At 36.6% G+C, this 144,179-nt stretch overlaps 1 protein-coding gene across 2 annotated transcripts; it reads right to left on the bottom strand.

Moving 5' to 3' along the window:
- Positions 1–51,322: 51,322 nt before the first annotated feature.
- Positions 51,323–110,310, bottom strand: LOC149580051 (Small nuclear ribonucleoprotein family protein). 2 transcript variants are annotated; one of them, XM_089788676.1, is made up of 2 exons: positions 109,793–110,306; positions 51,323–51,795 (listed from the first exon to the last, which is right to left on the bottom strand). In XM_089788676.1, exon 1 carries the CDS (start codon positions 110,199–110,201, stop codon positions 109,845–109,847), a length of 357 nt encoding a protein of 118 aa, XP_089644802.1. In that variant the 5' UTR covers positions 110,202–110,306; the 3' UTR covers positions 51,323–51,795; positions 109,793–109,844. The 2 variants fall into 2 exon arrangements, with proteins under 2 accessions (XP_089644802.1, XP_089644797.1); XM_089788671.1 differs by lacking the exon at positions 51,323–51,795 and adding an exon at positions 52,452–52,778 and having other exon boundaries at positions 109,793–110,310.
- Between the last annotated feature and the right edge of the window lie 33,869 nt (positions 110,311–144,179).

Here is a 144,179-nt window from a genome sequence, read left to right as displayed (position 1 = left end):
CCTAGGTCCATTTTTCAAGTTCTTAGAGTTTTGGGATATCGAGCTTCAGAAAATTTCATTTTTCTACTTTTGGGTCAGTTGTTTCGAGTTTCAAAATGGTACACTATAAAATTGAATTTAATCTAGGTCCATTTCTAGGGGTTAAAGTTAATTGGGATTTAATTATCCAATGTTGTCCTCTAGAAGTTTGTGCCCTAGATCTCTATATAAGGAAGCCTTCTTCCCTCATTTTGACATCCACCTACTAAGAAGTTTACGCACATAAGAGAGATATAGGATGAATGGTTATTCTATGAAGTGACGATCTATTATCTATCAAGCATTTCAAGAATGTAAGATCCAATTCAAGGAGGTCCATTGTTGGTCATTGAAGGATTCAGTCTCTATGGAGCCCTCTTGATGAAGATTTCTCCATTCACATTCATCCAAGCCTTTTTCTATGAAAAGATCCATTCAAGATTGGTGTTGAAGATCGAATGCCATTGATTTGAGACATCCTACATACATTTGGAGCATCCATACTTGTGGATTCAAGGATTCAAATCCTCTACAAGGATTTCAACATAAGCAAGGCGAATAGTTCCATTTACTTTTTTTATACATATTTATATTTCAATTACATTTTAAGGTTGATTACAAATTGGGGTTTGACCAAGGAAAACCCCCCATCCAAAAAACAAAACCCTTTTTCTTGCAAGTACAGGTACAAGACAAAAAAAAAAGCGCAAATTTAGATACCCTTTTCACCGAACTTTTGAGAACTGCGAACAAAAATTTTGCCAGAGAAGTGTAGGTCAAGGTCAATTTTTGGGGTAAAATTATGACCTAGGGTAAGATTGTGCCCTGCTATTTGGGTCAAGGTCAACCTACCTTCAAAAAGACAAAAAGAATTATGGGTTTTCTCTGTTTCAACATTTCTTGTCCAGAGCAAGTTGCAGAATTTCCTGAAACTATACACAGACATCAAAAATGAGCATTTTCCATATTCGTCCTACTTTGACATTAGTATCTATCTTTTATTCATTCAATGTTTCAAGTACTTACTTTCTATAGTAGATTATAGGATTTCCTCCTTTCTTTATATTCTTCATCATTGATTCATTTGTGCATTGATCACTTCTTTGTGATTGATCAATTTAGATCATTCCTTTTGGGAATTTGGGTTAAGGATAGATCCTATATTCCCCCTTCACACACATTTCTTTCTATCATCCATATTTTCCTCTATTCATTTAGGTGAACACATTATTATCCTATTCACTAACCACTATTGACCTTGGACCCCTATTGTAATTCACCCCCATAAAATGCACCTAGACAACTTCCCCTAAGCTAACAAACAAAATGGTGTCCCATACCACAAAAGTAATAACAATCAAATTTGGTTACATGATAAGAAACCAAAAATGATATTGGTTCTCAAAAGTCATGTCATCATAAATTCTCATCAAAGATAAATCTCATAAGCATGACTTCAATTTGAGCCATGAGTACATCATCACATCCAGTGAGATAATTCATCATTAAAGTAGTCTCACAAACCTCTAATGCCCATCCTAATTTTCCCACTACACAACTCAAAAAAAACCATCACAAAATAAATATCACAAGACTTAAATAAGTATTAAAGAAAGCATAGGGTTCTAGTCATATGGTTTAATTCATTTGTTTTCAAAAGTTTGATTCAACCATAAGGATGTATTTAACCATAATAACAATATATACATATTTTTAATCAATAAATAATGTCCTAATTAAATATATCAAGGTAAAATAATATAATAGTCTCTTTCTAGCTAAATTAATTAATAAATATTTAAAAAATTATCATAATTATATCTCATTAATCTTTTATTTGTTAGTAGTTTTTGGTAGAGAGAGCTTTCAGGATTCCTTGTCTAGGATAACTTTTATCTTTTCTTTATTAGTATTTTGTGGTACCCTTGTGGTAGACAGAGCTTTCAGGATTCCTTGCCTAGGATTTGATTTTTTTTATTCACTATTCATGTGTGGATCATGCATTATATTCCCTACACAATTGAAGTGGGCCCAACTAGGTTACCATAGGGTAGAGAGGTGGTGACTTCTTACCATTGGGGTCCCCCACGTATTGATACAGATGTTGGATATTCCTTTGGTGTAGTTGTAACATTCATATTCTTATCTTGGAGACCTTTTATTCAATTGGTGTATCTATGTATTCATGTATCTTGCATCATCTATCTTTAGATCATGCATGATGTTGTATTGTGTTTTATTGTACTTGTATTATTATTGCATGCCCTAAAATAATTCATCATACATCCATCTCATAAATTTGCATGTAAACTAAAATAACTAACCATACATCACATCCATAGCATAGAATAAATTAGCACATAAGATTTTGGTTATCTAGAAACCCTCCAATGAGAAGGTAAAACTAGAGTGGGGATGACACCCATAAATCTTCATTACTGCAGTTGTAAAGTCTGGCCTATTATGGCTACAAAGTTTTGATCATAAACTATGATCTATCCTATGAGGGATATACCCTATTAAAGGGTTACAAGACTATTAGGTCTCACCTTGACTAAAGGATTTCAAACTCACAATTAAGTAAGCACTTGGTTAAGAGATTCATAATAGTTTGTTAGGACTACTCTATTAAGAGATTTACTCTATATCACCTGTTAGAATGATTTAGCACTTGATCCTTCGATTAGGACCTTTCTGCTTAATGTTAGATCTCCTCTTTACTGTTTAAACCTTGATCCTCCTGATCAGATATCTCTCCTCTATCCTTTCAATGCTTCACTCTCTTCTCCTTAAACTAATTCTGCAATGTATAACTTTTTCATAGCCACCATGAATTCTCTCTATACTCTTAGCGTTTGTCTCCTCACATACCCATGACTCTTTAGGGTTTTACCTCCTTAAATAGGCATTGGTGGAGATAGGCTAGGTTATGATCAACGACTGTGTTTGATCTGTATTGCCACCTAATACTTTCCTTAATCTGATTAGTTGCATGCAATGCATAGGGGTGTGCAATATGATTAGATCATTATCCCTTAACATCAAAATTTCATATTCATTTCAGCCAAAAATGGTTGACATAGAAGTTTTTGTAATAAAAATTATCTATGTCAAAAATTGTTCACTCGGCATCAATAGGCTCTAATGCTAAACCTTCACTATGTTCTAAATGTTCTAACTTGTCTTCTATATAACTCTGCACTTACTATTACTCAGCACCTAAATCACTCAGCATGTATAGATTGCTCGACACTGGAGTGAATCACCACATACTATCTGCTTGACACATACTAGTGCTTGCCACTAATTGATCATATTACTCGGCATGTACTATCTAGAGGCTTATGCTCGGCATATGCTATGCACTCAGTTCACACAATTTTCTGCTAGATAATGACTAAACAATTTGGCACTGCCTTATTAAAACCAAAATGAGATTAACAATCTCCCCCTTTGACATGAGTGGAGAAAATAGTTTGTCATGATATACACATACTTATCTTGTGCATAAGTCAGACAATATATATTCATCTTTGCTCGGCTCCAATCAAAACTTCAAAATCTTCAAAATTTTCGAAAATGCAATCATCACCTTAACATGTTACTCCTTGTGAGTAGGTATTTTCCTTGACAAAAATTCTTCAAAATTTACAAAAACTTCAATATCCCCCTTTTTGACACTTATGTCATTTGGGTGGTACACTTAGAGTGTGTTTATCCAAAAATGTTTTCTGCACTTGCATGATAATGGCCAAAGTGGAATCCCAATTTGGACTTATTTCATCCAATGTTTGAATCTAGATTTCTAACCTTTGCAGCTATATCAACTAATCCTTCATGCGTTGACAGATGTGAATCTTTCTTGATCAATGCTTCAGCTTGTACTAGTTCTCTCTATAGAACTTCTATGATCTTATATTGGCATCTTTTGCTTGCAGCTCAGCAAGCCTACTTTGAGACAACATCAATCTATGAAAATGTAATTGGCTCATTGTAGGTGTAATGCCCCGCCCGGAGACCCTTGGAAACAAGGATGAAACATAAGCAAGATAAAAAAAAAATTTAAGTGCAAGTGCACATGACAACAACATACACAGATCACAAAGATCACAATAGAAGACTAACAGACATCCAAACACCAACAGATCTCCAAATGCCACAACAACCAAAACACCAATAAGAAAACATAAGACATCAACCAAGCTGAAATACAAATGCTGACTCCTAAAAATTGGCTAAGTCTGAATTTTTGAAGCCCTGAAATTTCCTAGAATCTTTATCTTAGCTTGTAGAGGTCTGTAACCTATCTCAAATGAATCATCACATATATTAAAATATATCTCAACTTATACTTAAATGATATATTTTAAACCCCTTAGGAAATCTGTTTTGAACTAGGAAGGTGTAAAACCAAAAAGGGTATCCAAAACCAATTTCCAAACTTTTCTACAACAAGCCTACATAGCCCCTATTTTTTACACGAAGCCCAAGAATACCAGATTCTTGCATAAAGAAGTTCCTTCTCATGCGAAGACTTGCGACCAATACACCTAGACTGGTGTAGGGTTTCACGCAAGGAAGTGCCCAACCATGCGAAGAAACCCACCACATCACACAAAGACTTACATCCTCGCGTAAGAAAGTGCAATCTCACGTGAGACTTAAATCAACACGCACACACAGAAAGCAATAAAAATCTAAGGAAACTATGAAACAAATTTCCTCCACACTGGGGAGTACTAGATCCACATTTCGAGGAAAGAACACTCGAATCATAACTGAAAGATGGAAAACTGGAAGCAAAGTCTAACCATCTAATCAACACCAAAGGTAAGAACACAAAGGAAACATCACAGTGAATTGAAAGCAACATCGCAGTTTTAAAAAAATAAGATCGCAATGAGCAAAATAACCAAACTAAGTATGCGGTTCCTCCCAACCATCAATGGCATCATAAGACCATCGTGGGCCCTAGCCATCCCCTGCGCGTAACATCCTAAGCCGTCAATTAGATCATTGGTACTATTGTGATAGGGATATCACTACTAAACATGCTACAATATAAGCATAAGGAAGTCTAAACTGCTAGTAGTAAGCATAAGATAATCCTACAAAGTAGATAACCTCACCTATCACATGCTAATCATCATAATAAGGAAATGTGACAGTAACTATCATCATTTAAACATGATATACAAGCATACCAATGAAAGCATAAATCAAAAGAAAGCCTACTCTGTAAACCATAGTACCAAGTCATAACATCTAGCAATGGTCCCATTAGGATACAAGACCATTTGTGTACATCGGTCCCTAGTAGTGGTGAAGGTAGCAACGCCTCCCAACCACGTGGCACCCATAGGTCCACACCCGTTGTGCTGATGGAGATAATGATCCAACCACAGACACATGCAAAACAACAACCATGGCTAACACACACGCTAGGCAATATGATGACTGAATCCAAGACAAGACAATGCATAAACTATAGGTCCTAGTCAAACATATCACTAGGCTACTAAGTAGGGTCTGACATCATGGAGAGTTGCTTGGCATCGAAAAGCCCAAGCTCAGACTTGTGCAGATTCAACATCCCTCAACGGAAAGGCTCTAGCACCCCACATCTTTTATTATCTTAAGTTTGTTACCACCCAGTATTTTATTTAATTATCACTTAATTAAATCTTCCTTCACCAACTCTCTAGGCACAATGATCACTAGGCTACAAGGTAGAGGCCCCCTCCATATGCTACCCTACCCTACCCATGCTCATCCAACGATGAGTGCTTGTAGGCATGCAAATTCTCAACCCATCCCAAATGATCACAACTTTTGAAAGTACCATGGAAGATTGGACCACCATTACGAAGATCATAACAAAAGGACTGGATGAGAAAACAAAGCAGAAAGTCACTCAACCGATAAACAACATCAAGAGGATGGATGCAACATGCACCCCAATGCAACATAAAGTACAAAAGTGGTCTAATGGATATCCCAATGGATCATCCAGGTCCACAACCCACATTGTGCCAAGAAAACTTGAGAAAATAAGGTAACATGCAAAATGAGGTAAGAACCCCAATTTTGGAAAAATTCTAAAATTAAAATCCATTTGGTCTTTGAGTGAAAAAAACCCAAAAATCCAAAAATAAATAAAATCAAACATTGTATGCAAAAATAGCCAGCATAACGGCTCAAAACCCCAAACCCCCATTTCAAAAATAGGAAAAACATTCATACCCAACCAACCAGGTAGAACCAACAAACAAAAATAGAGGGAAACACTAGTTCTCAACCTCCTAATATACCGCTACCAGAAACGTAAGTTGTAATGGAGCAAAAGTAATAAAACGGAAAGGCCCTACTTGATTGCAAAAGGGGCAAAAATCGTAAACAGCCTGATAAAATAAATAACCCACTAAAACTGTCGCAAGTGGCAGCAAAGCAAGGTGTCCCCGAGCCAGATCCAATGAGATTGATCTCACAAAAATCCCATGCTCACAGCTCCCAGAATGAACAGAATAAGAATCCTTCAGAAGAGGATTCTCTCAAATTCCTATTTCTAAAAAGTGAGAAGTCAATAATGAATTCATTTTTCCAATACTTATTCACTTTTCGAGTGAATAGTCGATTATGGAAAATAGCCAGCTGGAGTAGCTAAACTCTGAATCAACCCAAACAAAAATAAGTTATTATCTATAATGAAAATTCACCTAAGGCAAAGCTGCCAGAAATTAAATCTGAAAAGATTTAAAACCCAAAAACCCAAAATCACAAAAAATCACTTAACACTTTCGTGATAGAGTGAACCTCTAAATGCACAAACATGCTCACTGGTCTAATCACATAATGCAAATGAGTTTGGATTTACTAATCATCAAAAGGTTTAGATTTAAAGAACTTAAAATAAGGATATGTTAACCATATAGGGATGATATTGGTAAAATATGAATAGTTGAATCACTAACTCCATAGGCCACTGCCAAGGATATAAGTCCTACACACTATAACACACGATCAAGTGCAATTGCATATAATATAATAGCCGAAGCAATTAATGCATTTAAACAACTAGTTAATTCATTTACATCACTCACATTCACAAAAAGCGTAAAGAACAAGAATGAAGTAAATAACCATAGCATATAATCAATCTCATAAAATAATCAACAAATATGTCCAATAAACCATATAACCAGATATCAACATAGATCTACTGTCATCTCAAAATAGAAACAACATACAAAATGATAAACTGAACAGCATAGCTATATAGCATCTATGGTACTGAATCAAAGTATAACATTTGACCCTTAGGTCATCTCAAAGTACATAAAAACAATAAGAGTATTAAGTATCTCTTGAATCAAAATAGATTGCAAACACGAGAGGCACTACATCCTCCCCCACTAGCATAGGCTTACTCCTGGAAGCCAGTAGAAAGGTAGGGGTACAATCCCCTCAGTTGTGTAGCATCTTCCCAAGTCACAGAGGACTCATCGCTTGGGTCCCATTGGACCCTTATCTACTCAATGTCCCGACCTCGTAAGGTCAGCCTCCACTGTTCTAGGATACAAATGGACTCCAAAGTAAGTTTCTTGTCTGCTACCTGCAAAACATCTCAATCAAGAACATGGGTCACATCTGGAATATACTGTTGCAAAATAGAAACATGAAAAACATCATGGATGTGTGATAGGCTAGGTGGCAACACTAGTCGATAAGTAATAGGACCAATCCTCTTGAGGATCTCAAAAGGTCTGACAAAATGTGGTGCCAACTTAGAGCCTTTCCTATAATGGATGGGGCTCTTCCTTGGCCGCACTCTCAAAAACACCCTGTCACCAACAGAAAAGTGATGATCCAACCTATGGGCATTTGCATACTTCTTTTGTTTGTCCTAAGCAGTAACCAAATGCTCTCTAATGTGAACAACTTGTTGCTCCATATCCTAAAGCATCTCTAGACCCAAAAGAACTCAGTCCTCTAAATGATCCCAACTCAAAGGAGTATGGCATGGTCTACCATACAAGGCCTGAAAAGGTGACATGCCAAGAGAACTATGATACCCATTGTTGTATGCAAACTCAACAAGGTACAAATAGTCCTCCCACTTCACCTACCTGTCCATCACATACATACGAAGCATATCCTCCAGGACCTGATTCACTCTCCTGAAAAGGTGACATGCCAAGAGAACTATGATACCCGATGTTGTATGCAAACTCAACAAGGTACAAATAGTCCTCCCACTTCACCTACCTATCCATCACATACATACGAGGCATATCCTCCATGACCTGATTCACTCTCTTAGTCTGACCATCGATCTCTAGGTGATAGGTTGAACTAAAATTGATTTGTGCACCCAAAGCATGCTGGAGAGATGTCCACAGTGCAGAAGTAAACACTGGGTCTTTATCTAAAATGATCTGATGAGGAATCCCATGCAAACGAACAATATCTGCCAAGAAAACATGTGCTACAGAAGAAGTTGTGTAGGACACTCTCCTGGGTGAAAAATGTGCTACCTTGGACAACTTGTCCACGGTCACCATGATACAATCATGTCTTCATGATGACATAGGTAACCCTGTGATAAAATCAATAGATATCATATCCCATTTCCACTTTGGAATGGTATGTGGTTGCAAAAGACCTATCGAATGCTAATGTTTTGCCTTCACTCTCTAGCACTCAAGACATTTAGCAGTAAAGTCAACAATATCGCGTCTCATCCCTACCTAGAAGTACAATTGTTTGAGATCAGCATGCATCTTCTTAACACTGGGATGTGTAGAATATGGTGCACGATGCGCTTCCAACAAAACCAAGGTATGAAGATCACCTAACACAGGTACATAGATACGCCTCATGTGTTGCAATAGTCCATTAGACTCAAGCATATAACCTAACAACCTCCTCTCAAGGGTACGTCTAGACTCGATCTCCGCCCTCACCTCTTGATACCAAGTGTCACTAGGCAAAGCCTCCAAGATACGGCTTCGCAAGTCCACTCCCAATGACATCACTAATACCTCATGTTGCCTCCTGCTCAAAGCATCCATGACGACATTCTCCTTCCCTTTAATGTAATGAACATCAAAGTCATACTCAAACAAGAACTCCATCCAACGACATTGTCGTGCATTCAGGTTTGGCTAGGTAAAGATATACTGCAAGCTCCTATGATCGCTATGGAACTCAAACCTATGCCCTAAAAGAAAATGCCTCCAATGGACAAGGGTATGTACTATGGCCACGAATTCTAAATCATGAGTGGGGTAGTTGAGCTCATGGTCCTTGAGTTTCCTAGACTCATATGCAATCACTTGACCATCTTGCATCAACACCGCACCCACGCCTTCTAACGAAGCATCTATACAAAACCATGAAATCACCTACAAGATTAGGCACTGCAAGGATTGGTGCATTGGTCAAACACTCCTTAAGAGAATTAAATTTTGCCTCACACTGGTCTGACCAAACATACTTCTTCCCTTTCCTCTAAAGAGAAGTGATGGGATGAGCTACTCATGAAACGATGGTAGTAACCCACCAATCCCATGAAACTACGAACTTCTAACACATTAGTGGGTACTAGCCAATCCATGAGAGCACGAATCTTCTCTGGATCCATTAAAATTCCATCACCAGTGATGATATGTTCCAAATACTTCACCTCGAACTGGAAGAACCCATATTTACTCAGGTTTCCATATAACTAATAGTCTCTTAAGCACTGCAATACCTAATGTAAATGAACTTCATGCTCCTCCACGGTCTTTGAATAGATCAATATGTCATCCAAGAATACAATGACACACTGATCAAGGTAAGTGCAAAATACACCATTCATCGAACTCATAAACACTGGTGGCGCATTGGTTAACCCAAAGGGTACAACCATGAACTCATAATGCCCATACCGTGTAAGAAAAGTTGTTTGATGAATATCACCCTCTTGGATACAAAGCTGATGGTATCCCAACTTTAGATCAATCTTTGAGAACACTCGTGCTCCCTTCATCTGATCAAATAATTCATCTATCCTCGGCAAAGGATAACAATTCTTCACCATCACCCTATTCAACTGCCAGTAATCAATGCACAAACGCAATGAACCATCCTTCTTCTTCACAAAGATGACTGGTGCACCCCACAAGGATACACTAGGACTAATATGGCCCTTGGCCAAAAATTCCTCCAACTACAATTTGAGCTCACTCAACTCCTAAGTAGTCACGCGATAAGGAGCTTGAGAAATCGGCTTCGATCTTGGTACAAGATCAATCTGAAAATCAATGTCACGTTGCGGTGGCATACCTAAAATCTCTTCAAGAAACACATCAGTATACTCACTAAGGAGTGGGTGATCATCAAGTGTCACCATATGGCTCTCGGCTTCCTTGAGATCACTGACAGAAAAAAGAAATAACTAACAACCCTTTCGCACACTCCACTTCATTTGATTAGTTGAGATCATACAAAGTGAGACTAGTGTCTGAACTCCCAAAAGTTCTACCTACCCACCTATGTCATCCACACATTGTACCACCTTACGATGGAAATCCATACTCGCCTGATGAGTGGCTAACCAATCCATGCCCAACACAATGTCATATGATCCTAGAGGTAGAATGTGTAAATCCACTATGGTGGTGAAGGTTCCCAAATTCAAAACACAACTCCCAACCAATGAGTCAATAGCCACCTTAGAACCCATAGCTAACTCAACCTGCCACCTATCAACCTAATGCATTGCCACTAGCCCACACCACTAAACAAGAGATGGTGAAATGAAAGAATCTGAAGCACCAAAGTCAAACAAAAGTGAAGTTGAAATACCATGCAATGTACCTATAGCCTCAACTACCGTACCTTGATGCTCAACTTTATGGTTGTCAACCGTCGCAAAGACTCTATGATTCTGACCCGCATCTCCTATACTAGGCTCAGATCTCGGTGCACCCTTACTAGGTCCTATAGATGGTTTAATCAAACAATCATAAGATTTATGGCCAGGTTGGCCACAAGAGTAGTAGTTTCCCCCAAAAGCTAGCACCTGTCCCCCAGCCACCCTAAGTAGCATTGGAATATGGTGCACTACCCCTGTTGGAATTCTGCTGAACATTTTGAGTAGGATGATCCTGCTGAGATTTCTTTCCTCAGTTCTGATTATCCCCTTTCTTTCCCGAGGTACTAGAATCTTGTCCACCCTTGCCCCAAAACTTCTTCTTATTCTTATGGTAAGGACCACCCTGAGAGGTTTCGGATTGGGCTTGGCCCTTTCCAGAATACTAAGTGAATTGTGCATCCTATCCTGAATTCCTAGCACCTTGGTTCTGAGAACCAAATTTGCTACTAAAACCTCTAGCCAGATTTTCCTCTACAATACATGCCTTCTCTACAATGAGAACAAGAGTCCTTGTTTGGTGCATACAGACTTCTCCAATGAGGGAGTCCTTAAGGCCTCAGATGAAATGATGAGCTAAGAGTAAATCATCATTGTTGTAGCATGAATAGTGCCTAAGTTCAAAGAATCGGATTTTGTACTGATACACAATCATGTTTCCTTTTTGGATCACATGGAACTCATCAACATGGGCCTCTTTGAACTAAGGAGATAAGAATCTCTCTCGAAACCTCTCCTCAAAGATCTCCTAGGTGAGATCTGCAACACTAACTTGAATCTTCTAACTCTCAATATTCCACCAAATGGACGCATGGTCCCTCAACTGCATAATTGCACAATGAGCCCTCATGTTGGTTGAATATGGATACATGGTGAAGTAGCACTCCATGTCCCCAAAAACCAAGTCTCATCCTTGAGGCCACTTCCCTTGCCATCATACAATGGTGATTTGGATTGCTGAAGGGACTTCATGATATCCAACTTGATGGAATCCTCACTGTCGCGGTCCCTACCACCCTGATGGTGCCTTATGCCTCGCGTGGGGTAAGAGAATACTCACATTCACGTTCCTCCTCTCTATGCTCAGAGTGATGGGAATCCCCATGATGAGACCCCTCTTCCTGATTTTGATCATGTTGGTGCTCCTCAACATGAGGGCCCAATCGAGCAAGTATCTGCTAGAGCACTAGCATCAATGCCCCCACGCCATTCTAATTATCATTATTACCATGGTCTCCCTCTCCTTCATGACGTCCCTCATCTTGGTGTTCATCTCCACGATTACCACTATGGGTACCACCACAACCACCAAGTCTACGTGCAGGAGGCATCACTATGGAAGCAATCAAGATAATATCAGAACAAACGGATCACAAGCATAAGAGTCAAAACCATTAACTAACAGATATCAAATAATCAACATAATATAACAATACACAAGAGAAACAAAACCATAGTGGAAGCATAACACAGAGATCCCAATGTTGCAACATGGGCTCTAATACTAGATGTAATGCCCCGCCTGGAGATCCTTGGAAACAAGGATGAAACATAAGCAAAATTAAAAAAAATTAAAGTGCAAGTGCACATGAAAACAACATACACGGATCACAAAGATTGCAACGAAAGACTGACAAACGTCCAAACACCAATGGATCTCCAAATGCCACAACAACCAAAACACCAATAAGAAACATAATAGATCAACCAAGCTAAAAGACAAATGTTGACTCCTAAAAATTGGCTAAGTCTGAATTTTTGAAGCCCTAAAATTTCCTAGAATCTTTATCTTAGCTCGTAGAGGTCTGGAACCTATCTCAGATGAATCATCGCATATATTAAAATATATCTTAATTATAAGGAATTAAATATACATCAACTTATACTTGAACAATATATTTAAAACCCCTTAGGAAATCTATTTTGAACTAGGAAGGTGTAAAACTAAAAAGGGTATCCAAAACCAATTTCCAAACTTTTCTTTGACAAGCCTAGATAGCCCTTTTTTTTTGCGCAAAGCCCAAGAATACTAGATTCTCGTGCCAAGAAGTGCATAGTGTCGCGTGAAGAAGTGCCTTCTCGCACAAAAACTTAACACCAAAACACCTAGACTGGTGTAGGGTTTCACGCGAGGAAGTGTCCAACCACGCGAAGAAACCCACCACACCACGCGAAGACTTGCATCCTCGTGCGAGAAAATACAATCTTGTGTGAAAACTTAAATCAGCACACACACACAGAAAGCAATATAAAGCTAAGGAAACTACGAAACAAAGTTCCTCCACACCGAGGAGTACCGAACCCACATTTCAAGGAAAGAACACTCGAATCATAACTGAAAGACGAAAAATTGGAAGCAAAGTCTAACCATCTAATCAATAGCAAAGGGAAGAACAAAAAGGAAACATTGCAGTGAATTGAAAGCAACATCGCAATTAAACAAAAATAACATCGCAATGAGCAAAATAGCCAAACTAAGTACGTGGTTCCTCCCAACCATCAATGGTGTCATAAGACCATTATGGGCCTTAGCCATCCCCCACACGTACCTTGCGCATAACATCCCAAGCCACCGATCAAATCATCGGTACTATCATGATAGGGACGTCACTACTAAACATGCTACAATATAAGCATAAGGAAATCTAACATGCTAGTAGTAAGCATAAGATAATCCTAAAAAGTAGATAACCTCACCTATCACATGCTAATCATCATAATAAAGAAATGCAACAGTAACTATCATCATCTAAACATGATATAGAAGCATACCAATGAAAGCATAAGTCACAAGAAAGCCTACTCCGTAAATTGAAGTACCAAGTGATAACATCTAGCAACGGTCGCACTAGGATACAAGACCATCTCTGCACACTGGTCCCTAGTAGTGGTGAAGGTAGCTACACCTCCCAACCACGTAGCACCCGTAGGTCCACACCTGTAGTGCTAATGGAGATAATGATCCAACCATAGACACATGCAAAACAACAACCATGGCTAACACACATGCCAAGGAGTATGATGACTGAATCCAAGACAAGACAATGCATAAACTACAAGTCCTAGTCAGACATCTCAATGGGCTACTAAGTAGGGGCTGACATCATGGAGATTCTCTTGGCATCAAAAAGCCCAAGCTCGAACTTGTGCAGATTCAACATCCCTCAACAGAAAGGCTCTAGCACTCCACATCTTTTATTATCTTAAGTTTATTACCACCCAGTATTTTATTTAATTATCACTTAATTAAAGCTTCCTTCGCCAACCCTCTAGGTACAATGATCACCAAGCTGCGAGGTAGAAGCCCCCTCCATATGCTACCCTACCCTACCCATGCTCATCCAACGATGAGTTCGCGTAGGCATGCAAATTCCCAACCCATCCCAAATGATCACAACTTTCAAAAGTACCACAGAAGATTAGGCCTCGCAAGTCACCTGACAGATGTACTCGTGTGTGGTGTACCACCATCACGAAGATCATAACAAAAGGACTGGATGAGAAAACAAAGCAAAAAGTCACTCAACCGATAAACAACATCGAGAGGACTTGATGCAACATGCATCCCAATGCAACATAAAGTACAAAAGTGGTCTGACGAATATCCCAATAGATCATCCAGGTCCACGACCTGCATTGTGCCAAGAAAACCTAAGAAAATAGGGTGGTACACAAAACGAGGTAAGAACCCCAATTTTAGAAAAATTCTAAAATTAAAACCCATTTGGCCTTTGGGTGCAAAAACCCACAAAAATCTAAAAATAAATGAAATCAGACACTGTATGCAAAAAAGGCCAGCATAACGGCTCAAAACCCCAAACCCCCATTTCAAAAATAGGGAAAACATTCATACTTGACCAACCGGGCAGAACAAGCAAATATAAATGGAGGGGATCACTAGTTCTCGACCTCCTAACATAATGCTACCAAAAATAGAAGCTAAAACGAAGCAAAAGCAATAAAACAGAAAGGCCCTACCTGATAGCAAAAGGGGCAGAATCCATAAATAGCTTGATAAAATAAATAACCTGCTGAAACTGTCGAAAGTGGCGGCAAAGCAAGGTCTCCCCAAGCCAAATCCAACGAGACTGATCTCACAAAAATCCTATGCTCACAACTCCCAAAATGAATAGAACAAGAATCCTTCAGAAGAGGATTTCCCAAATGGCTCTCAAATTCGTATTTTTGAAAAGTGAGAAGTCAATAACGAATTCACTTTTTGAGTGAATAGTCGATTATGGAAAATAGCCAACTGGAGTAGCTAAACTCTAAATTGACCCAAACAAAAATAGGTTATTATCCATAACGAAAATTCACCTAAGGCAAAGCTGCCAGAAATTAAATCTGAAAAGATTTAAAACCCGAAAACCCAAAATCACAGAAAATCACTTAACCCTTCCGTGACAAAGCGAACCTCTAAATGCATAGACACGCTCACTAGTCTAATCACATAATGAAAATGAGTTCAGATTTACTAATCACCGAAAGGTTTAGATTTAAACAACTTAAAATAAGGATACGTCGACCATACAGGGACGACATTGGTAAAATATGAATAGTTGAATCACTAACTCCATAGGCCAGTGCTAGGGATATAAGTCTTGCACACTAAAACACATGATCAAGTGCAATTGCATATAATATAATAGCCAAAGCAATTAATGCATTTAAATAACTAGTTAATCCATTTACATCACTCATGTTCACAGAAAGCATAAAGAACAAGAATGAAGTAAATAACCATAGCATAGAATCCATCTCATAACATAATCAACAAATATGTCCAATAAACCATATAACCAGATATCATCATAGATCTACTGTCATCTCAAAATAGCAACAACATGCAAAATGATAAACTGGACAACATAGCAGTATAGCATCTATGGTACTGAATCAAAGTATAACATTCGACCCTCAAGTCATCTCAAATTACATAAAAATAATAAGAGTATCACGTATCTCTCGAATCAAAATAGATGAGGTACAGACTGCAAACACAAGAGGCACTATAGTAGGAGACACCTGTAGTGAATTTCCAATTGATTTCAACTCTCCCTACAACTTGTCAATTAGTTGTTGAGTCTCTTGAGTAAAGATATCAACATCACATAATATCATGTTTTTGCACACCCTCTACCTTAGTTGCTAACTCAACTTGACTAAGTGCAATGGCACTAGATATCTTTTCCATAACTTTGGTGTGAAACTTTCTCTTAGACCATTCTAGCGGTTTTACATTAGTCTCTAAATCCTCATCGTTTATTTTATCAACAATATTCACAAGTGGCTTAGTCACCCGTTTATTACCAAAAGAATCTGTAAGGTCAAATGCATCAACAAAAATATCTTTAATTTCATAAAGCACCTATTTCTTCTTGTGCTCCCTCCTCAAAATTTCTTACCTAGATTTCCTTTGAATGGCCTCTTGAAGAACTAATATTTCTTCTAGTGTGAGTGTTGTTAGATCAAATTGCGGTAAAACAATCACCTCATCTAGACTAACATCACCAAAATATGCAGTCTCAATACTTGGCGAGCTATTGGTACTCAACCTTCCTATCTACAATGGTGTATCATGTGAACTTGGTCGTTGAAGAGTCTAGCTACTAGAGATAGGTGTAGAGACTGGTAAGGTAATGAATGTCTATATTGTTTCTTGTTCTTCTATTCCAACAATCAAGTTTTCCTCTTTCTCATGTTCATTCCCCTAATTTTCTTCATTTTGTTGGAATGGGGTTGTTGCTGGGGTTTCTTCCATGTAATTTCTCTTCTCATTTCCTTCAAAATCAACTTCCATAGTAGCAGGTAGTCTTGGACTTTGTAGACTTGGCAATAATGTAGTTGATGTGTCTGCCTCTTTGTCCTTCCTCTGAATGACTATGGTAGGCATATCAGATGGTTCTTTTGTTGGCCCTTCTTTCTATTCAAGAGTAACACCTTGATCTTTGATCTTGTCTTGTGACTCAACTATTATTTCCATTGCAATGCTTGATGGCACTGAAGATGTGTCTTTTTGCTTCTCAATCTTAGTAGATGCAACCTCAACCTTTTGAGATTCACCAATACTTGATTTATGCATAAATTTGTAGTATTGGAAGATTCCTGTTGCAATTTCCTTATATCCTCCTTACTCAATGAATTTACATTCTGAGTGGAGATATCTGGTATGTCTTCAATAGTGACTATGTCCTGTTGACTTTCATTTGTTATATGTGGAGGACTAGTGCTCGGCACTTGAGCATCCCATTGCTCTTCTTTAGCTATATCAACCTTATTTTTCCCTTTGTTAGTTTCCTCCACTGTACCTTCTTTTGTTTGATCTTCAATAGTTTCTACCACATCTTGCTCTCCTTTTTCTTTGATAGCTTCTGTGGATAACCCATAAATTGATTTCCAAAGCAATGTGCACCATACATCCATCTCATAACTTTGCATGTAAACTAAAATAACTAACCATACATCACATCCATAGCATAAAATAAATCAACACATAAAACATAATTTTGATTATCTAGACACCCTCCAAGGAGAAGGTAAAACTGGGGTAGGGATGACACCCACAAATCTTCACTACTGCAGTTGTAAAGTGTGGCCTATTATGGTTGCAAAGTTTTGATCGTAAACTATGATCTACCCTATGAGGGGTCTGCCCTATTAAAGGCTTACAAGACTGTTAGGTCTCACCTTGACTAAAGGATTTTAAACTCACAATTAAGTAAGCACTTTTTTAAGAGATTTACAATAGCCTTTTAGGAATACTATGTTAAGAGATTTACTCTATATCACCTGTTAGAATGATTCAACACCTGATCCTTCGGTTAGCACCTTGCTTCTTAATGTTAGATCTCCTCTTTACTATTTAAACCTTGATCCTCCTGATTGGATATCTCTCTTCTATCCTTTCAATACTTCACTTGGTTCTCCTTAAACTAATTCTACAATGTATAACTCTGTAATAGCCACCATAGCCACCATGAGTTCTCTCTATACTCTTAGCATTTGTCTCCTCGCATACCCATAAACTCTTTAGGGTTTCACCTTCTTATATAAGCATTGGTGGAGATGGGCTAGGTTATAATCAATGACTGTGGTTGATGCTTATTGTTGCCTAATGCTTCCCTTGATCTAATTGGTTGCATGTATTGCATAGGGATGTGTAACATGATTGGATCCTTATCCCTTAATATCAAAATTTCATGTTCATGTCGGCCAAAAATGGTTTACATAAAATTTTGTGCCATAGCAAATATCTATGCCAAAAATTGTTCACTTGGCATCAATAGGCTGTGATGCTCAGCCTTCACTGTGCTCTGAATGTTACAACTCGTCTTCTATATAACTCGGCACTTACTGTTACTTGGCACCTAAATCACTCGACATGTATAGATTGTTCGGCACATTCTATCTGCTCGACACATACTAGTGCTCGGCACTGACTAATCATATTACTTGGCATGTACTGTCTGGAGGCTTATGCTCGACATATGCTATGCACTTGGCTCACACTATTTTTTGTTAGATAATGATTAAGTGTTTTATCACTGCCTTGTCAAAACCAAAATGAGATTAACAATCTCCCCCTTTGACATGAGTGGCAAAAACACTTTGTCATGATATACACATACTTGTCTTGTTTATAAGTCATACAATATGTATTCATCTTTGCTCGGCTCCAATACAAAACTTCAAAATCTTCAAAATTTGTAAAAATGAAATCATTACCTTAACATGTTGCTCCCCGTGAGTAGGTATTTTACAAAAACTTCAATATCCCCCTTTTTTGGCACTTATGTCATTTGGGTGGTACACTTAGAGTGTGTTTATCCAAAAATGTTCTGTGCACTTACATAATAATGGAAAAAGCGGAATCCCAATTTGTACCTGCTTCATCCAATGTTTGAATCTAGATTTCTAACCTTATAGCCATATCAATTAAGCCTTCATGCACTGACAGATGTGAATCTTTCTTGATCAGTGCTTCGACTTGTGGTAGTTCTCTCTGTAGAACTTCTATGTGTGGGGTCAACATGGAGTGTATGCTGATCGAAGTGGATCTTATATTGGCATCTTTTACTTGCATCTCAGCAAGCCTACTCTTAGTCAGCATCAATCTCTGAAAGTGTAATTGGCTCATTGTAGGAGACACCTATTGTAAATTTCTAGTTGATTTCAACTCTCTCTGCAACTTGTTAATTAGTTGTTGAGTCTCTTGAGTAAAGATATCAACATCACATAATGTCGTGTATACAGAATAGATGTTCCCCAAAAAAATTTGTACACCCTCTACCTTAGTTGCTAACTCAACTTGACTAAGTGCAATGGCACTAGATATCTTGTCCATAACTTTGGAGTGAGACTTTCTCTCAGAACATTCTAGCAATTTTACATTAGTCTATAAATCCTCATCTTTTATTTTATCAACAATATTCACAAGTCAGTCAATAACTAGTTTATTAATAAAAGAATCTGTAAGGTCAAATGCATCAATAGAAATATCTTTAATGTCATAAAGCACTTGTTTCTTCTTGTGTACCCTCCTCAAGATTTCTTGCCTAGATTTCCTTTGAATGGCCTCTTGAATAACTGAAATTTCTTCAAGTTTGATTGTTGTTAGATCAAATTGTGGTAAAATGATCGCCTCGTCTAGACTAACATCACCAAAATATGTAGTCTCAGTACTCGATAAGGTACTGGTACTCGGCCTTGCTATCTACAATGGTGTATCATGTGAACTCGATCATTGAAGAGTTTGGCTACTAGATATAGGTGTAGAGACTGGTAAGGTAACCAGTTTTTGTATTGCTAATTGTTCTTCTATTCCAACAATCATCTTTTCCTCTTTCTCTTGTTCATTCCCTTATTTTTCTTCATTATGTTGAAATGGGGCTTTTGCTGGGGTTTCTTCCTTGTCATTTCTCTTCTTATTTCCTTCATCATCAACTTCCATAGTAGCAAGTATTAATGGACTTTGTAGACTCAATAGTAATGTAGCTTATATGTCTGCCTCTTTGTCCTTCATCTAAATGACTATGGTAGGCATAACAGATGGTGCTTGTGTTGGCTCTTCTTTTTGTTCAAGAGTAACACCTTGATCTCTTGTGACTCAACTATTGTTTCTATTGCAATGCTCGATGGCATTGAAGATGTATCTTTTTACTTCTCAATCTCAGTAGATGCAACCTCAACCTTTTGAGATTCACCAATCTTCACCAATACAAGATTTATGCATAAATTTGCAGTATTGGAATATTCTTGTTGCAATTTCCTTATATCCTCCTCACTCAATGGATTGATATTCTGAGTGGAGTTATCGGGTATGTCTTCAATAGTGACTAACTTTCATTTTCTATATGTGGAGGACTAGTGCTTGGTACTTGAGCATTATGTTGCTCTTCTTCAACTGTATCAACCTTATTTGTTCCTTTGTTAGTTTACTCCACTGTACCTTCTTTTGTTTGATCTTTAGTAGTTTCTGCCACATCTTGCTCTTCTTTTTCTTTAATAGCTTATGTGGATAACCTATAAATTGATTTCCAAAGTAGTGTGCTCTTAGTTACCACATCTTCTACTTGTGTCTTCAAGATATGAAATGCTCTATATTTAGGAGAAAACTTCCCTTTTTGTTTCTTCATTACCTCTGCAATCATTTGCTTATCCAAAGCAAGCATAACTCGGGCTAGTGTAGCCTCTCTAATTTGTCTTTTAGTGGTTAAATTGAATTGCCACTTTTGTTCAACTCTATCATATAAGCTCTTTGGTATGGAGTTGGAAATCTCAAGAGGATTGGTCTTGTATTTACCATCATATCATTTATGGCCTCTTCTACATTATTATTATCCACACTCCCTAGCTTATCAAAATCTATATGTGAAAATCCAAATAGGTCTGCATTGGTTTTAACATTTTCACATAGATTGTCAATATCAGAGGAAGGGTTGTGGCTTACCACTTTGAATTGAGTGTTGTTATCTAATTCAGTCCTTTCCTCATCTAATTCCTCGTGTGGCTTGTATTTCTTCCTCAATATCTTGGCAGGTTTGTTTGGCTCTACTGTGGAACATTTTCTCTTATCTTTTTCTTTTGATTCTTCTTTCGCCTATGTAGTGGTTGCCCTTGTGCTTGACCTTGTTAAAGGTATTGTTGGCTTCTATTGTGACTTCTTCATAGTCTTCTTTGACTTGTCCACTAACTTATGCTAAGCTTTCCTCTTCTTCTTTGTAACCTTGGGTGCTTCCTCGACTTCTTCTTCCTTGACACCTTCTTCCTCAGCATCTTTGTCTTCACCCAAACCTTGAGTTAATTCAAGAAGTCCTTGACCCTTTTTTTCTTCTTCTTCTTCTTCATCTCCTTCTTCACCTTTACCAAATTTCTCAATTAATATCTTTACCATCTTATTCTTTTTCCTAGTGATTAAGGCAGTCTACAAATCGATTGTAATTATGGATTTTTCCTCATCATAGTTGCCAAAGGATGTAGCATCCTTGTTAATTTCTTTTACCAATAGTGCAATGATGGCTGCTGAAACTTCATCGATATTTTTGCATATGGCAAGGATCTCAACCATCTTACCTTGGGAATTGTTGCTTGCACAAATGTGTAGTCAGAATCCACTAGAAAATAATATCATTGTAGTGTTGTTCTACTAGGGATACATGTATTCTTAACCTTTGCTTCATGGATTTCTTAAAATCCTCAAAATAGCTAGTCATAACTGACTCAAATTTCTCACCAAGTTGTTCAATAAACTTTGTTATCTAGTTTGTAACTGGTCTATTTTTCTTCCAAGCAACTTTGCCAAAAGTGGGAAAAGTATTTTGCACATAAAAGAATATGCAAATAATCAATGACCCAAACTTACATAATGCACTTTTGGCTTTCCTGATGGCTTCCAAATTCTTTGAGAATTGTTGAAGTTTCAACTTGGTTAGGTCATAAGAGTGGTCTCTCTTTACAATTTTATAGCCTAGGTCAACTACCATGTAGGATACACTATTCAGTCGGCTTGACTGAAAGAATTTGCATGCTATAACTCTAACTACAAAGGCTACCATGTATATATGAGCAATGTTAGTATGCTAATAGAAACCAAATTTAAATAAAGCTTCTACAAACTAAACAAAATTCATAAACTTCAAGATAGACTAAGATGAGCTCTCAATTGAGAATATGAGCCATTAATGGACTCTCTCAATAAGAAGCTCTCTTGTTGAGTGGCTTTGTCTAAATAGATAGGATGTATGCTCAAGATTATGCTTCAAAAATGGCTTCAAATGGAGTTGGAATTTGGGTGTGAGTGTATGGTTTTGATGTAAAATGGCTTCTTAAAATGGCATTATGACTTTACTTCATGGATTGTGTTATTTTGGAAAGGGGAAGGATCCAATTTATAGGCAAGAGGCTTGAGGGATTGAGGGCTAAGATGCAAGGATGGGAAAAAGCTCATGGAGGGCTCAGATTGCATGAGAGGAGAGCACATGGATTGTGCTTCCTTACAGCCAATCAAGGAGTGACACATGTCACATGGTGAGAGGATGGAGGAAAGGGGAAGGATGAGTCAACAAAGGAGGCTCAAGGGATAAAATCTTCATAAAGACCCTCATAATGGCTTGTAAGAGCAATAAAAGGGCTTGGAAGAGTCATTTATGGCCTAGTGGGCTTCATAGAGTTTTATGGTTGGGATATTTTGAGGGAGATGAGAGGAATTTCGACTTGGGCTTGATTAGGAAGGTTTTACGCTTGCTTAGGCTTGTGCAAATGATTAAAGGATGGATTAGGATGGTTTAGGATTAGCTTAGGGATAGTGTCATGCCCAAAAAGTAAGGGCAAAACACACACAACTTTTCTTTTTTAAAACTTACTAGGTTCACTAGGGTTAAGAGTTGATTTGCAAAAATTAGATTTACTACACTCATCCTGAATATACTCATGTGAAGAAATGCATCGATAAAGTAAATTGTCGTTATTAAATTTGTAACAATATTTAGTTCATTATCACATTAAGATCTCAATGATAAATTTAGATCATTTGAAGAACAATATAAATTAGTCTTAAATTTAACTATGTAGAACGAATCACATTATCTTGGTAGTCTAACGTAACTTGTTATGTTTACAAACATAATGACCAACTTTCTTAACATCTAAACTACCTTATTACTAATCAAATCAAAACCAATTAATATTTACAAACTAAAACTAAACTACGTGACTAATCTCTACAATCAACTTTAATACAACTGAGATTCAACTTAGTAATTACTAGTTACTAGCACAATAATACTAAATTACTTCTCTTAACAAAAAGAATCAAACAACATTACTTAAACGACATATTATACTAATAATGGAAACTAACTTTCTAATTACTATCCAATATTTAATCAATTGAACACTATAAGATTAGTTAAATTTAACTATTCAACGCATGCTAACTACGTATGAAAACTTCAATCCAAAATCTAATTCACCATGGATATACACATAGAATTTGAGGTAAGCATTATCATCCCTTATACTTCATATTATAATCATTATAACACTCATGTTAGATAAGGTTTGTGATCATAATTCAAGTATAGGTCCTCTACATTGCATCAAAGATTATAAACTTGAGGTGTAATAAATCCTTAAATAGACTCTCGCTATAAGATTGGTATTAGTATCTGCTTCATCACTCCATTAGTCTAACATAACCTTGTTTTATACAAAACATACTTATGGGTTAAAACTTTACTTGATTTGAAACTAAATTAATCAATCCGTAAACAACTACTCGATTAGCACCAGTTTTATAAGATAAGATGTAACTACACAATGTACTTGAAACCCTTTGGATATACTGGTTAAATTTGTCACTTAATAAGACTAATTTCTAGATAAAGTTAACGTCTCTAATTCAACCACACTATCCCTTGAACTAAGCTCGCTCAGTTTATTAAATTTTGTCATTTACGTGGAGCACTTGATTACACTAGTCATGAAATATTTAAAATTAAGCTAACTAAACAACATGCATACCAACTATACTATCTAAATATATAAGGAAAAATACTCGACTATCTTCTAACTATAATTGTGATAATTTTGAAAACTTACTAACAAGTAATATTAACAACTTTAACTTATACTACACTATCTTACCTGACTGACTATTATCTGCCAACATGTTAAATTAATCTACTTAACATATATCCAAAATTAAAACTTGAACTAGAATAATAAACAATTTGCAATTAACAAAATCACCAAATGATACTAATCACTAATATTTAAAACATTACAAATATGATCATAAAACTAATTAACTTTAAGACTTTAACAATATGGAACAACTAAAATCTAAGTAATCAATAAAATTTGTAAACATTAGAATATTAAATAACCGATATTCAAACAACATAACTATACGTTACTAACACATAACTTAACTACATTTAACATAGACTAGCTATCACGTAAACTAAAAACTAATCCAACATTACCACTAACATAGAATGCTAACTACTCTTTAAATCTCTTTACTAACTTCTATACTACCAAACAATTATTATATTACCTCTAAATATTATCAAGGACTCCAAATCAAATTATAGGCTAATGTCATTTTTAATATAAACAATCAAAAACCTGGCTAACATCCTTACCTAGCTAGATTGCATACTAAAATACTACACTTATCCATCATATAATACTAGGCTAAATTTAAAGAGGGCTTTATTAGAATCTTCTTACTAATCTAATTAATAATTTAAAACCACTCTTGTTTAAGATTAATCACAAACCTAAACTCTATCTAACTTTTAATAAACTATTCTAAAAATTTCATACTAACACATACTAACTATACTACACAAAATAAACAATTATAATATCATTAAATATTACCACTTCCACACCCTAATCAAACACCTGGCACCCGCCTGCCGTATCGCAGGTTTGTCCAATCGTCCTGCACATTCGAAAAAGTCCTCCATGTTTAAGCTTGGATGGTTTTCACGTCATTGCTCAATAAGGATGGAATAATGCCTCTGCTCCCATTTTCTTTTTGCTAACGCAACTTCCTATGAAAGCCATTGGCTTCTTATGGGCAATAGAAGCTCCTGCTGTGATTCTCGCTTACAGTCGATTTCGAGCTAACCCACAAGTTTGTTTAGTATGGTGGGCTATTGGCCGAAGTCTTTTAAGCATACCCACAGGTGCTTTAGTGAATGCATTTGGAGCAGTTTTTTTTGGTGCACCTCAAGGACTTGCGTATGCTGGAAGGACTCCGCAGGGGTCGTTGTTAATGTCTTTGTTTGCTATTGTGCCAACAGCTACTATTTTTGGTAAATCATGGTGAGATTGGCAGCGCATTTTGTATTCAAGATGGTTACGTTGAAAGACTAAATAACTGTACCATTTTATGTATCTTTCATCTTTCATAGTAAACAAGTTTGTGATGAAACAAATCCCCATCCTCCTTTGTGCAATACGTGGCTCTCTGCGGCTGCGAAATTCATCATAAAACCTGCCAATCACCATCTTTGATGAAGTCGATCTGCACTGTACCTTTTGTTTGATGAAGTCGATCTGCCACACGCAACACAGCTGTAATAGGCCTGACACCGGTCAATTCTAGCACATGGCATGATAACAACAGACCTCCTACGTATCTCAAAAGCAATAAGCCTATGTAAATCTACCTTGACACTCCCATTACAAATTTATGTTTGATAGGATGGTGCCTAGGGAAGGAAATCGACTAGGCAGAATTATGAGAAAAGTTTATGCACTTCTAGTCTCATTTATTGTGCAACTATCCCACCCAAATTGGGTCACATCATGGAGGAAACTTAGGACAATTTGTAATATAAATTAGATGAGTTTTAGGAATGATCAGTTTTCTACTTGCCATCAAAGTAATAATATTCTATATAGGCTATTATTTTATATGTCTGTAATAGACAAAGTTTCTTTTGTTTGTCAACCCATACATTTTCCAGAATGCTAAATCTACTTCTTCAGGTCTCTCATAGATATACTTTTTGGATAAAACTTACATTACTGTCTCATTCTTTCTTTGAAACCAACATAAAGGATACCCTTTCAAGTTGTTTACTGGTTATTCCTTCTTTCTTCCCACAATTTATATTTTTTTTACAATCTTCAAACAACAAAGTGTATGCTCCCTTCTTTTTTTAAAAAAAATTCAAGTGATGCAAAGTTTCTTAATCAAATTGGATTTACATTTTCAAGAACTTATGGGAAATAGGATATAATACAGAGAATTTAAAAAAAAGGTGGTGAGTAATACTAATTCAATTTGCTCATATCCATCTATGAGATTTATCAAGAAATCAGATAGATTTTTTTGAGTTCAATGTAGGGTTTAGTTTAAATTTCATCACCATATTAATACATCGATTTGAAACTTTATCATATCAAATTTATCTCTCCATTATCAGAATTGAACTTGAAAATCCCTAATTCAATGACATTCTTTACCTATTATTTTCTCACAACCATAAGCCAAAATTTGAGATCACAAAGAGACATTGCAGGGATATTTCATAATCTCTTTTCTTTTCTTTTCTATTATGCATCCTGGTTCAAGACTCCATCGGGAAAGAACCAGTAAGAAAACCCGATTTCGTTGCCAATCATTCACAATGTAAATATACATATAATTACATCGAATTCACAATACAATGATAATTTCTTCAAGCTTCTTCACAATGCTTCATCCCTTCACTTCAATTCTTCATGGAACCACAAGGGGAAACAAGGCTGACCCAAGGCAATTCAACACAATCACAAAGACACAATTCAACATACACCCATCCGGTTTAACACACTAGATCCATCCATAGGACCTTATTAGGGGGCAGGTGGATTTTTCGAATGGGAGATGTCAATCACCATACCTTAACATAACCCTTTCGGGGTTAAAACTCAGGAACTTTCTTTGTTCCTCAAATGCCCTTTCGGGGCCAATTCAACAAGGATTTTCCTTCCTTTCCATACTCAAGATTGCACAATATCAACAAGGTATGTGATGACCGATAGGGGCCCATACACCCTACCCTTTTTTCCCTCCTCTCACCATGAAAGGAGACTCTGCACCATTGAGGTCCAACTAAAGCCCTACCCCCACATGGCCACTTCTTCCCTATCCAAGGGTGAGTAATGCCAAAAACAACCCCATGAAAACCCCTCAATACAATACATCAAGATGAACAAGAACACATCAAGAACAACACAAAATAAACCCTCCAACTCAACCCAACATCCAAGCAAACAACAATTAACAACACAACACAATGTGCAAGAACAAGCATGATCAAAACATGGAGAAAACAAACACAAAGCCAAGAATCCTACCTTCACCAAGGAGTGATGGTAACAATGGAGGTTTGAGAAGAGCTCCCTTTTTCTCCTTCCATCTCCAACTATCTTCCAAGCTTTCTCTAAAAATAGAGATTGGGTGACCAAAAAAAAGCCCCCCAAAACTTCTCCAAAAATCCACTAAATGGGGATCCCTTCACTCAACTAGACTTCATGAAACCTTATGATGGAGTTTGAGTTCCACTCAAGTGGATGACAATCCATTTTCGCAATCAACCATAAATGGTATTTTTGAGTGACCCTAAAAGTCAACTACTGTGGCAAAAGTGGGTGGAAAGTACCCTCAACACATACCCTTACCCATGGGTGCTTAAATTTAACATTTTTAAGCCTTGGAGGCTTGGTAGGAACACATAAAAGTTAGGGGAAAATAAAATCAAATAACAACCTTTAAAGATGGACAATACAAAGATGACAAAATTTAAAACACGGGGTTCAGCTTGTCTCTCCATTGGATTTCCCGACTAGATTACCTGCACACTCATTGCACCCGTCAGTAGTTCAAGAAACATATGTTCATAAAATACGCATCAAGATTTTCACGTTAATAAAAGTATTCATTTCCAAAATTCAATTATCCATCTTATTCTATTCATTAAACTTGGAAAAATTCAAAGTGCTAGTTCGCATTCATTCGCTTCATCATACATGTTTATAAGCATTAATTTAGATCGAATTACTAGAATAATCATTGTTAGGTATGCATATCATAAACATCATTAATAAGATAAAATGAACTATCTGAAAGCATACCAATTAATCATTGTGGTACCAAAATTGGCAAACCTCATTATCAGGTGAAAGCACCCAGCATCATTGTTAGTAACAATTGATGTTTTAAATAGTTGAGGTGATGAAATAGTTCTTGAATCACTAAGCATAAACATGGTTGAGCCAACTGCTCTCAGTTTCATTAGGGCATTCACAAAATAAAACATAACTTCGTATCCATCCAATTCTCATACAACAGGTTTTTATAGAGGAATTCATAGTTAATAAGTACATGCGAAGAGGAACCTTACAGATAGGCAAGTGGATGGCATTTAATGAGGGTGGGTGAAGGAGGAGATATTTGTTAACTTTGGCTTGGGTTAGTAAGTCTTAACCCATTTTTAGGGAATGTGACAAGGTTAGGAGGGGATTAGGATTAGGTTTAAAGACATCTTCTAGAAGAGTCTAGACTTTGGATGAGGATAAAGACTTTCTAGAATAGTTTAGAATTTCCTAGGATGAGGATGAAGACTTTCTAGAAGAGTCTAGAAATTCTTAGGATGAGGATAAATTAAATTTTTAGGAAATAAATAAAGTTTTATTTATTTCAAGGGTTTGGGTTGAAGAGATATTTATTAAAACTTTTTTAATAAACATGAGGATTAATATTTAATCTTAATTAAATATTTTGAGTTGGGATTAGGGGTAGGAAATGATGGGATTAGCCTTTAATCAAAATTAAAGAAGGATTAGAAGATTTTGGAAGAGGTTAGTGGTCTTAAGGAAATTGGCCAAGTTTTGGGCAAAAAATAAAATTTTTATTTATTTTGAGTTTTTTGGTCAATTTATTAATTAAATAATTAATAAATAAGGAAATAATGTTTAAATAAGATTTAAACATTTTTGGGAGGGATTCCTTAATTAAATATTTTTAATTAAGATAAAGGGATTTAATGGCATAAAAATTAATTAATTAATTAATTAATAAATGATGATGTCATCAAGAATTTTTCAGAAAATAAAAATACTTTATTTTCTAAAGGTTTTTAGGTGTCTACACCATGGGATCTAAAATTGCATCAATTTACATTCCTCTTTTATTCCACATAGCTCTAGTATTATTTTCAATAACTTCCTTTGCATCGCTTCTCATACTCTTTGGTCGGTCAAGGGTAGGCTACTTTGTTACTGTGTGTATGATTCTCTTTGAAATTTTGATTGGTCCATTCTCTAACCATAGATGGTTATCATGTATTCTTCTCAAAATGATCTTAATCCATTCAGTTTTAAAAACCTAAGGAAAACCTAGGGCGTCAACCCTTTTCGCTCCAAAATCTTATCTTCCTCCTTTAGCACTTCATTCTCACATATATTATCTCACATATCTTGTTGTAGATGTCCCTAATCTCCATGTCTCCTACTTCTCCTACCTTACTAGTGTAGTAGCATCATACATCCTAAATCATTAACAATTTTGGTGGTATCATAGATAACGCACCAGATGGATCTCCCTTATATGCAATCTCAGGAATTGCATGAAATGGGGGTTGCCTAACATCATTTCTAATTAACTACACATTAAAAACTTCCTTCCCCTCTTTCCTAGGTGCTACTAAAGAGTTGGTTGCCATTTTTGACTCACTAGGGTTTGCAAAAATGAAACAACGTAACTCGGCACAAGCTAAATACATTTTGAACCCACAGAATGGTGTCGAGTAGTAGTTGAATTTGGTTTGCAAACACTTGAATCTCCTTTCTCTAATCGCCTTCATGCTCTTCAAACTCTATCAAGTGAAAAATGAGTCAAAATTTGACTATATAACCCTTCAAATTCAACATTAATTGCTCAATGCTTATACAGTTGTAAACTCGGCTATCGTAGGACTTTCAACATACTTGGCCATCATAAGATGTTCAGTATGCTCGGCTAACATAGCAAGCTCGGCAACAACTATAATTCCTTTCATGCTCGGCTGCAACTGTAATTATTTTCATGCTCCACAACAACATAGAAAATAATCATATCTATAGAATAACTCTTGCTTCTAACTTCTTCATTGCATCTTAATCCATGCATATATCATCTTTTTAGATCTTAGATATTTGGAACTGATGCATAATGTTATATTTCAAATATCAGTTCCACACATACCTTTGATTGCCTAGTTGGGGTGATCGGGGTGATCTAATCACCTGATCCATTAGATGAAGTGACCTCATCTGAACTAGATGTGTTGCAATCTTCCATCTTTCTCAATGTCTTGTTCATCTGCATCTTTACCTATTTAGCATCAACCTTTCCTTTACCTTTTCTAAATTCATTTCTCGATGCAAGTGACCGAGCTGAAAAATTTCTGCTAACATGACCAGTTTTAAGACAGCTAAAGCATACAATCGCATTCAACCATCTATTGTAGTTACCTCTAAGGTGTGTCCTAATGTAATTTTTAGGGATATGACCATATTCTTGGAAATAGTTACAACTATACCTTGTGTTATAATCTCAATCATAAGAATTTCCATTATGGTGTACCTTTGTCTATTTGTTTGATGTCCACTTGGATTTGGATTTGCATTAATATGCCTTGTGTCCATATTTCTGACAGTTATAATAATAACCTTCAAATATTTGATTGTTGGTGATCTTTGTCCTGCATTCATGTGCCTAATGTCCTTACTTCTTGCAATTATGACAATGTCCCTTGAATTTTTGCTTAGGGTTTTGATTTCCAATATTGCTCCTGCAGACATTTTTTGTGACCCAATTTTCCACAATGATGACAAGTCGGCTTTTTGTTCTTTCCCTTATTGTTCCTTTGTTCACCACTCCTAGATGATTCTCCTTGCTCAGTAGTAGAATATCCTAAACCAACAATGTCATTGTTTGATCTTGGTGCTTCATAAGTTTTTCAAAGTACTTGATGGCTTCACTAGGCTTGTTAAGCTTTTCTTTCTCAGTCTTCAATTCATTTTGTAGTAGGGTATTCTATGTTTCCAAAGTTGTAATCTCAATGTATTTCCTATTTAGTTCTTGATTTGCGATCATCAGTTGATTCATTGTATCCAATTGCATGTTTACAAGCTTTTGTACATCTGATGTCTTCTCCTCAAGTCTATTAGATAGTAGTATTTTGTTTTCTTCAGCTTTCTTTTTTAGTTCAGTTGTCTCACACAATAGTCTTGATTGTGCTTCTTGTTCTATTTTTAGATTCTCAACTGTTTCACTTAGGGCATTGTTTTTTTCCATTAGATCTGCAATTGTTGCATTAAATTCTTCTAAGTTTCCATCCTCAAATAATCTTGTAGTGTCTACTTCTTGATATTGAGTGTCATCTTGTTGAATAGTTATCTCTTTTCATATCTTCAATGAATGTTGAAGTTCATCTCTTGCCTCCTTGAGTTGGTGTAGGGCAAGTTGCATTTCAATTTTTTGGTTCTCAGTAGTCTTTCCCAACTTGTACACGTCCATCTTCAAGTTCTTACCTCCAAAGCTATCAACCTTTCCTTTCTAGATAACAAAGCTTTGATACCAAACTTTGCATGTAAACTGAAATAACTAACCATACATCACATCCATGGCATAAAATAAATCAACATTAAACACAGAGAATTTTGGTTACCCAGAAACCCTCCAAGGAGAGTAAAATTGGGGTGGGGATGACATCCACAAATCTTCACTATTGCAGTTGTAAAGTGTGGCCTATTATGGCTACAAAGTTTTGATCATAAACTATGATCTACCCTATGAAGGGTTTGCGCTATTAAAGGATTACAAGACTGTTAGGTCTTACCTTGACTAAAGGATTTCAAACTCACAATTAAGTAAGCACTCTGTTAAGAGATTTACAACAGCCTGATAGGACTACTTTGTTAAGAGTGTTACTTTGTATAACCTGTTAGAATGATTCAGCACCTAATCCTTCAATTAGCACCTTGTTGCTTAATGTCAGATCTCTTCTTTACTATTTAAACCTTGATCCTCATGATCAGATATCTCTCCTCTATCCTTTCACTACTTCATTATGTTCTCCTTAAACTGATTTTGCAATGTATAACTCTGCCATAGCCACCATTGTCACCTTGAATGTTCTCTATACTCTTAGCATTTGTCTCCTCGCATACCCATAAACTCTTTAGGGTATTTTCTCCTTAAATAGGCATTGGTGGAGATGGGCTAGGTTATAATCAACGACTGTGGTTGATCCTTATTTTTGCCTAATGCTTCCCTTAATCTGATTGGCATGCATTGCATAGGGATGTGTAATATGATTGGATCATTATCCCTTAATATCAAGATTTCATGTTCATGTCGGCCAAACATGGTTTACATAGAAGTTTGTGCCATAACAAACATCTATACCAAAAACTGTTCACTCGGCATCAATAGGCTCTGATGCTCAGCCTTCATGCTTTGAGTGTTGTAACTCAACACTTACTGTTACTCGGCACCTAAATCACTCAGCATGTATAGACTGCTCGGCACTAGAGTGACTCAGCACATACTATATGCTCGACGCATACTAGTGCTTGGCACTGACTAATCATATTACTCAGCATGTACTATTTGGAGGCTTATGCTCGACATATGTTATGCACTTGGCTCACATTGTTTTCTACTAGATAATGACTAAGTGTTTTGTCACTGCCTTGTTAAAACCAAAAAGACATTAATAGATATACTTTCTTAAAGAGCTCTGATGAAATTAAGGGCAAATGTACACAATTTCTTACATAATTATTAAAGCGTATGTAAAAGAAGGTATGCCTTCCTAAAGACCTCAGACAAAAAAGAGGCAAGTGTAGTAATTTGTAGACAGGATGTGATGTCCCAAACTAGACCAAGGGTTTTCTTCCCCATTCTTTTTTCTCTAGTGTCTGCACATTGAATGGGGCAAAAACTATTTGTATTGCTTCAAAATAATTAATAAAATTAGCAATAGTCGTTTACCAATCCAAAAAAATTATTAAATAAAAATTAAATGGTGTAGTATGTTTTTATTGATTGCAAATGATGAGGATGATGATATGAATGGCTGGAGGTTTTTAATAATGTGTATCATGCAAACAACCTAATGAGACTCATAGATAGCCAATAGTGAAATTTAAATCTTTCGTATGCAAATTTGGTAAAATAGACACTTAAGTCCATGGGTTAGCCAACAACATAATTTAAATCTTCCACATGCAAATTTGATACAAAACACAATTGTCAATATAAAAGTTTAAGAAAAATAATCAATTAATTTTTCTTACTACTTAAACTTCTAATAAGTACCAACAAATTATGATGGACAATTTAAATTTTCCATATTCATATTTGGTTGAATACACACTTGTCAATCTAAAACTTTTAAGCAAAGAATCAGTTCATTATTCTTACTAGTTAAACTTTGAATGGTTGCCAACAAAGGGCACAATATTATTGAACTTCTAACAACCCCATGAAGTTAAATGAACCAAACTTCCCATACCAAGTCCACCAAGGTACCTGGCAAAAGCGGGGTTATTTTAAGGTTAGCATAAAGTTAGGGTTTAGATATGGTTACAGATAATATTACCATTCTATTCATTTAAGATAAAGAATATATGGAGTAAGATTGTAGTTATATTTTAATTAGAGATCACTCAATGTATCTTACATAGATATTTGAAAAAAAAAAAAGGCATGGATAAGTACGAGTTTTCAACAAGTCAACTTGTGATAATACTGTCAAAATTCAATTCTGTGGTTTTTAAGCGAAACTCGTTGACATGTGTTTCATGAGTAGGAGTTGACAAGAACTCATCTCTCGTGAGGATAAATGGAATACTTAGCACTCATTGCATCTAAGTGATACTCATAAAGATGAACCAGCGAGCCTTCTTGAGGGTCACCCAACCCAAAATTCATGTTTAACCAAAAACATCCTCCAAAATATAACAAATTGTTATTTTCCCTCCAAAACATGCTAAACATTTTTTGTGCTTGAACTTCTAATGACCCCCAACAAATTCTTTGAGATTATTGAACCTCTCTAGCATCTCTCTCCATCGTGTGATCCGAAACATTTAATAAAAATTCTTATGCAATCAAACCAAAAAAAACAAGATTATTACCCTAACAAAACAAAAACCTAAAAAACACACAACTTCCCCATACAAAATCACAAACTTACCTCCACAACTTTAAACAACCTCAAACCCCAACCATCAACCCTAACCCAACTCGAACCTCATACAAACCCTGCGAGCCATTAAAAAGAGAAAAACAGACAATAATTCTCTTTTACTCCCCCAAGGAAAATTTTGCTTTCAAAAACCCCCTAGAAAAGAGTGAGCGAATGAGACACAAATCTCAAGGCATAAAGACAAAGTTTTTTATTATTATTTGCGTGGGGAATTTCTCCCTTCCATTCATAATTATATGTGCCCATCCCATTCACACTAAACACTATTCAATGACCTCACTGTACGGACCGGATTGCACGCGGTGGCGGGGTCTTTCAGGAGGGCGAACGTGGACCGTCCGATGCGCAGGAGCGGCGCCTACGTTGGCGGCTGTGATTTGACCGACCGTTGGAGGAGGTGGGCCCCGTACGAGCCTTACGAGAGATCTTTTCTGCCACGTAGACAGAGGACACGTGCTCTGGCAACCCGACACGTCCCCGCAGCCGGCGGGTGTGGCGCTCGTGCTGTCTAATCGTGGCGTCAGTGAGAGGGAAATTTCACTCTTTGCCGGAGATTTCGCACGGTGGGTTTTCCGCGCCGGCGGCCGGGAAGGATCCCCGGGGGACTAAGCTCCCGTGCAACTTGTTGCTTCCCTTCCACATTCCAATAAGCCCTTAAACTATCAAAGCACATTTGCATGAGTTTTGGGTATAAAAGTGGGTGATGGCTGAACCCTAACCTAAAACCCAATTGTTACCAATGGGACATTTAGTTTTTTTTTTTTTTTTTTAAAATAAAAAACTCATGTCCTCCTTTGATAGCATTTACGTCTTAGTTTAGTATTTAACGGCTATCCAATACAATAATAGTGGATTAGTAATCATTATTATTATAATTAATTTTACATTAGATTTTGACAAATTTTCGTTGTCTTCATTAAAGTGTATCATTTGCATTTCCTATTTCAATTACTCTCTACTAAACTTTGTGAATTAAAAGTCTATTAGAAGACTATCTATGAGCTAATAGTCATACATTTTTGAAGAAAAAATAGTAGTTAGGGGAAATGACCCAGTAGTCGTTTAGGCTAACTTCGTGCACCTACAATTTCTAATTCGTACGTAGAAATTTGCCAATTTTTTCGGTGAACCTTCGTAGGTGAGTGAAGAGCTTAAAGCTAACCTTTCGACTTTCCCACATTTACAGAGATCTTTGTAGAACTCGTAGAGTGTGACATGGTTTAAAAGTGTCATTTTAAAATGTTCGCCCAATACCCACCACTAAGACCCCCAATAGTCGTTATAGTACTTTTTGGAGAAATGGACCAATCAATAATCAAGAAAACTAAAAAATGAAAAACAGTGAACAACTATTGGTGTTCATGGTGATTTGTTTTGGCATGTTTGTGTATAGGTACTGAGGTTTTTTTGGGTGGTAATTTGTGGGGGTGTGGGGGAGGGGGGGGAGAAGATAACGGTTAATGTGACGACATTGTGTACATGGGCGGTAACTGACTCATTTCCCTAAATCAATTGTACAAGTTTATCAATTTCAATTGGGCAAGTTTAAGGCCCTATCACCTATCAAAGCACATTTACATAAGTTTTGGGTACAAAAGTGTGTTAGTAATCATTATAGTTAATTTTATGTATGTGTATCGTAAATGGTATGTAGGATTTTGATTACTATTAGGATTCAGTTGTGTGGTTTTTGAGTCAAACTCATTAACCTTGCTTTGTGAGTTTGACTCAAAACTACATAGTTGAATCATGATAGTAATATCACAATTTGACTTGAAGAAAATATCTCTTATTTATCGATTCTCTATATTCAACTTAATTGTTTATAGGGGAAGAGTACCATTTACCTCTTGCATTCCTATTACCCTACACTAGATTTTTCAAATTAAAAGCCCACTAGAAGATTATCTATGAGTTGATAGTCATCCATTTTTGGAAAAGAAAAATAGTAATTAGATCAATTATGCAAGTTTATCAGTACCAATAGTGTACAATTATTGAGATATTTGTTAGAAAGTCTTGGATTATATGTGGACATTTTTTTGGATGTCAAAGCAAATGTGTAAGGATGCAATAAGAAGTTTATTGCTAACGACACTTTGAAATTACCACTTTTTTAACCTTGCACACATAATAGATCTCAGTGTTCATCTTTACTTGCAAGAAGCCAAAACAATAGCTATAAGGGTTTAAGCCACATATGAAGAAAATCAAACATTCATCAAGATTTGATGTACTATTGAAGAGTTATGGGTGCGTAAAGTTTGCTATAACGACTACTGGTATGCTTCAAATAGCTATTGTTCTAGATTTTGGGTAGGAACAAAGCACACTATGGGATCTATTATATGTGCAAGAGTCAAAAGCGAGTCAAAGATGCTCTAGTAATTGTGCACTATAACCACCTAAAAATTTGTCAATACTTATGTACAAGCATCCTTGAAAATTTGCCAACACTTATGCACAAATGTCGTGGAGTCATTTTGTAGTGCCCCTTTCGTTTGCTTTCTACACTATGTTCTTTTGGGTGTGGATATTTGTATATCTAACGTAGTTTTGGATGTTTGATTGTTGTTTTATGTGACTCTATGTGCTTATTGTATGTTGGATGCATATATGATTTTTGACCAAGTAGATCATGCTGAATTGGTTCCTTCCTAGTGATCTACATTATGTTATTCCAGTAGCATGTTGTTTTCTTTGATCTAAGATAGACTCAATTTATGGTTACTTTATGACTTTTTACATATCATCCTCTTGTATTGGTTTTTTCTTTGATCTCATGTGTACTATGATGTGGTATTAATGATTCAATGTATGTTGATATCATGGACTTAATGTGTTGTGTTATGTTACTTAAATGTTGCAAGTAATTCATTTTGGGGATTTGTTATATAGTCATTAGTAATGATAAGATGATATTTTTAGTTAATGATATTTATGAGATTTTATGTTAACTTGAGACGATTGAATAATGTTAATAATAGTTAATGATTCTAATGATATATTGTACTATTTGATGGTGTTTGATAAGGTTAACAATATAGCTTTGGAGAGATTTTGTTGTGATGTTTAAAGGATGATTAATGAGGATTAATAATAAGTAATGTCATTTGACAATAGTAAATAATGATTAAATTACATAGATGTTGATTAATTGTTAGAATGGGTGTGATACACGCACATGTGTGTGAGCGTGCGCACACACATGTTTAGGGAGGGAATGAAAGCACTTAATAGGATGTGTATATTTGTTTTGGTGGGGGGGATGGGAGCACTCAATAAGATGTGTATCAAATGATATCTTCACCCTAACACTCAATGTAAAAGGAAAGAGGGGTTTCCAAGCATCACTCTCAATATAACTCAAGTTTGATTAGCAAAACCTAAGTAGGATGAAGGGATGCCAATACAAAATCCAAAATATACTAAAGAGTATGGAAGCAAGTTTCTTTCATGCAATGGTAATTAACCTTAGATTTGTTATGTGTAGGTAAATTGATTAAGTTGAATTGAATGCTAGATTGATTAACTTGTTCAAGGTTAATTGATTTAATTGTAAAGAACATAAGTACAACCCTAATTATGCAAGAAATCATATTAGAAACAAAAATGGATAATAAATAATGCAACTTAACTTGAGAATGTAAAGAAGAATACACTTTGAAGGTGTAAAAATAATATTCAAGAAATAGTAGTGACACAATGGAAACCATATTTGGATCTAGGAATCAGAGAGGAACAAAACTTGGAAAGTGATATGTGTTGGGAAGACGTCACTTTGATTCGACGTATATGTCACAAGTGTAGATGTCATTTTTGAAGTTTCACTTTTGGTCGATGTATACTTGTGACTAAAACTTCTATGTATCCCAAAAAAATTGCAAAAAGGGTACTTAGATTTGTATTGGAAACTTCGATAATGAACCTACATACAAGGGGGAAATGGTTTTATTTGTTGGGGGATGGCTTACCTTGGTCAAGCCCTAGATTGAGGAATCAACCTTGAAATTGAAATGTAAGTGTATGTAAACAAGATAAATGGAAATATTCACCTTGCTTGTCGAGGATGTTTGAATGTTGAATTGTTTGAATTTGGGATATCTCCAAATATGTAACGAATCTACAAAGTTGTCTCATAGGTCCATGGATGAAACATTCTCAATAGAAGAAGGATGAATGCTCAAATGAATATGCAATGATGATGAGTGCAAATCTCTTCTCTTGATGGCCAACTCCATTATCAATAATGAAAGAAGCTAGATCTTGAAGAGGAAATGCAATATGAAAGGACCTCCAATTAACCCTTTCTTGAACTCCTTGAATGCTAAAATCTCAAAAATCTTGCTTGAGAGCCAAAGTGAATGCTTGCATAATATGTAGGTTGCTAGCACACGTTAGATCTTAGCATGACTTGAAGATGTGAAGATGAAATGAGAAAGCTTCCCTTTATGGAGATCTCAAAATGGTCAATGTCTTGAACTTTAAAATGAGGTGGTACCTATCTTAAAGTAGTGAAGTAAAATATTGGTCATAACAAGGTTTCTTGAGAAAATAAATTAAAATATTAATTAAATATCAATAAAATATTAATTTAAATTAATAAAGGTCTGCATCAATTTAGAAAATAAGAGGAGACACATAATATTAAATCAATAAAGATTTAGGGGGAGAGATAAATACTAATTTAGAAAATAAATTAGGATGATACCCAATTAAACAAGCATATGATAAAAAAAGTAATATGCACGGTCATGATGGTGGAACTGTGTGGTTTAGGGTTTACGTAGAGGAAGGACTAGTGTTGGCAAGATCAAAACATGCAAGTTCCATGGGTTGATGAAAGAAGCAACTTCAAGAATCACAAAGGTTTTCAATATGGTAACCCAGAAAAATGCAGTGGTCCTATACCAGTCGAGAAAGAAAGTGGCAAAAATCATTTTGTTTGGGCTCAAACTAATGAGATGGAGAGCCTTGTGGATACACTAGGAGGGCATGGGAGTTATCGAAAAGAACAAAGCAAAGATCATCTAATGTTGGGATTTACCTCGACAGGGTTAGGTGGGAAGATTGACTTCAAAACAATTGTGCAAACATTTTGGAGACCTAAGATCACAGTTAAACAAGAGAAGGCTTTGGTTGATGAACCATTCCAAATAATATGTTCTATAGTTGGAGTGGTGATGACAGGGTAGGGATGGTCGAACTCGGTAAGCTTTCTGAAATGTCATGCCTTTTTCTCTCAAATGGGGGGGGAGGAGAGTGGTTGACAATTAATAAGATAAAGAGTCGGTGTGATAGGCAATGGGGACAAGTTAGAAGTTTTAAAACCCTAGAAAATGGGTTTTATTTGGTAATCGTGGATAGCTCTCATGATAGGGATATTATTTTAAATAGTGGCCCCTATATGTTGGAGGCATAAGGCTTTTATTTGAAACAGTGGGAACCAAATTTTGACCCAACAAAGGAGAAGGTTCAAACATATCCCTCTTGGGTAGGTCTATGAAACCTCCCACAAGAATATTGGAATGAAGAGTCTTATATGCTTATAGGGAACAAGTTGTGTTGATATGTCGAAATCGTTGAAATGGCAAATAAATTTACCTTTCAAATGTTCCCATGCATTTGCATAGAATGGAATATTTGTCATATGATGCCAAAGCTTCTAGAACTACATTCATTGAAAGGTGTTTGGCGACAAGCCCTCTCAATAGGAGGATTTGATGGTGTGTGAGGACTACCTTAGTGAAGATCATGAGTTAGATGGTTGTGGTGTTTTAGGAAAGGGAAAAGCTCGGGAAGAAAAATTATTGAGGTCAATGCTACTCTCTTATTCCCATTCAGATATGGTAGAGACATCTTCCCAGGAGTGTCTTAAAATTGTTGTTGAATGGGAGTGCACTATCATTTGTGACAATCAATCGATAGGGTTACAGTATGAAGAAGTTAATGGAATACAAAGGGTTGGTGTAGAGAGGGGATGGATATGAGGATAATTTTCCCTGAAAAGCATATTGAAAGGAATGGGGGTCAAGACGACCCACTTATAAAAAATGACAAAAGCAATGAGAAGATGGATGAACAATTGTTGCAAGATAGGTTAAACCAAAGTCAAAATGTTGCAGACCAAGACGAAAATGAAAAGGAACAGAAGATCATTGTATTAGTCAAAGCCCCCAAGGAAATTTTTCTCCTATGGAAGAAGGACAGAGGACCATAGCTCAATGATCCAACAGATTAGAGAAACTAGATAAGGAAGATGCGAGAGGTGGATCTAGACAGGAAGAATTTGGGGTTGGTTGGTTATTGGATGATGACTCAATTGGAGGTGTCGAAGTATGGGATATTAAAATCTCACCTATGCAGAATTTAGAAAGTTATTTTGATTCAGTTAAGGATTCCAGTGGTCATGTTGTTGAGTTTGATTTGGAGGAAGAGTTGGAAGAGGAGGGGAAGAAAGACTTCCTAGATCTGGAGGATGACTATGTTCTCTGTGATAAAAGAGTTGTCTCAAACAAATGCAAAGGATTCAAAAGTGAAAGTATGAGAGCAAAAGAAGAGAGGAGGAAAATCTAACAAGACTCTATTGCAGCAGGCGGGCAGTGTAGCTGGGTAGAAAAAATTGAGATCGAGAAGAGATTATGCCTCTTCCCGATAGAAATGGTGTTCCTTTCATGGAATTTCAAGGGCTACAATGCCCTTGACAAGATTCGCTTGATTAAGCGTGGTCTTGATCAAGTGAGGTCAGATGTGGTGTTGTTGCAAGAGACAGATTTTTTTTTAAAGGACTTTGTTTTTATTGATAGGTGTTTTAATAGATGGAAATGTTCTTGGGTGGAAGTTATAGGCATGTCACATGGTCTTGGTGTGTTATTGTTGGGTGATGCAATGCGCTCCCCTGCCCACAGGTGGTTAATTATGTTAGGATAAACCATGGACAGAAATAAAAAAAACTACATGCAAATATAACCAATAACAGAAAAAATAATAGAACACACAGAAATGAACACAAGGCACTAAGATTTAACGTGGTTCACCCAATCCCTAGGCTACGTCCACCAAACAGCAAGTCTGATCTTATTACAATCCAGTGATTACAACCTGATTACAATCTGTAATCTCTTACAGCTCAATATCGCCGCAAGAACCAATTTCGCACCACAACATTATGAAAAATACCCAACCCTAAGCCCTTTTATACAAGTATTAAACCGCTTTAGGGTTATAACATGTCGGCCATATGTCGGCTATAATATGTCGGCTACCATGTCGGCCACTGCCCAAAAAAAAAAAATCGGGGTGATGCCCCGAACCCCACTATTTATGAAATATGTACAATACTTTCCTGATCAGTCAACACAATCTAACAATCTCCCACTTGGGGACTGATCAGGCTCCACACTAAACAACAATCTCCCACTTGGAGACTGATCTTGTAGCAATACAACTACCACATGGGGCTCCCACTGGATCAAACTACCCTGGACTCTGTTGTTCTTTTATTCACGTTTAGTCTAAAAGACCAACTGAAGCTGAAGAGGAGTTCAGCTTCTCCCTTGTTACAACCTTTGTCAACATATCTGCTGGATTGTCATTGGTATGTATCTTCTCCAGCTTTAACTGTCCATCCTCCAAAACTGACTAAATGAAATGGTACCGCAACTGTATGTGTTTGGTCTTAGAATGCAGAGCTGAATTCTTAGCAAGATGAATGGCACTTTGACTATCTGTAAACAAATAATTATCCTTCTGAGGATGTCCCAATTCTTCCAAGAAGAACTGAAGCCATATCATCTCCTTGGCTGCCTCTATAGCAGCAACATACTCTGCCTCTGTAGTGGATAAAGCATTAATCTTCTGTAACCTAGAAACCCAGCTCACGGCTGCCCCACCAACAGTAAAGACATAACCTGTAGTACTCCGCCTGGTATCAATATCCCCTACCAAATCTGAGTCAACATAGCCCTGTAAATCAGTAGTAGAGCCCCCAAAGTGTAAACACTTATTGGATGTCCCTCTCAAATATCTGAGAATCCACTTGACAGCATTCCAATGCTCAAATCCGGGATGACTCATATACCTGCTAACGACTCCCACTGCATGTGCAATATCTGGCCTAGTGCATACCATTACATCAAACTTCATATAGTTAAAGCATAGGGTACCTTGGACATCTTATCCTCCTCTTCCTATGTCTTGGGACACATCTCCTTAATCAATTTCAAATGACCGGGTAAAGGTGTGCTGACAGATTTAGCATTCTCCATAGAGAAACGTTGCAACACCTTCTCAACATAATCAGCTTGAGATAGCGTCAATGTTTTGTTCTTCCTATCTCTGAAAATCTTCATACCAAGGATTTGTTTTGCTGCCCCCAAATCCTTCATAGCAAATGCATGTGTTAATTGGTGTTTTAGCCCCTTAATATGATCCATGTTAGACCCAGCTACAAGCATATCATCAACATATAAACATAAAATAATGTAGCTATCATCATCCAACCTCTTAAAATAAACACAGTAATCTGAATGACACCTATTATATCCATGCTCATGCATAAAACTAGCAAATTTCAGATACCATTGTCGAGGTGCTTGCTTCAAGCCATATAAACTTTTCTTCAATTTGCACACTAAGTTCTCCTTACCTTTGACCTCAAAACCCTGTGGCTGAGCCATATATATTTCTTCATCCAAATCACCATGAAGAAATGTTGTTTTAACATCCATCTGCTCTAAATGCAAATCTTCAGTAGCCACAAGACTTAAAACAGTACGAATAGAAGTCATTTTAACAACAGGAGAAAATATCTTATCAAAATCAATTCCCTTTTTCTGTGCAAATCCTTTTACAACTAACCTGGCCTTGAATCTTTTCTTACCTCCTTCCTCTTCTTTCAACCTGTAAACCCATTTATTCTGTAAAGCCTTTTTACCTGCAGGCAACTTGCACAAATCCCATGTCTTATTTTTCAGCAAAGAGTCCATTTCATCTTTCATTGCAGACTCCCACTGAATCTTAGTATCCACCTGCACAGCTTCATCATAACTTTCAGGTTCACCAGCATCAGTAAGTAAAATAGAATACAAACAGGTAAAAACCTTTGTGGAGGTCTAATTTTCCTTGTTGACCGTCTAACATTCACTGGTGTGTGTGGTATTTGTTGTTGCGGTTGTTGCACATCATGAGGAATGGCTGGAACATTAGCTTTTGGAGTATCATCCAGCACTACATAATCATCTTCTTTCTTCTCATGTTGCTGAAATTGATCTTTGTACAACACTTTTTCATTGAATATGACATCCTGGCTTCTTATAATTTTATGATTTTCAAAATCCCAAAGCCTATAACCAAATTCATTAATGCCATATCCAACAAAAACACATTTCTTTGATTTAGCTTCGAGCTTGGTTCTATTTTCAGAGTCTATATGAGCAAAAGCTTCACAACCAAAGGTCTTGAGAAAAGAATAACTCACCTTCTTCCCAGTCCATGCTTCCTCTGGAATACCACAGCCCAAAGGAGTAGAGGGACCTCTATTAATCAAATATACTGCAGTATTGACAGCCTCCGCCCACATGTGTAAGGGCAACCCAGCATGCAACCTCATGCTCCTTGCGCGCTCCATTATAGTCCTATTCATGCATTCAGCCACTCCATTTTCTTGTGGAGTCCTTGGAACAGTTTTCTGTTTACGAATACCATTAATGGAGCAATAATCTTCAAATTCATGACTGCAATACTCACCACCATTAAGAGACATTTTAATTTCTTACCAGTCTCATTTTCAACCAAGCATTTCCATTTCTTAAAAGTTTGAAATACATCAGATTTCTGTCTAAGGAAATAAACTCATACTTTTCTAGTTGCATCATCAATAAATGTAACATAATAATGAGAGCCACCAAGGGAAGATACCTGAGCCGGTCCCCATACATCTGTATGCACAAGCTCTAATTTCTCCTTTTTGTTTTCCTTCCCTGTCTTTACAAAACTCACTCTCTTTTGTTTTCCATACACACAAATTTCACAGAAATCCATATTCACATATTTTAGACCTGGTAAAACTTTTCTTGAATGAAGTACTTTCGTACCTTTCTCACTCATGTGCCCAAGTCTATTGTGCCACAACGTTGTATCAGAATCTACAGTAGCTATTTGTTCTCCCTGCTCAACTGCAGTAATTGTTCCTGAATATTCATTTTTCTCTGAAACAATCAAAGTAGAAGGAACAATATGACCTGTACAAAGATATAAGGTGCCTACTTTCACACCTTTTGCTACTACAAGGGAACCTTTTGAAACCTTCCAATTTTTATCATTAAAAGTAACTACACAACCCTCATCACCGAGTTGCCCTGCTGAAATTAAATTTTTACTTAGTTTTGGAACGTGTCTTACCTCATGTAGTAGCCAATGATTCCCATTCTACAACTTAATCTTAATTTTTTCCTTTCCAACAATCTAATAGGGTTCATTATCCCCCAAATAAACAAGCCCAAAATCCCCTTGGACATAATCAATGAAATAACCTCTATGAGGTGTAGCATGAAATGAAGCACCAGAATCTAAAACCCATGAATCATCAACACTCTCTAAAGACAGAAGCAAAGCATCCTCTTCGAATTTGTTACTTACCACATTTGCCTCCTTGTCTCCATCTGATTTATCTCCTTCATTTTTCTTTCGATTCCAGCAATCTTTCTTTTTGTGTCCTGGTTTCCCATAGTACCAGCAATCATTTGGCCCTCTCGATTGAGACCTCCTCCCCTTTGACTTTCCTCTTGATTTCCCACAATTTCCAGAGTTACTTCCTCTTTCAGTCGTTTTGCCCCTGCTTTGTGCATTTAAAGCACTTCCTGATGTAGATCCACTTGAGGATTTTCTACGAGTTTCCTCACTTAAAATAACATCAATCACATCATCATATTTTAGGGTACTAGATCCAGGAACAGAATTACTCACCGCCATTACCAAGCCATTCCAGCTTTCAAGCAAAGAACACAAAATCAAGAGAGCCCTAATTTCTTCATCAAAATTGATACCCACAGAAGATAATTGACTAGTAATAGTATTAAACTCATTTAAATGATCTGCAATAGATACACTTTTGGCCATTTTCATATTAAATAAACGCTTCATGAGAAATACCTTGTTTGAAGCGAAGGGCTTTTCATACAGTGTCACTAGGGTTTTCATCAAATCTTCTGTCGTCTTTGCTTTTGTAATATTAAATGCCACCGATGGTGCCAAGCATAACCGAATGCTTCCGAGTGCCTTTCTATCCAAAAGATCCCATTCAGCCTCTGACATAGTTCCCTGATTCTTGACTTTTCCTTCCAACGGCTTCCATAAATCGTTCTGATATAGATAGTCTTCCATTTGCATCTTCCATAACTGGAAGTTCTGCCCATTAAACCTATCAACCCTCAACTTACCCTCATCTGTCATCGCTCCCACTCAACCGTGAGACTTTCTTGCAGAGGATAACTGAAAGACAACCTCGCTCTGATACCACTTGTTAGGATAAACCACGGACAGAAATAAAAAAAACTACATGCAAATACAACCAATAACAGAAAAAATAATAGAACACACAGAAATGAACAAAAGGCACCAAGATTTAACGTGGTTCACCCAATCCCTAGGCTTCGTCCACCAAACAGCAAGTCTGATCTTATTACAATCCAGTGATTACAACCTGATTACAATTCGTAATCCCTTACAGCTCAATACCGCCGCAAGAACCAATTTCGCACCACAACATTATGAAAAATACCCAACCCTAAGCCCTTTTATACAAGTATCAAACCGCTTTAGGGTTATAACATGTCGGCCATATGTCGGTCATAATATGTCAGCTACCATGTCGGCCACTGCCCAAAAGAAAAAATTCGGGGTGATGCCCCGAACCCCACTATTTATGAAGTATGTACAGTACTTTCCTGATCAGTCACCACAATCTAACAGTTATGGAAGGCTAAAGTGGTTATAGTTGAGTTGATGCAACAGTAAAAACATTGGCAAAGGTTTAAAGTGGTTTCTAAGCAATTGAGAGTTGGGTTTCATATGAATGATCATATTTCATGTTGCAGTTATAACTAACAAATGTAGTTTAATGTATATATGATATTTATTACACATATACACTAATGTAGGTGTTTGGGCCTACATAAGGAAATTTGTTTTTAAAATAGTTTTAAGCATTTAAGTGTTTTTTAGATGTGTTGGGAAATAAGAGACAACTAGTTGTCCTATGGCTAGTTATGGGACATCATAGATAAGATAATTTTATCAATGTCCAACAGAAGACTGTGGGACAGGAAGCTTATACCAAGAAGAAAGCAAACAAACGGAGCACTAAATGATGTCATAATACATCCCCAACACTCCCAAGAATGGTAGGATGTCCCCTCTAAGAATCATTGTTGTCCACGTGTTTTAGGGACATTCCTTGTTGCTTCTAGATTTTGGAGACATCTAGGAGACATCCCTACACATTCCCCATCCTAGGAATATCCCAAAAATGAGGACACATCAAAAAGGGCTAGGGATACATAACATGTTTCCTTGACAATAAATGAAGGAAAGACCCATGATTGTACAAGTTGCATTACATGCTTAAGATGAGAAAGACCAACAATATGTTCACAATGGTTGCCCAACCTAAACAACTGGCAACAAAAGCAAATTTCTCTGAGGAAAGTAAATGAAGGAATGGTTCAATGCTACGATAAACATAAAACATACAAGTATACTTAGTCTAGATAATGGGAAAACTAAAACTAAGGATGTCTTATATGTTAAGATTCAAATATAATATTCTAAGTGTGAGTCAATTATGTGACCAATGTCACACTTCCATGTTTCATTCTAAAAGATGTAAAATGGTGAAAAAATATAAATGATACTTATAGAACAAGTGGCAATCTATACATTCGCAATCAAGGCAAAAGTAAGAAATGCTAAATGGGTAAGAAGATGAGAGTTGGTCATGACATAGAATGATGGGACACTTGAACTTCGATAACATTGTGAAGATCAACAAAATACAATTCATAAGGGACACATTGAAGATAAAAAGGCTTCAAATATTATTGCAAGCAATATCAATACAATAGACAAACAAGGGAAAACTTCTAAAGAGTATTCTAAGACAAAGCCTTTGAAACTTGTTTACATTGACATGTATGGTCCAACAACGATGAAAAACTTGTAAGTTGTTTTATGATTTTGATTGATGATTATTTCACTGAGACTTGGGTAGCTTTTTTTAAGAAAATTTTGAAATAATTGACAAGTATAAGACTCTCAAAGCCTTGGTAGAGAATGAAACAAGACCAAAGATACAAATGCCTTAGATCTAAAAGGGAAGTTTTCTTAAAATGAATTTGAAAACATATTGTGAGACATGGGGTAGGAGACAATATTCAACTATAAGAACTCCACAACAAATGGAGTAGAGAGATAATAAAACAATTCAATGAGTGATGAGCTATGCTAAATGAATCTATAATAGTTGATACTTTTTGTAAATAAGCAATTTATACAATTGTTTGTCTTTCGAATCAAGCACAAATTAGGGTATATAATAGAGGAAAACTTAATATAACTTTGAGAAGACTTGCATGAATAAAGTATTTCAAGGTTTCGGAAGAAAAAATTATATGAGAATTTGATTCTAGAACCAATGAAGGTATCTTCCTTGGATATTTTACAAGGAGCAAAGCTTACAAATGCTACACGAAAGAGATTTAAAATTGAGGTGCACATGTGAGAGTGGATGAAGAAAGGCATCAAAAGGAGATAATACAAGAAATCGATTATTTGAAGAAAAAACAATTAACCCTACAAAAGTTAAGCAAAGTAATCCAAAGGCACCACCAAATACACTAGAGATTTGTTTATTGAAGACATAAAAAAATCTAGATGAGTCAACTTTCCAATACAACAAAGCATGCAAATCTATGTTTTCTTTCCAAAGTTCAGCCAAAGAAATTTCCACAAGCAAGTGAAGCCAATGACTAGATCAAAGCTATGGAAGAGTGATTCGACGGAATCAAGAAAAATGAGAATTGGAAACTTGTCCCAAGACCTTGGGACAAAAATGTGATTGGATTAAGTAGGTTTTCATAAACAAACTAAATAAGTATGGCTAAGTTGTAAAAAATAAATCAAGATTGGTATACAAAGGATGCACTCGAGTTAAAATAGTAAATTTCAAAAAGACATTTGGTATTCTTGTAGATGCGGAAACCATAAGGATGTTCTTAGCCCTTACTAGTTTTAAGAACTTCAAAGCCTACTAGATGGATGTGAGATATTAACCTTCCTAATTGGAAATCTGATAGAGAAAGTATACACTAAACAACCTATGTTAGTTTCATCCATTTACTTTTTACAAGAAACGTATGTTTAAAGGGAGCTATTCATTGTCTTATCCATTTATGTTCTCGATACCATTTGCTATAATTATAGTTAGACTAAACCAATCTACCATAATAATAAAATTGAATAACCAACAATTATTTCTGAGGATGATAAATCCAACAAGAGGAAATCTTTTTTCATGTTGATTCCATTGTAAACCAAGCAATTCAAGTTTATAAATTGTTTTTCATAACATGAGCACCATAAACTATACTCGTGGTAAGACAAACATAAGTTGAAAATTTTGCAAAACCTAAATAAGTAATTCCTCCAAGCCAATGACTATGCTACTAATTCAAAGAAAGAGATTGTAGTCTCCATAGAAATTGTTAATTAAAAGCAATCATTTATGTACATAATAGCATTAACCAAATTCTAATAGATAAGATAAGATAAGATAAAATAAGATAAGATAATTTTATTAATGTCCAACAAACGACCACATATTAAAAATTACAAAACCCAAAATAACCTTCGTGTTTGATGAATCAACTTCTCTAACACCCAAGACAGTGCACCCTCTACAAATCAATTTTAAACATTTAATGTGCTTGCATGCACATATTCTAAATCCAAAGAATTATAAATAGAAGCATAACTATAATGTATTACATAAACTTGTCAATAGTGGCATGCTCTGGTAATTAAGTTATGGCAGCCTTGTTTTGCCATCAAGGTTCAAAACTCAATGTCATTGCTGAATATATAAATAGAGATGAGGTTATTTGTGACCTCATCAATTCATAGCTCTAGGATCAAAAGCATTTACCATTTCTTCAGAGTAACAAAAATAGACTGCAAAAACACTCCATGAAATTGAGTTGTAATGGTAACAAGGAACTCCTCAGAGTGCAGCCCGATCAACATAATGTAAAAAATGTTCTGATATTTTGGGTTGATGACTAGGGTATATTTGAGTGTAACCAAGATTTACAAATATAAGGTTGTGGTACAAGTAATGATTATTGTATACCATTTGAGCCAAAGATTTAGTAATCTTACAAACATATATGGACTAGCTTGTAAGTGATTATAATAAGGTATAATTATCAAGGGTGTGTGTCATCTACTCATCTTAAGAACTATGGTTTTTTTCAAGGACAAATTTTTAATCTATTTGGGAAAATTTCTTATCACTTTTGAGGCCATCCAAATGGGACTTTATGCCTTGTGCATTTCGTATTAAAGTAGTGTAACATTGTCACTTGGGTACGTCACGACACCACCTCAATTTCAGTATGGCAAGAGGAGAACAGGAGGGTCGTATGCTAGACATATATAACTTGAAATGCTAGTTATAAAATGGTGTTTCAGTATAACATACTAAATTGAAATACTTGAACATAGCAAAATTGCAACACCAAAACCATTGAATTCAACACGGTAACATAGTACAAACTCAACAGTAACATTCAAAAATCAAAATTCATAAATAAGAAATTCAAGTACCCGTCCTGAAGACTGGTTGCACAATGGCAGAGGTGGCGGTACTCAAAGTACCCAGAGGACGGGTACTTCAAGGTTTGGGGGTGGGGCAAGTCCCCAGGTTTCACTGTTTTAAAATAAATTTACTTTTGTTTTATTTTGGAGGGAAAAACTTTAAGGGCCCAAAAGTGTAATTGCCTATAAAGGGAAAGCTAGTGCCCCTTTTGAATGATTCATTTGTCATTTGCAAGATTTGAATTTTAACTGCAAACAAGGACAAAAACCCTTGGCTACAATTTTCAGATTATGAAAACCCTCACAGCATCTGCAAGGAATTGAGGGTGAAACTCATCTCTATTTGGAACAATTCCACTTCAAGGATTGCATTTTTATTCAACAAGTCAGCTGGAGATATTAATTTTTTGTGGGCAGATCTGAGTTTGCCAAAAATAGAAATTTTTATGTGGTTTTTCCATAGCACCATGTTTGAGGGTTAGTGTATTTTGTTAGTTATGATTTTATCAATTATTGTGGGGCTGTCACTAAATTTGCAGAGTCTAATCTACCTTTTGAGGTGCTGCCAAAGGCCTACTATAGTTGCTGGCAACAAGGGCTGTCAACGAGATCTATCATTTTCTGTTGCAAGGTCTTTTGTCAAGTTGAAGGGGGATATTTGCTCACTGTCCTTACCACAGACCTGTTTCTATTTAACAGAGGGTATCCACAGCCCTTTTCCCAGCAGATATTAATAATAATAGTAGTTGCCATATCAGCAATAAATCTTTCATTTGGATGCCCTAGGCAGATTGACCACTTTGGAGGCCATTTAAGGGGTCACTTATCTGATTTCAGATCTGACTGGACTGCATAAACTCCCAGACTAGGTGATTTCAGACTCCACTCCTCACAGTCACCTCTATGCAACCGTATTGAACACTTGTTTAGATCTGACTACATTTATTCAATCTTTACTCTCATTACTGGCTGATTAGATTGAATCTAACTGTGAATTTTTTGAAAGGATTTAGTGTTTATCTCTTTACCAAAGTTTTACTAATATAGGATCTTGCACTGCTTTCTTAGGTTTCGATGTTTACTTTCAATTTCCGTAATTTCTGATACTAATAATCAAACCAGCAATTGCACCGAACAAGGTGCAAAGGGTATGCCGATAGGAACGTATAAGAAGTGTTTCTAAAAACAAGACAAAACCTACAGCACAGCTACTGCTTAAATCTATTCATAGTTGCTTGAATGACAGTGAGGATAAAAAAAAATTGTGCAGCCACTAAGAATTAATTTTGTTGCAGGTGGTAGAGATAAATGTTCTTCCACTGGCAATGAATATGTCAGCAAACCCAAATTGACAACTGAAAATCCCACGTGACAAAATTCAACATGAAAAAAACTGGTAAAGCCATACAAGTTTCCAAAAGCTAGTGAGATATATATATATATATATATATCATGTATTGTTTTTACCTTTGATTAAGTTACAGACATCTACTGATACTAAGGCCCTTCATAAGCATGTTTTACAAGTTTAAGAAAAGAAAAAATATTCTAAATCCAAAGAAATACAATTAAACACACCTGAATATGGCAAGTCTTAAGGAGCATAAATATACCAGCAGGATTCTTGAAATTGCTTTAAAATGTGCTGTGTAGAGATTTTTGACATCAATATTTTGGAACACACTCCACGATGTCTTTAAAAGACGACTCCTGATGTAAAAGTCTCTACACTATCATGTTCAGAAGCAATTTCAGGCACTATTATAGAATCTGGAAATATCAAGTCAATTAACGTAAGGATGATTTACCAATTCTCTCTGTCAACAGGAGTATTATATATTCAGAAAATTGTGATAGTAGCCAGAAAAATAAGTAGCGCAGCCTATATATTCAGATAATTGTGATAGTAGCCAGAAAAATAAGTAGCACAGCCTACTTTCTGCAGACTTCATTGATAAATTGTCAAGCTCTAAATAGCAGAGGCTCTCAACAAATGACAACCAAAACAAATATTAATTAAAATTTAGAAAGTTCCTACATCAAAATTAACAAATTAATAAATATTTTCATTTAAAAAGCACATTCCTAGATAGACATGGTCTTGGCAATGCCCTCAACGTTCAAAAACATTCCTATTCTCCCACAACAGAATAATGTTTGCACCACACAAATCAATATTAGTAAACCAGTGATCTGATTTGATGCAATGAATAATTGCTTGGATGGAATCATTGTCAACCCTCATAAACCAAGTAAAACATAACAGACTAGACAGTTGCAATAAGCAGAACCAATTTTAGATGGGTTTCTTATGTGGATATCAGGGAATCTATTTTTTATTTCCCCTCTTTGAGCCATTTAAATCCAAACTACAAAGAATATCCTCTAAAATTTACTATGAAACATATAATTATAAAATTTATATACCCATCCAAAAAGTATATCATAATATAACAGTTACCAGCACACCATGACAATTTACAATCAATAAAACACATTCGAAACAGACATATACAACAAATTTGAAAGAATTAATGAGACACATCCTATGCCCTTTGTTCTCTTGTATTTGAAATACCAACTATAAAATATGTCACACTCAAAGAAGCTTTGCAAAATCTTGATCAACAATTTTTTCTCTTGTATTTAGAAGCAGTGCAAACCCATTCACACTGCCTGTGCATTCATTCTTCTTGGCTCATCCATTACTGCAGTGAACAAAAAAAAAAGATCAACTTTGCACATCCTTCCTTTGCCAAAATTTCTCAGAAACTCTGCTAGCATTTCTAGGTTTTTTAGGGTTTCTACTTTTCTCTGTAATGAATTTAAAAATTCATAGGGATCACAACTATACTGTCCTGGTCCACCTTAACTGCAAGGCAAGTCCAGATTCTTTTCTAACAAAAAATGATGAAGCTGCTGATCTCAACAATGAGATGCCACAATTTCAACACCCAAATGTTATCACCACAAATTTAAATGCACTTGTGAAGAAAGTCAAGATTCTTTTCTAACAAAAAATGATGAAGCCACTGAACATAACAATGATGTACCACAATTTCCATACCCAAATGTTATTGCTGCAAATTTAAATACACTTGTGAAGAAAACACTGGTTTTTATAGATTCAAGAAGAAACTATCTACGCAGACGTAGGCAATGTAGAGTTCCCATTGCCTCCTTTGTGGCGTACATAACCCCACTCCCAACGCCCTTCCATTAGCCAACAACCGAACATTAAAGGGAAAGTAGGACAGAAACTGGCAATAGCATCCATTGAGGTAGAAACAAGTAATTATGAGCGCCATCCTTAGGGGTGTGCAAACAAAACCATTACCTCTACAAGTGCAGATAACCAAACACATGACAAAATTACTAAAATCTGTAGTAATAAGCAGTGCACAAGTCTAGCAACCAGTGCTAATAGAAGAGATGCTCCCCACTCCTTCAATTTCTGCCTCGACTTTCAAACAGAGCCACTGACTCTCCTACATTCTACTACAGAACCCTAGCCACCCAACTCAAGCACCAGCAATGTAAACAAAATTTACAAAAAAATAGCAACAAAAATATTCCACTTAGAGAGAGGACACGGAAGAAAGAGTTTTCTTGCAATGGTAGCATCTGGCTCCCTTGACGAGGCTGCTTGAGTGTTTAATCTTCAGTAAAGTGCCCACCTTACACCGCTCTGCAGTATAATGTATAACCCTATCCACCATCCAAAAAGGAATCGTCTACAAAGATGAGAGGGTACAAAGAGGAGACGGCCTAATAAAGGCAGAAAAGATTAGGTTTCAGCTAAATGCTCCCCACTCCTTCAATTTCTGCCTTGACTTTCAAACAGAGCCACTGACTCTCCTACATTCTACTACAGAAACCTAGCCACCCCACTCAAGCACCCAACAATGCAAACAATTTAAAAAAAAAAAAACCAACAAAAATATTCCAATTAGAGAGAGGACACAGCAGGAAGAGTTTTCTTGCAATGGCAGCATCTGCCTCCCTTGACAAGGCTGCCTGAGAGTTTAATCTTCAGTAGAGTGCCCACCTATCACTGCTTTGCAATATAACCCTAAACACCTGATAGTGAAATTGTATTTAGAGTTTGAATTTCGATTGCTAGGAAAAGGATTTATTTTTGTTAAAAATTGAAATTGTATTGCAAAATTGAAATTGGATTAAATTGAAAAATCTCATTAATTTGGTTGAAATTTTGTATAGGAGATTTTAGGAAATTGGTAATTTGGAATTGAAAATTGATTTTGGCTTGCTAGATTCGATTTTAATGATATTTTAATTGTCAAAATGTTGTTAAATAAAGATTTCGACATCTCCTAGGCTTACCTTGTTTCTATTTTGCAATTATGGGTTAAACTAGCAATTAAAAGGACCAATTTCACTATGGGGCGTGGTTATTTTCATGTTTCATTTAAATCTGGGCCACCTTTGGAAGTCTAATTTAATTTTTTGTTTCCCTCCAAGCAGATCGGCCCACTATGGAGATCAACTAGAGGATATAAAAAGGGGTTCCCCCCCTCTTATTTCCTCATTCATTGTTTCCACCTCCTCTTGCAAGATTGAGCGATTTTCTTCTAAAGAGGCGAATCTCCAGCAAAGGCGACTTTTAGAGATCTGATTTTGCGTTTTGGCAGCGATTTCTTCTTCCTTGGATGAGCGATTTCTGCCCTAGGGCGAATTTGAAGGAGCAGATCTGATTTTTGCAAGTTAGGGGATTTCTGCCCTAGGTCAAATTTGTGGAGGCAAGGCGATTTAAAGCCTGATTTTTGCGAGATTGGCGGCAATTTTGGGGTCTGATTTTTCCTCCTAAGGTTGTGATTTTCTTCTTCAGCTATGGAGATTTTTATATGGGCTGAGGCAAGGCAACTTAAAGTCTGATTTTTTGCATTTGCGGGCGAGTTTGAGAAGTCGAAATTCTGATTTAGGGCAGATTTTACAAGCAATTCATTTGCTAGAGCATCATATTTTGGAGGACTGAAATTTCTGAGATCTGATCTGAATTTGAAGGGGCCCGATTATTGGTATAAGGCAAATTTAAGGTAAGATTCTTATTCATTTTTAGAGGTGAAGATTGGTTTTTACGGCAGATTTTATTCCTTGTTCTTGCTTGGTTTGTTCCCCTTATACTCTTCTTGCACTATTCATCCCCCACTTCATCATTTCCATTGATAGGCTGAAATTGGAAGATATAAGTGTAGATTTCATGATAGGACACTTGGAGAGGTAGAAATAAGCTAGACCACCTTAGGATTGAAGCTGGGGTATATAAGTGTAGTTCATCCTAAGGTAACAAAGAGGCAGAAATAAGTGGTAGTCCCACACTTAGGGTTGAAGTTTGGAGATTGATAAGTGTAGACATAGGATTTGAAGAGGTAGAAATAAGCTAGATTCTATCGATAGAAAGAAATTTGGAGATTGATAAGTGTAGTCCATATCATTTAGAACAAAGGGGCAGAAATAAGTGTTTAGGATGTTAGATGTTAATACAAACAAAAACACAAAGAGAACGAATACCAAAAAAGACAAGGAAGACATGATGCCTAAGACCACCTTCTTCTCAAAAGTGAGGCAAATAAGTGATACCAATATCGGCACAGTGAACATGGTACAATTGAAGGATAGATTGAAGGAAGGATGATCCCCCATGGCAAAGAAGATATACAAGAGCGAAACTATACATGCGACGGCTTTCCCTCCTACCTTGCCTTGTCCAGAACGGGTAATGGAGTATGCATCCCAGTTTGATATTGTTACCAAGTTCATCATTTTTTATGAAGGGAAGAGAGTGTTGGCTAACATCAACTGTCAAGTGGTCGAGGAAGTATTTAATATTCCCCAGTATAAAGGCATGACAGTGGTAATGATGGATCAGGCGGCCAAGTTCTTTCAGGGTAATCAAGAGGCCTACTTCATTCACCTAAGCATAATTGGTTACACGAAGGCAAGGGAGTTACCGAGTCATCAAAGCTCACCCAATCAAATTTCAAATCAGAGTATGGTGACCTTAGTGTGCTTCTCAGTCGGATCATGGGCATGGCTCAAGGTATGCAATTTGAGAACTAGATGTACTATTTATTGATGAAATTGAAAATGGAAAGAGAAAATTTGATTGGGCTAGGATTATAAGTGAAAATTTAGAGTTGCAACTTAGGACAATGCAAAACCAAAAGCAATTATACATGGGATCCTATCTTTTCTATCTGATTGCAAGACTATATGAAAATCCTGGACTTAGGCCTTAGGAGTGATTGGCAATGTGTCGGGGCAATGTTTGGTGCATGAGTGCTATCCACAGCTTCATTTGTAGAAGACCAAAAATTATAAAATGTTTTATGATGCCTTTTCCGTGAAGACGGTAAGGATATTACAAGTGACACCTGCTAGGAGGCTCTCATCGAAAGCGGAAGCAAAAGTTAAGTATGGGAATTAGTTCATCCAATTTTCGTAATTCACATATATTAGAGTAGCAAGAAGTATAGTTTGTCTTAGGAGACTTCCAAGGTACCCACACGACAAGATAATTTTGATGGAGTTGGCTAAGCAACTTGAGCATTATGGCAAGATGATGAAACTTAAAGGTGAGACAGGGATTACCTTCTCATTTGGAATAGGCAATGATACTTGCCCCAATGCTGTCGCCTTTGCAACTGCGGAGGAGTTAGAGGGGTATCATCTTCTAGGATGGTATGGAGCAAGACAAGGATTTGATCCTAATGGTCTTACCAAGGCATCTCACGAAAACACATTGAAACATATTCCTATTATAGAAGATTTTTGGGTCAATGCGCAGGATGACTTTCATGTGAGGAAGCTAGCTTTCTCAAGATTGTCAATGGGCATGAGGGCAATCAGATGAAAAGGCCTTGATATTCCTAATCAACTAGAAGATGATGAAAATGTGCTAAGGGAAGATTATGATACAGTGGATGGAACAGAGTTGGGTCCAGTGGATTGGGATGATCATCAGGATCCTTCTTGAGATGCAGTTACGAGGACCGTTGATCTACACACTCAGTCATCGTACAATGAGAAGTTAAGACAATTACAAAGTCGAAAGGTACGCCTTACTTATGACAAGATGAAACTAAAGGAAGAAGGTCCAGCGGAGTCAGTCAGCCAGAAAGGTGGGGGCAGTAGCTGGCAACAAAGAGCAATTAAAAGCAAGAAGAGAAATTTGGAGGTTGACAAAAGTAAAGAACATTAGGAGCCTCCAGCAAAGAGACAAAATGCAGCACCGTCAAGGGAGAGCATAATTGAGGCTAGGAGCTGAGGTTAATACAAGTGGACAAAGGGTCGCAGTAGAGGTGAGTTTTGATTCAGAATCAAGTGGTTACAGTGATAGTACTGAATACTCTCCTCTCTCGAAGAACCAACATAGAGATGACATGATAGTCACTAGTGAAGAAGAGGATAGGCCAATTGATATTGATGGAGTAAACCAAGCGCCTGAGGCAGTCGGTGATGCTTTGCTAATCGAACTGAATCCAAATTTGGGGAGATGCATTGCACCACTATGGTTAAGGCAAATGCTTATGCCAAGAGGCGAGGTGGTGACTGTCCAAACAATTGAAGATATTCAAGGACTAGTAGAAAAGGAAGATAGTGAGAAACATAAACAAATTACAAAAACAATGGCAAAGGTAATCAGAAGCGATGATGAGGGTCACTGAAAAGTTCAAATTGTTATACCAAAGGTTAGCAAGGCAATGGATGAGATTGTAGCCCAGAAGTATGAGATAGTAGAGCATAACTTGGGAAGAATCACGGATGACATGGAGTGTGAGGAGATCCAGGAAGGCATGGTTTCAATTAGAGAAAAATTGAGGAAGGCAAATGAAAGGATTATGAAGTTGGAAGCCAAAAACAAATATTGGAGAGATTGCCAGCCTATCCAACAGTTGCATTAGGCAGTCCTTCCACAGGACAACGAGAGCAACATAGAAGAGATATCGGCTCAGCTACACGAAATCAAAGATTGGATCAGTGATATAATTCAAGATGGGCGAAATTTCTTGCCTTCCTTTATCTCAACATTCAAGTCATTGGTGGCTATTAAAGACAAATTTAGAACATTTGAAGGGGAGTGGAAGGATTTCCTTCTAGTCAAGTGCTTAGCCATTCCCAGGCTACGGGCATTTATTGGGCTACCAAAGAGATATTTGGAAAGAACCAAGTTGGTGGATGAAGGAGGAATGAGTACGATTGTAAAAAGCCCAACCTGGCTCAATCTGATAACTCGCTGGGTGTAAAGAATTTCATCTACATTTTTTAAATTTTTATAGTTTTGCTTCTTGGTTTCTTGAAACATACAAATTCCTTTGATTTCTTATAACAATTAAATGCACATAGCCAACCAGAATTTGTCTAATCAAAGTAAAAGAACACTTCTCTTATTGCCTTGTATTCTGCCAGCTATACAATTGTTGACAAATTTATTTAATTATTAAAAAGTATGCAGCAATTTATTAATTGGCTCATACAACCAAAATAAATAACAATGAAACTGGCTTGAAAAATAGATGGCAATGATCAATACAAAAGTTACATCCAAGGTCCAAATGCTCAATCAAATTACTTTAGAAAGGCCACAAGCAATCAGCAACACCACTTGACGTGCTCAAAACACTCTAGTACCAACTACAACTAGTTGGGAATGCAAAACCAACTCAACAAATGCCAAAGCACTCTTCCAAACACCTGCCGACACCAATATGCAGACCCAGTATTCTCCCACGGCTGTGATTAGAACATCCACGCAGCCATTAACATTTCGTAGGCCCAGTTTAATGTCGTTCAACTCCCACACAAAGGCTACGGGATTGGACTTATTCCAAAACTTAGAACGCTGCCCCCAAATGATACTTGGCACTAAAAATTAGAATTCAATTTCCAACAGCAGCCACCAATTGAAGAGTAATTCGGATCTATTCCAAGTGTCAGTCTATCATCATCAACCAAACTCTAGATACAATATAGACAGTAGGAGTTTTGACAATTGCTATACCTCAACAACAATTGCTTCAATTCACAAACTCAGAATTCTCAGAATTATAATTCCAATCTCCCAGACACAAATAATGACAATTAGGAGATTTGACTAGTGAAGCCACTATACCTCATCAGAGACTCCAAACATCAAAAACCCAGCGACCCTTATACTTCAGCAAAGGCTCACAATTCAAACTTCAGGAAAAAGCCACAAAGGCAACAAAAGCAATTAAACTTTCAATCGTGCTTTTCCCAATGCAACGAGCTCTCATTTATAATCTTCATTGGCCAAAGTTTCCTAAATAACTCCACCTCATAAATTGTGGGAATTTCCCAAAAAAACTCAACACTAGAAACTTTTCAACATGCTTTTTAAAAATAACTCTTAATGTCATTATTTAATGATTAATAAATAAATAAGAGCTCATGTAATTATTAACCTTGTTTACTACAGGTGACAACCAACTGCTGAAACCACCTACTACACTGTCAAAAATAGACCTACTAAAAATAGTAAGTCCACAGCTGGGACCCCCCAAAACACCCTGTCAGCTAACGAGGGTCGCTATGATGAGCTAACTCCATCAACTGTGCAGACCTGCCAAAAACGAGGACATTACAGTTACTATTGTAGTAACCCTGTTTGGTTATGCTTCTAGCAATACCACTTATTCAAACATTTGACATTTCAACAAACATTTGGCAGACAACCCAATTATCACTAAGTATATGGTATTTAAAATTCTAAAACACAGTATCGAAAAATGCAACAATTGTTCACAAATTCATTTGGCCTTAGCCTTATACATTGCTCAAATAAATATCAAACACTATTATGTAAATCTGTTATGTGAATTTGCACATTTAAATCTGAAACAACAAATGACTCACAACAAATTCTGAATTTATTTATTAACTTAGTATGCTTCAGACAATTCTCGCTTGCAATCACATAAAGATTTTATCACTAGCAAAACCACAAACATCTAGCCTCGAGAGATCCAAATCAGAAATTACAAGAAATCAGAGATATAAATTACCAAACTCTCCAAGATAGAATTGCCCTCTTAACCACAGTCAATACAGTAAGAGAAGACGCTGAATTATTCCAACCAACAATTGCTCCTCAGCCACAGAGAATACAGTAAAGAAGATTCAACCAATATCCCAAAATATAATTGAATCACTATACTTCAACAATGATTCAAAACTATTCTCAAAAGCTAATTCAAAATACCTCAGATGTGAATAAAAAACCACTTCTCAACATCAAAACCCTTATACTTCAGCAAAGGCATCAAAATTCAAAACCTCAGAAAAAACCACAAAGGCAACAAAGAAAATAAATATCCAAGCATGCTTTTCCTAATGAATTGCGCTTGTATTTATAACCTCCAAATTCTCTTTTGTTGCCAAAATGTAACTTCACTCAAGAAGCTTCACCACACAACATTAATTAAAAGCTTCCTTTAGATTCTCTTACTTGACTTGGCTTAACTAATTAATAAATGACACTTTCCAATGATAACTCAACTCTCAAGTAAAATTATAAAGTTAAATTATAACTGTATAATAAGCCATTTAATAATTAATAATAATTTGGCCACTAAAAATATAATGACTCCCAAAATACTCATCATTTAAATATGTCGTCTGAAATAGGAGTCATACCTATTATTTATATATATATAACCAAATGCACTTTCCAAAAATAGAAAGGGTCCATCTCGATCAACACCCACTTACCACAAATAGTAAGTACACAAAACTAAGCCCAAACAAAGTCCGATCTGAGTCAAATGAAGACCAACCTGTAGCTTATTGAAATGTGGAGAAGATAAGACCCTCCCAAACCAAGCCACTGCCATAGAAGACCCTCTATCCACAATAATTAGCCTACGAGGATCACAATAATAGGCTAATCCCTAAAACTCCAATGCTGGGAAAAATGGGGAAATTACAGTCCTCCCTCCCCGAGATTGCTTGTCCTCAAGCAATCCGGCAATACATTGAACTCCAACCTCCACTTGGATCCCAAATGAAGCACATGGCATCCCTATCAACATTGAACCAATTGTATGCCAATATCATTAGGACCATCAACATGTCCTATAGCATGGCACCCAAAACTTGTGTTGATGATGTAAGAGTCAGAATGTCACCAGAAGGCAACTCTGTGGAAGATCTATGCAACCTGTTCTTCCCTGTATCCACCCACATAATATATATTGGACTAGAATCCTGATCATCACCAACATGTGTTAAAAAAGATATAGCTATAGGTGAACCATATGCACTTATGCCAACTGTATCAACAATAGGTGTAGCCACATCAAAATATATGGACACAAGAACAACACTAACTGCCGCAACAGAAAACTGAACCGAACCTGTTGTTGATGAAAACTCATAATCATCAACATGTGCACCATCATCAGAACACACATCAACAACTGCATGCATATCGCTAAATTCCTCCATAGATGGATCAATCAACGCAGAAATAGCCGCCAACGCCGATATGACTGTATCATCACATGCTCCTACTCCCACTATCATCGCATCACCCTCAAACGCATAATCTTGGGGACTCATGCCAATAACTGCATCATCCAACTGTTTTACAATACCCTGTAACTCAGATTCTCCATCCCTAGGCAGAGAAGTACATTCTCTGCAAGTATAATATCTACCTAGAATGAATCTCCTTTCACCATCCATGTCACTATACCAATCACAAAAAAAATCTCAAATTGTCATTGGTGACTATTAGAGACAAATTCAGAACATTTGAAGGGGAGTGGAAGGATTTCCTTCCAATCAAGGACTTACCCATTCCCAGGCTACGGGCATTTATTGGGATACCAGAGAGATATTTGGAAAGAACCAAGTTGGTGGATGGAGGAATGAGTACGGTGGAGTCTTGGTATGTTGTCTTGATCATCAAATTGAGGATACTTGAAGAGATGCGAAATGAATTTGAACAAAACAGCCCAGGCATTGACACTTCCATTTCAACCATGTTGGGCGATGTTGAGGTTGCACTTGATTTTGAAGATAACAAAAAGGAGAGCATCAATGAGCCAAAGTTTGGATCAAAGATTGGATGAGTGGGGAAGGTTGCCATCAAGAAGAAGCATTTGGGCACCCTTGCCTCCCTCAATGCCTTTATCGGATATGCGAAAGAATACGAGAAGGATCATGAAAAGACACTGCAAGCAACGAGCAACATGATGAATTCAGCTGAGCTCAAGATGAAGCATACGCCTTGCCCTCCCATAAATGAAATTAACAACAAGCTAGCCAAGTTCATTGCCTTGGCTAAGAAGATGAAAAAAAAGGGTAGAATTATATTAGAGGATCATTTGATGTAAGCCCAAGTGGCAAATTCTCCTTCTTGGGTAGGATAGGTATCTAATTCTGATTGGCTACCATTTTGGTGCATTCTCATTGGTTGCCATTTTTCCTTTTCTTCATTAGTCCATTGATGAGGTGGCATCTTCTTATTGGCCAATGGGGTGGCAAGCCTAATTAGGGTTTCTGGGATTTGATCTGAGTCGTTGATTTTGCCTCTTAATCTCTACCGTTGGTTGTAATTTTGGCCCCTATACAAGGCCATTTGCTCTCATTTGTAAAGGGTAGAAGAAACTCGTTACTTAAGATGATACCAAAATTGCTTCTCTTATCATTTTTGTGACTTGCATGGTGATTAAAAACACTTGGTGTTATTGCATGGTTTCTACTTCCAATGGTTAGAGTTAAATTTCATTGAAGTTAAAGTAAATTTTATTTCAAGAAAGTTAAGTAGAAGTGGATGGATAGTTGTATGGTGATATTAGTGCATGTTTGATAGGGATTGATAAACTAGGCCACGAGCATCCTAGCGGCTAGTTAGGAAGCCTTGCGTGGTAATCTAGCCTTTTTCTCTTAAATCACTGCATCTGTGGAGGTAGAGCCACTTGTAAGCTTTTATCAAATTTGATCCCCATACATTTGTTAATCTTTCCATTCATGGGAGTAGAGATAAAGCAGCAAGTAGTTTAGTAGTTCGAGTTCAATCAAGAAGAAAGTTAGAAATCAAAACGTTATTGGTGGACATTCCCTCCATCATCACCATCAATATCATTTGGCACTCATATACATTGTAAAGCTAGATTCGTCACCATCAAAGCAAAAGTCGAACATCCTTGAATGAATAACATAAGCCTGCCTACGTGATTAACTAGCAAATCACATTAATATAACTGAGTTAGTATCCACAGGTCTAAGGAACCTTGGAGTTCTTCTCATGTTCTTCATGAGTATTTACTTTTCAAGAGAGGGTTGAGTGTTTGATATTCCATACCAAGTATTCAATTCCTATATGTTATGTAGTGGTACAAAACTGACATCAACAGTTAGTTGACATTCATTTTTGGCCAGCCCTATCCTTGGGATACTTTGTGCAGTCTTCATCAACTTTTAGAGACACTTTCCCTTTGTGCTCCTGGATTTGGTGCAAGTGGCAATTTTGACTCCAGATTTGAAGGAGATGTAGATTTTTGCCCAAGGGCCTATATATTCCTCTTTCTTGGATGTATTTGGGAGATTTTGCTTCCTATCTCATTGGAGAGAGAGAGTTGTTTGTTTCTCATACTCCCTTTTGTAATGCAATTTTGAGTATTTTGGCTCCTTCTGAATACTATGCAGCAGTGATCCTCTTTGGCCTTATCAATATTCTAATTGTCTAACTTTTTGGCTTCTGAGTTATTGTGATCTTTAGTGGTCCTTTAATTTAGGTTTTGAATGATTTAAAGTATGTAAAAAGTGAGTTTCATGATAAGTATTATGACTTATGTGCAATCAAATTTAAGGGTTGTGAATATAATTTCCTTCCTTTGAACATTCGCACCTTTTTGCATTACAAGCATCAAAGTCAATATGATCAATCTGTGAATAAGCTATTGTGTAATTGTTTCAGTTGTGAGTTTTCTTTCAATCTGCATTACCTCCGTTATCTTGGTGAATCCCCTTAGTTTAAGTTCAGTTTATGTTATTTGCATTCCCTCTATCCCTTTTCCTATCACTTTCAATCAAGTTTTCTTAGGTGATTCGAGGGAAGCCGGCCCTTTGTACCGAAGATCGATCCTTGTCATGTCATACCCACAGGTCAAGGATCATTCCATGCTTCACCAGATTGTTGAATGTTCATTTCAGCAAGAGGGTGCAATCTAAGTGACAACAATTTTTGGCACATCTAGTGGGACTCTTGGGGCTATTTCAGTCTAGATCTTTTTATTACATTGTTGTTGTTAGATGTGTATAGTAGTAATTTTGCCTTTAGAGGCAACAAAGAGACACATCTGGTGACTCTGAAAGAATATCCATTGATTTCAAGCAGATGGCTGCTGGTATGTTGAAAATCAAACTGGGTTTTCTGGTTTTCAATGATATTAGTGATGTCCAGCTTATATAAAAGTTTGAGCAAGTCTTCTTTTCATGCGAATGTCTTATCACCCTCATTTCTATGAAAGTCCTCCCCATATCACATCCTACCATGTCAAGAACATTATGTTTCTGGTTATGCCCAAGAGAATGAAAATGATCTCGTAGCAACAAATACCCAACAAGCTCCTTATGTTTACCACCCACCCATCCCTGCTCAAACTTTATGGCAGCCCACCAATACGTATTAGCAACCCCATGAGAGCCAATTTATTTCCAACTGTCATTATGATTTTCAAAATCCCCCCACGCATGTTGATAACGTAAGCCTGGATGACTATTTGTTAAGTTTTCAGAAGGAGATGAGTAGTATTGACAGACAACAATAGTATTACATGCAAAAGGATGAGTGGGCTTACCAAACTTACCAAAATCAGCAGAAGGTGGGTTTGCAACAAAGGCAGTGTGACAAATATCTTGTAGGGGAGATGGTTGTAAAAGAAGAGCAGATGAGATTGCTATTTTCTTGACTTCAAGAGATAAACACCCAATCACCTTGTGTTCCTAGTTTCAGACCAGCATCTCATGGGTCAATGAACCAACCCAGGAAAGTGGAAGCCCTAAAATATGAATTTCCAAGCTTAGAGGAGGTTGGGCCTCTACAATTCCCAAATATATCTCCTATGTTTGAGATTCAAGTTTTAGGGGTCATATCCTTGCAAAAGAAATAGAACAGCCCCTATATGAGTCTCTGAATGAGCAAAGTCATTTTGATCACCTCATTAATACTCATTTACAGTCACCTCTCGACCCTAAACTACATAATCAAAGTATCAAACAGGCATGGCAGCCTTCTTGGACTAACTATCCCGAATTTCAAATGTCAAACCTTATCAAAGTGGTCCCATGTAAGTTGGTTCAAGATCAAAGGGCTGATGGAGAAGATGGTCTTGTTGGTTTTAAGTTGGTAGAACCATTTGAGAAGGCTCAGGTGCAGAGGCATAAGGATGAAAAGAAGGATGTTGCTGGTTCTAATTTACTTGATGAATTGTTTGTATATTTTGAGCAGGATGATGAACAAATCTCATATGCTGCAAGAGAAGAGGTTGAGCAAGAAGTAGAGGTTAAGCCCATCTTTGACGAGTCGCCCTCTTTTGTTGATCAAAATGAGGATAATGTGATTTCGAACGCATCAACACAACAGCTAAATGTTCAAGATATGGAAGTTGACCAAAGCATAGAGAGTTATTTCGATGACATTATCAAAGATTTCTGTGATAGTCTTGCTGTGAGAATGTCAGAATATGTATTTATTGAAGAGGTCTTCCTAATGGAGAGTACTCTTCTTGAGGATTGTGTCAGAATCCAAGTTGGAGCCAGTTGCCAAGAATTATCAGCAGGTTGATGGCTTAGATAAAATCAATCTTGACCTAATGGAGGACGATGGTCCCCTGACTATGGAAGAGGAGCTGACATGGATCTCAATACTGTAGGACAGCCATGATGAATTAGAAACAAAGAAAGATATTGGAGAAACCAGCAAAGTAAACTGAGTTCATCTTCTCTGCCCATTCAGATATTTGCCTCAGTTTGAGACAAGCACGAAAGTCTCATTTGTATCAGCACCTAAGCATGAAGATGTTGATGAAAAGGCACAAATACAGCACATTGATTCATTCCAAAATGCTAATTTTTTCAATCAGCATGGAGAAGCAACAAAAATTTCATTCCTCGAGAGATGTTGCATCAAATGATTCAGTAGTGTTCATTTCTCTATACTCTTATATTTTCCTTTAAGTGTGTTGATCATTGCAACTTGAGGAAGAAAGGAAGCTATTTTAGCCAACCATTGAATGGATTTATTTAGCATCTTTGATGCTGATTAGGATAGGATAGGTTAGTTTTCTAGCTTTCCATAAGTGTTGTCAAGCACAGTCAGTCAGTTTCAATAGTAGCTTTCAATGTTTTTCAGTAAGGTTTCTGATCTCAAAGGCCTTAGCGAGTTACAAAGAAGAGTTTTAACTACTATCAATATACATCTATAGCCAAGTTTCCAGTTTCAGTCATGACTACATATTCGACCCCATGCCCAATGGACTATTTTAGGCTACTGGTCACATGTCTAGCAGGCAGACACCCATCAGAGGCCACCAAAATGTTACCTAATTTTCAACCTGCGGACTCAATCAGGATGATATGCTAAAAGATACAAATTATGCTACATGAGGTTGCATTCAATGAGGAATATAAGTATGTTGCTACAGGAGAACATTAAGAAACTAGAAATACATGTTGTAGGAGAAAGGATAATGCAAGCTGTGGTAGGAAGTATAGTGTAGCTACATGAAGTAACAATGGAGCAACAAGAAAGATACATGTTGTAGGGAATATTGAACTTCAAGAATGAAATATAAGTAATGACCATTGTCATCAAGAAATCTGTTGCAGCCACTTAGCACGCATGGTACAGACCTGTATGGACACATGAATGTATAATATTATACTCAAATGAAATATATCTGAGTACACTTACATTTAAATCAGGTTTGAGTTATTTTCATGAGAAAATGGAAAAGTTATGTCCATTTTAGTGACAACACCTTGCCCAGAATTGTTTTTAGGAATTTACAGAGAAAAAGAAAAATCTGGTTATCAGTTGATTTTTATGAGGGTTGCTGACATTCGTTTTTGGCCAGCACTATCCTTGGGATACTATGTGCAGTCTTCGTCAGCTTTCAGAGAAACTTTCCCTTTGAGTTCCCGGATTTGGTGGAGATGGCAGTTTTTATTCCAGATTTGAAGGAGATGCAAATTTTTAGCCAAGGGCCTATATATTCCTCTTTCTTGGATGTATTAGGGAGTCCTTGCTTCCTATCTCATTGGAGAGATAGAGTTGTTTGTAGCTCATAGTCCCTTTTGTAATGCGGTTTTGAGTATTTTGTCTCCTTCTGAATAATATGCAGCAGTGATCCTCTTTGACCTTATCAATATTTTCCTTGTCTTTTCTAAGTTTTTGGTTTCTAAGTTATTGTGATCTTTAGAGGTCCTTTACTTAAGGTTTAGAATGATTTAAAGCATGTGAAAAGTCAGTTTTATGATAAGTATTGTGACTTGTGTGGAATCAAATTTGTGGGCTGTGAGTATAATTTTCTTCCTTCGAACATCCGCACATTTTTGCATTACAAGCATCAAAGTCAATAAGGTCAACCTATGAATAAGCTATTGTGTAATTGTTTCACTTGTGAGTTTTCTTTCAATCTGCATTAGCTTCGTTATCTTGGTGAATCACCTTAGTTTAAGTTCAGTTTATGTTATTTGCATTCCCTCTATCCATTTTCCTATCAATTTCAGTCAAGTCTTTTTAGGTGATTCAAGGGAAGCTGACCCTTTGTATCGGAGATTAATCCTTGTCATGGCATACCCACAGGCCAAGGATCATTCCATGTTTCATTAGATTGTTGAATTTTCATTTCAGCAGGAGGGTGCAATCTAAGTGACAACAACTCCCACCAGGAATAGTCTGTCAGCTAATGATTAATAAATTGTTATGGTTAGCTTTCATTTCCAGCCTAGGACTTGACTACTGCATCTAGCATTTATTTGCAATAAATATTTCCAGTTTCCAGATTAAAAATTATAAAACCCGAATATACTCAAAAATACAAAACAAAATACCATAATAGTTTAAAACTAAAATGCAAACCTATTGTGTGTAAAACTAAAAGTTTATTGCATATTTACATCTTGGGTTTGCATGCCCACTAGTGAAAAAATAAATAAACATTATCAGAGAAAAAGAGGAAAGTTGTAGGCACGAGATTCAAACGATAGGATCGAGGAATACCAAGCATTTAATAAGGACATGAATTCTTTGCACAATGCCGTTGTCCAAAGTCAGAGACAATGGCTAGGGAAATTCATATATATATGGCTATGATAGCATAAGCAAAATAGGAGTTGAATCCTGGCAAGGCGTAATAGGGTGAAGCAAGCTTTATGGGTCATAACAGAGTCTGAATTAATCTGCCATGCAAGATCTTCCAAACCATTTTTTTGCTGATAGAAGAGGAATAGGTAGAAGCAAAAGAAACTAGTGCTTTAAAGAAGCTAATAATGCTTGAACAGTATGTGAAAAGTATGGAAAGCGAAGTTCCAATATTCAAAATGCTTTGTCAGTTTGGGACTTGCGTGAACTAAGAATGTGGGAAGAATCAAAGAGAATCATTTAAGAAAGATTACCACTCCGACTTATGATACATCTAAATCAATAATCTATAAGCTATGGTTACAAAAATTGAATAAGAACTTCTAATTAAATCTGATGTTTGAAGAGGTGGTGATCAAATTTGCAAACTTCCATTTAAAAGGACTAGCTCATGAGTGGTGGTTCTATAGGATGCTTATTTATAGACATTTTTTTATTTCCACCTTCATCAAATTTTATCCAGAAATGATAAACAAGTTTGATTAGAAAGACCCACAGATTCACTTTAGGTAATCAGTACAACTTGAACAATATGTGATAGTCAATAATTATGTGACAAAATTTCAGAGGCTTTAAGTAATAATGTTCGATGTGCTGAAAAGGAGGCTTGTGGTTCTAGAAATTGAACTGTTAAGTCACAAGGTTTGAATTCGAGGTTGGTAACAATAAAATTCGGACAAAATTCACTTAGGTAAAAAACTCAGGAAAAAAATGAAATTAAATTCGCCTATATTTAATTTTTTCAAATATAATTAATATCCACAAAATAACTAAATGAAATAAAATTAATCATTCGTATACAATAATTTTATAAATAAATATTAATTAAATATTTAAAACAATATATAACAATTTATATTTATATATATTCTTTTGGTGTTTATGTTCATATTATTAAACATATAGATTCATAATAGTATAATAATTCATATGATATAATTTAATACAATTATATTTACTTTAATTTAATATAGTAGTTTCTTAAATAAAATTTACTAAGTAGATGATTAAATGCAATATTTTAAAACAGATTTTATAAAAACGTCAAAAATATATTTTAATAAATAAAACAATTTTTAATAATAATATAACTTAGTTTATAATGTGTAACATTTATTAATAAATATAAAATTATAAACTATATTGAAATTTAATAGATAAAGAACCTTATGAATAACAAATAAAAACAAATCGGTAAGGACAGAGTTTGCTCGACTCCTTTGCCGGTTTGTTCACCTAGTCGTGAGTGGAAACCATGTTGGGAAGGTCACTAAGAATTGGGGCAGAAATGATCAATTAACCAAAATTGTATCGTCAATGATCAGAGAAGATGTGCAAAGAAGATTCGGATGTGTTTTTACAGTTGCAAAAAGCATAATTAAAAAATGGGTGAACATTGTAGAAAATATTTTTGAAAACTTAAACCATCACTTTAAAATAAATATACTTAAATGGAAAAGGCTGAGGCATTTTTTTTCCACATGAACATGAACCAAAATTTCACAAATTTTATAGAAATATCTGAAATTCATTAAAATTCAAATTTCATGGTTGAAATTCAGTGAATGGTGTGACTTAGAGCAGAAGAATTAACCTAGTCACTAGGAGGGTTAATTTGGGCCTTTGACCCACATAGTCCAAGAAATCCTTGAGGTTGGAAACATTGGGTATCCAAGAATAAGAATCTTTTGAAGGCATCACTTTTAGAGCAATCGATAAAACCATTTCAAAAGGAATCCCCACCTCCTAAAGACATGTCAACGTATACCAATACAAAAGAAGACCTAGAATAAGCTTCAAAGGAAGTCATGTTTTTCATGCAAAGAGCTTACTTAAGGGCTTGTTGCATAGATTCCTTTATCAAGAGGAAAAATCCAATTGATTGCATTGCATTAGGATATGAACAATCCCATTTGCCACGTGTTCAACAAGATAACAAATAGTACCCTAAATATGTTATCAAATAATAACAAACTACAACAACTAAACAAATAAATCGAATAGCACAAGTAAACGACAAAATGTCCAACATTCCCCTCTTATTACATCATTATTTCAAAGCTAAGTTGCCAGTTCGGATTCTAGTACAAATGTAGGTTCAAAATTCGTCCAAAAAAATTTAGGGTTGGATTCATATTCATCTAGGGTTCTTTTGTACAATTTTTTTTTAAATATATAAATATATATACAGCAGAAAATAAGTTCATACATTACTATAATAATAATAAACCAACCTAGAAAAATACACCAACACAATCCTCTTCAATAAATATTAAAACACAATGTAAAGATGGAAGTGATTTTGGTGTCATGGTTAGCATTGGTGATTTGCCATTGAGTAGTCGCATGTTTATTGTAGCCATTAAGAGTGCAAGAAACAACACATGTTGATGACTAATTTTACCCATGCACAGTAACAAGGTTTCAATCACCTTGGGAGCTCAGCTAGCCATAACCCTGTTATCACTATTTGTAAGCCCTATACAACCTTCTTTTTACCTACACATGCATCCTTCAGAAACTGAGAAAACTTTATATTAAAGTACAATTACATACACCATTTTACATTTTAAAAAGGTCGAATAGACCTAAAAAAAATTGAAAAGGCTTTTTGAAAAGTCAAAAACACTGACATGGCATGCAAATTCACTCCACATTCACTCAAATTCTGTTTGGGCTTGCGTAGGATGGAAAACCTCGATGAAATTCAATGGAAAGTTCGGCAAGGTTTGATTTTAAGAATTTAGACAGTATGTTATGTCAGATACCGAATTTGGAACGAATGTGAACCGAATTCGAATTTGTTACTAACTGAATTCCAAATTGCATGTCTAGGCAACGAATGTGGTAACTTAGTTTCAAAGTAAAAATATTAAAATCTTCATGATTTTCAAGCTTCACACATCCAAGTAGCTTAGTGAAGATGTAAGACCATGTTTTTGAGTAATGTAAAATTGAAGGTGAATCTTATTTTGATTAACGTGTTCTCATAAAGTGGTCATCAAATTCAATATGCTTGATTTGATCATGAAACATTGGATTGCAAGCAAGCTTGAGAACACTCTACTTGTCACAACAAAGGATTGTGGGTTGATTTTGAGGTACTCTCAATCCATCTAATATGCGTCATAGCCAAACTACTTGACAAATTGTTGCACTTGCTACTTTTGTTGGAAAAAGAGCAATTGTGGGTTGCTACTTACTTTCCCAAGAAATAGGACTTGAACCTAGAAATAAAACAAATTCAAATGTAGATTTCTTATCATCAATATTTGGCATATGATTCCTTGCACCATAAATATACCTTAGAGCTTGTTTTTGTTGCTTTCCAATCACACATCTTTGGTTTTTGCATGAATTTTAAAAGATAATTTACAACAAAACTGATGAAAACTACCGCAAGTCAAGTAAATCAATTCTTCAATCTTTTGTCCACGGAGAGTAAAATTTACTTTGAAGAAATGGGTCGAAGACCAATTACTGCAACCCCGATTCCATAGATGTAGACATGGGTTTGGAATCCATCATTGTGAACCTCTCAATCAATTTCTTGGCATATTTTCTTTGAGATATAAAAATAATGTGATTAATTTGCCATATTTCTAAACCAGCGTAGTAGCTCGAGATATGTCATATCAAAAGCCTTCTTCAGATCATTCTCAATTGTCTCAGTTGTCTCAACCAATGTTGCTAAGTTGTATGTGGTAACTAGTTCTCAAAATGACTAAACTTGTGATGCCATAACATAGAAAGATCACTATCCTTAGCCACCAAAACTTAATTATTGTAATTGTATTGAGCCTAAACATTTTAGGAGTTTGAGAGAAAATTGCAACAACTTTTGAACTTTTAGATTTATGTTGAAAGAGACATACCTTTTCATCTTGATTTTTATCAAAACTAATATTTAAGTTGTGATCAAATTGAATGACCGAGAATATTTTTGATAGATCTAGCACACATAAGACTTCAACGAGTCTGCAGCGATGAATACCAAATTACAAGGAGATTTCACCAATACCCTGTTCATAGGTGGTATCATCTCCAAGAATGGGGTTTCAATGTGCAAAGCCATTCCTTCTATCTAGTCATGTTCATAGTAGCCACTAAGTCCACATACCAAATGGAATTTGATTGTGAACTATCTTCTGAAATGTGGGCTGAAAACACATATTCCTCTTAGAGAAAGTCTTCTTCTTCAGCAACATTGCATGTTTTTATTTGTTCTTTTGTTCCCTCATGGATAACTACTTTGAAATGGCTTCCTTTGATGTGATTTATAGGATGATCCTTTGGCCAAGAAGTTATACTTGTTAACTGCTAGGGTTGTCGTTGCATCATAAGATCGACATGTTAATGCCCGATACAATCACTAGACTTATAAAAGACACAGGAGGCCGTTAAACCATGTTGTGAATCCAGCGAGGAATGCTGACCCACTGCCAACAATTCCCCTCCCAGTGTTACTCACCATAGCCTACAAGGATTCGAACATGTGACAAAGCTCCAAAGCCACTTGTTAATTGCTAGGGTTGTCGTTGCACCAAAAGATCAACTTCTTAATGCCTGATACAACCACAAGACTTACAGAAGACATAGGAGGTTTTTAAACCATGTCATAAAACCAACGAGGGACACTAGTCCACTGCCAATAGTACTAACAGTTTTTTACATTCAATCTTTTCACATATTAGACAATCTTTTCTCAATTGTGGATGAATTACCAAATTTGGGAGGTTCACCAAACTGCTTCTTAGGCTTCTTGCCTTTATGGTTTGTGGTCATTGCATGATACTCCTTACCATGCCCTTAGCTTAGAGCATCTTCTACTTGAAATAGATTTACTAACTTCTAAAGACTTGGTGTTTGTTCTCTACATCCAAAGTTGTCACAAATGCTTTGTTTCTAGAAGGCATGGTAGGCACTGGGATAGCATCTTCAACTATTTCTCACAATGCTTTTCTTGAAGCTCTCATCTTAACAATCCTTTTGAGATAGGATTCCAACTATGCTTCATTTTTTATATTTAGACTATGTAATTGACACTGCAAATTCAAGACCCAGTTCTCGTACTTTACCTCATATATTGTCCTAAGCTTGTACTATGTATCCTTGGCTGGAGATGGCTTTGGATAAAGGGATGAACTTCACCAGACACGCTGAATATGATCATCAATTTCATCTTTCATCGTTTTTTGCAAGTGTAATAACACTATCTTTTATTTTTGTATGTTCCAAATGCAGATTTGAATGCCATATAAATATGAGAACAGGAGACATGTCTCGTGAAGAGACATTATAAGTTAATCATCATTAGATAATATATTAACAATAATATATAAATATAATTACATGTAATATATATATACATTATATATAATATATAAGTAGACATAGGAGAGATGACTAATTGATGATTATCTAAAGACCATAGAAGGATTGTCTCTAGGTCCACTCCATCCGATTGAAGCTACAACATTAACACTCCCTCTTAGCTAGGGAGGATTTTTATAGATCACATTATGCTCTCAAGCATATAGAGAGATATCATCTCAATATGATATTCTTGGAATAGCATATTTAAGAATATCAACATATCCATCAACTTAGATGTTATCTTTCGATATCATCCAAAGTATGATGCAACAAGAAATATCAATCACACTTATATTTTCTTGGTATGTGCATTGGCATCATTTTCATCATGCCTACCAAAAGAATATGTTATATCCTAGAAGGATATCAATTATCTGATTTCTGGCACACTCCAAAACAACAATTGAATGTAGTCTATCAGATAACAAGTAATCAAAATGTCATGTCCTCCATCATGACAAGTATCATAATCTCCGAGACAACAACTTAATGTAGTCTATCATGATACATTCGTTATCATGATATCTGGCACTCTGGGACAGCAACTTAATGTAGTCAATCGTGATAACATGTCAAGCCATTGTTAAGATCGTCACCTAACAATAGCGACCTCACAAATACATCAATGAAAGATTATCACCTTTCATGACATAATCCACATATGAAAAATAGTAACTATCATGATATCCACCACAAACCAAGTCAGAAGGTGGATCCACCACGGTTGCTCCTAGCGGGTGGAACAAGGGATTTCACCTCAAGCTTCTCTCTCACAATTTGTTAACCTTTTTATAAAATTTTTAAGTTCAAGTCTCACTTTTGATTGGAATGTCAATCTCCCTCTAAATTTGATATCAACCTTCTGGCCTCCTCGTACAAGGTTGACTCTAATGAAGTGTCAGAGTCCCTCTTTATATAGAAGCATACTCATTATCTCAATCATCAAGGATAGTCACTTCAAGAGCCTCACTTTATCCAACCTATCATCAGATGACTAATGACTTCTAGATCATAGCTTCTTAGGCACTACTATCATAAGATTGAGTCTGCACAATATTCGGTAGCATCTGTAAATTACCAACCTTCTTTTCCTACAAGGACATCCTCAAACATAAAGGAAATAATCAAGGAAAATAACTCTTATAGTATGTATAGGACTACAAATACGAGAGAGATTACAATGAGTAGATAAATGTAAAAGACAAAAATACTTATTTGCACATGAGGGTCCATAGACATTTGAGAATGGAACATCTCCTTTCTAAAGATGGTTCAAGTGGGAATGGAACATTATTTATTATATTTCCCCCCACAATATGAAATTCTCACTCTTATGTCATCAAACAATTTTGCATAATATTCAAGATCTGCAAAAGAGTTTGGACTCTCTAGAATACCCAATGTATGACTTGATGTTTGATTTTACTAAAGAGATCATTATTCCATTGTAACATTCCTTTAGCGGCTGACATCACTTTACAAATGCTATGTCACTCATGGAATGCCGATATAATTCGGGGAATACCTTATGTCCAAAAATTTTCCACAGTGCCGCATGGGATAGATGTTGCACGGTGAGATGGCTATTATCTATTTGCCGCTTTGATGGTCACATGGGATTATATACCTTATAGATTGCATCTAACTAATGGGTCGATTACCCTTTGAAATAATTTTCTCCATCTATTCGAGTGTAGTGCCCACTGTAATTTCTATGTTTCATACATGGTGTTCACGTAGAGTGCAATGGGTGTGAGAATTTAATTATTCCTTGCCACCTTCGATTGTATTTGAGATGTGCCCGATAAGGGCATAACTTTTATTATTACTTACTCCTTTTACTTTGCTCATCTAACGGGGCATCATTACTTGTTCTTCTCATATGTTTTTAGGTTGATGTCATCTGCTAACATGTGTCAAATGTTCCTCGCTGGTAATTAGTGATTTGGGAGGCTTATATGCCCACCTATTTGAATGTAAAGAAACAAATATATTTCCATCACCTTGATTAGTGGATAAAGCCAAATACTAATTAATATAGTTTTATGTGTTTTGTTCGGTGGTTAATTTATTGTTTGTGCACAGATGTTTTCATTACATATATCCTTCCTTATAATTGCTGCCAAAACCCATTGTGTTGGTTGTTGATGGCACATCAGTACTTTAACGTTGGCAGATCATGTCTCCTTAAATTCATTGTAATGTCCACATCGTATTCCAGATCGTAGTCCATGTCACTGATGGATCCTTCCTTTCCCACGTGGCACACGAACTTACTTAGGAGGAGTTTCTAGTTTGAAACTTTGTTTCTTTCCTTATTTCTTGTATGATGTTATTGATCTAATACACCAATAATATATGTCTGAACTTATACTTTGTATGGATAAAATCCTAGCTTAAGTTTGTTCTATTGATCCTATTGATTTGGGCACTCAATTGCCGATGAACACTCTACTAACTCATAGGATTATTGAAGGATAAATTTCCATTCATGATACCTTTACATGACTACTCCAACGAATAATATTGTTAAGTATTAATGTGTCTTGTAATTACTTCATAGCTCGTGTCTCTTCACAACAAAAAATAGATGTAAGTGACTATCCTCATAATTGGTACACTAATTTCTGCTGTAGTGGCAGAGAAGAGAAACGCTACAGGAGGCAACATTGTTGAAAATGTAATAGGAAATTTAATGTTATGTTTAAAATGCTTTTAGTTTTTGAAGTTTGTAATAATGTCCTACATGTGGTGGCATACCTAGAGTAGCAGTTCGATAAGCTCTCCAGATATAGCCACCTAGGACCAGGTGTGTGGATCTTAAATTAGAATAGTTTTTTTTAGTTCGTAAGTGGAGTGTTTAATGATTTTTAGAATCCAATAATAGGTAGCAAGCAGTTTTTGGAATATTTCTGATTTAGAAAACGACTGTCTAATATTGGTAGAAAAAACGTTTCAGATTCTTATACTTTTTTTGGATAGAAGACGTTCTTCTTTTCTAAATAAGAAGAAAACGTTTCACATCCTTTAATTAGGAAAAGAAAGTCAATTTTAAAATGAGAGCCAATCAGCTATGTAAGACAGGAATCAAATTTGGAAGATATGGAATTTTTTTTTCATTTTGTCTTTGTGCAAGTTTTCGATGGTCTGAGTTTTGAACGGATTTTTCTTATCTTCTCACTGGAAACAAGTTGATAGTTTGCAGAAGATCAAAAAGTTTTAGTTTTGGGTCGAATTCGGTATGTTTGCAGAAAATTAGTCTCAGTGCATGGGTAATATCTCCCAAATGCACTGTTGGATTTTCATGAGCTTTGGATATGTTATTATAGGCCTAATTACGCCCATCTTCACCAGAGCGATTGAAGAGTTTTGATCTGGTTCAAGAGTTATTCATGTCTGAGTGCAGGCCTATCTAGAGACAGCAAGAAGCAATGTTTTGCAGAAAAATGTACTCTGATGCGTGGTCAATATCTCAGGTTTGAACCGTTGGATTTCTCTAAAAAATTTATATGTTGTTTGAAACCTAGTTACACCAAATCTCAACGGTTGGATTGAGTAAATCTTTTCTGGTTCGAAAGTTATTCATGTCTGAGTGCAAGTCTATCCGGAGGCAGCAAGAAGAAATTTTTGGGGGGATTTATTTTCAAAGTTTCGAATCTAGTGGATGGTTATAGGAGTCTTATGAGTTGAGTCTAAGGTATCTCTGGTTGTGTTTTCATAATAATAATAATGATAAGAACAGTTGGTTCAAATCACAATGGGTGGTTATAATATATCGTGTGTGATCCTGAAGGTTGTAGATGCCCCTTGAAGCAACTCAGTTGAGTGACTGATTCCTCTTGAGTTTTCCAAGGTGTGGCTCTGCATCATTTTTGATATCAAAGCTCAGCAAAAGGTTTGGGAAAAAGTAGTTGTGTATATGTTTGTGTGATTGTGAAAGATTGAGAGAAATAGTCTGAGAAGAAGTCCAGGACACTAGATAAGAAGAAAATAACCTAGCTGAGGAATGATGGGACAAGAAGAAGCAGCTTTATTGTATCTTTTTAGAAGGTATCGGCAGAGAAAGGATTCTAAACGAGATAGAGGAAAAGAAGAAAAGAGAGAAAGAAGAAAGGAGAAAACAAAGAGAAGAGCTAAGCAAGATAGAAGAGGAGATAAACAATTTGAGAAGGAGATTTGAGGAGAATGATGCTAAGTTGAAAGAGAATAAAGCTAAGTTGAAAGAAGTGCAGCAAGAACACAAAGTGCAGCAACAAGAAGTGCAGCAAGTATCTCTTGACGAGAGCAGTAACAAGGCAAGCCCTACTGGATTTGAATGCAAACAATCTGTGGTTGGAATAGTAACATGTCCTTTGAAAATAGAGAAGAGTACAATGTTGGAAGGTACTCCTACGGAAAAGATTTTGGAGGCAACTGATGAAGCCTTAAATATGCATAATGAAGAAAAATGTCACGAGGAATGGCATGAAGATGAAGCTAAGGAATGTGTAACAGCAAGTTCTAAAGAAGAATCTGATTTATGGGAAAAATTTGCAGCCATTGTGGGAGAATGGAAAAGGCATGGCGGTAGTACGGAAACTCAGCTTGAAGAAGAAAGGAAAGAGTGCAATACTGTTATTGTTCTTGAGCAAAGTTGTAATAAGAAAGAGATATTTGAAAGTGAGATTACTACAGAAGATCAAGATGATGATAAATGTTTAATAAAGGAAGAAGAGGTAAATACGATTCTTAAGATTCAAGATGTGAAACTGGTTGATAGTCAAGAAGCAGATAAGTTTATGGTTACTATTGATGAAGATAGATATGATGCACATTACATGGTGTATAAGGAAGCTCATATTCAAAAAGAGAACTCAAATAATCTTAATGTTGATGATATGTTTTCTTCTAATAATGTTTATGCAGGAATGCAGATTTCATGTATAGTGAATCATGCTGGAGAATTTTCTGTGACATTTACAGCATTAAAGAATCAAAGCTACAAGGTGGAGAAGTTGGATATTATTTTTGTTTTTCTTGTAGATATGCTCATCCTAGTTCAAAGAAATTGGAAAGTTCGAAAGAAGAATGAGATTCATTTCTACAACACATCATCTCAAGAGGACTTGGGATTCATTCTACAAGGGAGTATGCTGTAGTGGCAGAGAAGAGAAACGCTACAGGAGGCAACATTGTTGAAAATGTAATAGGAAATTTAATGTTATGTTTAAAATACTTTTAGTTTTTGAAGTTTGTAATAACGTCCTACATGTGGTGGCATACCTAGAGTAGCAGTTCGATAAGCTCTCCAGATATAGCCACCTAGGACCAGGTGTGTGGATCTTAAATTAGAATAGTTTTTTTTAGTTCGTAAGTGGAGTGTTTAATGATTTTTAGAATCCAATAATAGGTAGTAGGCAGTTTTTGGAATATTTCTGATTTAGAAAACGACTGTCTAATATTGGTAGAAAAAACATTTCAGATTCTTATCCTTTTTTTGGATAGAAGACGTTCTTCTTTTCTAAATAAGAAGAAAACGTTTCACATCCTTTAATTAGGAAAAGAAAGTCAGTTTTAAAATGAGAGCCAGTCGGCTATGTAAGACAAGAATCGAATTTGGAAGATATGGAATGTTTTTCTCATTGTCTTTGTGCAAGTTTTCGATGGTCTGAGTTTTGAACGGATTTTTCTTATCTTCTCACTGGAAACAAGTTGATAGTTTGCAGAAGATTAAAAAGTTTTAGTTTTGGGTCGAATTTGGTATGTTTGCAGAAAATTAGTCTCAGTGCATGGGTAATATCTCCCAAATGCACCGTTGGATTTTCATGAGCTTTGGATATGTTATTATAGGCCTAATTACGCCCATCTTCACCAGAGCGATTGAAGAGTTTTGATCTAGTTCAAGAGTTATTCATGTCTGAGTGCAGGCCTATCTAGAGACAGCAAGAAGCAATGTTTTGCAAAAAAATGTACTCTAATGCGTGGTCAATATCTCAGGTTTGAACCATTGGATTTCTCTAAAAAAATTATATGTTGTTTGAAACCTAGTTACGCCAAATCTCAACGGTTGGATTGAGTAAATCTTTTCTGGTTCGAAAGTTATTCATGTCTAAGTGCAGGTCTATCCGGAGGCAGCAAGAAGAAATTTTTGGGGGGATTTATTTTCAAAGTTTTGAATCTAGTGGATGGTTATAGGAGTCTTATGAGTTGAGTCTAAGGTATCTCTGGTTGTGTTTTCATAATAATAATAATGATAAGAACAGTTGGTTCAAATCACAATGGATGGTTATAATATATCGTGTGTGATCCTGAAGGTTGTAGATGCCCCTTGAAGCAACTCAGTTGAGTGACTGATTCCTCCTGAGTTTTCCAAGGTGTGGCTCTGCATCAATTTCACCATCTCATACCACATCAGTTAGGTATATCCATGACTACTTGTTCCCACTAAATCAATAGCTCCTTTAGAATGTAGTTGTTAGCATATTTACACATTTTTCCATTGATGCTTGATAAGTAACGTACGACTTCTAATTATTCCTTCCTTTTTAATTAGAATGATGAACTAATTGTCTCTCTAATCATCGTATCACATATTTGTGTATTTCATCTTCAATACATGTTTTCTAATCGTGGTCCCTCTCATTGCATCATATTTAGCTATATGAGGAGCTCCGCAAAAACTCAATACTTGTTGAAGATATATCGACTTCTTCTTTAATCGCGAATATACTATGATATGGTGGCAACTTAGATTACTTGTATTAGAAGTTATCACTACTCTTTATAATGACTCTCAACCCTTTTGGTGCCTCTTTTGGAGACTATCGTGCTTATCGCAGGCCTCTAATTGGATACTTCCCTCAAACGCAATTTGCAAATGACTTATGTATAATAGCAACTTCTTATCACTCCCAAACACTTGTGCCCAGCCAATTAATGAAGCTAGAAATTGTTGCAAGTTTTGTTCACATAATCGATCTTTAATTATTGTGTGATCTTGGACATTGATTGGGATTTCCAAACAAAATAGTCCTTATCCCACTATAACAGTGATGAGTGTAATTACATGTACCAAGATGTTGAAAAATTCTCAAGACCATTGATGAGAGGGATATGTGCTTTATGTTTCTATCTGATCTTGATTATTTCAATACAAAACGTGTATCTTCATCTGATTTGATGCCATTAACGTTATCGATCACCATATATCTAAGTCTGTGTTGGATTAATTTTATTTGTTGTGGGTGTTTGTGTGTTTCTTTTATTTTCTATCTGACGATTCCTCTTTTTATAGGGTATGGAATTCGATGCCTCCTATCTCTCTTCTAACCATTGCCAACATGAATGATCTCTGAGAAAAATGTATGTATGGCAATTTTATAAAGTTTTATATCTACAATTTTGATTTCTTCAGGATGGCAGGATACCACCTAAGTCTTTTTATTTTCTCTTATGAATTCTAATCAGGTAATTTCTTTTCCTGCCATGCTTTTATTTCTCACTCTTGCTGCCTGTATAGGCTAGTGCTTACTCTATATTTCCTCTTTCTATTTTCTATATTTGCAGCCTAACGCTCTCATACGATGTTGAGTTATACAGGATCGTTTTCTGCAAGTGTAATAACACTACCATTTATTTCTATGTGTTCCAAATGCAGATTTCAATGCCATATAAATATGAGAAGAGGATACATGTCTCTATATGGTAAATTATAAGTTAATCATCATTAGATAATATATTAACAATAATATATATAAATATAATTATAGTAACATATATATAGCAAAGAAACGAGGCCCGGACCCAACTCTGACTTGGCAAGGGCAACTTGACTCGTGACCTGGCTCGGAGACAAAACCATTGAAATTTAGAGATTTTTTAGGATTTAAAGAACATTCGATGCACCCATTAATAAATAAAGCTTAAAGACGCAATAACATCATGAAACAAAAGATAATTTGATTATATACATAAACATTCACCGATTACATAAGCGCAAAGGTAAATTGTAGCTGAAGGAAATAGCAAATATAGATATATAAAATTCTAAATTCTAAATATAGTCAAATCAAAATTAATCTATATTATGCCTCCTAGTAAGGTGCCTAAGGTAGGTCCTGGATAATAGATTAGCCATAGTCTCTACCTGTGAGGGGCCACTAGGATCAACCATAGCTCTTTGCTCCTCTTTGTCATAGCCATGGCCTCGGCCTCTCTGTCCACCTGCTCAATCCACTCTATGTCCTCATCATCGAAGATAGGATCAATAGCCTCAATAATCCACTCAGACTGTCGATCAACCTCCTCTAGAGTAATCGGAGAGCTACCACTATCCAAAATCTATCTGGTCTTAAGGCTAAGGTTGTAATGCACAAAGACTAGGTTATTCATCCTCTCCACAGACAACCTGTTACGCCTCTTCAATTTGATGTGCTCGAACATGCGCTCCAGTTGCGCTCACATCCACAAGGGCTACATGGTTGGCTCAAAATGCGAATGGCTATTTTTTGAAGGTTTTTTACTGAAGACCCAAATATTTGCCACCATCCATCTAAAAAATGGAAAAGAAAAAAGAGATTAGTCTCCTTTCCACCTTTATAGCTAGAGTCTCGAACATAGATAATAAAATTTAAAATGCATAAGCAATCATTTTTACCTAGCTACAATTTTGTACAACCTTTGCATATTTGGCTTCCAAAAGATGGGCCCTAATGAATTATTATATGCATCCATCTCAAGCAATGTATCTATGGCACTAGTGCCCGTCATCTTCCCTAGCACAGTTAGGCCACTGAAAACCTCCTCATTCGCCTGGCATGTCAGATTGAGGTAATACATTGCTGCATGGACGAGTCTATGAAGCTGATTTTGCCATCTCCTATCAATTATGTCCCACATGGGACCATACTTCTCCTCAACTCCTACATGTTTGGCTCTAATGGCTTCCTTAGCCCTATCCATGCCCTCATATATGTAGCCCATAGCAAGCTTCTCCCCATCAACAACTCGTAAGAGGACTACGAGGGGCTCAATGACCTACAAAATAGTTCAACCAAAAAACAATTGAGTGGATGATCATTAAAATACAAAACTTTGCAAAGTTGCACAATGAAAATAAAACAAAAATACGCAAATAATAATTAATTTATAAATTTTAACATTAAGACTAAGTTTTTTCAATTACCTCCACAATCTCCTTAGAAGGCTCCCAAAAATCTTCTTCATCAAAAATAATTTTTGCCACATCTATCCCTACAAGGGTGGTAGCATAGGACGAGGAAGTCCACTCTAGACCAACAAACATGCACCTCAATTCTAACCATTGAAGCAAGGATTGTATTGTGATAAAATTTGAGGCAAATCTTGTAATATTGGGACGAGCCAACCCCTTTTCCCCGTGTAATCCCTCATAATGCTAAGGACCAATGCATGATTATAGATGAATTTGCAAATATTTTTGGCCTTATCAACACATGATTTGACCCATTCAAGCTTCCCAATATCCTCCAACATAAGGCCAAGGCAATGGGCCGCACATGGAGCCCAAAAGATTTTTGGGTGCCTCTCCATCAATAATTTTCTTACAACAATTTTAAATCAATTAGTAAAAATTTAGATGAAAATTCTAAAACTAAAATTAAAATTTTAGAAACTTAAATTTTTCCTGCAATAACATAATTAGTTGCATTATCAGTCACCACTTGCACAACATTATCTTCCCCCACCTCCTTTATGACCTCCTCAATAGCCTCACATAAGTATGTCGCATTTTTTACATGTGAGGAAGCATCTATAGACTTCAAAAACATGGTGGATCCTAAAAGTGAAAACAAAACAAAATAATTAAAAATTGACAAATCAATAAATCAAAATCTTAAAATTTAAACAAATCAAGATGATCAATCACCTCTACAGAAAACAAGAAAATTTATGAGAGTCATATTCCTCCTATCTATCCATCCATCTGTCATAATGGTGCAACCCCTTAGGCTCCAAGCCTTTCTATGGTCCTCCAACTCAAGTTTCATTTCCTCGACCATTTCTACTAAGAGGGGGCCACTCAACTCAACCTCATAGGGGGCTTTAAACCCCAAGCCACAGATTGCAACCGCATCAATCATGCCCTGCCAACAAGAAGCCCTATCACATATATAAAAATAATTAAATTAGTAAATTTCAACATCAAGTTATAATTATAAAATTTTATTTTCAATGTTTAGTTTAAAACTAAGAGTAAAACTTAAAAAAATCAAATATAAATTAAATACCTGGTTGCAATAAATGGTATGTTGCAGAAATACCAGAACTTGCAAATTGATCTTCTTCCAAAAGCATGGATCTCCTTGAACCAAGTTGTGCTCTCAAGACAAGGTTGTGCACCAAGAGTGGTATGTGGTACAACATTATTGTCCAACCTACAAGTAGAAGTAGATTTCCTAACTCTAGAAAAAAAGATAATGCCAATACTACTATCAAGGGTAGAATGGCTAGCAAGGTCAAGGACAAGAACAGATGTAGAACCACTAGCACAAGCAGAAGCACTAGGACAATAGGAAGGAAGGGAAAAACCCTCTCCAACACAACCTAGTGGTGTAAAAGTAGATACAAATGTGGATGAGGGTGTAGGGGGACTACCAATCTGAGCTATCTCATGTAATTGTTTTCATGTCTTAATTCCTTTGCTTGTTCATATTTTTCTAAGGCAACATAACAAAAACGTTTAGCTTCAGCAGATGCCTTTTTACAAGGCTCAATATCATGGCCGCGTATCACAACAATATGGTATTTCAATCGATTTATCCCCCCACTATTAATGACCTTGCAAAATAAGCACTCTGTTTGATTTCTACCTCTACCCGAGAAGTCTATGGTGTACTTCCAACACTCATCTCTTTGACCGGTTTTGGCTTTTTTAGGAGGAAGAGTAGCCATTATGATTAGGGAAAAAAATGTTTTCAAAATGTCAAGGTTGCTGCAAATTGCAATAAGAGTCAAGGCAATATTCTATGAAAAATTAAACTAAAAATAAACAAATCAGCAAACCCTACAATTTCCTATAAAAAAACTTTCAAATACTTGAGATTAAAAAATGTAATGTAGAATTTAAAGTCAAGCATGAAAAAAATGACAATATAGTTATAAACCAAAAAAAACTATAAACATAGAGAAAAAATTCATGTAAATCCCAAAAAAAAAAACTCTTACCTCTTTCAAAGGAGTTGATAAGTGTTTACAAGAGCTCCTATAAACTCCTTGATGATCTTAATTCAAATATGCTACTACTCCAATGTGCTTTATGCAAGCTTTTCTCCTCTTCCTTTCAGCTAGTTGCAAAACAATGGTTCCTTATTTCTCTTTCTTTCTCTCTCTTACTTTCTAGTTGTGACATAAGAATGTTATGGAAGCCCTTTTAGGGCTATATGAAAAAGAAACATAAAAAAATGTTTTAAAAAATTAAAAATTCAATGTTTTTGGTTAGACGACCTTTTCCTAGCCGTGGTCGGGGCAAGTTGGTCAGACTCACAGGGTAAGGAGGTGACCCACGGGTCACAAGAGTCAAGCAAGTCATGCCACCTAACTCGCCGAGTACGAGTCACTAGGCAATTTGACATGATGAGGGTGGATTGACTCGCCGACTCGTGCAACTCGCAGTGACATTGGTTTCTTTGATATATATATACCATAGTTTCGAGAATCACGGCGATTCATGCGATTTGGTGATTCGATTCAAGCCAAACGATTTTTTGTGAATCGGTGAATCGAATCAGCAATAACGGGTTTATGAAATAAGTTACTAAATTTCAGGGGTCATTTAAATTTGTTGATTCATGGCCGATTCACAATTCGATTCGGCCTTGCCGATTCTGATTCTTGTTACTTTGGTATATATATATATATATATATATTCTGATTCTTGTTACTTTGGTGTATATATATATATATATATATATATATATATATACGAGAGTTTGACTAAGTGATGATTAACTAATGACCATAGAAGGATTGTCTCCAGGTCCATTCAATCTGACTGAAGCTACAACATTAACAATACTATTGACCACATGACAACCTTCTTCATTCTCAAGTTGAATTTTACGTTTGATCTTCCATGTGGAATAGTTATTTGCCCGTAGCAACCAATAGTCTGAAAGAAGGGATTTTGGAGAGCTTCCTGTCATTGTGCCACTAAGATAGATATGTTATTTTATCCTATTTCTCACCACTAAATCAGCAATCTTTCACAAGGGAGAGGATAATTAGGGATGAGATATCTAACATATTCATATGGCACAAGGCTATCACCTTTTCCTAGTGTTGCTATCAACTTCCAAATATTGCCCTGACTTCATCAAACATAAAATCTGTCTTAAGCATGTGGTCACGAACTTCTACTCACATCAAAGGTGCTGATACAATTCGTTTGCTACTTTTGACAATGATTTGAGGGCTACTGTTGAAGCTACATGTTCATCTTGATACAGTATATTAAATTCCTAGACCCTCATAAGTTTCACCATTAAATTTAACCAATCCCTAAATTCACAGTTCCTTGAACTTGTTGAAGCCAGCTAAGGTCTATTGTCAAACTCAAAAAGCCAAAGAGGATGCAGCAATGTCAAAATTATGAAATCCTTCAAATGTATTACTTATACTTCACTAAAATAAAGTCCCTGAAACAAGTGAAGGCTTATTCACAACCCAACCCAATAGGAAATGCATATGTTAAAGCAAAAGGAAATGGGACCATTCCTAACTTCTAACTTCTCACATCACAGCCGTAATTTTAATAACAGAACAAAAGACAACAGCTATGCCTATTTTTAAGACAAGCTCCTGAAAGATTGAACAGCAGCCTTCTATACCAATAGAAGGAGATGGCGGTGTTCATCCAGCAAATTGTGAGATGGAACCTTTGCTTCTTGGTTGCTGCAATGATTACTTGTTAGAGTTTTAGGTGACTCTACAACACCCCCAGGATCAAATGAAAGATAGAGAAAACTTCCACAAGAGATTGGCAAGACAATTGCATGAAGATGCAAGAATGCTATTGTTGATAATGGACTTGATTGACATCCAATGGATTGATTTAAAATGTACATAATAGGCCTCCTTATATAGGAGAGGTGATAAGAGACAATAATAAGGAGAAGATAAGCTATCACCCACACAAGGTGGAATCACATGTCCACCAAACATGGATCATCCTCCATTATGCAATGAAGTATGTGCAATGATGAGGATGATAATGTGGTAAGTGCACTAAAGGTGGATTGAGATAACAACTATCACCACCTAGAGTGGAATTCTCCTACACCATGTGTTTAATTGAGGTGCAAACTCATAAGTGTCTCAATCACAAACTACTATGCAATGCATTATCCTAAGTAAGCTTAAGTAAGTGTAATTAGTGAATATTTAATTACAACAACATTACTAAAATGGATATGTAGGCTATACTGAAATGAATTACTTCATTGTGAATGACAGCATAAAACAAAATGTTTGGGCATTGCATACAGAACAATTGTTGACAAAGTTGAATGAAAATGCAGCTTTCTTTGACTTTCATAATAGTGTGATTTGGCAATAGAAAAAAGTGTGAGAATTCACTCGGTATTGATGATCAGAGACGCCTCTTCATACCTCAATAGAGTCCTCGCCATTCTTATTCTTGAAATCGGTCTCAATTCCAACCAAGCCTGATAACACTGTCCAAACCTTGAACTATCACATTCTACACTAGCTCATTCAACAAAGTTCCATCATTGACTCCTCATGTGGCTTTCTTCCTCTAATCTTGGAATGTAATTTAAGAAAGCCCTGTTTCCAACTTGAGATGTTGGATGTCTAGATACAGGTATATGATAAATATTGTGAACCATAAATTCAACAAAATAACGAATAATATCCTAAATATGCTATCAAATAATAACAAACTAAAACCAATAAGCAAATCAATCAAACCATACACAATATCTAAAAGCCTCGGTTGTGGACAAGCACATTACATGGAGGTGATGTTGAAGAATACCAAATACTATAAGTTACGAAGGAACCCAAAAAAGAAGCTAAAAGATACGCCCTTACATTAGTTTCACATGCTCCTAAGTATCGCTCATTTAGGATTCACGGGTTTTTGCATGGACATAAGATCACCATGTTGATTGATAGTAGGGCCTTAGACAATTTTATAGAGGATGACTTGGCATCGAAAAGAGATGTGAAGACAAGAATTTTGAAGGATTCAGTGTTGTAGTAGAAGATAGTATCCCCATTCCATGCATCAAAATAGCACAACTTATCACCATTATCAATGGGCACAGAGTATGTGATCATTTGTATGTGTTTTAAGGGAAAATGACATGGTGTTGGGAATCCAATGGCTATATGCTATTGAGCTGTGTCACAGGGTTCACCAAATTTTTGGCTTGAGGTTCAAAATTCAATGAATCCATAAAAAATTATTAAATTTGCAAAAGTTCGACTAAAATTCGAATAAAACAAGTGGGGACATTTTTTAACAAGATTTTTTTGGGGGTTTTGCTAAATTTTTTTATAAACAACGGCCTTCATTTTGTTCATATATCAGTCGTTTGACACTAACATGGTGAGGAAATTATTCTAGATTTGGCCCAGAATTGTGATTGTTGAGCTCCATCCTGCACTTGTTAGTTGGGTTTACTGCCGCGAGTGAATTTCATGGCACTTTCATTAGCAATCACTGAATACAACAATCACTTACAATTGTTGAATACGCAGTCGCTACTCAGAACTCCCAACTTTTTATTTTTTTGATCAACATTTGACATTTAAAGTATTTGTTTAATGTTTTATTTCATGGTTTTAGATTTAGTATATGTTTTATAGCTTATGATATTTTGAATTTTGATCGAAATGTTATGATTTTTTAAATTTGTTTAGTACTATTAAACAAAAATTATTATTATTTTAGTATATTAATTTTTATTTAAATATTAATCTTTTGTATAGTTCTTTTATTATTATTTTAATCACATGTAATATTAAATGCAATAAACTCAAGTATTTTTATTTTGTTTTGTAGGATAAAATAAAATATCAATATATTTTGATTTTATGTTTAAAATGATATGATTAAATTAGCATATTTTGTTTTATAAATTTAATGTTTTTAAAATTAAAATTAGTTTTTTTTGTATTTATTTTCAAAATGTGATATCCTCTAATAAAGATTTGAAATCTATCTTGTAATGTTAAACCATTTTGATAATTTGTTGGATATACTTGTATTTTTAAAAATATTGTAAAAACTTATATAAAGCGAATTTACTGTCGATTTTTTTTTTTTTGAATTTTTTGACTTGTTGAATTTCATCCGAATTTCATAGTCCTCGAACTCGAACTCGAACCTTGTGACTTAGCTATTGAGGAGTTCACCTTGAATTACCAAACGGTGAATTTAAAATTCAATCAGATGGAAAGAGGTGGCACACTTTGAGGCATCGAGGATGAGACCCAAGAAATGTTTTGAAAGTGAACAAAGCATGCAGACCAAGCCATCCATCAAATCACCATGGTCACGATCACATCCAAGTGAGATCTTTCATCATGTTGATATTTAGCCACATTTCAACAGGCACATCATGATGTTCTATAGTGAATCTATACCATATATCCAAGATTGTCTCCAAAGAGAGGACAAATGGGAAGTAAACATTTTGGAGGCATCTTTATGATCATAGGAGTAGGAAGGAGCACCTCCAAAAAAACTCCAAAGGACATTTGTGGGGAGAAACAAGTACATAAAATTATAAAATATGATATATCAGAGTAGCACACTGCAAGCTTAATGGAATGACTTCAAATATAAACATTCCAGCCGAAGATTACAAACAAAAAATTATGGAGGAGGATAGTGATGGCTTAATAAAATTTTGTAGTAAGGAAAAATATATTTAGAAGTTTGTCATCATAATTTCTAGCTTTAAGACTGCTGCCATCATCATTCTAGGTATTTCAAAATCCCACTTGCAACCTTAAAGTATTTTCAGTCATAGAGTTGCTAATTTCCAGGAATCTCTTAAGCTGTCAACTGTTTTTTGAAGGGCTTTCAAATGTCAAATTATTACTTCCAGCCTTCATATTGCTGACATTGTTAATCTCAGAAGATTTTCAGTATTGTTGCTGCTATACCATTTTCTTGATGTTGGTTTTCAGAAACTCAGGCTTTAAACCACTGTTATCAGTCACCTATGGCCACGGGATACATATTGTAAGAGGTTTATCCTGCACTACGCTGAGTATGAAAATTTTCAGATAATTTATGACTGTTACAACTTTCTTCCAACTTGTGTACAATCTGATTCTACACTATTTTATGAAGGGAATTATGGTTGAAATATAATTGTAAGATCTATTAAACTCCAAGAAAACATTTTAAAGCTCAATTGAAAGCCTTGTATTCTTCAGTTTATGGTGTTCCCTATTAAATGTCGGGAGTGTACCAGCGTGCCTCACAAGATTCGCAACATGGTTTAACAGCCTCCTATATCTTCTATAAGTCTAGTGGTTGTACTGGGCATTGGTAGGTTGATCTTTTGGTGCAATGGCAACTGCTACTTCTAACAAATTGTATCAAAGCTTGGTCACAGGTTTGAATCCACGCAGGCTGCAGCGAGTAACGCTAGGAGGGGGATTGTTGCCAATGCACTAGCATCCCTCACAAGATTCATGGCATGGTTTAACAAACACCTGTCTTCTACAAGTCTAGTGGTTGTGTCGGGCATTGACGAGTCAATCTTTTGGTGCAACAACCACCGCTACTTCTAACATTAACAAAGTGGTACACAAGAAACATGGTGGTAAATTTGTAAGACAGCCCTTGACCTTGCAAGAGATTTAGAATATCCTTGTACATCAAGAAGAATCCCTCACTCATCTTCGAATCAAGGAGGCACATAGTGAGAGTTGGATGCATTATTTGCCTAATCCTAGTCAAAAGTGGGGAAGAAACAACCATAAATCTCATCGCAGGCATCCTCAAGGTTTGTATTTTTATTGCTACGAATACACTAATGAAACATGCACACCATGTAGTAATTTCTCTTTTAGTGGCCACAATGTTTTTCAAAAGAGTGATTAATTGTAGATTGCCTACCAACATGTAATAACCCCAACCGATTATAACTTCACCAAACACCAAATTCTTTTATAATCAGTAATTAGGCATTTAACATTTGGCATACAACTCTTATACTGGACTTCAATTTATATTGTGATCTTGTAGGCTTTGCAAATGGATTTTCAGATATATGCAATGGAATTAAAATATCCCACAGTTAAGTCCTTCTGAATACTATGCCAAGAATTAAAATTACAAGAGTGGAACAAATACCGAACTGCTATTAATGCTTCATCTACAATACTGAAATATCAATAATCTGCAAAACAAACATTGCCAAAACTCACAACATCTACTGAACATTAAGCAATTATCATTTAGATTAAACTGTGAACCTGAATATGATAATCGTAGCCTCCAAATGATGGTAATCAAAAGCAACCAGGCACCCAAATATAGTTACAAGATGCCAAGCAGTCACAGGAGAAGTATAACACCTTTAAAGACTCCAAATTCTAGGCATTCGATGCAAATTAAGCAGACTATAAATACCAGACCTGAATCACACCATATAACAATGCCAACTGTCAAACGTAGGCCTGATAAAGTCAGGTTGCAGGCCCCAATGTAAACACTGATCCCAAATACTTAATTCATAGGCCTCTGAAAATGGAGACCAGCTTCTCCAGTATCAACACAGGTCTGCAATTAATTTCAGAATTTCAACAACACTCCAAATGCTGCCCAGAATCCGTAACGGCAACCACTATTGCAGATCGCAGACCCAAATAGATGAATTGATATGCTCTATCCTTGCATGCAGGGGTGTTAGAATGTGACGCCACCCTTCAGAGATGATAAACAGCTCCACACAAACCTCAATCGCTACCACAGGTAGGTAATAGCAGCCACAAAATGCCCAAAGATTTCCCCCAATTAAGATTGCAGGATGAGAGATTAAATCCAGTCATCAAGTCTTTCACACAGTCAATTTCCTTTGCATAAAATGACTCCTCAGTCACAGATATCACAGTAGAGAAGTATGGCAAAATTGCTATACAACAGCAGCACTTTGTATAACAACGGCAAGGATAATTCCCAGATTATACAAGCAATCGGCTGGACCAAATACTAAAGTTCGAGGAATGCTAGTATACCATTCCTATCAAACTTTCACAACTGTTACTTCGTGGAAGCGGGATCCTATACAGCAGAAACGTATCACAATGCAACTCCACTTCCTACATGAGCAAATACTCCAATGAGAGGTTGGGGCTACGTCCAACTTCTCAAACTATCTCAAGGGGTTTCATCCTTGAGAATAACCAATCACATTTAACCAACTGAGATTGTCTTCAAGATATAGATATATTTCATAATGTCAATCCCAATGTAGCTCCATGGTTTTATAACCTTGATACAAGGGAAGACACAAACAACTAGGCAATGTGGGATAAAAAGCGAATTTCTTCTTTTAGCCACTTAAGTTACTTTTGTCATAAAGTGACTTTAAATCGTAAAGCAACTTTATATTTGCACTTTATAATATTAAAGTGACTTTATTATTATAAGTTACTTTAGAACTTTATAATAACATTAAAATATTTAAATAAATCACTTAAGTCACTTGAACTTTAATATCTCTTGAAATACTTGTCTGATTGTCATGCCGTCTGAAATAGGAATCTCTCCTCATAATTCCCCATGTGACCAAATACACTTTCTAAAAATAGAAAGGGTCCATCTCTATTAGTCCTAACTTACTATACATAGTAAGCATGGCAAATGGAGTCCAAATGATATCGAACGAACGCCAAATACATAAATCCCTGAATGTTGGAGATGAATCAATCTTCAGAAGACCCTCTAACCATCCTCATTAGCCTACGAGGATCCAATATTAGGCTAATCCCTGAAATTCTGATGCTGGCAACAAATGCGGACATTACACAACATTGTGAGCATCAAAAGTATACAACCGAGCTGTTAAGTTTCAATAACTATTTTAATTACTGGGGTTGAATCCACTCCAAATACGATTCATCACTTGCACAGTAGTGGATGGACCAAAAAATGAGCTCATGGGTCAAAGAGTACTTTAGGAGCTACAATCAACAAAGAGCATGGGTCAAGTGGTCTTGTTGGGAAAAATGCTATTAAAACAATTCCTAGCACATATATCTAGTTGAGTCTTCATTTATGGTTCTAAATAATTATGACCTAAATTTGATTAATTTGGTGATTACAAATGGTAGTTTAAGGGTGGTTTGATTAAGCATGGTCAAGATATGTTGAGAGCACTAAAGGATCATCTTCAATGAACTCAAAGGCAACAAAAGCTCATTGTCATCCTCAACACCAAAGAGAAGAGGTTAAAGAACCAAAGTTTCACTGAGCACCTAATGCATTGGAAGAACCTCCCTACATAAAGTCCTATATGGGATAGTGGAGGAATGCTACGGCATCCGAATTTACAATTGCCTAGGGGCAAGCATTTTATAGATGAGCAGACTGTCATATCTCATTCTTGGCATAAGAACTGTGATTCTTTTTGGGCCCCAATTACTGACCTATTTGGGGGAACTAGTATCACATATGAGGGCATACAAATGGGAATTTATGGCCTATGTATTTGGTTTTAAAATAAAGTTAACTTTATTTACTAAGCTACCATATTCGTTGGATTCCCTTGGAATTCGATAGTCAATTCGTTCAACATTCAAATTTGGTCCCAAATCATTTTTTCCTGTGTAATTCTTTGCCAAGTTGCAACGTGGGACCCTGGTTGGATGGCAGTCGAATTTGATTGACTTTTGAACTTTCCAGGCAAATTGGAAATAAAATTGGCTTTCTTTCAGCGAATTTGGGCAGATTTGGATGACGTCAGTTTTGTCTTTATTAGTCTTTTAATATTGTTTTTTGTCTGACTTTTATGAAATCTAAAATCATTTGCATTCACTTCATGTTTGCAGAAGTATCAATCGATGTTTTGCCATTTTGATATGTATATTTTGTTTAATGGAGGTGTCCCTTGTATAAGTCTCCCCATGAACCAACGCCAGTTTCCACAGACTGCTCGACAGTATGGACAAGCATAATCCTTAATGTTTTACCGATAATAAACGCCCATTAACACCCCTACTGACGGTATCAATTATTAAGTCGACTGCGGGAGCTATTATACTGACGGCAATATTCATATGAACTTCCAATGATTGTGAATGCAAGTCCAATCCCTACATAATCTTGCCAGCTCATATTCAGACCCCATGTCAGACTATGTCCGTCACAATGATAATCGAAGACTATGGTCGATGGACTATATTGATTATTATTATTTGACACCTTAATAAATTATTAATTGAGGATTATTGCTATATATATTATTATTTAATTAAAAACATTCTTGTATCGATGAATCCAAAACAAACCCAAACCTAGCCCAAAAAAAAATTGAGCAAATGTCGAACCCACATCCGAACTGGAATCTGAACCTGCAACCTAGTTTATTTATTTTAATTTTGGGGGGCTACATGGAACTTTATATAAGGGCCCGAAACTGTGATTGACTATAAAGACAAACTAGTGCCGCTCTTCAATCAACAATTTGTCATTTATGAAATTCGAAGTTTCAAATTAAGTGCAAACAAGGACGAAACCGCTTGACTGCAGTTTTCAGAAGACAAAAAGCCCCATGGCATCTTCGATGGTTTGGAGATGAAAGCCCTCACATGCATTTGGAGCGGTTCCACTTCAAAGATTGTGGCGGTATTCAACAACTCAGCTTGAGACATTAATTATTTGCAAGCAAATCTGAGTTTGATCCAAAAACAGCAATTTTTATTTGGTTTTTATTTTTTCCATAGGCCACATTTGAGAGTTCGAATATTTTAATGCCTATGGTATTTGAAATCACTGCAGGTCCCATTGCTAATTTGGCAGGGTCTAATCTACCATATGGGAGGCTGCCAAAACCCTATTACAGTCACTGGCATCAAGGACTGTCAACAAGACCCATCACTGGCCATTTCAAGGTCTGTTCACCAGGGCCTAATCTGCTTGCTGCCCTTACACAGACCTGTTGCTGTTTATCAGAGGGTATCACAGCACTTTCCCCAGTATAGCAGCTGCTGCCTCATCCATGAGTCCTTCCTTTTAATGCCATAAGCAGATTGCCCAGAGGCCATTTTGGGGGTCAATGCATCTGATTTCCCTGGGTAAATATCAATTTCCCTGTGTAAATATTAAAACAAGCAGATAAATGGAATAAAATAACAAACAAAGAAGACAATACAAGAACACAAGATATATCTTGGTTCGGCAAAACTTTCCTACGTCCACACTCCAGCAGGGAATTGCTATTAATCAAATATCCAATCTGATACAGTGCATGACAGTATATGTTTTTTATATATTTACATATAGCCTTCAAGTGAATAGCCATGGAAGTTGAATAGTTAGTGAGACTGTTGGGCTTCATATCCCAACAATCTCCCCTGTGAAGTCCAGCCGGCACACCATGCACAGTAGCATTCCTTGCTTCCAATTTTGAATCTCAGAAAAGAACAAGGCCTTGAGAAGATCTCAGCGCTGCCAGATTTTGTTCCAGCACACTCCAAATGAGTCTTCTCCAAGTTATATCAGACTTGATAAAATCTAATAGTGGAATGTCTTGCCTTGGAACTTTTACAAACACAAATTCAGTTCTCAACATTCATGCTTCATCCACATCAATAGAAGGACTCACATCAGGGTAGCACATAACATGTCTGATTTGTTTAACAACAATAAAAATTTAATTTTTCCACACTAGTGGCCTGATTATGTTCATTCCCTTGTTTCTGGATAGGGTCACCAACACTGTGTTGGTGATCATCAAAAGTTCTTTGTTTCAATACAGAGTCACCGTCAGCCCCAAATTGAGCACAATTGTTTACCGCATAGGTTAATTACAAATTGCACGCAGATAAAGAACACGAACATGAACAGCAGAACTCTCCTTATTATTATTCGCATATGCCAGAACATTATATTATGCTTCGATGATCTAATAATTACAATGCTTCCTGAAGGGGTTATAAATACTTTCCGAGGAACCTTCCTGAAGGTATACATCGGCCACATACAACATGTCGCTACATAACAAAAACCTTTTCAAAGGGACCCGTCGGCTGATACACAATTTCCTTTCCGAAGGGACCCGTCGGCCGATACACAATTTCCTTTCCGAAGGGACCCGTCAGCCGATACACAATTTCTACCGACGACATCATCCCCCTCAAAAAGAAAAGTCGTCTCCTGACGACTATAGAACAAAACTCAAACAACTAATACAACAATATTGATCTGCCACATCACTTTCACATTCATCCCGTTGCATCTATAGCCTTTGCTAACACAATACTGACTCCTCAAGCTGACCTTGATAGCCACCTGTGTTGCTTTCTCTACTTCCAACTCCTCGGTACCCTGAGCCAAGTGTTGCTGCACTGCCTCCAACTGGATGATCAACTCCTCTCGAGCTCTCTACGCATCCACCAAGACAATCTCACGGCCAACACCTACTCTCAGTGCCTCTAGTACACAGACACTCCATGCCTGCAGCAGCTCCAAGTCTTCTCAACTGGTCAGACTCCCACAACTAATATCCGCAACGACTGGGGGTCCAAGGGGCAACGCCCCTGCGGGGCCCTAGTACAGGGCAGGGTCGAGGGGCCGTCAAGACCAAATGAACACTCTGAGACCCACACAAAACTGCACGGAACGCACCATTTCTGTCATTTTTTGCCAATTCTACACTCTTTCTGGCAATCGTTGGTTCTTCCTCTACCCTGTGGCATCATCTATTACTCATTCTGAGCATTTTTTATTTGTCGACTTTTTTTTTTTTTAGAAAACCTCCTGTCACCCTTACACCATACATCCTGCCACTATATCGACTCCTTCCTTATGCAATATCCTATAACGTCCTCCAAAGTCTGAATGCAATAGAAGCTGCACACCAAAACCCCACTCTTCAGAATCTGTAATCTTGCAATCCAAATCCGTACAATTACCTCACATTCCAAATTATAATTTCCGTACGCTGTCTTTACTTCCAAATTTCGTACGCCGTACGGCCAAAATCCGCAATGTCAATGGCTTTCCTCAAAAATCCGTACAGCACATGTAGAAATCCGTACTGATCAAACCCCTAAAAAATCTGTACGGTCACTATACTAGAAATCCGTACCATAACTGTTGTTGAAAATCCGTACTAGGATACCGTACGGTGATTTCAATAAAGTTCGTACATTAACCTTCTCAAGCTATTAAAATATGTACGGTGGTCCCAATGTTACAATATGTAGCTCTTTGAAAATCATACACTGCTAAAAGAACCGTACTATACTAAAACCGTACACCAGCCTTCAGTTAAAATCCATACATTGTATTAAAAACCGTACTACAGCAAAACCGTACACCTTCAAATACGAAAAACCATACAGTGCTACCTTTTCCTTCAAATATGGAAGCCGTACGGTATTCTTCCCTCCAACTATGAAATCCGTACGGTACTGTTTTCTTCAAATATGGAAACCGTACAACACTTTTCCCTTCAAATATGAAATCGTACGGTACTTTTCCTCCTCTCTTTTTTTGAACTATGTACAATATTTACATATGTACAGTACTTACAGTCTTCTTCTCTCAGTTGTTCGTCCATGGAGGTGCGTTACTTCTTTCATGGCAGACATTCAACTTCGACCTATTCACTGTGTCAGCAACTTCCTTTCCGTCTAGCATCCATTGTTTTACTGCTCCATTATCACCCATTTCCAGAATTTGATATGGTCCAACCCACTTAACTCTAAACTTGCCTGGGTTGATCTTATTCCGTCCATCATCCCTCAACGCCAACTGTCCTGGTTGAAACCTGCTACGCCTATTCTGTGTCATCTCCATATCGCCCAGTTTGTTCCCGAAGCTCCATACCATCGACTCCGTCAACTGCCCCTTCTGGCTGTGAATAACACGTCCACTCTGTACTGCTGCAACTTTTATTAAACCCTTCCACTTTGTTTCCTGTGTGGACTGTATGATGTGTCTTCCTTGCCGCCGGTACCTTTCTACTATATCTGTGGTTCGACGTAATACTTTCTTCCTGCGCAATCGTACAGTAGAATCTTTCCTTCTTTTGGATTCGTACTATATGTTTTGTCCTTCAACTTCAGTCATATCCGTGTTTCCTTCTTCGGCTTCTCTGTGTTGCTTTGAACATTCATTTCCTCCTTCGGCTTCTCCATGTTTCTTCAGACATTCATTTCCTCTGTCGGCTTCTCTATGTTCCTTTGGACATTCATTTCCTCCTTCGGCTTCTCTGTGTTCCTTCGGACATTCATTTCCTTCTTCTTTCTTACCTTTGTCGATCCTTAGCATATTACAACTTGGGAAGAGCTCATAATCCTCTATCTACTAGTGGTAAAGACCATTTACTAAATCCAGATCGTCATCTCCTTCCAATCGTAGGACTCCCTCCTGATCTGGTTCCATATTCTGCCTCCTTTCATCCTCTTCTTCTTCAGAATTTGACAATAGAGCTTCTTCTCCAACCATTTGGGTGTGTAGATCGATGGCATACTTCCGGCCTTTGCTTTCAAGTAATAAAGTATTTTTCTTCCAATCATGTTTTGCCTTGGCTTGTATCAGCCACCCCCGGCCCAGAATGGCATCATATTCTCTCCGCCTTAGAGGAATCACAACGAAGTCCAACAGGAATGGTTGTGTTCCAATTGTCACTGGTTGCGCTGTGAGTACTCCCAATGGCTTGATCCCATGTTGATCGGCTGTTAACAACTGGAAGGTAGGTGGCCACAACGTTGGCTGTCCCAACTTTTTCCAGGTGTCTTCAGGCAACACATTGACACCGGACCCTCCGTCCACAATCGTTTCCGTCAATACAGTCCCGAGAATTCCCATTTCGATGACTGCCAAATGGCGTCCGGATGAGAGGGCTAACAACATCAAATCTTCTGCACTTGCGCCACTTTCCTGCTCCTTTTTGTCCGCTGTACTTGCTCCACTTTCCTGCTCCCTTCCATGTTCTCCTGGGAGTTTAGCAGCGGGGACAATGTTTGTGAGTGTCGATCAGAGCTGAGGCATAGTGAGCAACAGATCATTTATCCTGACGGGTATCTCGGCTTGCAGTATTTGTCGTACGATGTTTTGTTCTGCGTAGTTCCGTACAAAGGTAGCAAGCCTGTCCTTCAGGTGTGCCATTTCTGCCTGCGTTGCTCTCTGGATCTCTACCCGTGCTTCCTCCAGTCTCTTCTTTTCCTCCGTCGAATCAGGATATAGCTTCGCCTGCTTCCGAGTGATTGCCAGAACTTCTTCCTCACCTGTCCCGATAGTAATCAAGTTTACTCCATACTTCGAGCACTTAGCATCGTCATGATCGCCAGGTCCACACCATCGACATAGCAACTTCGGTGTGTTCGCCGTTGTGCACTCTCGGGCAAAATGACCCACAGATTGCATGCACGGCATTGAACTATCGATCGGCCATTCGCATCATACTAGATTCGACTTCTTCTGCCATTATTGTTGTTGCTGTTATTGTTGTTGAATTGACCGTGCCGGTTGTTTCTGTATCCGCCCGATGTGGCACCCTCCGTACTGGTGTTCCCGTTCCCTCCTAACAGGGATGCCTCCTGCGCGAAGAACACTTGCTGCGGTGTTCTTGTTTTTAGATTGAAAGGGCATTCCTTTACCGAGTGTCCCATAATCTGGTAGATCTCACAAAATTGCTCTTTCAAGCAGGATCCCTTCGTATGGCCTTCCTTCTTGCACTCCGTGCACCATAGTTCATTGCCCTTAGTTTCCTTGTTCATGTTCTTGAATTCCTTCATCATCTGAATCATGTCTTTCTGAAGGGCGTGAACCTTCTTGCTTCTTCCCTCGTCATCGTCGCTGCTATCTTCTCCTGAAGGCTCATCGTCATCTGAATCCGATGAGTTGGTCTTCTTCTTCTTTGTCTTCTGGTCACTTTCGAAGTTCATTGCCCGATTGTACGCTTCAATGTATGTCGATAGTGACACGATCTTCATCTTTTTTCGCAGCTTCAGGTGAAGGCCTTCAATGAACCATTTTTTATGAAGCCCATCTGCCGGTTTATTCTCCATTTTACTGATTAAGTCCTTCAACCTCCTGGCGAAGACCCATACTGTTTCATTCTTCTTTTGTTTGGTATTGAATATCTCCGCTACAATTTCATTATCGTCACGCAAAAGTTGAAATTCTGCAATGAACTCCTTCCTAATGTTATCCGAACTATTTAACTTTTGTGGATCAGTATCAGTAAACCAATCAATTGCAACACCCCGTAGGGTAGCGAGAAATTGTCGGATCCATTCATTTGTATCTGTTATGCCATTTGCCCTCCAGATGGTTTCACATGTTTTACAATGTCGAATGGGATCAGTTGCTTCATCACCATCAAATTTAGGCAACTTTTCCTTCGGACCTGCCATTATCACTGTATGCTGAGGGTTTTGTTGTGTACCTGCACTGTTTTGCACTCCCGCGCTATTTTGAGCACCCTGCGCTGTTCTGAGCTCCTGCGCTATTTTGAACACTCGCGTTGTTCTGCACACCCACGCTGTTGTGGACACCCGCGCTGTTCCACACACCCGCGCTGTTTGCAACACCCGCGCTATTTTGGACTTCTGCGCTGTTTTCAACACCCGCGTTGTTTGGTGAAGAAGAGGGTTCGTCAACCGAAGTTGTTCGTTCCGAAAGTATATCTCGGACAAAGAGGTCACTCCACGCTCGTGCTCCTTCGGCACTCCGAACCATGTAAGTCGATCTCCTTCCGTCAGGATTCTCTTCCCGTGGCGTATGCAGGTTCAGAAACTCCTCCCTCGCTTCTTCCACCAAATCAAGCCGTTGTCAAGTCTCCTACAATCCTTCCGTGCTCTTGTTTCCGTCGGCAATCCTCTGAAATCTACTTTGACGCTCTATCTGCTGAGCCAAAATTAAATTTTCCTGCGCAACACGTATGTCATCTTTTTCCTTCAGCTTACTCTTATCTTTGTTCAACTAATTCAACATTTAATTCATATCCGCCTGCCTGCATACCAGGTCCATCGGGCAACGGCACCAAATGTTTACCGCATAGGTTAATTAAGAATTGCACACAGATAAAGAACACGAACACGAACAGCAGAACTCTCCTTATTATTATTCGCATATGCCAGAACATTATATTATGCTTCGATGATCTAATAATTACAATGCTTCCTAAAGGGGTTATAAATACTTTCCGAGGAACCTTCCCGAAGGTATCCGTCGGCCACATACAACATGTCGCTACATAACAAAAACCTTTCCGAAGGGACCCATCAGCTGATACACAATTTCCTTTCCGAAGGGACCCATCGGCTGATACACAATTTCCTTTCCGAAGGAACCCGTCGGCTGATACACAATTTCCTTTTCGAAGGGACCCATCGGCCGATACACAATTTCCTTTCCAAAGGGACCCGTCAGCCGATACACAATTTCTACTAACGACAACAATCATTGAATTGATATCCACCAAAGTTATTTCTCTGCATTCTTTGAAAATGCCTGAAATTTTCTGTCATGTCCCCTTTTCAAATAATTAAAAAATAATAATCTTTGCTAAGGCAAGCAGGCCCAAGAAAGTGAAGTTTCAGAAAAAGGGGGTTAATTTTTGGAAACCGTTGGACTAATAAATGAAAATTATTATTAAAATATGTTTAATTAACCTCTCTTGGACGTGAGTTACAATTATGCCCTCTTTTAAGGGGTTTTGGAGGCATTTTGGGCTCATTCCAGAACTTGATTTTGCGGAATTCTTTGTTATTCTTCAGAGGCTGCCAAACCTGTGGAGGAGGAGACCCAAGAACGGGGGTTTGCAGGTTTCCAGGGAGACCCAAGAACGGGAGTTTGCAGGTTTCTAGGAAGGCTAAGGACGAGAGTTTGAAGCCATTCCATGTGCATGCTCATACAGAGTTTGCCTTTGTGCTTAACAGTATAAATTTGTGGGTTTTTGGGTGTGTTTTTTGCATGAGTTGGTGTTTTCAATTGAGCATTTCATATCAGTTTTGGTTGCTGCTGTATTTCAGACTTTAAGCTGTTAAAATAGAGCTGAATATATGTATTGGGACGTGATTAAACTTCTGAGATAGTTTATTAGTGTTTTTGGGGTGTTTCCGGGAATTTTTGTGTTAATTTCGGGAGCCCGATGAGCATAATTTTTGTCCTACATTTGTGAGCTGCTGTGTAAAGGCTATATAGATCTGAAAATTTCATTTTGTAGGCTGTTATGCTGCTGAAATTTCTGTAAAAATGTCCATTTTCAGATTTATTAATAATAGGTGAAGCTGTGAAGCTTTTGGCACCATTTTTGGCATACCCGATTTGGGGTTTCTTGAGAAATTTGGAGGATCTTTGTGATATTAGTTGTTTGATCTTAAAGATCTGATTAAAGGTTGGAAATATCATACAAAAATCAGAAAAGGGACATTTCAGTGGTATCAGAGCCATGATCTTGCCAGCCTGAGGGTTTGTAGAAGTTTGCAGGTCAGTTTTGACAACTACCCAGATCTTGCATTTCAGTTTTGAGAACTACCCAAATCTTGCATGTCATAATTTGGTGGTTGCATGTTGCTTCTAATCAGTTGCATGTCCAAATCTATGGTTTCATGCTACTTCTAATCATTTGCATGTTAGTTCTTGGTGAATTTGGTGGTTGTAGAAGTTTGCATGTCAGTTTTGACAACTACCCAGATCTTGCATGTCAGTTTTGACAACTACCCAGATCTTGCATGTCATAATTTGGTGGTTGCATGTTGCTTCTAATCAGTTGCATGTCCAAATCTATGGTTGCATGCTACTTCTAATCATTTGCATGTTAGTTCTTGGTGTTTGAAGAAGTTATATCCTATTGGGGTTATACTCTACTTTATCCAGAATGGACAGGTATAGTACAGAGTCTCAGAGGGAACGATCTTGGACAATTGATAGCCAGAGTCAAAATAGTAGAAAGGATGGTTATTTAGACATTCGAGATAAACTTATTAAAATAAGCCATGACATGTCTAAACAATTGGTTGAGCACCACCGTATAATGAATGACATGTTATCTGACCCAGCTAAGGTGGATAAGTTGACTGGATTTCTATTTGGCAGATTTTCTCATAGGACAGATGACACAATTCCCAAGAACTTACATGAGGAGTTTGAGAAACTAGCTGATAGCTAGGTAGAGGTCTCAGATTCTACTCTGCCACAGGAGGTGGTGGGAAAGGATATTACACAGATTGATAGTAACGGTCAACTTGATACTCAAATTGAGACAATTGTTTACAGGTTGTCAAAGGGTGATGCCACATGTATTCAGGATGGTATAGTTACAACAGGCAGTGACTATAGTGTAGTGGGTTCAGATGATGATTATGAGGATGTTGTTGTGCAGGATGGTGAGATACCTGGTAGAGATGAGCAGACATTGAGCATTCATGACTTTGCTGAGAAAGAGTACCAGGCGCAGTTAGATGCTTCATCACATGAGGTTGAGGCAGGTAGTACTTCACATGATTTATCTCGCCAGCTGAAGGTGAACAAAGATAGTATTGTGACTTCATTATCTCATCATGACAGGTATGTGGAGTTAGTTGGTATTGGTCATATTACACAGGTGAGGAGTTTGCTTGAGTTACCAGTTGATTCTAGTTTACAGATATGGACTCAAGATTGTTATATTGGCATTTGGGATTCAGTTGACAGGAGATCTTTAACACTTTTTGGTAGCAATGTTTGTTTGGGTGCTATCATGGATTTGATTAGCAGATTGCACGGTGTTGTCTTTTCTTGTGTTAGCAGCTTGTCCGATGTTGGTATTAGTTTTTATACACCGGTGTTGGGCTTTGTTCATATATCCAGTCGACCATACTTGCTGGAATGTGTTGATGATATTTCACATTTGGCACAGATGACTCCCAGGATCATATTGGCATTGATGACATCCAGGAGGATGCAGTGGGCAATTTTGAAGACTTAGTTTCTTTGGGTACAGAGGAGTTGGACAGCAGTGCTACAGTTTTTGATACTCCGTATGTTGATATGAGCTTTAGAGTTGATTCACAGGACATGGATGGTAATTATCTAAAGACTAGCAACTTTGAGGATACTCCTTTAGACAGTGCATCAGAGGAGGTTTGTAGGAGACAGTCAAGCCAGTGCCATCATGTGTCTAATCAGTTGAGAGTTAGTGACCGAGACATTGCTATCACTTGCCAACATTTTGATGCTGCTCGTCAGTTGTTAGCAATTTATGGATGGGGTTCTCCTACTAGTGATGAGCAGGAAGGAAGTCATCTTTCCTTGACAGAGATCCACTCTTTATGGGAGGCTATTCAGATTTTGAGACAAAATTATATGCAGTTGGTAGCTGACAGAGATTACCTTATGGAGAGGGGTAGTACAGCATATGATGCATTGTTGGCCAAGGAAGATGAGGTGAGTGAGCTTACTGAGCAGCTTGAGGTGACTTCTGAGATTCTTGAGAGTACACAGTTGGCTTTCAAGGAGTCACAATTTCATTTGGCTAAGGTGACCATGGAGTTAGAGCGACTACAGTCTTTACCTGATTCTATACAATCACAAGCTGTGGTTTTTGGTGATCCAAGGATGTCCATGGCCGAGATTGTCAGAGACAGTGGAGATGGGGATGCATACATCTTTGACACTAACATTGGCATATCAGGTTCATTCCCACTAAAGTCAGGTTCAGTTGAGTTGGGTGTTGTAGCAGATTGTTGTATGTCTGACATGGTGGTGGCCTCTAGTACTGATGGCACGAAGACTAGAGATGTATCAAAGATCATGTGTGATGTTGGTGAGTTGGCAATTGGCATGGTTCTTGCTAGTAATACTACTCCCTTGGTGATATCTTCAGAGGTAGTAGTCAGTTCCAACATGGTTAATGATCAATTGCAGTTAGTTTCATCTAGATTACAGTCTCAGCCACTAACTGAGATTGGCGCATTCTATCGGCATTACACTATGAGGTACACTCATCCATTTACCTTTGATGACCATGTTGATGAGATGATGATACAAAGATGTACTTTGGTTCCTAGTGCTTGTCATCAGTTATGGGATAGTTTGACGTCTCAGGATGAGAGTTGTGATGGGCATGACATGGTGATAGGTTCTACAGTTGACAGCTTGATAATACATGACTTAGAGCAGGAGTTTCAGAGTGATGCTTCAGCGGGTGTTGTTATTGATTCTACTCCTTTGGCTATGACATCTCCTGACTTAGCTGGTGATCAGTCACAGTGGGTTGTATCACTTGTTCATGGTGAGCTGTTGACTGAGGTTGGTTTTTTTTATCAACTTTATATTGCAAGGTATGTACATCAGTTAGCATTTGATCCTTGTGTTGAGGAGTTGATGGCAGGAAAATTTGGTTTGGGTTCCAATTCTTGCTATTTATCTTGTGATGGCTTTTCACCATCAGGGGTGCATGGTAGTTATGGTTATGAGATAGTGGTTGGTGATCTACAGAGTTGTGTTGACTGCAGGCATTGTATAGTGTGTGGATTCTCCATACTTGGTACAGTTTCATTTGGGAGCATTCATCATTGTTGCAGAGTTGGATTGTACATTCCGTATAGGCCAGTGGAATGCATTGATGGTATTTACTGTGTTGGTAGTCCACTTTACTTGGATTTTGATGTTCTAAGAGTTTGTGTCTCATGGGTTTCTGACTGTGGAAGTTGTGATGTTGGAGTTTGGTTGAGCTATAATTGTCAGTTTGATTATGGATTCCTCTTGGTCATATTGCAGAGGATATTGCAGGAGCCTGTGTTAATTGGTAGTAGTATAGTTCATGACTACATTTGGGATCCAGGTGGATTGATTGGTTTATTGTTCAGCCATTGCTTGAGGACAAGCAATGTTTGGGAGGGGAGGACTTGTCATGTCCCCTTTTCAAATAATTAAAAAATAATAATCTTTGCTAAGGCAGGCAGGCCCAAGAAAGTGAAGTTTCAAAAAAAAGGGGTTAATTTTTGGAAACCGTTGGACTAATAAATGAAAATTATTATTAAAATATGTTTCATTAACCTCTCTTGGACGTGAGTTACAGTTATGCCCTCTTTTAAGGGGTTTTGGAAGCATTTTGGGCTCATTCCAGAACTTGATTTTGCGGATTTCTTTGTTATTCTTCAGAGGCTGCCAAACCTGTGGAGGAGGAGACCCAAGAACGGGAGTTTGCAGGTTTCCAGGGAGACCCAAGAACGGGAGTTTGCAGGTTTCTAGGAAGGCTAAGGACGGGAGTTTGAAGCCATTCCATGTGCATGCTCATACAGAGTTTGCCTTTGTGCTGAACAATGTAGATTTGTGGGTTTTTGGGTGTGTTTTTTGCATGAGTTGGTGTTTTCAATTGAGCATTTCATATCAGTTTTGGTTGCTGCTGTATTTCAGACTTTAAGCTGTTAAAATAGAGATGAATATATGTATTGAGACGTGATTAAACTTCTGAGATAGTTTATTAGTGTTTTTGGGGTGTTTCCGGGCATTTTTGTGTTAATTTCGGGAGCCCGATGAGCATAGTTTTTGTCCTACATTTGTGAGCTGCTGTGTAAAGGCTATATAGATCTGGAAATTTCATTTTGTAGGCTGTTATGCTGCTGAAATTTCTGTAAAAATGTCCATTTTCAGATTTATTAATAATAGGTGAAGCTATGAAGCTTTTGGCACCATTTCTGGCATACCCGATTTGGGGTTTCTTGAGAAATTTGGAGGATCTTTGTGATATTAGTTGTTTGATCTTAAAAATCTGATTAAAGGTTGGAAATATCATACAAAAATCAGAAAAGGGACATTTCATTTTCTCCCCCCTGCTGGTCCCCAAGCAGAGCAAAAATAGTGATGTCTACTTGTCTGGAACCACAAGTATTGAACAAATTGTTGATGCAATTAACCATGCCATAGACTATCATCTTTAAAGGCATGTTGTGTACAATCAGATGTGCACAACCAGTGTTTAAGTGCATTTCAGAAAGCTAGGTAGCGCTTTGATTACAAGACTGACATTTTAATGTCAGGCCCAAATCATCCACCGACACAGCCATGACTCTCACCTCACATGGGAAACATTGGTAATTGTCAATATCGTATTCAAATACATATTTGTTTCCATGTGAAATCTCTGCACCAAGTTTGAGCTGCTTGTTATTGTGCCTGCACCTGACCTAGACTGGGGAAAAGCTTCAATTTTATAACAGGTGGTTTCACCTGTACCAGACTCAAGAGAGTATTTCTTAATAGCCGCTACAGGGATTGAATGCTCTCTATTACTCTCAAATATGGGAGTGTCTTGCAGATTATGCACATCTAGAGATACCAAATCATGACCACATTGCATTATTTGATCATGACACACTGCAGGTTGCAGTTTTGTGGCCGGTAGTTCGTAGGGAGATCCTCTACTATCAAATGTGTTTGGTATAGACACCCACGGCCTATCATCTGCCACATCATGTCGAGCATCCTGCATACCATTCGTATGCACCTTTAGGGAATTCTCTTCCCCTTCCTCTGTATTGTCACCTTCTTCCAAAGGGAACTCCTTGTTTCCACTTTCATCTTCTTCTACAGCGAATCTCTCGCATGCCCCTTTATCTTCTTTCATAACAGACTTATCGTCCGCCATTTCATCTGCTTCCATAGCAAACTTCTAGTTTGTTCCATTATCTTCCTCTACTGGAAACTTGGCATGCTCTTCAAAGTACTCTAACTGCAGCATCCTATGAACTTTGGATGCAAATTTATTTGTGTCTTTGAGGTATGCCACCACCATGCATTTTACAGACTCGCTAGTCTTATCTTCTCTTGTTCGCTTCCGCAATTCTTCCATGACAACTTTCTTATTTTGTGCATCACCATTACCCGTGCACTCAAGAATTGCATTAAGCTCAGACTTAAAAGCCTTCAATTCTTCTTCTGCTTCAGCTTCTGGCTTATCTTCCCAGCCATCCCACCAGTGCACATGATGGATTCTTTTGTTCTTAGCACGCACAACATCATTCTCTACCGAGCCCAAATTTCCAAGAAATTCGTCGATGATAAAATCAACTTCACCTTCTTCCATCTCTGCTCTAGCCTCACCTCAGCTCTAATACCAATTGTAAATATTAAACAAGCAGATAAATGGAATAAAACAACAAAAGAAGAAGAGAATACAAGAACACAAGATATATTGTGGTTCGGTAAAAGTTGCCTATGTCCACACTCCAGCAGGGGATTGCTATTAATCAAATATCCAATCTGATACAGTACATGACAGTATATGTTTATTTATATATTTACAAATAGCCTTCAAGTGAATAGCCACGGAAGTTGAATAGTTAGTGAGACCGTTGTGCTTCATATCGCAACACTCTTTAACCAAAACTTGAGAATGTAATCTATGCTAGGTTGTACTGAAATTATAGGGTACATTCAAGCTACACTGAGGTTCGCAAATCTTAAGAATATGTTGTAGTACAGAATGTATTGTGATAACAATGAGGTAAATTTGAGTGTAACAAGAATGCACTGTAATTTATACTAGAAAGTAATGAGTATGGGTCATATTGAAGTGTAACAAAGATTCAAAAAACTTAAAATGTAGTCTACTCTAGGTTTTAGAGTTCATTATGGAGTAGATTCAGATGTGATTCAAATTTATTACTGCAATGATCAAGAAACACAGTGATTATGCGGTAGATTCAGTGTAATTAAGGTTATCTGACTTACTGCAATGGTCAAGGACCACATTTGAGCTTGACAGAGGCTTAGAAAACTTGACAGAACAATTTGGGCTAGGCTGTATAGCAATGATTATAGGGTACACTTGAGCATAAATGAGATTTACAGATCTTATGAATGCAGTCTAACCTTGGCTATACTGAAACGATTAAGGGATACAGTTGAGTGTTACAAAAGCTTGCAAATTTGAAGAGTGCAGTTTAAGCTAATACTGTAATTATTATAAAATGCATTAGAAACTAGACGAGGCTTAAAAATAACATTAATTCAATCTAACCTAGATAGTAAAGAATGGCTTATCCAGAACATTTAGGTATTCGCAAGGTCTATAATTCCTGAAGAATGTGGTGACAGAATGGATATAATGATTATGTGGTGCATTGGAGCGCGAAAAGTTTGAAAATCTTAAGAGCGTAACATTAAAGCATATCTGAAATTTACAAATCCCAAGCAGATGATTTAATAGATTTAATAATAAAGAGTGCTACGTAACCGAGATTTACAAATCCTAAGAATTGAATCTAAAATTCACGCGTAACCGAAGTTGACAAATCTTCGGAATGCAATTCAACAGTCAATCATAACCGAGGTTCACAAATCTTAACAAATTCATCTAGCATTAAAACGTAACCAGAGGCTATCAAATCTTAGGAATGTACTCGATGCAAAGTTGTAAACCGTAAAAGGTACATTATGGCGTTTAGTGTAATGAACATCCAGGCGTTTAGGGTAATAATCACTAGGCAAATTGGAGAGTGACCTATGAAATATTTACAGATTGATTATGTGGTGTTTTTCAATGTGGAAGTATCCCAAGCTTGTACCACAATGTGTTAAAATCCCGCAGCCTCATCCAGAATTTATCACCCACTTCCCCATCCTCCCCCAAAAAAAATTGAATTCTAAAAGTTTCCAGTAAAACAGGTGCAAACCCGCGTTTAAAAACCTTTGGCTCAATTAAGCAACCCTAAATTTTAATAAATTAATTGATTAATTATATCAAGAAATCAATTCAACTAAACCTTTAATTCATCAAATCTTTCGACTTAGATGCTCCCGTAGTCCAAATTGGATTCAGGCTTCATCCAACGAAAGAAGTGAAATCTGTTCTTCAAGAGAACATTCCACGTGACAGGTGGTCCGAACCTTGGCCGATATTAAAATTAGCCCCAGATTTCGTTGCTCCATACAATCAGAAGAAGTTGATAAGGTGGAAGATGATACTTTTGTCGTGATGGGTCTGTATTCAACGGCATCGTACAGGATAATGTTTCCCTGCTTGTCCAGGCAATGGAATTTTCCCACGAAAACACGACCATCAACAACACCAACACGTAGATTTTTGTATAGAAGCTTACGGACGCGCTTAACCAGAGGATTGGAGTTGCTTTCCTGGTTTTCTTCCTGCGTCTTATCTGTGACTTCTTCCATGGGGGATTTTTCGGTCTTTCTGGCCTAGGTAAATCGGTTGAGACCGAACTTTTTATCTGAAATGACCAAGAAATATTAAAGCTTCGAAGAAAGAATGTATGTGAGAGTAATCCTTTTTCTAGTAGATGTCACTTCGTTTTTATATAGACCAATCTAATCAACGATTGCTGTTTTATTATAAGTGTTTTATAATATTGTTTCTATATTGAACATTTATTTCCTTATTTTCTAAAATTTATAATTTCTTTTATTTCATTTGCTCGTACAACTCGGTGTTTTGGGATTGCATTTGATTTTGTATGGATAATGATGAATTTTATAAAGTGCTCAGAGAACTATGAGATTCACTATTTGTTGTTGTAGTTGTTGTTGATACAAAAGTCTACACCCTTGCTTGAGGTATGATCCTTAAGCGACCTTGTGTAACATGGAAACGACCTCCAAGTGTGGAACTTGCGCTTTGAGATTCAATCTCCAGAGAAGGTCGGCCTCCTTACTATCAAAGTGCACCTAAACTACTACTTGAAAGGAAAAAAGAGAGAGAAACAGAAAGTTAAATGCTAAAAGGGAAAGGGGGTGATGCACCGAGATAGAACATGGTTACAGTCTCTATCCATGACTGCACAACACATGAATGAAATACCCAAATACATAGATCTTGACTCTATTCTACCCTGTCAGAACTCACATGTAGGTTTGGATTTAATTAAATGCTAAAAGGAAAGACATCTTAATAGTGCAGCAATTATCAATAGATTAAACACAACATATAACTCTAAGAAGTAGGGAAGAATCATTTAAAACAAAGCAATAAACATGCACAAATAATGAATGGCAAGAAGAGGTAAGAAGTAGGAATTTCATTAATGGAAGGTAAAAGGAATATAGTTGCAGAGCATAAGGCTACTGCAAAAATACAACAAAGAAAACCCCTGAAAACATATTTACAACTGTTTTTTAAAGTGTTTGGGTGTAACTCTGATCTAACTTGAAGTTCAAACCCCAACCAAGATGGAGTTGAGTTGCAGAGGAGAGCAATAACTAAGAATCAGAATGAAATCTAATCGTGAAGTGCAATATGCCCATGAAGTGATAGCAAAAACCCAAATCAATGCACACAACCGTAAAAGAGATCCAATCACCAAACATTTAATCATTTCATGCATTGAAGAGGCATGGAGTGCATTAGCATCGTATAAAAAAGGCCCAAGAAGTCAGTCAACATTGAAGAACAGGCCATATTAGCATGAAATGGACAAAAAATGTGGGGAGGGATAACAAGATGTGTTATCAGCTCGCAAAATTTAGGGTTGACCACGAGGGAAATCTTATTTTCTCGAAATTGAATGTTAGTCATTGATGAAGATCTTCCCTTTGAGGAGGATGATGGAGATGTCACGAGAATCTCCCCAATAAGAGATTAAAATGCATTTCTCGATGTAGATATTCCCCTTGAGATGAACAGCTGAGATGTAGCGAGGAAACCTCCAAGATGTGTCAGATCCAATGGTTGTCACATAATTCTAGGCTTCAAAGCATCATGGAGACTTCGCAGCATGAAATTTTTTTGGAATGGCGACACGTAGTAGCATCTCACACTTCCAAGAGGATGGGTAGATGTATCGCAAATATGCGAGCGCCATCAATATGTTTTGTTGTTTGACAAATCAGGCAATGATCTTTTAATCTTTTGTTGAATCTCTTGTTAGCATGAATGTTGATGATAATACATTGGGGGAGTATCCTAAGCATTGGAGTGTATTGATATGTTGCACTCCTGACTGTGTTTGTCATTAATGTCAACATAGCATAGTTTCTGTAAAGATTGGCAGAGTAGCAAGACAAAGATCTTAATGATACAGATAGTGGTTTGATCATTTGGTCATGCGTAGTTATGGACATATGCAACACAGTGTCATGATGACGTGGTTAAGTGCGTAGAACCTAAGTCGAAGAAGTACGAAAGTTGTATCTGATTTACAAAGAGTAGTTCAAAGACAAAGTATTAAGAAAGCAGTTCCTGATGTTTGTTTGCTAGATTGCATCTAAGATGCAGTAAGAAGATGCATAGTTAGGTAGTGACAGAGGAAAGTCAGCTGATGACGTTAGAGAGTGCACAAGTCTTAGTATCGCACGTATAAAGTTCTGTATAGACTGTGAGTCGACAATGCTATGGTAATTGTAATTAATCAATTATCTTATTTTAATTAGTTGGAAAAGCCTTGAGGCTAACCCAAGGAATTATTATGAAGATATAGTATAAAGGAAAGTGTTTTCCTTCATTGGAAAATATATAGAGTGTGTTCAAGTGTTCTGATTGTTGCAAGAAGTGCAAAGTGCAAAAAAGAGCAAAGTGCTCACTGAATGCATATAAGTGATCCAAGGGATTATCAGATGTGTAGTTTGTGATCTGGTTACAAGATCTAAAGGAGTAGAAGTCTGGTTGACAGGACAGCAACAAAGGAAGGAAGTAAAATTCAATTCTATTATTCTACAAGGAATAATACAGAGATCATTTGGACAGTGGGTTCATTGGTCTTATCCTCGAAGTTGTTTGGGCAATGGGTCCAGTTGTCCTCCACAACTCCTAATAGGGTTGGAATCTTCTAACAAGGATTCAAAGTCTCCTAATAGGGACTCATATGTATTGAATATTATAACAGACTTCTAACAGGGTTTATCCTCTAAGAAGGAATATTTATATTAGTACATCATCTTGTGAGTATCGTCCTTGTCGAGGTTTTCCCTCTAATCAAAGGTTTCCTTAGTTAACATATCTGGTGCTATTGTGTATGAATATCTTGTTGTGGTTACATTACTCATATGGTTAAGATTGTTTAAAGTTGTTATTGATAATATTAATTGTATAATTGATTCAACACCCCCCCCCACCTCTCAGTTATATCAATGGACTATATATTCTAACAATTGGTATCAGAGCATCAGGTCCTTGAAGGATAAGCTCAACAACTTTGGGAGATTGATGGTGAATCTTTTTAGAAAGGATAGTTCTAGATTTGATGGGGCTAATTATGATAGTTGGAAGGAGAAGATGAAGACTCATCTATTGTGCATGGGTCTAGGATATTGGACAAAAAGTCAAAAGACAATCATTAAAGAAGAAAACCTTGAAGGTTACCCTGAAGAAGAGAGAGAGAGAGAGAGAGAGAGAGAGAGAGAGAGAGAGAGAGAGAGAGAGAGAGAGAGAGAGAGAGAGAGAGAGAGAGATTCATGTGTAATTTGAGAGCAAGAGAAGCCCTACTGATAGCTCTTCCAAAGAATGAATATAGTCAGGTAAATTCATTTTCAACATCTCATGAAATTTGGAAAGCATTATAATCTACTTTTGAAGCTAATGATCATGCAAAGAGAATGAGAGTACAGAATTGGATATGTGCATTTCAAGGTGCTAGAATGTTGGAAGATGAATCTGTAAGAAGGCATGTTTGCAAAATATCATAAATGGTTTCAAGAATTCAATCTCATGGCAGAACCAAAGAAGATGATAAGATCTTGAAAATTTTGACATTGCCATTCAAGCCTATAGCTCAGATGATTCAGCTAGTAATGCCCTACACTAAGGATTTCACTAAGGAAACATTGGTTGGAAGATTAGAATTAGCAGAAGCAGATCTTAGACAGTCTAGAGAACTTGCAAGAGTTGAAACAACCTTTAGTGCCCTGAACATTCAACCTAATTTGACAAGAAGTGCAAGCATTCATGAAGATTTTACTAGCAGCAATAGAGCTAATGAAGACAAGAAGATTGAGGAAGGAATAGCCCTTCTGGTGAGAAGAGAAAAAGATGGTAATAAAACTTTTAAATGTTGGACTTGTAATGAATTTGGTCATTATGCATCTAAATGTCCTAAAAGAGAAAAGAAGTATAAGGGAAGGTTTAACCCTAGAAGAGATAGAGATAGAAATTTTTTGTATGCAAATGAAGATGAAGAATCTGATGAGAAAAGTCAACATGAAAGTGATGATTGTATCACCTAATCTAGTAGTGTAATATTGAATACTAACTATTAAAGCATTCACAAAACTAAATAAGTTAACACTTATGATAGGACAAGGTTATCACCAAAAGGAAGGCAAACCAAGAATGGTAAGCTCCTTGGGCATAACCTATGATGACAAAGCTATGTCCCTGATGGGATAAGGGATGTATGCTCACAATGTGCTCAAGCTTCCAATAGGTGGAGATTTTTACCAGGTGTGTAGATGGGTGAAGGTTTCAACAATGGAGGTGTGAATGTATTTCAACATGGTGATGGTGCAAAATGGCTATGATGTAGTAGTCAGTCGGGCATTATAAATTTGCATAAAAGTGGATTGATAGATTGTGAGAGGGAGGGACTTTATTTATAGGCCAAAGGGTAGTGAGATAGAGGGTTAAGATGCAAGGATGGAAGAATGGTGAGGGAAGGCTAGGATGTTTTGAAAGGGAAGCACATGGATTGTGCTTGTTTGGAGCCAAAAGAGGAGTGAAACTTTTCACAAGGAGGATGAGTGTGAGGGGATGGGATAAGAGTTGGTCAAAGGGAGTAATGAGGGAGGATGAGTGTGTATGAGGGATGTAAGAGAAATTAATGGCATGTAAAAGCAATTAATGCTCTTGGATAGGGATGGAAGAGGATAAGGGAGACTTGTTGACCTTGGCTTGGGTTAGCAAGTCTTAACCCTTGCTTAAAGTTGTGCACATGTTTAGGAGGGGGATTAGACTTAGCTTAGGAAGGGGGTCAAGGGGCAAGTGACTTAGCTTTGATGGGATGGGTTAGTTAGGTGGCTAAGTGAGGTTAGTATGGGTGAATGGGTTGGATTAGGGGCAAAGGTTGGTTTAGGGATGTTTTAAGGGTTTGGATGGTTTATTAAATTATTTATTTAATAAAATGGGGGATGTGGAATTAAATTAAATAGGTTTGAGGATTTATTTAATTTAATAGAGGAATAGGGATTTAATTGATAATTTGGTTTTGGATTATCATTTGATTTTACCAATTGGACTATAGTTAATTCAATTAATTAATTAAATAGGGGATGATGATCAATTAATTAAATAATAAATATTTAATCAATAATGTCCTAAGAGATGACTAAATATGACTACCTAATGATATAATCAAATTTAGGTGTCTACATTTTGCCCTCTTTGACATAGTGTTGGAACAACACTATTTCAAAGAAGTTTGAATATCGACAATGCAAAAAAGACTTTTTGAAGCAATGTGATTGCCCTAGTTTCAAGTAGAAGAGGAGAGAATGGACTATGTGATGCCCCCTCAAGAAGGTGGCAGGGAGAGAAGGTGAGGCCCAACAACTTCTTGAAAAGTATGAGAATCTGAGGCAAGTAGGAGGACTGAGAGTAGCTAAGAGAGGGGGTTTAAGGAAGTTCATACTCTCACTATGGGAGAATGATACAAAGGAAAACCTTGTGCACAAGGATAACCGAGGGTTAAGAACACTGGTTGATAGGGGGAGGGTGATTGGTTGCTTGAAATTAAACCCAAGGAAGTGATTTAGAAGATGGCAGGGTTGGGGAGATTATGATTCTAGGATTATGATTGGTGATGACTAAGATTATGATTGATGTAAGAGTGATGATTATGATTTATTCAGGAGCTATGATTATGATTGATGCAGGAGGTGTGATTATGATTGATTCAAGAGCTATGATTATGATTGATGCAGGATTGGATACTATATGATTGATAGATTGGTTGGATCATGATGGTAGGATTGATTGGATGGGATGCTTTGATAGGATGTGATGTTTTGAAAGGATGGGATGCTTGGATAGGATGGGATGTGTGAAGGAATCCATTGAAGCTTGAGCGTGGGGGTGTTCCAAAGGGGAGCACCACCATATAGTTGAGCACTTATTTTAATATAGGAATATTGGAGATATGCCAAGGTTACTATGAACATCAAGGCCTTTATACCAATATTACATAGGACTAACGTAAAACAAACACACAAGGATTGCCCCAACATCACACATGAATCCTAGAAAATTCAGAGTGGAAACGAGACTGGGTAACCCACAAGCAAACGATATTTCCCAAGTGCACCATGTAACCACAAGTAATCACATGTTTTTAATATGCAAGGGTCATATCTAACTAACTCACAAGAAGAAGAAAAAAATGATGAAAGCGACTTGATCAAAACCTTGCCCTCAAATTGCCCCATTCATAGCACACCATGATATAAAAGAGTGTGGTGACCTTGAGGAGGGAAAAACCCAAATCGCTTGGAAGAGATGCTTTAAGAACCAAACTTGAAATCCTGAAAAAAAAATTTGAAAGAAAATGTGAATCCATGAAAAACTAACCTTTTGCCAAAGAGATTGGTAGAACTGGATATTGACAGACCAAGATCACATGAGAGGAATGATGCATCCTACAAGGATCTATTGGTAATATCGAGGACTAGGATGAGTTGGGTAATCAAAACATTTTAGGACAATATTTTGATGACAAGGGATCTCATGTGAGGATTCGCTAGAGCACCTAACCAAGAGAATTGCAATTTGTGATCAAGCACGAACGAACATGAAGAGATGAGAGATATACAATGGTACTAAGCAAAGGAATGATGTGTAACAAATAGACAGTTGACAAATCAAAGTATGTACAAGGGATTACTGTACAAAAGCTCAGCATGAAAGGATAGCGGCAAGAAAGAGAAAGATGAGAAGATAGTGGATGAAAGGTTTGGGATAAGAAGATTAGTGGATAAAAATCTTGGGATTAGAAAATAGTGGATGAAAAGCTCAAGATAAAAAGATAGCGGGTGGATAGGGTGATGTGGATAAGGGAATGATATACCTGAAGACAAGGCATGAGAAGGATGCATCCCAATGATGATGACTAGGGTATGACCAAAGCTTGCAACAAGGCTAGGAAAAAGAGTAGGAAGGGGATTGGATGAGTCAAAAGATGTGCAATGGGATGGTGCAGTGGATGGTAGACTTCTAGGAGTAATAGGATATGAATGGATGACATTGGGGTAGATGGGGATAGCCTAGAGGTAGATATCAATGACAAGGGATTTACCAGGCGATGGAAAGATTGAGAGATGGTGAAAAGTGCAAGAATAGAAGAAAAGGGTACGATTAGTAGAAGGTATAGGTAGAGGAATGCAAAAAAAGCAAAGGATTGGGAGACGAATGGTTTTAGGGATGACAAGATGAAAATGGGGCTAGAATAGGGGAATAGAAGGATGGACACGACATAGTCTCCAAGGAAAATAGTGCCCCCAGTTATCATATGGTATTCAAGAGGAGGTTTTATGAGGGATGTGATAGGATGGAAGATTGGTCAACAAGAGGATGAGGGAGATAGACAGAAGCAAGGAGGATTTTTTATTAGGGGTGTGCTAAGATAGAGGGTTGGATGATGAGAGGAGAATGAGGTAGAGGGAAGCTAGGAGAGGAAGGGTGAATGAGGGAGGGAAGATAGGGGATAATTATGTTTGGTGGATGAGGATGATGGAGGTCTTATATGGATGAAAGAATGGGTCGATAAAGGATAGGTGAATACAAACTTTGATGGGAAATGGATGTTAAAAGGATGACCAAAAGCATGTATCTGGTGATGGACTTTATTTTTATCAAGATCTGAAGGAGGATGGTGGGTGAAATGGATGGGATGTGGTTAGTATGGTGGGATGAGATGGGTATGGTGGGTGATGGAACATGCCCCCAAGTATATAGAGTATTTGGATAAAGGGATTACACATGACGCTTGTTTGCCAAGTTTTCATCATGGGACTTGTCCAAGGTGCTTGAATTGCCAAGTTTTCACTAGTAGACTTCTTCTTTTTTTTCGATGCATGCTTACTCATAGATGTTGGTAGGATGGGGAGAAAAAGATGGGATTACAGGAGTGGAATGGTGGGTGGGAGTTGGAAAATAAGGGATGGAAAGACATAAGACTTGTGTGTAAATGGATGAGGAAAATGGAAAGATCATCATTGGCACACACCTAGAGAGGTGATGAAGTAGTGGAAAAGATGGTATTGAATGAGGTTAAGGAGAAAATGGAGGAAGAGAAATATAAGGACTATAAGTAGAGTTGGAAGATGGAGGATGGGGAATTTAGGATAAGAAGCACATGGACTAAGAGTGGATTGGGGGGATGAAGGATGTTTATATGGAGATTTGGATAAAGTATGAATGGATGAGGCTTTTTGAGTAGCATGAATGGATGCCAATTGAGATTTTTCTTTGAGATGCAGATCTTTTATGAGCATCCTGGGTATCCACATGATTTTTGACTTTTACAGCTTGGGCCTTTTTGGCCTCGTGACTTTTGCTTTGATTTGGATAAAATGCTTCTCTTCGAGAACATGTATTTTAGAAGGGAAATGTCAAAACTTTGATTCTTGTGGAGTTTTGGATTTATGATTTTTTATTTTGGCATCCAATATGCTTTTATTAGCCATGGTATGGGAACAAGAGCATGGATGACATGGAGTGATTATGGATGGAGTGATAGGGTTTCAAGGTTGGAAGAGATTCAAGGATGAGTGCCTTTGATGATCTAGCTTGTGGATTTGAGGGGATGGAATGATGGATTGGAATATAGGATATGGATGCATATAATTTCCCAAAATGGATGGAGGGAATGAAGGAAATGGGGAAGGGGTAGGTCCCAAAATAGATGGAGGAGATAAAGATTCATATTAGGTATATAAGGACCCAAAATGGATGGAAAGGGTGGGGGATTTAGATAAGGGATATATGGACCCAAAATGGAGGGTTAGAAATAAGTAGTAGGATAAGGGCCCAAAATAGATGTGGAATAAGATGGATGGGAACTCTGGGGTGGAGATGGAAGGACTTGTGACCATGCAGGGATAAAGGGGATACCAACATCTAGAGATACACTTTTATTTCTTTCTTCAATAAGATGCCCATTATTTGGAACACAAGATGTGAGCCCATTACTAGCTGAAGGAGTCAAAGCGTTGGATATGATAGTTAGATCCTCTTCTATGAATCTATCATCATGGATTATAGGGTATGTATGATCATGAAGTAGAGGGGATGGAAGGATAGGATCTTGATCTGGATGGGTTGATGGGAAGGGATCTTGAGATGGAGTAGGTATGATGGTAGGATTTGGATATGGAGGGGATGGTGATTGGTCTTTGGATGGAGTGAAGGGTAAGATTAGATCATGTAGGGGAATAAGTGGGATGGTGGGATCTTCTTTTGTGCCATGGGAGTTTTCAACATGCTTTTGGTCAAGATCTGAACAAGAATGGATGGGGGTGGATGGTATGATAGGAAAAGTATGGATGGTTTTGTTAAGTAAAGTTGGATGGATGAGTAGGAGGTTCTTTAATGGGGATGAGCTGGAGGGGAAGGGACTCATGAGGTTCATTATATGAGATTTGGTTAATGTGAGGAGAAGGATATGTGGATGGGATTCAAAGGGATTTGATGAATGGTTAGTAGGAGATGGAAGGGGTTTGATAAGTGGGGTGGATGAGATAGGGATGGTAGCAATATGATGATTTAAGAGGAGTGATGGGTGTGGGAGATGGATTTGCTTTGGGATTCCTTGTAAAATTCCATGGAGACAAGTGTGTGGGATTGGGAAGGGTAAGAGGATTAGGGTGATGCCTTGCATGACTAGGATTGGTTGGAGGATTTGGAAAGTGGTTTGGAGGATATTGGGATGGTGGATTTGGACTAGGGATGTAACTACTAGAATTGTTCTAGAATGGTGGAGACCGGGATATGAAGGTGGAGGAAGATGGAGATATGACTGATGTATAAGAGGAATATGCAGGCACAATATAGGAAGGAGGTAAGGATGAGGATAATGATAGATTTCCCTTGTCAAAGGCTACTAGTGGGTATGCATGGAGGAATGGTGGAGCAATTTGGAGGAATGATTGGATTTTGGAGGATGTTGGGAGTAATATCTCTAAGGCTTTCAATATACCCATCATAGTCGATAAGATCTTCATCATCATTAGAATAGGATGGAGTGGGAGAAAGGGTGGGATGACCAAACACATCATAATAGGATTGTGGCATTATGCTTTGGGGGTGAAGGATGAATACAGAGAAATACAAAAATGTACATTAGGATAAGTTAGTAAGCTTAGATTTGGATTTGGATTTGGATTAATCTCATGATAGAAGGAAAGATTGACTCTAGAAGATATGGAAATGGGGTAGGGAATGACTAAGAAGACTTTAGCTATCTCCGGATAAGGAAGACTTGATGGAAGACTAGAATGATATAGGGAAGGATGTGATTAGGATGACAATGTTGTGGAAGTTTTGGATGAATCTCTGATGAAGCAATGACTACACTAAGTATGGCTTTCATTTGGGTTGAATGATTTACCATTGGATAAAAGCGAAGCAAATTGAACTCAGAGTTGTTGTGGATGGACTTGTTAACAATAATCTCAAAACACATATAAGTGATCTCTTTAGCTAACAACACTCAAGCACATCAAACACATTAATAACCCTATAAGGTTTTACTAGGATATACAAGCTCAGCTAGGGGTGTCCTCAATATACGCAAGGTATGTGAGGCCCAAATCTGTAGATGAAAGAAAGCAATGTCACACAGTCGATAGGAGACGGTAACCCAAATCTCCACCTTCACTTCCTAGAGGTATAAAGTTCTTTGGGGCTTAACCAAGAGTGATAAGATTATGCTTCCAAGAGAGGTGTCTTTCGATTTACCTCTCGATATTTAAACTCTTCTAGAATGCTAGAGTTGAGGTCATCCCAAGAAGTGATGAAATGCCCAAGTAGGCTTCCTAAAAAGTGTAAAATAAGACCACATAAGTGATCTTGGGTTTAAAAGGCACTTGTTTGTTCCCAACTGATGATTTTGATTTTGTAAGCTACAATTGAATATACTTGTGTTTATGGCATACAAGGTTCTTTCCAACTTGACAGTATCGTCAACATCATGAAAATTGAGAGTTCGTCAACATAAGAAATTTGAGTGTTGTCAAAATGAGAAATGCAATAAGGAATGAGTTAAGGAGTCAATTCATTTATACATTTAAGATTGAGTGATTTCTTTTTAAGCCCCAAAGTTGAAGTGTAAGATAGAGCAATAGTTGTTTGATCCTTGGCATTCAAGATTGTGTTTGTTGTTTTAATCATGCATTCTAATGAAAAGTTTGATTTTAGTCCATGGAACTCAAGATTGATTTTAGCAACATTCATTCAATGAAAAGTTCTTAAACATTTAAGTTCATTCTAATAAAAACTTGCAAAAAACATGTTTAGGTTTTTAAGATGCTCCAATCTGTAATGCTACAAAAAATCAATTTGATTAGTCACCCAAAAATCCCCAAAATCAAAGCTTAACTATGGGAAAAATTTAAATTTTTTTGTACTTTTTATAGGCGTAAAAATTCTTAGAATTACCCCTATCCTACATAACCACCAAAAGTCAAAATTTGATTTATACTTTAAAAAAAAAAAAAAAACAATGATCCCACGAATGCACTCAAATAGTGCAGGATCGTGGTGTAGGGAATTGATGAAACCGTAGAAAAATGGGTCGCGGGAAGAAAGTAATAGAGTGATCTTGCAGGTTTAGGGAATGCATTCCTGCTAGTAAGTTTATTTGTGGGATTGAGGGTGAAAGGATAAAACTGATTTTTTGTGCTCAGATATCTTGGTCAAGCATTCTCTTAGGTTTTACAGAGATTCTGATAGTAAAAACTCATGTTCCCGTGGGAGGATTGGTCAACGGGATTGATGGGGGTGTTTTTAGTTGCATGTGGCAATGGGGTTTGGAGAAGAGAGCAATCTTACCTTCATGAGGACACATTCTTATGGGTTTAGGCCGTGATCCAGAGGCCACGGGTTCACAATTTCATGGTTGTAGGATCTCAAACCAAGGGTGCTAAAATGTTGGTTAAACTAGATTTTGATTTTATGATCGGGAGCATGATTCTTGGCAAGGGACTTTGGTGCTTGCAAAAAATGTCAAAAGACCACTTGCGTATGTAAACAAACACAAAACGTCAGTTTGATTAGTTTAGACATTATCAAGAAAGAGTGTGATTAGAGTGACCTGAATGCGGGGTCCCATCAAGCGTACCAAAATGTATCACTTAATATAGTAGTGTAATATTGAATACTAACTATTAAAGCATTCATAAAACTAAATAAGTTAACACTTATGATAGGACAAGGTTATACCAAAAGGAAGACAGACCAAGAATGGTAAGCTCCTTGGGCATAACCTATGATGATGAAGCTATGTCCCTAATGGGATGAGGGATGTATGCTCACAATGTGCTCAAGCTTCCAATGGATGGGGATTTTTACCAAGTGTGTAGATGGGTGAAGGTTTCAACAATGGAGGTATGAATGTATTTCAACATGGTGATGGTGCAAAGTGGCTATGATGTAGTAGTCAATGGAGCATTATAAATTTGCATAAAAGTGGATTGATAGATTGGGAGAGGGAGGGGCTTTATTTATAGGCCAAAGGGTAGAGAGATGGAGGGTTAGGATGCAAGCATGGAAGAATGGTGAGGGAAGGCTAGGATCCTTTGGAATGGAAGCACATGGATTGTGCTTGTTTGGAGCCAATAGAGGAGTGACACTTGTCACAAGGAGGATGAGTGTGAGAGGATGGGATAAGGCTTGGTCAAAGGGAGTAACGAGGAAGGATGAGTGTGTAAGAGGGATGTAAGAGAAATTAATAGCATGTAAGAGCCATTAATGCTCTTGGATAAGGATGGAAAAGGATAAGGGTGACTTGTTGACCTTGGCTTGGGTTAGCAAGTCTTAATCCTTGCTTAAAGTTGTGCACATGTTTAGGAGGGGGATTAGACTTAGCTTAGGAAGGGGGTTAGGGGTCAAGTGGCTTAGCTTTGATGGGACGGGTTAGTTAGGTGGCTAAGTGAGGTTAGTATGGGTGAATGGGTTGGGTTAAGGGTGAAGGTTGGTTTAGGGATGTTTTAAGGGTTTGGATGGTTTATTAAATGATTTATTTAATAAAATGGGGGATGTGGGATTAAATTAAATAAGTTTGAGGATTTATTTAATTTAATATTTAATCTAATAGAAGAATAGGGATTTAATTGATAATTTGATTTTGGGTTATCATTTGATTTTATCAATTAAACTATAGTTAATTAAATTAATTAATTAACTAGGGGATGATGATTAATTAATTAAATAATAAATATTTAATAAATAATTTCCTAAGAGATGACTAAATATGATTACCTAATGATGTAATTAGATTTATGTGTCTACAATGATGAATTAGGATTTGTGGCTATCAAGGAAGATGATCTTGATAGAGAAATTAGAGAAGAAAGGGCTCTAGTTACTCAAGTTGAAAAGAAGTCTAATTGGATAACTGATAGTAGTTGTTCACATCGCATGACTAGTGAAATGAATAATTTTGTTAAGTTCAAGAATCATGATGGAGGAATTGTTAGAGTTGGTAACAATGCGACCTGTCATATAATAGGAATTGGATCCATAATTCCTGATGGTAAAACTAACATTGGTGATGTTTATTTTGTTGATGATTTCACTAGAATGTTGTGGTAACATTTCTTAAAGAGAAATATGAAGCTTTTGAGAAGTTTAAGATATTTAAGAATATAATTGAGAATGAATATAGCATTAAGATTAAGTGTTTGAGATCTGATAGAGGAGGATAATTCACCTCTCGAGAATTTAACATATTTTGTGAAGAAAATGAAATCAAAAGACAACTATCTACACCTAGAACACTTGAGCAAAATGAGATTGCTCAGAGAAGAAATAAATCTATAACAGAAGTAGCTAGAGCAATGTTATCTGAGAATGATGTTTCTAAGACATTTTGGAGAGAAGCAATATATACTCTAAATAGAGTACAGATCGAAAAAGGTATGGACAAGACACCTTATGAAATATGATTTAGATATTCACCATCAGTCAAATACTTTAGGATATTGTAAATGTTATATTAAGAGAGACGACGACATTGGTAAGTTTGATCCAAGAAGCAATGAAGGTATGTTTCTGTGGTATTCATTGAAAAGTGAGACTTATAGATGTTTCAACTATAGAACTAAGGCAATAGTCGAAAGCACAAATATAAGGATTGATGAGAAGCTTGGAACCAAAGAAAAGATGATAAGTTATAATTTAGAGGATGAAGAAGATAGCTCTGGAATTGTTAGACAAAATGTTAAAGTTTTGTTTAAGACTAACAATGACTTGCAAAATGATGTGCTAACATTTGAGCATAAAGGAGAACAAAGTTCTGAACCTAAAGCAAAGATAAGAGTTGAGATGTCAACTCATACCCCTAACAAGAATTTGACAAGGAATCACCCTCCTGAGTAGATAATAGGAAGTAAAGACAAAGGCATAATGACAAGGAATAAAGTAAATGAGGAGATATGCTTGATATCTCAAGTTGAACCAAAGTGCGCAAAAGAAGCAGTCAGAGACAATCATTGGATCCATGTAATGAAGGAAGAAATTGATTAGATAATAAATAATGATAAATGGGAATTGGTTCCTAAACCAAAAGACAAGAATGTGATAGGAACTAAATGGGTTTTCAAAAATAAGATGAACGAGCAAGGAGAAGTTGTGAGAAACAATGTCAGACTTGTTTGTAAAGGTTATTCACAACAACAAGGCATTGATTATGAGGAAACAAATGCACCTGTAGCAAGAATGGAAGCAATAAGGATGTTCCTAGCTTCTGTAGTGAATAAGAAATTTAAGGTTTATCAGATGGATGTTGAATCAACATTTCTAAATGAAGAATTAGAAGAAGAGGTTTATATTGAGCAGCCTAAAGGATTTATTTTACCAGAAGTTAAAGACATGGTATGTAGATTGAAGAAATCTCTTTATGGTTTAAAGCAAGCACCAAGAACCTAGTATGTGAGGTTGGACAATTATTTGGCAAAGCTTGGATTTGCTAAAGGTACGACAAATAGTAACTTGTATTTGAAAGAAATTGAAGATGGTTCATTAATTATTGTAATATTTGTTGATAACATCTTTTTTGGAGGCAATGATGAAGCTAGTGATAAATTTGTTGAAGAGATGAAGAATGAATTTGAAATGAGCATGATAGGAGAAATGAAGTTTTTCCTAGGATTGCAGATTGTGCAGAATAATGATGACATATTCATTTCAGAAACTAAGTACCTAAAAGATTTGTTGAATAGGTTTGATTATGAAAGTTGTAAACCTATTGGCACACCTATGATAACTGGTCACAAGTTATGTAGCAAAGATGAAACACCTACAGTAGAACAAAAGAAGTATAGATCAATGATTGGAGGTTTGTAGTATCTGACTCAAACCAAACCAAATATAACAAATATAGTTAGGATTGTAGCTAGATTCCAAGCTGATCATAAGGAATATCATTTTGTAGCAGTAAAGAAAATATTTAGATATCTGAAAGGAACATCTAATTATGGAATTTAGTATGACAGATCAAATGATTTCACTTTGTGCGCATATACTAATGTTGATTGGGTAGGCAATATGGATGACAGAAAGAGTACCATTGGTGGAGCATTATTTCTTGGAGGAAGATTAGTTTCTTGGTCAAGCAAGAAGCAAGATTGCATTTCACAAAGCACTATGCAACAAATAATTGTAATCAAGTTATGTGGATGAAGCAAATGTTGAAGGATATCAAAATTGAGATGGAAGAACCTATTATCATTTACTGTGATAACACAAGTACAGTGAGTATGCATAAGAATCATGTATTGCATTCTAAGACAAAGCATATATCTATTAAGTATCATGTGCTGAGAGAGAAAGAATAAAAAAGGAAATCAGATTGGAGTATGAGTATGTAAGTACTAAGGATCATATTGTAGATATCTTTATGAAGCCTTTGCCTAAAGATACTTTTGAGTACTTGAGAGGTATGCTTGGGGTTATACCCCTACCTACTTTTGAATAGATGATGTAGAATGTGCGTCAGTCCAATGGTACAAAGCACTATTATTTGACTGGACTAAATGATGATGCTTCCTATATGGGGGAGTATCTAGTATGTACAGAGTCATTGCGGACTCTTGGTATTTGGTATTAAAAAAATGTCTTTGGACCCTCAAGCTGGTTGATGACTTGGAGTAGCTGATTAGCAATTGGTATGTAACAATTGGTGTTAAGATTGACACCTTTGACATTGATGTCAATGGGGTAGAGATATGCATGAAAAAAATCTCCTAAGGCATGTGGGAGAGCATGTATGAGTGATTTTTTTAAAGAGAGATTTAGAAAGATTCATGTAAGGAAGTAGGAATGTGCATCTAATGTATTGTGAATTGTTTAGTGTGAAGTAAACAATTGATGCCTAAGGAGTATGCACTTGTTGTTTTGAGTTTCTTTTTAGTGTGTGGACAACTGATGCTGGTCTATAACAACAATAGAGCACTGTTTGGTATTCATGGAACTTGGATGATTTTCATCTATGTTGCCATCAATGCCAAAGGGGAAAATTGTTAGCATAAATGTTGATGATACTACATTGGGGGAGTATCTTGAGCATTGGAGTGTATTGATATGTTACATTCATGACTGTGTTTGTCATTGATGTCAACATAGCATGGTTTCTATAAAGAATAGCAGAGTAGTAGGACAAATATCTTAATGATACAGATAGTGGTTTGATCATCTGGTCACGCATAGTTATGGACATATACAACACACTATCGTGATGACATGGTTAAGTGTGCAGAGCTTGAGTCGAAGAAGTACGAAAGTTGTACCTAATTTACAAAGAGCAGTTCAAAGACAGAGTATTGAGGAAATAGTTCTTGATGTTTGTTTGCTACATGACATCTGAGATGTAGTAAGAAGATGTGTAGTTAGGCAGTGATAGAGGATAGTCAGGTGATGATGTTAGAGAGTGTGTAAGTCTTAGTATCACACGTGTAAAGTTTTGTATAGGCTGTGAGCCTAAAATGCCATGGTAATTGTAATTAACTAATTATCTTATTTTAATTAATTAGGAAAGCCTCAAGGTAGGATCAAGGAATTATTATGAAGATATGGTATTAAAAAGAATTTTTCCTTCATTGGAAAATATATAGAGTGTGTTCAAGTGTTGTAATCGTTGCAAGAAGTGTGAAGTGTGAAAATGAGAAAAGTGCTAATTGAATGTGTGTAAGCAATCTAAGGGATTATTGGATGTGTAGTTCGTAATTTGGTTACAAGATCTAAAAGAGCAGAAGTCCAGTTGACAAGACAGAGACAAAGAAAGGAAGTCACAATTTAGTTCTATTATTCTACAAGGAATAATATAGAGATCATTTGGATAGTGGTTCATCGGTCTTATCCTCATCCTCAAATTTGTTTGGGCAATGGGTCCACTTGTCTTCCACAACTCTTAATAGGGTTGACACAACTCCTAATAGGGTTGGAATCTTCTAACAAGGATTCAAAGTCTCCTAACAGGGATTCATATGTACTGAATTTTGTAACATACTCCTAACAAGGTCTATCCTCTAACAAGGAATATTTATATTAGTACATCATCTTGTGGGTATCATCCCCACCGGGGTTTTCCCTCTGATCAAGGGTTTCCCTAGTTAGCATATCTGGTGTTATTGTGTATGAGAATCTTGTTGTGGTTTCAGTTTACATTACTCATATGATTAAGATTGTTTAAAGTTGTTATTGATGATATTAATTGTATAACTGATTCACCCCCCTCTCAGTTATATCAGTGGATTATATATTCTAACATCTCTGTCACCAATCTACACATGTGCATATTGGGCTAACTTAAATGTTGGAGATGGGACCTTCTGTGTGGTGCAATCATAAGTTTCAGAGCCTCACAAAAGCAACATAGTATGGGGAAACATCATAATGGAGACACATGGTAGCATCTTGCAAAATTTTGGGCTTCAAAGTCTTGCAATGACACCGTAGTATGAGGAAATGCCAGAATGGTGACATGTGGCAACATCTCATGCTTTCAGGAAGATGGGCAAATAGCTCCCAAAAACACAAGAGTTGTCAAATCTGCAAGCCAGAGTCAACCCAACCAAGAACAAACCAAGCCAATTTGACAAAAGAAGAAATTGCAGCTTGGTTAAAGAATAAACTGAGTCAACTCAGAATGTTAGCCGCCAACCTTAGTTGGTTGACCCAAAATTAAGAATCCATCCCATTGAAAGTTTCTCTGATTGGATATCAGTGATGAGCTAAATAGGGGGAAAAAATGGCCAATATTTATCTTTATTCATCTAATTGCATTGAATGTGGCTTGTCAGTAGAGGTAAAAATCTAGAAAATACATAAATATTATTACTTTATCTAAGTTTGTGTTGTCAAAAAGGTGAGTGCATCTATCTAGGAATTCTTTATTGTTTGTAGAGATTGAAGGTAAGGCCTCCTTTGAAATCAATTTTACTTTTTGCTACTGACAAAAGAAAAGTGTTATATCTTTCAATATTCTATTAAATGGTTTCAGAGTAAGGTACACATTTAGTTACCACCATGTACATTCAAACAAGTTAACATCTGACTAAATAGTGAAAACAATAAATAAAATAATATTCCTATGCAATAAAATCCCCTTCTGAAATCATTTAGAACAATCACATGATTTTGAATATCGGTGTTCAAGAGTTAGAAATGCATAGATTAGCCAAGCTTTAGGCTTATCCAACTCTTAGAAGGTAAAATCTTTAGTGTTATTGTGTGCGTAAACCCATTCTACATTGTCCATTGCAGGGGCAATAACCACAGTCGTCCGTATTTAGGCAGCTTTATTCTTGTCAGATAAGCATTTTTTTTGTGATAGAATTCCTCTCACTGGTATCCTTCAATTTTTTTTGTGTGGCGTGTGGTCCCAATGTAATTGAGTATCATTTGTGGAAATGTTTTTTTCTCGTCTTTGATGCTTGTCACCCAGTTTCCCTCAAGTATTAGTGTCTTCTATGGTGATCTATATGTAGCCTTTCCTATTCTAGATTCTAATCTTTTTGAAATTAGACCATCTAGTAAAGAACTTTTGCCTTACAATTTCTAGAAAGGCAACATAAAGTGTTACTCTTTTAAAGCAACAATGCAACAAAAAGATGAGACATTTTTTCTCATTCTAAATAGAATCTGTATAGGCAAACAAACACCTAAAGACATACAATATCTAAATGAACATTGCATACAACCAATACCAACTGACCCTACCTTGTCATTCCTTTATTATAGGACATATGATGTAGATGCACATAACAACAAGGTGCTATCAACCATTCCTAGTAACATTATTACATTGAAAACTATCGATGAATATGAGAAAAACTGGAATGTCATTCAACTATATACCCATACGACAACATTTCCTACTAAAGTATACGTCAAGGAAGGAGTTTTCATAGAAATGTACTCATTTAACTATAACACCCAAGATGGTATTGTTAATGACTAATGGTATCTTCAAATCATACACCAAAAACCAAGACAACGACATTGTGTGAATCAAATTCAATGATATAGGCAAACAATTGAAAACAAAATATACTATGGTTACATATTTGAATTGTGGAAATTTGAAGTAAAAAAGTTGTTGCTAGGTTTCAAGATCTTTATATTTCAATAATTACTTGTTTTATTTTCATGTGAACAATGTGGTAAGTAAATGAAAACAATTTATTGTCCACTTATTTTTGGTGGCAGTTTGGTCATATTAATTGCCACTTGTATGCACTATTTAAAGATTTTGAGGCAGAAACAACATATTATAGATCTTTCTAGGTCACTATACATAGGTGCCCCCTCTTTTTGCTCTGGTAGTAAATGCCAACTTCATTCATTTCCAATAGACCTGTCAATTTCAACAAAATGCCAGCATATTCAAATAATTAATCTAACTATTCTTTATTGCTCATTTAGGTTATTACATTAGTATTCACTTCACTATATAATTGGAAAATGTAAACTTGCATTTATCTAGAAGTTGACAAATTTTTAAGTATTCAGTTTAAAAAAAAAACAAGAGTGTAGTTCATGCATATGTGAACTTTGATTTTTATTTATAACCAGTTTATTTTAAATGTAGCAACACAGTTGTTTTAACATTTTATGGCAACTAGTACCTTTTTTTAGCATACCTCAAATTCTTTCAATAATGGAGTTGTTTGGATTCTACTAAGATGCCTGAGATATTTTTTGACATGTCCAAATGTTAACTGTACTAAATTAATACAATGAAAGTATGCATCCAGATCATATTCTTAAATTTTTCTATATGTAATTGTTGACATTAAGGTTAAAGTTTGTTTATTAGTGACTCACACTTAGTCAATTGGTTAAACTGCCACCCAACTTATCTTTTAGTTTGCAATCTTAACCAAGAGCTCTAATTACTACCAAGTAATATAGTTGCTATCAAGTAATATAGTTGTTATTGAATTCTACAGTTGCTACTGAGTTCCAGAATTCAAGCAGTATCTACCAAGTTATTCAATGATAGTGCTAACTGAGCTTCACAGTATTAACTGCATTGCATAGTGTCAACCATGCTCTCTAGTATCTACCAAGCTTGCAATATTAGTAATGAGAATATAGTGTTGAACGAGCCAAGGAGTGTCAACCAAGTGATTCAATTTATACTGAGCTTGCAGTGTTAGTGTTGATTGAGCCAAGGAGGATCAACCAAGTGATTTAGTTTATATACCGAATTTTACAGTGTTCAGTGAGTCACACAAGTGCTAATTGAGTTCAAGCTACTTGGAAGTGATTAGTATGAACCAAGTTTCTACATCTATCAAGTGCATGATGATGTTGAGTGTTTATAATGGTTGTCGAGTATTAGAACATCACCAAGTTTATCTTCTAAACCTGAGTGTCAAAAGTTGGGATGACGTTGTGATCTTGATGGAAACCTATGTTGTAGCCGACTTTGATGAATTGTGATTTGGATTGGTATATATGTAATAAATTATATCATATCCAAATAAGTAAGTATGAAGCAAATATAAAGAGTAGAAGTGTGAATTGAGAAGGCTACAATCAATATAAGGGACAACAAAGATTTATCTATCACAATAAGGTGATCTTTACATTTCAAAGGAATCTCAACCAGAAAATTAGAATTGTAGATCAGAGATTAGCCACTGGCTCATCCTAATAGGTGTATCAATTAAATCCTTTAACAGTGTAGACTTAAAAATCTTTGACAAATCTCTTTACTGAGTGCATACTTTATTGTATGTTTTGTAAATCCTCTAACAAGATGGACCTCATAGTCCTTATAGCTCTTAATAGGGTAGATCATCAGAAGTGATCAATTGTAAGCCTTAACAGACCAACTTTATACTATAGTACTAAAGCTTGTGGGTATTATCCCCACCCCAGTTTTACTTTCTATTTGGAAGGTTTCTAGGTCACCATATCTATGTCAAATTGCTATGAATGTATAATTGCTTTCATTTTTCATGCATGCAATTAGATCAGAATATTAATGAAGGATTAATTGGTGAAATAAATTAAAGGTTTATTGGTTCTTGATTTACCCCTCTGCTCTCAGTAACCTTGTCTATCTAATATTTCGAACAATTGGTATCAGAGCGTTGTGGTTCTCTAAAAAGAAGTTTGGCAGCTTGAGCAAAGATTAGAGGTAATGGATGTATACAGGCTAGATAAGGCTATTGATAATGACAAGTTGATCTTTAATTAGCTATTGGGCAGCTGAAGAAAGCAAAGGAGCAACTCTCTTAATCATTGAAAAGAAGGAAAGATGTTGTAGTACAAATGAATGACAATCTCTACACTAAAGAAAGAATTGAAGATATCTGTCCAGAAAGAAATTGAGATGAAGTTGATGAAGCAATCAAAGACCTATTAGACAAGAATTCCAATCTTTAAGAAGAAGCTAGAAAGCTAAAAAGAGAACAAGAAATCCAGTTAGTAAGATTATGTGAAGTCATGGAAGAAAAAGACAAAGCCAAAGAAGAGATAGAAGAAAAGAACAATGAAATTCAACATCTATCCCTTTAGCAAACAAACTTCATTGATCAACTCACTAATGCTAATGAAGAACTCATGAATCTAAGATCAAAGAATGAAAGAATGTAGAATGATCTAAACACTGAAAAACAAACTAATGAAAGAATGTTGAAATCTCAAGAAAGCATGAATAAGTTGAATGAGAAAAGTCAGCAGAAACACAAAGACAGAGCAGGAATGGGATACGTAAAAAAAGGTGAATCATCGAAGCAAGGAGCTCAAAAGAATCAAAGGCCTACTTACAATCATTATGGTAAGTTAGGTCATACATCAAACAAATGTTGGAGTAATGGTAAAGAAAAATTCAATAGAAAGTGTTATAGCTGCAACAAGCATGGTCATAGAGCAAGTGAATACAAGGAGAAATCTAAGTTTGAAGGTAAATTTCACAATTGCAAGAAATAAGGACACAAATCTTCTAAATGCAAAACCAAGATATTGAATCCAACAAAAAAAATTATAAAAGTTATATTTGGATGGGACTACAACACATGGTGTAGATGCCACTACTGTGGAGAATTTGGGCACATTGGAGCAAATTGTGTGAAACATCACATGAGGAGAAGAGACACTTGTAATACCTCACTTAAAGATCCTTAGAACAAGGATGAAATACAAGCCAAGATAAAAAAACAAAATTTACAAGTATGAGTGCACACAATATCGTCATACATGGATCACAAAGATCACAACGAAAGAGTTAATCACAACCTTGGCAACCAACAAATCTCCAAATGCCACTACCCAAACTGACACAACCAATTGAAGGATGAAAAACCACAACGACAACAAAACCTAAAATCTCTAAACCATAGAAGCAAGGAAACACTAGCGAACCCAAAGCATACTTAAAACACCAAAATGTGTTTCCTAAAAACTAGTGGGGATACCCCTTGTTTTTTGTGCGAGGACAACATATTAACATAATCTTGTGCACGGAAGTGAAAAACTACCCATGAGGAAATGCATCAAAGGGTGTGAGGAAGTACTTGGCCCAACATCCAAAGCACTCCAACACTAATGTGGGGTTTTGTGCAAGGAAGTTCCAAGAGCCATGTGGGAAAACCTAGCACACCATGCAAGCTTTTGCATTCTCACATGAGAATGTACAATTTTGCGTGAGGATACAAAATAACAAGCCAAAAGGCTAAAGATAATAAAACTAAGAAACAAAGTTCCTCCACACTAGGGAGTACTGGATCCACATATCAATGCAAGGAAACTCAATCAAATAATTGAAAGATGGAAGCTAAATCTAACCATCTAACAAAGCAATGAAGGGAAATAACTGAAAGAAACATTGTAGTGTACAGAAGCAACATCACAATGAAATGAAACAACAAACTAAGTGTGTGGTTCCTCCCAACCATAATAGCATCATGAAACCTCGAAAGTTCTAGCCATCCCCCATGCATAACATCCCAAATTGTCAACTAGATAGTCAAAGCTATCTTATAAGGACGTCACTATTAAAGTGTAATAACATCATAAGAACAAGAAATCTAACATGTTAAACCAAAAGCAATAGATACTCCAAGCAAGCAGATACATCACATATCATGTGCTAACATCATAATAAGGAAATGTGTCAGTAAACTAACATCATCTAGCCATGATATACAAGCATTCCAATGAAAGCATAAATCACAAGAAAGCATATTCCAGAACTCAAAGTACCAAGTGAAAATAGCCAGCAATGGTCACACTAGTATAATAGACCATCTCTGTACACTGGTCCCCAACAGTGAAGGTAGCTATGCCTCCCAACCACATGAAAATCATAGGTCCACTCCCACCATGCTAATGGAGATAATTATCCAACCATAAACACACACTAAACAAACATCCATGGCTAACACTCATGCAAGATAGTACTAATGACTGAAACCAAGATCAGGCAACAATGCCAATACAACAAGTCCTAGTCAAACACTCTATGGGTAACTATGCAAGGACTTTGGTAGAGAGTTGGCAAACATGCTAACAAACCATACACCTCAGTACTCCCTCAGGAGGCTAACATGTCACGTCCTTGGCTAAATGACAATGACTAAGAATCATTGGCCATACCCCTTGGCACCACCCTTGCAAGGCCGACTTAACTTTTCTTATCTTATTTAATTTTCTAACAATTAATTATCACTTATTAGAAAATCCCTAATGCTGACCTAGGCTAGGACACCATGGTTGTGAGAGAAGCCCCTCCACCGACCTTACTCTACATACCCATAGTCATTACACGATGAGTGCCCATAGGCATGCATATTCCCAACCCAACCCCAAATGAACATAACTCCACCAAAATAAAAATTGGACATATGGCCTCACAAGTCACCCAACAAATGCATGTGCATGTGCTTGCGTGTGGCACACCACCATCATGAAGATCAAACACAAGGGTTGGATGAGAACACAAGTAGAAATAATACTCAATTGAATAACAACTTAGAAGGACAGATGCAACATGCATCCCAATGCAACATCAAAAGTGCATAAATAGTCTGACTGACATCCAAACGGATGATCCAGGTCCACAACCAACATCATGCCAAGAAAATTTGAGAAAACAGGGCGACATGCAAAATGAGGTAAAACCCCCAAAAACTAGAAAACTTCAAAATTAAAGCCCATTTGGTCTTTGGGCACAAAAGCATAAAAAATCTAATAAAATTTGGGTTCGAACATCGTATGCAAAAATGAGAAGCATAATGGTGCAAACCCCCAAACTCTCATTCCAAAAATAGGGAAAAAATTCATACCTGACCAATCGGGCAAAACTAGCAAATAGAAACAGAGGGGAACACTAGTTCTCAACCTCCAAACAAACAACTACTAGAAAAAGATATAGAAACTAAGCTGAAACAAGAAAATGGGAAAGCCCTACCTAATAGCAAAAGGGGTTGAAATGGAAATCAACTTGATAAAATAAATCACCTGCTGGAACTACCAGAAATCATGGCAAAGCAAGGTCTCCCTGAGCTAGATCCAACGAGACTGACCTCACAAAGATCCCACACCCACAACTCTCACAATGAACAAAAATGTGATCCTTCAGAAGAGGATTCTCAAAAAAGCTCTCAATTTTGTGTTTTGCAAAAGTGAGAAGTGAGGAATTAAATTACTCTTTTAATACTTATTCACTTTTCGAGTGAATAATCGATTAGGGCAAATAGCTAGTTAGATTAGCTAGACTCTGAATCAACTCAAGTGAAAACATGCTATTCCTAGAAATAATAATTTATCTATGGAAAAGTTTCCAGAAATTAAATTCAATAAAATTTAAAGCCCGAAAACCCAAAATCATAGAAATTTCCTTAACAACCTTCGTGACAATGTGAACCTCTAAATGCACAAACACACTCACAGGTCTATTCACATAATGTAGATGAATTAGGATTTAATAATCGTCAAAAGGTTTAATTAATCAATTAAAATAAGGATACATCATCCAAAAAGGGACACCAGTGGTGAAATATGAATAGTTGAATCACTAACTCTATGTGCCACTGTTAAGGATATAATTCCTGCACACTAAAATGCATGATCAAGTGCAATTGCATATAATATCATAGCTGAAGTGATAAACACACTAAATACCTGAGTTAACCATTTATTCAACTATACTGAAAAAATCCATGTACATCACTCACGTTTGCATAAAGCATACTAGAACAAGAATGAAGTAAATATCCACAACATGAAATCCAACACATAATAGAATCAAAGATATGTCCAAATACTAGATAACCATATATCATCATAGACCTACTGTCATCTCAAAATGGCATCAATGTACAATATGATAAACTGAACAACATAGCAATAAAGCATCTAAGATGCTAAAATCAAAGTATGACATCCAACCCTCATGTCATCTCGAATGAAATATAACAAGAGTATCAAGTATCTTTGGAATCAAAATAAATAAGGTACATATTTCAAACATGAGAGGCACTACACACCACTAGAAGATGTTTGATTTGTACAAAACTTGGACACCTTGCCATGAACTGTATGAACACTGGAAGAATTGAAGATGAAAAGAAAGCCAAAGTTGACAATATCAAAAAACAAATGAAGCAGAAATGGGTACCAAAGTCTCCTAAGAATGAAAGTTTGAGTCATGAAGTAAATGTCACTCAAGATTTGGGTGACTCAAGCATCTCAACTTGAAATCCCATAGGAAGAACTAGAATTGAGATTGTGAAGTAGACATCTCTCATCAATTCTAGCTAACTAGAAGAAAAGATCCACATCAACATTCAAGATGCACAAGGATCACCAAGTAGTTGTGAAAATTCAAGACCTTTATTGAGCTAGGTCGGGTCACAAGACCCTACTAAGCAAGGTCAAGTTACACTAAAGTATTGTATGTGGACACCGAGTTGTTGAAGACCATACTGAGTAATGTTGATACTGTCAAGCTATGAATGTTTGCCAAGTATTAAAAGATAGAAATAAGTGGAAGACAGTCTGTCACCGAGTGAGTGATCATACCAAAGCATTTATGGTGATTGGAAGGTGAAAAAAATTTTAAAGGAAGAAAATTGAATTCATTTTTCACTGTGATTTTTTGAGAGCTATTTGCAAAGAGCAATTTCTATGCTTCCCAGTGATTTGCGTGTTTGTTGTTGGAAGAATCCTTGAATTTTTTAAAAACCCTACAAGACCTTACTGAGCATGGCTTCTTCCAGCAACAAAGCAAAGAAAGGATCAGAAATGTTTATTCGAGGAGTAGAATATGAGCTTCCAACATTCAAAATCAGTCCAACAATTGCTGAATCACTCAACCCAGCAAGTGCACAATCGTAAATTCTGCCCAAAGTATTGCTCATACATGATATCTATTCATATTACAAATGTTCTATTCAAGAGCTAGGAATACATGAAATACATGAGGCATTGAATGAGTTAAGTGTGAATGACGCTCTAAAACCTGAGCATTGATATTTGGAAGAAAAGGGCTTGACGCATATTTCTCATATGCCAAGGGATTTTCAGGAAAAATGGATAAGATTCGTATTGAACCAAGTTTACAATGGAAAGTTATGGTAGGATCAGCCCATTTTGATCACAAGGAAGATGATTCACCCAATCACTAGCCTTCCAATGTTAAACTAAGCCAAGGTGACCAAAACCCTAGGTTGAGATGAACTGGCAAAGAAAACTCTTGCTGAGTGGGATGCCAAAGGAATGAAGATAAGTGGAATCATAGACATGGAATTAAAGTTTGGAATTCATGTGATTTCCCACAAAATCTATAACTCTAATTGTCTCAGCAGTGTGTTATGTGAGGCAGTAGATTTGGCCCTCAAGGTGGTGAAAAGCAACATGTCATTCGACCTTGCAAGTTGTTATTGAATTAGTTCAATAAGAACATGGAAAGCATTAGAGGTTCCAAGAACAATCTGTGTAAGTTTGGTTCACTCATAACTTGTTTATTTTTCTTTGTACAAAAATTCTTCCCTTCTAAAGGCATAGTTGTATGGAGAAAAGATGTACTTGTTCTATATCAGACATAGCAAAGATGGGTGAAAATTGTGATAGTATAATGGATAACTATATGCAAGAAAACCTAACCTATTAGGAGTATGTATAAACAAGAAAACATTAGTTGTACATGCGCATATAAAAGATTCAAAACAAATCAAAATACAACTAATGTTAGACTTGAGTTTTACAACTTAATACAACTGAAAAGAAAAGTCATCATGCAACCTCAAAGCAACCTAATAAGGACACCCATAAGAGGCCTTGTTGGTGTGTTTTATAATGAGGGATGTGGATGTGCTCTCCTCAAACACAACTATGGAATCCCATGATTTGATAAATGATATGCAATGATATGAAACTATGCTAAGATGAATGGAGAACACTTCAAGCAATGGCTATGGAAGCAACCATGCTTAAAAGTATTCAAAGGATATGAATGTGGGTGCAATAAATCAAACTAAGTTAACAATGAAAATGAAAATGAACTAGCAACTACCAAATATTAGTAACAATGCATAAAAATCACTAAAATTCACTAGAAAGCTCTAAGTCTAAACTATCATGATAACAATGCATATGGAGGAGATGAGAAATTCTTGAGACAAGGACTCTATTTATAGGCTTGAGAGAGGCCTTGGGGAGGTGGCATCTATGTGGCATCCAAATAGGTGCCACAAGGGAGACACATGGGCTAATGAGACAAGCCATGCATAAGTCAATATAAGCCTTTTTGGTGAAAGGGATAGCTCAATGTTTGCTCACACATGTGTGAGAAACCTTGAAGAAAGGAAAGGGGGACAAGTATGTAAGAGTGTATGAATTTTTGGATAAAATAATGAAATGGAATCTATATTGGATCTTGAGTTTCTCACACGTGTAAGCAAACACTTAGGAGCTAAAAGGTGTTTAGGATTAATTAAGTGGGATTAATTAGTGGGTAGGCTTAGAAGGATGAGAGTGATGGGTGTAGACTAGGTTTTAGGATGGGATTAGGATTAAGTTAAATAAGATTTAACTTAATCATAGGATTGAAGAATTTAATAAAGTGGATCAAATTAAATAAATCAGAATTTATTTAAAAGGGGATTTATGGAGCACTACACATTAAATAAATTTAACACATTAGAAGGGATGCATATAAATTAAATTTAAATACATTAGGGAAGTGAACCTATTTAATTAAATACATAGAAGAATATAAAAAATATAATTAATTAATAAATAATCAATTATAATGTCAAAGGAAATATTGAATAAATTAATATAGTGTTTAGGACAATTTTAAGTGTCTACATTTTGCCCCTCTTTGATGTAGTGTTGGGATGACATTGCATCAAAGAAAAGAAAATACAGGCTGCCCCAATGAGGAGAGGAGTCGCAAGAGTCATGCCATAGTGACGACAAGGGAGGAGGGTGCCACCTTAAGGAAATGGGGTGAAAAAGGAATATATTTTGCCCCATTTTCTTGAAAAAAGATGCAGGAAGGAAAAGAGAAGGAAAAAGGCATAAAATAAGGCCTTGCATGACTTGTTGGCAAGATTGGAATGAAGCAGGGTGAATTGGATAATGATTAATTGAAATGTATCCTAACTACATGATACTGAGGGATTCAGTTGTGTTCATATGAGAGAGAACACCCTAGTTTGATATTGTAAGAGGAGTTATGCATCAAATGCTATAGTAGCATATATGACAATGTTCCTTTGCATGGACTAGACTCTCAACAAAATAGAAACTTTAGGACAATAGATGTAGTTTTCATAGCCATGATGGAACAAATGATATATATGCACTAGAGAGGTCTAGGCACACCCAAAGCTTTTCAGGGATCTTGGCGGAAGGTGTGCTAACTTGTTGCCCCCAGTGAGCAATGCATAACCATAACTCACAAGCTAACAAAGATGTGCTAAAGAATCATGAAAATAGATCATATCGCAAAATGACTCGTGCAATCAGGTTAAGCCATTCAAATGATACCAAAATATTGAAGATTGAGGCACACTTGGGGAGGCTATCACTGACACATAAAGATAAAATCAACAGAAGACCCTATGACTGAGTAATCATTCAATCTACAGTTCTTGCCATGAACTTTATTTTGATGGTGAATCTGTTAAGCATGTGTAGGAAGGATGCATCCTGTAAGGCAAAAATTGATTGTTTGATTAAAGTGTATTGAAATGTTTGTGATTGTTCATTGAAAATTGTGTGAAAAGAACAAGATTCTCAAATCATTTAGTCTTAGTGTGAATTTGTGTAAGTTTTGTTTGCAATCACTATTTTGATAAGCTCAGTTTGATGGGTTGAAGCTCAACGTCATGAGATAAGATAATGAATAGAATAATTTGGATAAGATGATGGATGAAGGAAGAACTCGATTGGATTAGCAAGATGATTTTGATAAGGTTGGGTTAGAAAAAAAAAGATATTTAGATAGGATGGAAATTGATTTTTATCAAATGATTGGAAGAGGGGATTGTTATTAGATTAGAGGATAAATGAATTGATTGAATTGATGAAAAGGACAAGATTGGGAACATTGACGAGGGAGAACCAAGGAATAGTAAATGGATGAGAAGGGTGGGGATACTTGAATGGTGGAACAATATGGGGAACCAAAGGGTCTAGTATAGGACAATGGGGAGCCAAGGACCATGTTTCAAAGGAGCTACCAAAAATGCCCCATATGAAGGATAGGAAAAATGGAAGGAAAAATGGTGGGAAGGGATGAATGAACATGGAAAGATGGTGTGAAGGCATGTGTTCTTCCAAATAATGTATGAACATTTTGTTGTTGTGCCTCTAGTATTGATCATGAGCATAGGTAAGAAAGTGGAATGAATAAGGGATATGGGAGGGAGGGTATGGAATAGGGATACTGATATGAAGAGTATGGATGAAATGTGGGACATGAAATTGATCAAATGGATGGATAAACAAGACCAAAGAAATATGAAAGGAGAATGGAAGTATGTAGGAGTGTGGATGAAGGATAGAGGAAAGGAAAATGCCATGGACTATGGTATGTAAGATATTGATAGGATGTCAAGATCAAATATGTGAACGAATGGTGGGAGTATGTAGGATAATGTGTGGATAATAAGAAAGGTATATGGAAAGTGATCATGAATGGATGGAAGGAATAAGATATTCAAGATCCAAGATGGAAAAGGATGATTGATGATATATGGAAATATGGAATATATGTAAGGTAATGTAGTATGGATGGAGCTTGCCCAGTGTATAGTGCAAGTGGAAGGATAATTGAATGGGTGGATAAGTGGAATTGGAAGACATTGAATACAAAGGGAGGACTCAAGCATCTATATATATGGATGATATCCCTTAATATTTATTTCTTTTTTCTTTGTTATTTTCAAGGATTTTTTACTATTTTATCATAGGTGTTGGTAGGATGGTGAAAAGAAGGATGAAATGGGTTGGGAAATGGAGGAAAAAGGCTTATGAAAAAAAATGGATTAAGGGGGTGGAATAGTTGGGAGGAATACATGGTTGATGGATGCTAGGTTGGAAGACTTGTGAATGAGTGGATGAAGGAGGTGGAAAGATCATCATCGACACACACCTTGAAGTGTGATGGAAAGGAGGAAATTTTAGAGGATATGTAAGAGAAAGTTTGAATTTTGGGATGTAGGGAACCAAAATGGATGAAGGAGATTATGTATTTAGGATAGGAGATTTTGGGGCATAAGGACCCAAAATGGAGTTGGTAAAATGAAGTTTGGAGGATTTTTGGAAGAAGAAAGCATTTGGATTAACGAAATTGGATGCTAGTTTGAACTTTTCTTTCATATTCATTGCTTCATTAAGTAGCTTTGGAATCCACATAATTTTTTAATTCTTTATTTTTAGCCTTTGTGGCATTCTAAGTTTTTCTTTCCTTTGGATCATATTTTTCTTTTCTTGAACATGTCTTTTAGAGGGGACACGTTGATCCTTGGATTTTAGTGGATATTTGGCTTTATTCACTTTATTTTTTGCATCCAATTTTCTTCCATTGACCATGGTATGACTGCATGATGGAAAAGGGGATGAAGAGCTTATGGATGGTGAATATTGGAAGGAATTCAAGGATGTGTGCCTTTGTTGATCTTTATTAGGAGCATGAGGAGATGAAGTGAAAGAATTGGATATGGTAGATGGATGTATGTAAGGACCCAAAATGGATGGAAGGGATGAAGGGTTTGGCTTTGGAGCATAAGGACCCAAAATGGATGGAAATGAGGAATGAAATAGATTATGGATATAAGGGCCCCAAATGGACTTCGAATATGGATGATGGGAATACTTAGGTTTGGATGGAGGAATTTTGGATTTGGAAGGAGTCAAAGGTGTACCAACATTGCGAGACATTATTTCTTCAATGGGATACTTATCATTTTCAATACAAGATGTGAGTCAATGTATATGGGGTCCATGAGTGGATTTGATAGATGTGACAGGATCATGTGGAGTATTAGGATCATGAGGGGGATTATGAGGTATAATAGGATCTTGAGATGGATTGGGATCATGAAATGCAAATGAAGGGGTATTTTGATCTTGACTTATAAGAGGATTATGCAGTGGGATGTAAGGAATTACTGGATCATCTAGTGGGATAGGATCATATAATGGAGTGGATGGAATGTAATTATGAGATGGAACATTTTAATCTTGATAGGGAGGAGAGCTAGTAGATTCTATAGAAGGAACATCTTCATGAGGTGGAGAATCTATGGATGCTAACTCTTGAGACAGAATGAAATTAGTAATATGCACAGTACATGTAATGTCTTGATTTTATTTAAGAAGGGGATCATGAGATGGATTAATAAGGATAAATGGATATTTAGGGACAAGGGAATAATGGGATGGAGAAATGCTCAGATCTAGAGGAGAAAAGGAATCCATAATGGCATGCTTTGGAGGAAAATCTTGAGATGGCATTGGGTGTATGACTTTGGGTGATTAGACCACTTCATGTTTAGTTTTTTATTTAGACAAGTTTTCTACCAATGATTATGGGACAAAGAAATACTTATTACAAGGTGGTGATGATGTTGATTTTGGAAGATTGGGTTTATGTGGTGATTGGGCATGAGGTAGGGGATTGGGATGATGGTTTTGGACATTAAGCTCAAAGTATGGGGAATTACATGGAGGATTTGCATTGGATGGAACATGAGGATTATCAACTTGGAAGATGGGTGAAGAGGACATATGTTTTGGAAGGTAGATTTTTTCTTTTGACCCCCATTTGATAGGCTAAAAACAACTCTTGAATTCCTTGAATTCTTTGGCAATGACATTTATGTTTAAGGAATAACGTGGGCTGGAATTATATGTGGATGAAGGATAATGAGGTGGATTTCCCTGGTCAAAGGTAGAAGAATAAGGAATGTGAGATGGATTAGGATTAGATATGAAGTTTTGAGGATTGATTTGATATGGGGTTTATGCTGGAGGTGTGACTCCATATTGCCTTTGAAGGTCCCCAACCATTTGGTTAAGCAAATTTGTATCTATTGAGATTAGATGAGGAGTGGTGAGAGATTTGATGAGAAATGAAATATGAACTTGGGACTAGGAGAAAGTTTGGACTTCATGTTTGATTTAATTTTGATTGGATTTGATTTGATATTAGATGAAGGTTTGAGATAACTTTTATGCAAATAAAAACCTTATGATATTGCAAATAAGTGAATGTTGGATTTGAATTAAAGTCCAAGGTTTATGACGGTGCTCCTATGTCCAAAGTAGAAGATTTTATGAAAATTGAACTAGAAGAATATTTTAATAGATGAAATTAGAAAGATTGATTTTGGATGAAGATTTAAATGGATTGAATTGGGAATTGATTAGAAAGGAATGAACTTGACAAGGGATTGGATTAAGAATCATGAGGATGAATCATTGAATGAGGATGTGTATTATGAATCATGACTAGGATGAATATTAGGAATTTGATTGAATGATGAAGAAGATGAGGAAATGATTAGGATGATTAGAGATGCTTAAGATTTTTAGGAATGATTTGAATGATTAAGAGGGTGATTAATACTAGAGATGCATGATGATGATGAAATGAATGGATAGAAGAAGTGATTTGGAACTTATGTGAAAAAAAAAGAACTTATTTTTGTTATTTTTGAAATGTTTTTTGATTTTTTTTGAATTTTGAACTTTTATGATGTTTTTGAGTTTTCAAAATTTTCAATGTTTTCAAGTTTTTGAAATTTTATGTTTTTTTTTTGGATTTTGAAAGTTTTATATTGTTTTAAATTTTTTTCAGAAACATAACATGCAAAGCACACAATGAAATATATACAAAAAAAGTTGGATGGTGTGTCCTCTTCAAAAGGGGAGGGTTTTGAACACTCAAGAATGTCAAACACACTAACAATCCTATAAGGTTTTGACTAGGATATACAAGCTCAACCATGGGTGTCCTCGATATACACAAG

Source organism: Cupressus sempervirens, chromosome 1, assembly GCF_028749045.1.
Source record: "Cupressus sempervirens isolate cs-2001-9-10 chromosome 1, ASM2874904v1, whole genome shotgun sequence".
NCBI classification, from domain to species: Eukaryota; Viridiplantae; Streptophyta; class Pinopsida; order Cupressales; family Cupressaceae; genus Cupressus; species Cupressus sempervirens.
Note: the sequence above shows the minus strand (reverse complement) of the source record. Positions and strands in the feature narration are given on the sequence as shown.

Bases quoted from the DNA above. Each gene is read 5' to 3' on its own strand.
- LOC149580051 (XM_089788671.1), bottom strand. From the start codon at position 110,201: ATGGAAGAAGTCACAGATAAGACGCAGGAAGAAAACCAGGAAAGCAAC.